The sequence below is a fragment of the Melanerpes formicivorus genome, unplaced genomic scaffold (genome assembly GCF_026170545.1).
Source record: "Melanerpes formicivorus ecotype bairdi unplaced genomic scaffold, bMelFor1.0.p_v2 SCAF_93, whole genome shotgun sequence".
NCBI classification, from domain to species: domain Eukaryota; kingdom Metazoa; phylum Chordata; class Aves; order Piciformes; family Picidae; genus Melanerpes; species Melanerpes formicivorus.
In genome coordinates, this window is record NW_027142445.1 from 1,979,309 (window position 1) to 2,117,800 (window position 138,492).

At 55.0% G+C, this 138,492-nt stretch overlaps 2 protein-coding genes across 2 annotated transcripts; both read right to left on the reverse strand.

Annotated features, from left to right (window-relative positions):
• Positions 1–34,778: 34,778 nt before the first annotated feature.
• Positions 34,779–95,769, reverse strand: LOC137455231 (hydrocephalus-inducing protein homolog). The gene is made up of 59 exons (XM_068165852.1): positions 95,650–95,769; positions 92,783–92,899; positions 91,200–91,334; positions 89,942–90,141; positions 88,674–88,798; positions 87,788–87,989; positions 86,297–86,456; positions 81,994–82,217; positions 81,800–81,867; positions 80,445–80,680; positions 79,732–79,832; positions 78,854–78,989; positions 78,033–78,197; positions 77,209–77,361; positions 75,632–75,870; positions 74,123–74,378; positions 73,364–73,507; positions 72,325–72,468; positions 71,112–71,336; positions 67,902–68,027; positions 66,520–66,729; positions 65,167–65,304; positions 64,722–64,899; positions 64,182–64,312; positions 63,338–63,471; positions 62,209–62,345; positions 61,263–61,390; positions 60,963–61,154; positions 60,446–60,595; positions 59,167–59,406; positions 58,537–58,591; positions 56,749–56,919; positions 56,002–56,180; positions 55,376–55,519; positions 54,036–54,219; positions 53,473–53,614; positions 52,785–52,890; positions 51,558–52,082; positions 50,929–51,111; positions 50,462–50,664; positions 50,131–50,313; positions 49,803–49,922; positions 48,473–48,632; positions 48,201–48,373; positions 47,580–47,778; positions 46,878–46,977; positions 46,277–46,376; positions 45,034–45,202; positions 44,235–44,473; positions 43,314–43,386; positions 42,846–43,050; positions 42,244–42,482; positions 41,232–41,383; positions 40,030–40,222; positions 39,120–39,225; positions 38,270–38,533; positions 37,511–37,653; positions 36,782–37,000; positions 34,779–35,268 (listed from the first exon to the last, which is right to left on the reverse strand). The coding sequence occupies exons 1-59, from the start codon at positions 95,767–95,769 to the stop codon at positions 35,110–35,112; spliced, it is 10,002 nt and encodes a 3,333-aa protein (XP_068021953.1). The 3' UTR covers positions 34,779–35,109.
• Positions 95,770–110,069: 14,300 nt separating this feature from the next.
• LOC137455232 (spermatogenesis-associated protein 16-like) lies at positions 110,070–136,511 on the reverse strand. Its single transcript, XM_068165853.1, has 10 exons — positions 136,446–136,511; positions 135,774–136,147; positions 134,369–134,458; positions 129,568–129,652; positions 127,225–127,372; positions 123,856–123,999; positions 123,257–123,369; positions 117,670–117,834; positions 112,908–112,988; positions 110,070–110,460 (listed from the first exon to the last, which is right to left on the reverse strand). Exons 1-10 carry the CDS (start codon positions 136,509–136,511, stop codon positions 110,338–110,340), a joined length of 1,389 nt encoding a protein of 462 aa, XP_068021954.1. The 3' UTR covers positions 110,070–110,337.
• Between the last annotated feature and the right edge of the window lie 1,981 nt (positions 136,512–138,492).

Here is a 138,492-nt window from a genome sequence, read left to right on the forward strand (position 1 = left end):
TTTTCACAACTCTGTGGAATTCTTCTATCCGGCCTAATTGCTCTCTTTCCCAGATCTCGCCTCCTCCTTATCTTGCTTGCCTCCCATCTCAGGGGCAGCTGGACTTCAGCATACCAAGCAATCAGCACTTTCTCACATCTCCTCTCCGCCAGTATATTATCAACAGAGAATTCTTCAAGGCCTGAATTGCACAGGTGTTCCTGGGACCCATGTCCCCTCTTGTCCGACAACATCCTTGGATTTGACTGGTAACAAATTAAACAGGATTTTTAGAAGCTCTTAACTTCTCTGGCAGCTGTGCCCTTCACACAGTGTGGGCTCTCACACTATGGGTAGATTTGCACGTTCCCAGATCCAGCTCTAAAGTGGTGTATTTAGAGCATCTGTTGTAGCATTAAGGAGAGGTTTCTGCCATGCTGTGTTGATGGAGAACATTTTGTGACATCTTGGGATTGAGTCCTTCTTCTGAACACATCCTCTGGCTTTGGATACCTTCCTGCTTGCTTCCTGCAAAAGGCATTCATTTGAGAGGCTTTCTTTTTAACTTTTGTAATGTCTTTACTTACCTGTGTCACTCCTGAGAAAGGATGAAGCTGTGATATGCTGGCACATTAGTCTAAAAACTAGGGTAGTGTGGTACTGAGGTGAAAATTAAGTGTATTGCTAATGCTTGGCTCAGTGCTGGGGAAGAAGAAGTCGGATGAAAAACAGCAGTTTCTGTTTCTGCAACTGTTTAAAGACTAATGACAAAAAAGACCAACAGAAACTTGGAGTAATTTAGTCTTTACTGCAGCTGGGCTCCTGCTCCTCCCCTTCCTGCTATTTTTAAACAAGTTACTTTTAATATTACCTAGACATTAATGTTTTAGATTGGGTACTAATCATGCTTCATAACTACTTTTCATAGCTGTTTCAAGGGGTCCAGGCCCAATTCCACTGAGGTCAATTAGAAGATTCCAAATAAATCCTTCCTTCCCCTCCTTGCATTAGTATGCAGCTTGTGAGAGGGCTGACATTGGCCTGTGCTTCTATCTTCAAATATTCCAAAGGCAGATTTTCCTATGGGAAGAACTATCACTATATAATTTGTGGGTGGTACTTAAGGGGATGATCCCCAGGCCAAAAGACTTCTCTAAGTTAGAGCCCAATTTTCAGCCATGCTGAACACAAATCTACCTGAAGTTAAATATAGGTGTTAGTGGTCAATACCTCTGGAAACCAGAACCATAATTTGTAACAAACCTCATTTTGTCTCAGGCTTGTATTGTCCAGAACTAGGTTTAGAGTAGTTTGGAAGTGCATTTCAGTGTGTTCTTTCTGCAAATACTGCAGCAAAGTGGTATATTATGGTGAAATGTGTTCTGTTTTATTTCTGTCTTAACTTCATGCTTGTGAGTATCTGACTCTTATAAAATTCCCTTTGAAATGGACTTCAAACTTTATGTAACTAAAGGCATCTTTCTTCACAGTAAGAGTATAGTGGGTCTTTGGTCTGGTATGCTATAAAGAAATGAAGGATGAGTTGTAAAATACTGTGGGAAATATTGATTGGTTTGTTTGTTCATACTGTGGATGGCTAACTGGATAAATACTACTGCAGCTTGGTGCAGAAACTTGAATTTCTTTTGTGTCACTGCACTTGCAGCATGGTCTAGGAGAAATGCTTTAAATAGTAAGGCCTGAAGCCTTCATGCTGTATGTGTGAAGTCCCTGAACCTCAAAGGTCTAGCTGTAATTGTAACTTTGAGAATACTCTTTTAATGCCTACAAATGTAATTTTTATGTGGCATGCTTTAACTGAAGAGTTTCACATCTGTCTGGGGTGTTTTAAGAAATCAGCAATGATTTCTGGTATTTGAAACCAAGCTTGAAATTATGCTGGAAACACAGTTCTTGCAGAGATTTTTCAGCTGAATTAATTACAGTACAGTCAAGCCGTGGCACGTGGGACAAGGAACATCTGGTGATAGCCTTGGCTGATCTTACAGTAGATTGCATTGGTGAGTGTAAATAGTTTTCTGGACATAATTATGTAGTCATTATGCCCTTTATCAGTTTATGTACTTGTGATGGGTTTGGCCATCATGACAAAAGAATCCCACACTTAAGTCAAGGACTCTGGAACCGTTCACTTCCAGTGAGAAATCACTTGCAGACTCATTATGTTTATTGTCTAAGGCTCCTTGTAATAGGAAATCTCTTTAGGTACCTTAGCAGTGTACATCATTCTCTTTGTATATTCCAGCTGAAACTGTTAGAAACCCAAGAAGAGATCTTGAAACAAGTCAACAGCAACAAAAAAGAAATCAAACTGTGCTATTTTTTTCCATTCTCTTCTAGTTATATTATCTGTGAATTCATATATGTACTGAGGAAATTCAATGGCTAGCTAGCTTCAAGACAATTCTAGCTTTTAGAAAGCAAATAGAAAATCATCACTCTGTGAAGCTGAACCAATCATACAGCAAAGGGAAAAGAAATCCGCATTTGCCAAGCATATAGCTATATTGTCTTTTTTATTGTCATCTGTCCTGTGCATAAGCAAAATGTCTCCCCTGCAACCTGGTAGCATTCTCTGTCCACTCTGAAGACTGAAGGATAGGAAAAGATGCAGGGCAAATGAAGACCAAGCTGCTGCAGATGTTGATGTCTTCCAAGTGGCAAAATACTTCTGCTGTTTTATATTTGTAAATGTACGGCTCACAGACTGAAAACTGAAAACAAAGAGAGTAATCATGCACGTAAACACATTAAATCCATTGAATTTTCTAATGGAATCAGAAGTCCTGACACTTGCTGGAGAAATATTTTCAGTTGATGCAGCCTTTTGAACAATAAAGGACACCCTCATGCCGCTCTTCTTTTCTGCATCTGCACCCTTGCGTCCACTTCTCTTGAAGCATGAAACCATCCTGACTTGGGCAGATTCCAGCTGCAGCATTGATGGGCACTTTATGAAGGAGGGATTCTGTGGATTGGGTTCATTTGGGATGTATCTCTGGTCTCTCTGCTTCCTTGTGTGTGGCAGGTTTACAACACAGTGAAATTATTCCATAGCAATGGGGCCCCAGCTTTGGCCTTCCCATGACAGCTTCCTCCCAGTGCTCTGCTGCCCAAGTCAGTGCAGAATTGATTTGCTACGTGTGTGGTTTTACAGCTTACCTGCTGCACTTCTTTCTTTCCTGGCACAAAACCCAGCTGCTGAGGGTCTGCAGAGGCACCAATTTGGATGGAATAGGTTCTAAAAGAATCTAACAAATATTACTACCTGTTTGTGATAGGTAGCACATAGAACATTCTTTGTGCTTTCTAGAGGCAATTGGAAGGGGAGAGATCTTGGCTTTGTATAGAAAGTCTCTACAAATATTTTCTCTTCTGCCAAAGAATTTTTTTCTTTCCTTAGATCTTCAAGTCTTAAACTTCTGTATGCCTAGATTTATGATGCCCTGCTACTGTATTTATTGTAAGAGTATTGTTTAGTTGCAGGTAGCTACAGAGTTTTAACAATGACTGCAATCACTGATGCACTGTTCAGATGTGACAAAACTCTATAAAATCCTTTTGCCCTTCATGTTATTCACAAATACAACAAACTTGTTCTGCATTAGATTTTAGAGATAGCCAGGGCATATACATTTTAAATTATGTAGCTAGTCCAGGAGAAAACTGTTTGTTCCTGCTTATCAGGTGTTTATTAAGCATTTCCTGAACTTCTAAAGGAATGATCCTCTTCTGCTTAATCAATATGGGCCTGATTCCTTTGTTTTCACTGGTGTAATTTTGACTTCCACAGAACTACAGCTGCACCACGTCTATGTAAACAATAAATGCAGCACTTCTGTGGATCACTGTATGGAGACGAGAGAGCCTTGACTTAAAAGTCTCGTGCCAGTTACATTATATCTTGGTGCAAACCTGAAAGTTAACATTTTAAGAAATGTGTATTATCAATAGTTTATGAAGAACGTTTTTTCCTGTTTAAGCTGTTGGTATTCAAGACTGGATGTGATTTGTGAGATTCAGCACAAAGATTCAACAAAAAATGCCCAAATATGGTGATAATTTTTCCCCTGGGGATTTTATGTGTTTATGTATATGCAGCCTGTTTGCTTCAGCTGTATTTGACAAGCTATTGCACAGTACGAGATCCTAATTTTTACAGCCAATCAAAGCTGTGCCTTCCATGTAATCAGCTGTTTGCTGTGTAGCAAAACAAACCAATGCCCTATGAAAAATTAAGTTGTATTTATTTTTTAATGTAGTACTCAGAATATTATGTATATGAATCACATAAACCAGCACCTAATTAGATTATCTGCCAATCAGTGCTGGTGAATAGCATCTCTCACCAGCAGTAAATATGAGCAGTTTGAAGCCTGGCAGAGAGCATTAACTGCAGCCTGGCATTTGTCTGCCTTGTGGTTACCCATGTGGAGCTTTCTTCTCTTCTAGAAGTCTGAAGGTGGAGCAGGCAGATTCATTGTGTGTAAGGGTTTGTGGGGATGTGTCTGTTGCTTTCACCTTTCCCACAGAAGTGACAAACTGTCAACTGTCTGAGACTGTCAGGGCTGGCTTGAACAGCAGGATCAGTACACCAGCTGCTAAATTTCCTTCCAAAAGAGAGATGGTGTGATGGAGCTTTGGAGAAACATGCCATGTGGTGCAAGGCCTCAGTGACACCATTCCTATTTTGGGAACCACAGTGTACTGATTTCAGAGTAGAATAGCATTAACCAGGTTGGAAGAGACCTTTGAGATCATCAAGTCCAACCTATCATCCAACACCATCTAATCAACTAAACCCTGGCACCAAGCACCCCACCCAGGCTCTTCCTAAACACCTCCTGTGACGGTGGCTCCACCACCTCCCTGGGCAGCCCATTCCAATGGCCAATAGATTTTCCCACATTATTTACTGCTCCCCTTCCATGGTACTCTCAGGAAAGTCATGGTGAGGTTGATGACTGAAGTGGCCTTTCAAGGGCTGGCAAAGTTAAGAATCTCAATTATGACATTTTATCTGAAGTACTAATGACAACAAAGCCATCAAAAATGGCACAGGAGAAATGAAATAAAACAATTGTTTGGAAATAAAGGTTCTTCAGACATCAAAGTTGGTAGGCTCACAGAAACTTTTCCTGTCATGCTGATTAAGTCCTGCTAAAAACCTAAAACAGGATCAGCTCTTTTTACTGTATAGAGAGGTGAGGCCACACATCAAATACTGTGCTCTGTTGTGGGTGCCCGACTACAAGGACATTGAATTGCTGGAGTGTGTCCAGAGAAGGGAAACCAAGGTGGTGAGGGGTCCAGATCACAAGTCTTGTGAGGAATGGCTGAGGGAACTGGAATTGTTTAGTCTGGACAAGAGGAGGCTGAGGGGGGACCTCGTTGCTCTCTACAACCACTCTTTCTCTCTAGTATCAGGTGATATGATGAGACGAAATGCCCTGAAACTGTGCCAGGGGACATTTAGATTGGATGTTAGGAAAACTTTCTGTATGGAAAAAGTGGTCAGGCACTGGAACAGGTTAGGTGGTGGAGTCCCTGTCCCTGGAGATGCTCAAGAAATGTGTGGACATGGCACTTCAGGATGTGATTTAGTGGCCATGGTGGTGTTACGTCGATGGCTGGACTTGATGATCTTTTCCAACCAAAACCATTCTATGATTGCTGTGTTCTGCATCATATTTCATGTCAACAATCACACCAGTGGGAAACTTGATGTCAATTATTATTGCTTACTACACTAATGTATTGCATAATTAGTACATGTAATTCTTGAATAGTAACAAGAAGCCCAAGAAAGTTTGTAACTAGCTTAGAAATGGCATGAAATCACAAAGGAGGACACAAAGACCAGCAAGGAAGAGGGGAAAGGTCTGAAGGTTTCAGTGTGAACTTGAAGTTACCATGAGCTTTAAAATGTTCTCAGAAGTTGTCTGCACTCAGAACAGACATCCTGGGAGTGCATCACGCAGGTCTCTGTTTCACTTATCCTTCCTCACCCTCTGTCCATATGCCTTTTCAGCTCTTGAAAAATGCCAATATAAATGTGCTGTGAATTATGTGTGCCACAGAAATGTTCCTTTTCTTTTTATCCTTCATCAGGACATTGTGATTTATAACGACCAGCTCCTCTGTATTGTGTCAGTTATACCAGAAGGGTGGCATTACTCTTTGGTTTGAAGCATAGGACAGGCACTGGCAATACAAAGTACATTTTGCTTGGCAAATGTGGCTGAAGAATGGCTGTGTCCTCCTCTGGGACATATCAGCAACGGTGAAGTGAGACCTTAGGAAGCTCTTCTTTCAGTTTTGCATCATTCCCGTCAGAAACAGGTTGTAGACTTCTTGTGCTAAAACTGTAGCCTGTACCAGGGAAAGGTTTGGAAGAGGCAGAAGGTAATTTATTCTGGCAGCTTTCTGGGAGCCATCCTGTGGATATGCAAAGGCACTCCTGGGAAAGCCTCTTCTGCTGGTCCTCATGCTCTGGAAGGAGGAAGTAGAGACCTACCTAAGTGCTTCTGTTCCCTTCCTTAAGAGACCTGTGTTACTAGCAGTGCAAGCCATTTATACTTCTCCAGAGTGAAGCAATGATGGGTTTGCACATGTAGTGCATTAAAAGTGAGGTTTCTTGCATTTGGATGCAAAGGGAAAGGTTGCTGCAAGCCAGTTGTACTGGTGGAGTTTCTGAGCAGCTGCTTGCTACCCCAGAAACACAGACTGAGAGGTGAGGAACTCTGCAATCTGGAAGCAGCTTTGCACAGCTACTGGCTGAAACCAAAGACAAGGAACAGAATTCTGCTTTCAAGATTCTAATCTTCTTTTTCAGCAGCTAAGTCTGTTGCTGTCATGTTTTGATGATAATGACATCAGAGGGCAATCAGTAACTTGGTCAGAAAAGGGACAGACATGTTGAGAAGAGCCAGTTCTGATGAATGCTGTGTGGAAGATAAGAGAGGTTTTAGGCCATTAGTGATGACTGATGCTATAGGAGAAGCATCTCAATGATGTATTAAAGGAATACATTAGGGTACAATAGGAAGCCCCTCTAGACCAGAGAAATTGATCACCCAATTTCTTTCAAAGGTCTCCTTTTTACCTAGCCAGGAGGACTTGATGGGAATCCCTGTCAAGTCTCCACTTGATATCCAGTGCTTAAATGTTGCTGGATGGTTTCATCTGCAGACATTCTCAGATTGGGAGTGGCAACGTTTTGGCTGTTAGTGAAAAGGAAAGCTTGTTACTAATATTAGGCTCCTTTCAGTTGGGAGAATAGGTTGTTTTGAGCTGGCTTACTTTAGAAGAGTATTTCAGAGGTATTTAGAGAAGCACAAGGCAAGGTCATGATCAATCTCAAGGCAATTATTTCATGATTTAAGCCAGCAGGAGAGCCTAATGTGCAACCCATTTTACTTTGTGTGCTTGAATAAAAATGAACCATTGAGAAGCACAGGCTGGAGTTTCTGATGGCTCCTGTAAATAAATCATCTCAGCTGTCAGTGGCACCCAGAGCCTTGCAAAGGAGAAGATCAGTTTTCTTTTGCACTAAAGGTTAAAATAAAGTCCTGGAGATGCTGAGTGGAAGCTTTCCTGAAGCATTTCTATGGACTGCCATGGCTCTGCCATCATCCGTTCTGCCTTGCGAGGTGGATTCAGAGCTAGGAGACAGGGAATATTTATTCTGTATGGATTTGATTTCCTAGTTGGTCAGAGAAAGGTGGACTTTGCCCAGCCAGCGTGCTTGAGGCAGCCAGTGGGGCATCTTTGCTTGCTTAATGCACAGGGCCTTGGTGCTTGGGAAACGTTGTGGAAGGGTATCTGTGCCCAGCTCCTGCAGTCAGCACAGAATTCAGAGGCTGTGCAATGGTTTTCAGATTCCTGTCATAAGGTGTAACAGTTATTTTGTGTCTGTCTTCCTGTTCACATCAGAAGCTCTCCTCTTCTTGATTCCTTCTCTGTTTTTAGCAGTTAGCTTAGTTCAATCCTAACATCACACTGCCAGGAACAGACATTCATTGCCCTTCCTCACAGGCTTGGATTTATCTGTTTGCTTGTAAGCTGCTGTGTTCCATTCAGTATCTTGGATATCCCAGATAGCAATGGATTAACGTAGAATGCCCAAGGATTGTAAAGGTTTTGCTTCTTGTGGTGCATTTGAACTAAAGGTGTTATTTAGCTGATAAGTTTCACTTGATCTGCCTGTTTCACCCTGTATTAGATTTTATTGCCTTAAGAGCACTGGCTTTCATGAAATCAGAAGAAGCTGGTGTCTTATTTGTGGTACATTGCATAACTTGAGGAGCTGAGTCTATTTAAGGGATTGATGCAGCACATAAAGCTGTATCTGGTGCACATAATAACATGTGATAGGACATGAGGTACAAGTTTGGTATATAAGCTCTGAGCCATTTACATTTCCCCTAAGAAAGAAGCACAGGAAAATCCTGCTTTTTAGCCCCTGCCTGATGTTTTACCATCATTCTGTCTTCAGCTCATTTGGCATGCCTTACACAATGATATCATTGGAGCAATCAAATAGTATCTTCTAAATTAATAGTATCTTAAGTATCTAAATTAGTAGTATCTTAAGGAGGCCTACAAGAAAGCTGTTGAGGGACTTTTTAGGGTGTCAGGTAGTGATAGGACTAGGAGGAATGGGAAAAAATAGAAATGGGTAGATTCAGATTGATTGTTAGGAAGAAGTTTTTCACCATGAGGGTGGTGAGACACTGGGACAGGTTGCCCAGGGAGGTGGTAGAAGCTTCATCCCTAGAGGTTTTTAAGATGGATGTGGCTCTGGGCAACCTGATCTAGTGTGAGGTGTCCCTGCCCATGGTGGGGGGTTTGGAACTGGATGATCCTTGAGGTCCCTTCCAACCCTAACAATTCTATGGTTCTATGAAATACTAAATCTGAAGGACACTAAGGGTTTGTATCTTCCATTATAGCTTCCTTAATAGTTTTGTATTTTCTTCTTTTGAACCAAACATCACCTTTAAAAACCCACGTTGTAGATGGCTTAGGGAATTGGGGAAGACATTGGGGCATAACCTGAGCAAAAGCAGATTTTCTGTCTGGTCATTCCATCACTACAGAGCTGAAAGAGAGAAGTTTGGACTAGGAATCAGTAGAAAAATGATCCAGATGTTTCACAGAAAAAAAGCAATATACAAAAGCTGATCCTGTCCCACTAGAGATATTTCTTTCAGTAGGAGCTAAGAGCCTCCATTTTATTAGTCAAAAACCTGTTTGAAAACCATATGTTGATAGCTGTAATGACTGCTCAGAATGCCTTTAACCTGATTTTATGTGGGGGTTATATGCCCTCAAGAATTCTATTACAAATACAACACCTCTGTATACCAAGTCATAGTACAGGAGTGCATTGCTGCCTGTCTTGCAGCTTGGAGAGGTAGATAACTTGAAAAGTTTCCAGTGCAGGCCAGATTATGTTTGAATCCTCCTTCAGCAGCAGTGCAACTCATGCATGACTTTAACCTACCATTCACTGCTGGTGTCCCATGGTTTCCTAAAGAACTAATAACAAGGTCATAGAATTGTTAGGGTTGGAAGGGACCTCAAGGATCATCTAGTTCCAACCTCCCTGCCATGGGCAGGGGCACCTCCCACTAGATCAGGTTGCTCTCAGCCACATCCAAACCTGGCCTTGACTTGACAGGTTTGGGTGACAAGAGGTTGTATAGAGAAGGCTTTGTTTAGAGTAAGCTTTTTTAATTGTTTTTATTTGTTCTGTCCATGTCAAATCAAATCTTCTGTGAAGAGCAAGAAGTTTGATCTAGGAGCTGTTTTGCTCTTTTATTTATGAAATGCTTGCTTCAGGGGTGTTTGAGAAGGCAGCTGTGAGACTGACAATCATGTATACATGTTGTTCAATGTTGATTTAAGATCTTTGCCTGATTGCAGAAGTGATATGGCTACTTTCCCCTTTCATTAACAGCTGTCTTGTTTTTTCATGTCACATCTAGCCTAGGTAATATCACATCTGTATAAGTCAGTATAATAATGACATTATGTATGTATATTATTATTTAACCATTGCTCTCCAGGGCATAGTTAGGTCAGTCCTATTTTATTGAGAGTTTCTGTAGGCTGTTACAATCTGTTCTGTGGAGAAAACCCTGCAAATCAGCATTTTCTTGGTATTTCCAGTAGCAATGCTGTTGTATGGGGACAGTAGTGACAGCATCTCTAAATAACAAGATCCTGTAGGTATTGCAGGAAATAACACAGGAAGAAAATGCAGCTAAAGCACTGAATAAGTGAATGCTCTCTATAGCAGTTATTATTGCAGAGTTTTTCAAGTCATCTAGCATGAGAGTCACCGATGAATTTATGCCTGCAAATGCAAACAATATGAACCTGCACTGGTGTCCTCTGGGAACCTGTCACATGCATATTGTGTGCTGCCTTGAATTATTTTGTATATGTATGAAGTAGGCAGCAAATTGTGCTTAAGGATAAATGATTGCTGGTTTGGATGTTGTTTGGGTTTGTTTTTTCCTGAGAACTGCCCCAAAAGAAGGATGAAATTGGAAGTTGTATGCAATCATGTTTCACCACTACACAATGATCTAAACCCTGAAACGCATAAATCTTCTTTTGGATGCTGTTTAGTCAGAATGACCTCCCTGAGTATTCCTGCTAGCAAAATGCCTTTATAAATCAAATACAATTTATACTGACATTGATGTGATGAACAGCATTTTGTAGATCTCTTCTCAAATACTTTTCACTCACCATTTTCTCAGAGGCCCCAAACACAAAGAGAAGGTGACACAAGGAATCCCGGTACTGTTTGCCCCCATTTCATACCACTGTCAGACTCTCTTAAGACATTTGTGTGCTGAACACCATGCTCAGGTTAGTTTAATTGCAGCAATCATTTGTGCTGACCTGTGCCAGGTAAAATCCTTTCCAGGCCATGATGTCATCTGTTAAGGCAGGTCATGTAACCTAGAATATGAATATCAGGTTATTTTTCCCTTAATTTTCTGTCTCCTGTGTTCACTTAATGATTTTGTTGCTTTAATGCGTTGCAAATGTAGAGATCTCTTTTTTCCCCAAAATAGATTGAAACTATCCAAACACAATTGTCTTTAGACACTGACTGTCACAAGCTGTTTCATTATCACTTGTGCAAGTGTAGCCAAACAGCAGCTAAGAAGTTAAATATTATGGGTAAATTGTGAGGAAAGGATGAAGATAAAATCTTGATGAAGTTCCCTGGGAGAGCAGTGTGAGGGTTTCTGGAGCTCAGATTTTCCTCTGGCATTTATAATATTTATTTAGTGGGTTGACCACTTCACATCAGACATGAGGCAATTTGGGAGGTGGTGAAGTCACCATCATTGGAGGTGTTTAGGAGGAGGAGACTGGATGGGGTGCTTGGTTGCATGGTTTAGTTGATTAGGTGGTGTTGGATGGTAGGTTGGACATGATGATCTTAAAGGTCTCTTCCAACCTGCTTTATTCTGTTCTATGTGCTTTGTTTTCAGCAAGTTCAGACAACACAGCTGAGAATCTGTCCCTCTCAAATGCTTAGAATTAAGTATTTAATTCCCTAAGGTGCTCTAACAGTAGTTAGAGAAGGAGCATTGCTAATGAACAAATCCATGTTTATGTGTATTGGAGTTACACTGTTCTTGGTGTTGTTGTTGTTTTATACATGAATGAAGTACTAGATATAGGCTTTAAATTATGAGTCCTAACTGTAGACTGTGGGGTCCACAAAGAATCTGTGCAGAAGACTTTCATGTTAGATTTTAACCACAGTTACACAAAAGTGAGAAAAGCAATTGATAAATTGTCAGGAATAGTATCACAGTATCAGTCAGGGTTGGAAGGGACCACAAGGATCAGCTAGTTCCAACCCCCCTGCCATGGGCAGGGACACCCCACACTAGATCAGCCTGGCCAGAGCCTCAGCCAGCCTGTTCTTAAACACCTCCAGGGATGGGGCCTCGACCACCTCCCTGGACAACCCATTCCAGGGCTTCACCACTCTCATGGGGAAGAACTTCCTCCTCACATCCAGCCTGAATCTCCCCACCTCCAGCTTCATTCCATTCCCCCTAGTCCTATCACTACCTGAGATCCTGAGCAGTCCCTCCCCAGCCTTCCTGCAGGCCCCCTTCAGATACTGGAAGGCCACAATGAGGTCACCTGGGAGCCTTCTCTTCTCCAGCCTGAACAGCCCCAACTCCTTCAGTCTGTCCTCACAGGAGAGGAGCTCCAGCCCTCTGATCATCCTTGTGGCCCTTCTCTGGACACCTTCCAGCACCTCCAGATCCCTCTTGGAATAGGAGCTCCAGAACTGGAGGCAGTACTCCAGGTGGGGTCTCACCAGAGCTGAGTAGAGGGGGAGAATCACCTCCCTTGACCTGCTGGCCACACTTCTCCTGATGCAGCCCAGGATCTGATTGGCTTTCTGGGCTACAAGTGCACACTGAGAGCTCCTGTTGAGCTTTTTGTCCACCAGCACCCCCAAGTCTCTCTCCTCAGGGCTGCTTTCTAGCCAGTCCCTGCCCAGCCTGGATTTGTGCCTGGGATTGCCTCGACCCAGCTGCAGGACCCTGCCCTTGGTCTTGTTGAACCTCCTGAGGTTGGCTTGTGCCCACCTCTCCACCTCTCCAGCCTGTCAAGGTCCCTCTGGATGGCCTCCCTTCCCTCCAGCGTGTCTGCTGCACCACACAGCTTGGTGTCATCAGCAAACTTGCTGAGGGTGCACTCAGTGCCACTCTCCATGGCACCCACACAGATGTTGAATAAGCCTGGTCCCAGGACTGATCCCTGAGGAACTCCACTTGTCCCTGGCCTCCACTGGGACATGGAGCCATTGCCAGCCACTCTTTGGGTGCATCCATCAAGCCAGCTCCTTATCCATCTAGTGGTCACCCATCACACCCATGTGTCACCAGCCTGGAGCCCAGGATGTGGTGTGGGACAGTGTCGAAGGCTGTGCTCAGCTCCAGGCAAACGACAGCAGCTGCTCTCCCCTCAGCTATTGATGTTGTCACCTGCTCATAGAAGGCCACCAGGTTGGTCAGGCAGGATTTGCCCTTGGTGAAGCCATGCTGACTGTTCCCAATCACCTCTTCACTATTCTTCTGAGCCAGTAGTGCCTCCAGGAGGATCTGCTCCATGATCTTTCCGGGCACAGAGGTGAGACTGACTGGCCTGGAGTTCCCTGGTTCCTCCTTCTTACCCCTTTTGAAGATGGGAGCAATGTTTCCCCTGTTCCAGTCTGTGGGGACTGCCCCAGACTGCCATGACTTTTGGAACAGAACAGAGAGGGGTTTAGCAACCTCCTCTGCCAGTTCTCTCAGCACCCGTGGGTGTATCCCGTCGGGTCCCATGGACTTGAACACTTTCAGGTTCTTCAGGTGATCACCAACCTGCTCTTCACTTACCATGGGCAGTTCTTCCCCCCCTTCCTACAACCCTGCCCCCACAACCCTGTGTGAAGACATTTGATGAGCTCTTTCGTTTCCCTGCACCTGGAGGCTCCCCCCTGCCTCCGGGGCTCCCCCTCCCTGCCACCAGCAAGGAGGCTGCAGGCCCAGAGCTCTGCCAACCACTATTCCCTTAGTTATTCCTGGGAGCATGTGCAGATTGTGCCTCAATCTTAACATTTTCCCTAGAGGCTTTTGGGGGAGTATCCCAAGATCCTCATCGTGGCCTGGCTTCTGCCCTCCCTGGCCATCGTTTCCATTTGTACCTCCCTCCCTGGGGGTCTTTCCCTTTTGACTCCCCCAGATTCCCTTAGCACTCCCCGGGGAGACCTTCCTGTGGTCCTTTGCTCTGGACCTTTTTAACTGACCCCCTTGGTCGGTCCTGCAGCCGCCCCGTGGAACCCGCTGCTCCCTTGCTCCTCTGTCTCCTGTCTCGGCTCTCCAATGCAGCCCTCAGTGCCGGCAGCCACAGCAGGGAATCGATCACCCAAATGCGGTGAGGCTGCCGGCAATTCCCTTCCCCAGCTGCCGCCCCTGAGCGCTGGGGCAGACCCCGGCCGAAGCCCCCAGCTGGAAGGAAAAAGTCTCTCTCTACTTAGAATTTCCTGTTCCCAAGGGAGACAGAGGAGTTGAGTGAGGCGTTATTGGAATGAAGGGAGAGCCCACAGGACAAGCAGCCCCTGCTCAGCACCCTGAGACCCTCCCTGCTCTGCTCACCTCCCCCTACCCTCTGGGTGGCCCTGCCAGCACCCCCAGCCCAGCACCCCCAGCCCAGCACCCCACAGCAAGTGGCAACCACCAGCGGGCAACCCCCCCCGCCAGGGCCCAAAGGAAAGGCAAGGATGAGACAGAGCCTGAGGTTGTGACACAGAAACAAATCTCTTGCTGGCAAAAGAGAAACAAAGGGATGGAGAGAAACACAGAAACAGATTGCTGCTCAGCCTGGAGAAAAGAAGGCTGCGGGGAGAGCTCCCAGCAGCCTCCCAGGGCCTGAAAGGGCCTGCAGGGAAGCCAGGAAGGGGCTTTGGACAAGGGCTGGGAGGGACAGGACGAGAGGCAACCAACTGAAGCTTGAGGAGGGCAGCTTGAGGCTGGAGAGGAGGAGGAAGTTCTTTACAGTCAGGCTGGGCAGGCGCTGGCACAGGTTGCCCAGGGAGCTGACGGAAGCCTCCTCCCGGAGGGGTTGAAGGCCAGGCTGGAGCAGGCCTTGGGCAGCCTGGGCTGGTGGGAGGTGTCCCTGCCCATGGCAGGGGCTTGGCACTGGAGGAGCTTTGAGCTCCCTTCCAACCCTAACTGTTCTATGAATCTATGAATCTGTGAATGGATAAAGCCTAAGAATCTGTGACCCTGGCCAGCAGGAGCAGGGAAGTCCTTGTGCCCTGTGCTGAGCACTGCTTAGGGGACACCTTGAGTCCTGCGTCCTGTTCTGGGCCCTTCAGGTTAGGAAGGTGTCCATAAAAGGGCAACAAGGCTGGGGAGGGGTCTGGTGCACAAGGCTGGGGAGGGGTCTGGTGCACAAGGCTGGGGAGGGGTCTGGAGCACAGCCCTGTGAGGAGAGGCTGTGGGAGCTGGGGCTGCTTAGCCTGCAGAAGAGGAGGCTCAGGGGAGACCTTCTTGCTTTTTTGCTTTGGTCTTTTCCAACCTGGTTAATTCTACTCTACTCTACTCTACTCTACTCTACTCTACTCTACTCTACTCTACTCTACTCTACTCTACTCTACTCTACTCTACTCTACTCTACTCTACTCAAACTATGAAATCTATGAACCTATGAAGTATAAAATCTATGAGCCTATGACCTATGCAATCTATGAACCTATGAACTATGGAATCTATGCACTATGAAATCTATGAACCTATGACCTATGAAATCTATGAGCCTATGACCTATGAAATCTATGAGCCTATGACCTATGAAATCTATGAGCCTATGACCTATGAAATCTATGAGCCTATGACCTATGAAATCTATGAGCCTATGAACTATGGAATCTATGAGCCTATGAACTATGGAATCTATGAGCCTATGAACTATGGAATCTATGAGCCTATGAACTATGAAATCTATGAACTATGAAACCTATGAACCTATGACCTATGAAACCTATGAACCTATGAACTATGCAATCTCTGAACCTATGAACTATGAAATCTATGACCTATGAAATCTATGAACCTATGAACTATGAAATCTATGAACCTATGGACTATGAAACCTATGAACCTATGAGAGACTTCACCAAACATATCTACAGGAGCTCTAAGCAAACACTCTGAAGGCAGATCTAAGCAAACATATTTACAGCAGTGCTCAGTCAATGTCTGCACCGAGCCAGCAGACAGAAGCCAACAGCAGCTCTGCCTAAAACAACCTCCTTCGGCAGTGGCTTCCAACTCTCCACTGACCCTGGAAGCAAAGGCAGGAGGAGAGCTGTTAGGCCAAGGAGCAGCCCCTGCCCAGCAGAGCTGGGGGCTCCTGAATGGCTCAGCTGCAGGCTGGGCTCTGTCCTGACAGGCACTGGAGGTGCCACAGCCCTGGCACACGCTGGGCAGAGCGGCACTCTGCTGCTGGCACTGAGCCGCTGGCCTTGGCTTACACTTGGGTTGCTGAGCCCCAAGGAATGGGTGGCTGCCCAAGGCGGGTGGGTGCCCAGGGCAGGGCAACGGTGGCAGTGGTGCCAGCAGGACAGTGGGGCAGGACAGGGGGACAGGACAGGTGCCCAGGGCAGGGCAATGGTGGCAGTGGTGCCAGCAGGACAGTGGGTCAGGACGGGGGGACAGGACAGGTGCCCAGGGCAGGGCAACGGTGGCAGTGGTGCCAGCAGGACAGGGGAGCAGGACGGGGTGACAGGACAGGTGCCCAGGGCAGGGCAACGGTGGCAGTGGTGCCAGCAGGACAGTGGGGCAGGACGGGGGGACAGGACAGGTGCCCAGGGCAGGGCAACGGTGGCAGTGGTGCCAGCAGGACAGGGGAGCAGGACGGGGTGACAGGACAGGTGCCCAGGGCAGGGCAACGGTGGCAGTGGTGCCAGCAGGACAGTGGGGCAGGACAGGGGGACAGGACAGGTGCCCAGGGCAGGGCAACGGTGGCAGTGGTGCCAGCAGGACAAGGGGACAGGCTGCTGTGTCCTGCAGTGGGGACTACCCACCCCTGCCACACTCCCAGCCTGGCAGGGGGTGACCCAGCCCAGCTGTGGGCACAGGGTGGGCAATACTTGCCTGTTTGGGGGGGGAGCTCTGGTCTACCTCCATTGGCACCTCTCCATCCTGCTCTACTTTGATTGCCTCCTGCCAGCAGCCATCCACCTCCATCTCCTCTTCCTCCGTCACCTCTTTCATCTCTACGTCCTTCTCCTCCACACTTCTTAGGCACAGCCTAAGCCGAAAGTCAAGCAGGGAAGGTCATTGGCCCTGGCCTGGCAGCCAAGCAGACCTGTGGCACGGGGCTCTGGGCACCCCTGCCCCCTTTTGGTGCCTGGCCGGAGCCGTCGGGCCCCGGGGCCCCTGGGCACGCCCCCAGCAGCAGCTGGCTGCGGCTTGGGCGGCTCCTTGCCCAGCAGCACCCACCGGCAGTGACCGGTGCGTTTCTGCAGCCACCTTCTCCTCTTCATCTCCTTCCTCCTCTCCTTGGATGCCTTCCAGCTCCTCTGGATCTGCCAGAGCAGAGAGGGCAGGGCTGAGTGCTCCTGCTGACCGCCCCTGGGGGGCCCTGGGCACAGAGCCTGGCCCCGCGCCTGCCTCGGCACCCAGAAGCTCCTTACCCTGTGCTGGTGGCTCCTGCACTCTTTCTTGCACTGCGGGGAGGCCCGGGATGCCGAGGGGCCAGCCTGGCAAGGGGCAGCAAAGGCAGCAGTTCAGGCTGCGGGCAGGAGGCAGCTGCTGCCAGCCAGCAGCCCTGTGCCAGCAGCCCGGCACACTCAGGGCTCCCGCCCCCACCGTGTCCCCAGCGGAGGGTCCCCAGCCCATGCCACCCCCACGGGGCACGCTCAGGCCTGCCCAGCCAGCTGCATCCCGGGGTGCCCACCTCTCGCAGTGCAAGTTTCCTCTTCCTCCCTTTCTGCATCGCGGGCTGGGATGTGGGCAGGCAGTGGGGAAGGGGCTGGGACAGGTGAGAAGGGCTGGGGGGGGCTTGGAGGCGCTGGGAGCAGAGGGCTGGGCCAGGAGCAGGGCTGAAGGGCTGCAGCGGGAACAGGGCAGAGGGGCTGTGTTGTGCCCGTTGCCAGGCGCCGGCAGGTGCAGCTGCCCGGGGGCCGTTACTGGCTGCCCGATGGGGATGGGCACGGGCACAGCACCTGAGGCACTTGCAGCTCGCTCGGGGAACTCTTCCCTGCCCCTGCAGAGGGATGCAGCAGACTTGTGGGCTTGCACGGATGTGCCGGGCTTGTGTCTGGCAGGGCTCTGGCAGCAGGGCAGGGACTGGGGCAGAGCTCACGCCAGAAGCTGCCAGCAGCTTCCTTCCTGCCCTCCAGACTGCAGCTGCCTGTGGCCAAGGCCGAGCCAGTCAGCACCTCGGAGAGGACAGCACCGCTGCAGCGCTGCGGGGCTGAGAGCACTGCAGCCCAGGGCCTGCTGTGCCAGGGACGCAGCCCTTGCTGCAGGCCAGCACCCTGAGGAGCTTTCCTCTGAGGAGGAAACAACATGCAGTGGCTTGGCACTGAGCACGACCTCCCTTGCCTGCCTCTCTGTTCCACGGGTGGCAAGGAGAGAGCGGAGCTGGCCCCAGGAAGCAGGCAGGGGCTGGGAGGCCAGGTTGTATTCCAGCCCTCCAGCTCCTGCTGCGATTCGGCTGGGAAATCGGGGGTGCTTTGGTCTAAGTTGAGTTGATTTGGTTTCCCCAGATCGAGACTGTCTTTTCCCCAGCAGCAGATGTGGGGAGGGAGCTCTCCCTGCCCTTTGTCTCCAGCCTCTTGGGGTCTTTTCTCCTCCTCGTGGCACTGCAAGAGGCTGCTGGGGAGAGCGAGCAAGCAGCTCCCAGCCTGAGCCCAGCAGGCAGCCCTGCAGCCCAGGTGGGAGAGTTTCAGGCCCCCCTCCAGCTAGGCAGGGCAGAGGGCAGGTGTAGGCCAGAGAGCAGGCTGGGCAGAGAGGATCTGTCAGCAGCACAGCCACTCCTCGCAAGCTCAGCACCACGGCGCTGCAGACGCAGCAAGCAGGAGCGAGCTGCAGAAGGGCTGGGGGGGTAGGAGCAGCTCGAGGAGCTGAGGGCCATCTGCTTCCCTCTTCCCCGGGGCCACAAGCAGCCAGGAGGCCGAGCCCAGCACTGCCGATGTGCTGCAGCGTGGACACGGCCCCCGGCGCACAATGGATCCCTGATGGCAAGGAGTCAGCACTGAGGCTGGGCAGCATCGCCAGGCTGGGCTCAGCAGCAGGGGGGAACGAGGCTGAGGAGCAGGATTGTGGCGGGACGGGGCCAGGGGCGGGGCGGCAGCTGCCCCGAGGGCTGGCGGCGAGGCTCGGGGAGCGCCGGCTTGGGTTCGTCCGGGCTCGGGGAGCGCCGGCTTGGGCTCGGGGAGCGCCGGGTTGGGCTCGGCTGGGCTCGGGGAGCGCCGGCTTGGGTTCGGCTGGGCTCGGGGAGCGCCGGCTTGGGTTCGTCTGGGCTCGGGGAGCGCCGGCTTGGGTTCGGCTGGGCTCGGGGAGCGCCGGCTTGGGCTCGGCTGGGCTCGGGGAGCGCCGGCTTGGGCTCGGCTGGGCTCGGGGAGCGCCGGCTTGGGCTCGGCTGGGCTCGGGGAGCGCCGGCTTGGGCTCGGCTGGGCTCGGGGAGCGCCGGCTTGGGCTCGGCTGGGCTCGGGGAGCGCCGGCTTGGGTTCGGCTGGGCTCGGGGAGCGCCGGCTTGGGCTCGTCTGGGCTCGGGGAGCGCCGGCTTGGGCTCGTCTGGGCTCGGGGAGTGCCGGATTGGGCTCGGCTGGGCTCGGGGAGCGGCGGCTTGAGCTCGGCTGGGCTCGGGGAGCGCCGGATTGGGCTGGGCTGGGCTCGAGCACCAGGAATCAACTCTGGTACCACTGTAGCTGGGCACAAGTCCCAGGCTGGGCTCAGCATCAGATGGGAACTGGGCTCAGGAGCTGGATTCTGCGCCTCCATTCAGGATCTGAAGGAGGCAGATGAAAGGCAGAGGGGACAGAGTGCTCCTCTGACAGCGGTCAGGGAAGAAGAGGCTTGGCCCTGGTGATCCCTCAGCTTTGTAAGGAAAAATTCTCTCTCTGCTTAGAAGTTCCTGTCCCCAGGGGAGACAGAGGAGCTTGGTAAGGCTTTCTTGGAATAAAGGGAGAGCCCCCAGGACAATTCCTGGTGGGATCTCTCCAATTGCTGGCAGACACAGCTCCCTTTTATCCTACTTTCCCGGCCGCACATTTCCCTCTCCCTTTCCCTACAGGCCAGGGACTCAGGATTGACAGTCTGTCCCCAGACGCCTGCCACACGTCCCCCTTCACATGCAGCCCCCCTGCTACACCCTTTGTGTGTGCATTTAAATTAGGTTCCTCAGGACTTTGGGCGGAGAAGTTCATGTTTAGAAGTCTGTGAAGCCTGGGCTCTGGCCTGAGAGTTCAAGAGTTGAGGCTGTGTTCAGTGTGTGCTCATCCTCTGACAGACTCCCACTGATTTACTTTGGATTGAAGAGAAAGGTCTTTGGCAGCTGCTGCTTCCTGCTTTATCCACCTAGAGAAGGGAAACTGTCTGGTTCCCCTCCCTTCTCCTTCTAGCCCCCTTCAGACACTTCTTCCTTTGTAAAGACACCAGCTACTTTTCATCCCATCAGCTTGCTCCTGGAGATGCCATCTGTGGGCTGCAATCCCTTCTTGGGCAGTTTGGGGTCCCCTGAGCTGTCTGCTGCTCCCCACAGGTGCCACCTCTGCCTTCCTGCAGCCCCAGGTGGCACCCAAGGTGGAGCCGTGCCCTTGGTCTGCAGGCCAGCCCTTGGCAGGAGCTCTGCCAGCAGGTTCTGAGTGCCAGCAGCAGCCCCTGGCTGTGCCAGCCTGCCCTGAGCTGCAGGAAGTGCCTCGGTGAGCAGAGCCTGAGCTGGGCACTGGCAAAGGCAGCACAGCTGATCCACCACCCCCCTGTGTGCCTCCTCCCATGCCTCCCCACAAGCCCCTGCAGTGCCAGCGTGGCCCTCAAGGCTGTTTTCTCCCGGCTCTCAGCGTGGCCCCAACCCGCTGCACGCCTGCTGCCCTCCGGCCAAGTCCCCAGGCATCCGGGGGCAAGCATCTGCACACAGCCCTGGCACCATGGGCACTGCAGCCCACACAGGCACTGCAGGGGAGCCTGCACAGAAAGAGAACACAGCTGCCTAGGAGCTGACAGGCAAGAAACTGCTCTGCAAGGGCAGCTCCACAGCCTCTTCCCTGGCAGCCCAAGGCTCCTCTTGAAATCGGCCCTGGGAAGCAGCCAGCCTGCCCCGGGAGCAGTGCAGGAGTACTGGGCTCGGGGAGCGCCGGCTTGGGCTCGTCCGGGCTCGGCTAGTGCCGGCTTGGGTTCGGCTGGGCTCGGGGAGCGCCGGCTTGGGCTCGTCTGGGCTCGGGGAGCTCCGGCTTGGGCTCGTCTGGGCTCGGGGAGCTCCGGCTTGGGCTCGTCTGGGCTCGGGGAGCTCCGGCTTGGGTTCGTCCAGGATCGGGAGCGCCGGCTTGGGTTCGTCTGGGCTCGGGGAGCGCCGGCTTGGGTTCGTCCAGGCGCGGGAGCGCTGACTTGGGCTCGGCTGGGCTCGGGGAGCTCCGGCTTGGGTTCGTCCAGGATCGGGAGCGCCGGCTTGGGTTCGGCTAGGTTCGGGGAGCGCTGACTTGGGTTCGTCCAGGCGCGGAAGCGCTGACTTGGGCTCGGCTGGGCTCGGGGAGCGCCGGCTTGGACTCCGTTTTGGGCTGCTGACTACTAGGAGGACATTGAGGAGCTGGAGCAGTGCCAGAGAGGGCAAGAAAGGTGGGGAAGGGTCTGGAGAAGAGGGCTGGGCAGGAGCAGCTGAGGGAGCCTGGGGGTGTTGAGTGTGGAGCTGAGGAGGCTGAGAGAGACCTCCTTGGAGCCGGGGGTGGTTGGGCTCTTCTCACAAGCACAACTGATAGGAGGAGAGGAAAAAGCTTCAGATTGTCCCACGGGAGGTTTAGGTTGGAGATGAGAAGAAACTTCTTCCCTGAAAGGAAGAGGAGAAGGCTCCCAGGAGGCCTTCTGGTGGCCTTCCAGGATCTGCAGGGAGCTCCAAGAAAGCTGGGGAGGAACTTTTGAGGGTGCCAGGGAGCCATAGGCCTGGGGGGTATTGAGCAAAACTGGAAGTGGGGAGATTGAGATTGGATGTGAGGAAGAAGTTGGTCGCCATGAGAGTGGTGAGAGACTGGCACAGGTTGCCCAGTAAGGCTGCCATGCTTTCAGGCAGGGGGGGTGAGGTGCTGGGCATGTCCCTGCATGGTTGCCCCAAGCCTGCTCCCTTCCCTGCAGCCAGGCAGGAGGCTTCCCAGCAAAGGGCTGAGTTCCCCTCCCCTGCTGTGATGCCCAGGGGAGGGATGGTCACAGAATCAACAAGGTTGGAAAAGACCTCAAAGATCATCCAGTCCAACCTGTCACCCATGACCTCCTGACAACTAAACCATGACACCAAGTGCCACATCCAATCCCCTCTTGAACACCTCCAGGGACGGTGACTCCACCACCTCCCTGGGCAGCACATCCCAGTGGCCAATTACTCTCTCTGGGAAGAACTTTCTCCTCACCTCCAGCTTAAACCTCCCCTGGCACAGCTTGAGACTGTGTTCTCTTGTTCTGGTGCTGGGTGCCTGGGAGAAGAGACCAACCTCCACCTTGCTACACCCTCCCTTCAGGGAGTTGGTCCTGTGGGAAGCCATCCTGGCAGGCCCTGCAGGCAGCAGGCACCAGCTCCCTGCCCTTTGGGCAGCAGGCAGGCAGTGGGAGGCCAGGCTCAGGCACTGCTGGTGGGGAAGGTGTGCCATCTGCAGCACCTCCCTGGGCAGGCAGGGGGGCTCAGCTGGATATCCCTCCCCCCAGCACAGCCTGCAGGAGGAGTGCCTCTCACAGCCCGCTGGAAGAGCTGCCCCAGCAGGAGTGCTCCCACCAGCACCTCCAGCAGTGTCCTGTTCTGTGTGCCAGCACCTGCAGCCCTCTGCTCTGGGGAGAACTCTGTCTCTTCTGTGATGGGATCCTGCACAACCACCTCTGACCGAGGCTTCCATCAGGGAACCTCAGATCTGGACAGCTCAGCACCAAGTGCCTGAACACCTCTGCTCCTGGGGCGCTCAGGGTGTCTAAAGGAGCCAATTCTGAGTTATGTTCAGTGCAATGAATCCCATTTGGAAGGAACAAAGAGCTTCAAGCAATGACTTCGAGGGTTGCATTCACTCTTACTGGCTTAAATGTGTCAGTGACTCTCTTTGGAGGAGATGCTGAGGGACCTTGAGCCTGGAGAAGAGCAGCCCCAGAAGGAACCAGAGCAATGCTCAACAAGAGCTAAAGGAGCTGTGGGGAGCAAGAGGCTGGTGCCCAGGGACAGGCCAAGGGGCAGTGGGCACAAAGTGGAACCCAGGAGGTTGCACCTGAGCAGGAGGAGAAACTTTTCCTCATCTGTCTGGTGAGGAAAGGCTGAGAGCCCTGGGGCTGTTGAGCCTGGAGAGGAGCAGCCCCAGAGGGCAGCTGAGCAATGCTCAGCAAGAGACAAAGGAGCTGTGGGGGGCAAGAGGCTGGGGCCAGGCTCTCTTTAGTAGTTTTCTGTATTAGACAAGGGACAATGGATACAAACTGGAACCCAGGAAGTTCCACCTCAACATCTGGAGAAGCTTCTTTGTGGTGAGGGTGCTGGAGGCCTGGAGCAGGCTGCCCAGAGAGGTTGTGGAGTCTCCTTGTGTGGAGAGCTTCCAACCCCCCCTGGGCATTGTGCTGCTGGGCAAGCTGCTGTGGGTGCCCTGCTGGAGCAGGGGGTTGGACTGGGTGAGCTCTAGAGGTCCTCTCCAGCCCTCACCATGCTGGGATTCTAGGATTCAAACATTAACTCCTTTCAGTGGAGTTCTGAGGTAAAAATTCAGTCCCTTGCAGTCTCAGCCGTGCACTACAGAGAGGCAGGGATGAACAAAGAGCCACATTACTAACAAAGGGGCTGACCAGAGGGGCTACAGCCAAGGCAGGCAGCAGGCTCAGCATGCTCTCATACATAGCCTGGCCAAACCACTGACAGCTCAAGCAGAATTGGTTCACTTCTGAAGCTGCAGCTTCAAGTTATCCCCAAACACTTCTCTTTCTTTCCCATTCTCCTTTGGTTTTCTTCACACAGCTGAGATCCTGACAGGGTCCCCCAGGACTGGGGGGATGGAGCAAAACTAGAAGTGGGGAGATTCTGCTTGGATGTGAGGAAGAAGTTGGTGCCCATGAGGGTGGTGAGAGCCTGGCACAGGTTGCCCAGGGAGGTGGTGGAAGCCTCCTGCCTGGAGGTGTTTGCAGCCAGGCTGGCTGTGGCTGTGAGCAACCTGCTGTGGTGTGAGGTGTCCTTGGCCATGGCAGGGGGCTTGGAACTGGCTGAGCCTTGAGGCCCCTCCCAACCCTGACAGTTCTGTGATTGTATGATTCACCTTCTGTTCCTTGTGTCTGAACCAGGTTCCATCCTAAGCTTATGAGGAGGCACAAAAAGAGCTTGTGAGTTCTGGAGGCAGCAGGTAATTCTCTCTCTTATACAACGATATTCTAGAGCAAAGATTGCCAAAACCCCTCTGGAAGCCACCACCTGAGTCTCACCCCTCCCTTGAACTCTTCTGGAGTAAGCAGCCAAAAGAAGTGGCCTTGGCAAGGCCTCAGCAGAGACTCTGCAGGCAGGAGGAGCAGATTGCTGGGAATGAGTCCTTCACCATCACCATGCCTGTGGGTTTTGTCTCGAGTGTTCCTTAGGTTGATGCTAGGCTGCACTGAGGTGAAAATGGGATTGGTGCAAGAGTTTCTCAGAGCTCACAACCCCTTCTCCTTAGAGCAGCTGTGCTTTGGGGCCAGCAAGATGAGGCAACAGTGACATCAGGTGGCCTACACCACACTAATCCCTGGGACAGCACACAGCAGGGCTCCGCCAGGTGAGCAGAGGCTGGAGCACCTCTGCTGGGAAAGCACACTGAGAGCTGGGGTTGTCCAGCCTGGAGAAGGCTCCAGGGAGACCCTAGAGCAGCCTCCCAGGGTTTGAAGGGGGCTGTAGGAGAGCTGGGGAGGGACTTGTGTCCAAGGCATGGAGTGACAGGAGAGGTGATGGCTTCAAACTGGCAGAAGCTGGATTTAGTCCTGCATGTTCTGTCTCTTTTCTTCTTCACTGAGTGGTGAAAAAAGTGGGGCTGGAGTAGCTTAAGTACTTCAGCAAACCTGCAGTGAGGCCAAGCTGAAGGGAGTGGTTGGTAAGACTGAAGCAATGGGCACTGGCAGCTCAGAAGGCCAATGGCAGCCTGGGCTGCATCCAAACTGTGTGGCCAGAGATGGAGAGAGGGATCCTGCCCCTCTGCTCTGGGGAGACCTCACCTGCTGTGCTGTGTCCAGCTCTGGGGCCCCAACACAAGGACACAGACCTGAGGGAGAGGGTCTAGAGGAGACCCTAAAGATGATGGGGGGGCTGGAGCAGCTCTGCCATAGGGACAGGCTGAGGGAGCTGGGGTTGCTTCACCTTATGTGTTGCAGAAAGACCAACCCCCACCTGGCTCCAACCTCCTTTCAGGGAGCTGTAGAGAGCCAGGTCTCCCCTCAGCCTCCTCCTATCATAGTATCATAGTGTCAGTCAGGGTTGGAAGGGACCACAAGGATCATCTAGTTCCAACCCCCCTGCCATGGGCAGGGACACCCCACACTAGATCAGGCTGCCCAGAGCCTCATCCAGCCTGGGCTTAAACACCTCCAGGGACAGGGCCCCAACCACCTCCCTGGACAACCCATCCCAGGGCCTCACCACTCTCATGGGGAAGAACTTCCTCCTCACCTCCAGCCTCAATCTCCCCACCTCCAGCTTCATTCCATTCCCCCTAGTCCTATCACTCCCTGAGATCCTGAGCAGTCCCTCCCCAGCCTTCCTGCAGGCCCCCTTCAGATCCTGGAAGGCCACAATGAGGTCACCTCGGAGCCTTCTCTTCTGCAGACTGAACAGCCCCAACTCCTTCACTCTGTCCTCACAGGAGAGGTGCTCCAGCCCTCTGCTCATCCTCCTGGCCCTGCTCTGGACACCTTCCAGCACCTCCACATCCCTCTTGGAATAGGAGCTCCAGAACTGGAGGCAGTACTCCAGGTGGGGTCTCACCAGAGCTGAGTAGAGGGGGAGAATCACCTCCCTTGACCTGCTGGCCACACTTCTCCTGATGCAGCCCAGGATCTGATTGGCTTTGTGGGCTGCAAGTGCACACTGAGAGCTCCTGTTGAGCTTCTCCTCCCCCAGCACCCCCAAGTCTCTCTCCTCAGGGCTGCTTTCCAGCCAGTCCCTGCCCAGCCTGGATTTGTGCCTGGGATTGCCTCGACCCAGCTGCAGGACCCTGCCCTTGGTCTTGTTGAACCTCCTGAGGTTGGCTTGTGCCCACCTCTCCAGCCTGTCCAGGTCCCTCTGGATGGATCCCTTCCCTCCACCTGTCTGCTGCACCACACAGCTTGGTGTCATCAGCAAACTTGCTGAGGGTGCGCTCAGTGCCACTGTCCATGGCACCCACAAAGGTGTTGAACAAGCCTGGTCCCAGGACTGATCCCTGAGGCACTCTGCTTGTCCCTGGCCTCCACTGGGACATGGAGCCATTGCCAGCCACTCTTTGGGTGCAGGCCTCAAGCCAGTTCCTTATCCATCTAGTGGTCACCCCTCACACCCATGTGTCACCAGCCTGGAGCCCAGGATGTGGTGTGGGACAGTGTCGAAGGCTTTGCTCAGCTCCAGGCAAACGACAGCAGCTGCTCTCCCCTCAGCTATTGATGTTGTCACCTGCTCACAGAAGGCCACCAGGTTGGTCAGGCAGGATTTGCCCTTGGTGAAGCCATGCTGACTGTTCCCAATCACCTCTTCACTATTCTTCTGAGCCAGTAGTGCCTCCAGGAGGATCTGCTCCATGATCTTTCCGGGCACATAGGTGAGACTGACTGGCCTGGAGTTCCCTGGTTCCTCCTTCTTACCCTGTTTGAAGATGGGAGCAATGTTTCCCCTTTTCCAGTCTGTGGGGACTGCCCCAGACTGCCATGACTTTTGAAATAGAATAGAGAGGGGTTCAGCAACCTCCTCTGCCAGTTCTCTCAGCACCCGTGGGTGTATCCCATCGGGTCCCATGGACTTGAACACTTTCAGGTTCTTCAGGTGATCACCAACCTGCTCTTCACTTACCATGGGCAGTTCTTCCTCCCTGTCCCTGGCATTGTCTTCCATAACATCAGGAGTGTGGCTAGAGGCCCTTGCAGTGAAGACTGAGGTAAAGAAGTTATTAAATGCCTCAGCCTTTTCCTCATCACTTGTGACCATGTCACCAGTTTCCTTTCTGAGGGGGCCCACACCTTCCCTAGGCTTCTTCTTCCCATTCATATACCTGTAGAAGTTCTTAGTGTTCCCTTTAATCTCCCTGGCTAGATTCAATTCAAACTCTGCTTTGGCTTTCCTAACCAGGACTCTTGCTGCTGGGGCAGCTTCCTTATCTCCCCCCTGTTCTAGCTGTCCTTCTCTCCACTGCCTGTAGAGTTTCCTTTTAAGTCATAGTGTGTCCAGTAGCTCCTTGCCCATCCAGGCAGGCCTCCTAGCATCCTGTCGTAGTTTGGGCTGGCTGCCCTCTGCTACAGGGGTGTTTCCTGTGTCCAGAAGTCCAGCCCAGTGGGTGGACACAGGAAATTAGGTTATTTCCTACCATGATCCCTTGCACCACTATAAGTTTTGTGGCGGGGTCTGGCACTTCCTCTTTTCTTCCTCCTCCGTCAGCTGGTAACATGGGGGAGAGATCTCCTGGCTTTGGGCCTGGCTAGGCCCAAGGCCACGGGGGGATGGGCAGTCTCAGATCTGGCCAGCTGAGACTAGCCTAGCAATGGGAGGGGGAAGAAGGAGCCCTGGGGGTCTCGGGTGTACCCTCAGGTAGGGATGGGTTTCTCTGGGTCTGTTTTTGGGTCTCTCTCTCTCGTCACTGTATTTTTAGTTTGTTTTTTTCCCGCACGCACTCACTGTTCTGTTTAAACTTTCCATCACCTTTGCAATCCGTTTGTCTGAGTCGTTATTTCTGCGCGTGGTGGGGAGGGGGTCTGCCCCAACCCATTACACATTCTTACCTGCTTTTCTCTTTGTTGGTACACAGAGCTCCTGGACACAGAGGAGGTGGTCCTTGAATACTGACCAGCTGTCCTGGGTCCCTCTTCCCTCCAGGGCTTTGTCCCAGGACACTTTGGCTAGCAGATCCCTGAAGCCATCAAAGTCTGCACACCTAAAGTCTAGGGTCGTGAGCTTGGAATACTTCCTCCTGATTGCCCTGAGGAGATTCAATTCAACTGCTTCATGGTCACTGCAGCCAAGGCTGTCTCTGAGCCTCACATTGCTTACCAGCCCTTCCCTGTTGGTGAGAACAAGGTCCAGCATAGCACCATTTCTTGTTGGTTCCTCTACCATTTGGAGGAGGAAGTTGTCTTCTATGCAGTCCAGGAACATCCTGGATTGCTGGTGCCTTGCTGTGCTGTCCCTCCAGCAGATGTCCGGGTGGTTGAAATCCCCCATGAGGACCAAGGCTTGAGACCTGGAAGCCGCTTCTCTTTGCCTGTGGAGGGCCTCATCTGCTTGGATCTGCTGGTCAGGTAAATCTATACTCCAAAGGAAAGCATTTTGCTATCTTAAGTTATATCTTTCAATAGCTCATGAAACTTGTGTCACATAGAAACCTTTCTTTAATGATTCAGGTACATAGTTTCTATACCTCAGCTGAGTATTTAGCTTGGATTGCTGATTGGTAGCCTCTTTCCTTCCAGCTTTTGATTGTATGTTTTGCTCTTTTTAGAAGCTAAGTGCTTAGGTAAGGATTATAGGTAGGGTTTTATATTCCTAAACCAGAGCAAATGGAGCAGAGTTCAATGTCATGGTATTGCCAACTGCTGGCCTTTGACATTTCCATGGCTTTTCTGTCCATGGAAATTGATCTTTCTTTGCATTACTTTAATAAATGCAGATAGCACATCCCTCTCAAGACTCAGCCAAACTAAACAGTAACTAATGGCATCCTTTAAACCAGTTTTGCATGTCTTAGATTTCAATACAAGTGTAACTTCTTGATCTGCAGCATGCCAAAACATATTGAGTGACATCCTAATAATCTGAAACTATTTTCCCCTTCATGCAAATGAGTCCAAACACTTTATAGCTATATATGTGTGTGTGTTTATGCACAAATAAATGTGTGTATAGGCCACTGAGGTCTTCAAAGCTAGGCCATACTGGATGCAGGCTGCATCAGTGTCAGAAACTATACTAGTGATACAGTAGCAGCAGGCCTTGGGCAGCATTGCTACCACATTTATGTTCAGGCACAGCTGTTACTATCACATCTCAGTAGAGAGAGAGAGAAGTCTTGTACTTTGTTCTCCCAACTCTACATCCCTTTCTAAACCTGCACAATCCTTTCTGGTGCTGAAGACAAATCTTGTTGCCCAACCCACAAGCCAGTACTGTTCTTTCCCCAGCAACAGTTTGGATGAATAGATGTTCCTCTGAGGTCCCTGGACGGAAGAAGTGAGGAGAAATGTTGAAGCATAAGGGAAGGCAGGAGAATGAGAGACAATAGGAAAGTTAGGGGAAGGGATCTCAGCCTTGGGGACAGGCCAGAACAAAAATGATGTTGTGTATGAACTGATTTCACAGATCACTGCTGTGAGAGAGAGGTAAGGGAAAACTTCATGTGCTCCAACCACAGCTTTGTGCCATTTCTGCCCAAGTGAAGATGGGTTACCATCAGGTGGAGGCTTGATGCCAAAGGTGGGATTGGAGCAAATTGGATGGAAATTATCAGCTCCCACCCAGCCCTGCCCCCTCCAAATCCCCCCCCCAAAAAAAAAAAAACAAACCCAAAAGGTGAAGGACTAAATGGGTAGATTTTTTTTTCACCTAGTTAGCAGGAAGCAATCTGTTGAAATGATTCTTGGAGCACTCCAAAGGGGTTTTGGCATGGTGCCTTGGGAACCTGGGTGAGGTACATGTACCCTTGAAGGAGTGAGAAGAAAACTGTACACACCAGGATTTCCATGGCTCACCTAGTGATAGTAAGTTATTAGCTGTCACCACTGGGTCACAGAGCACTGGAGAGGTTGTGGAGTCTCCTTCTCTGGAGACTTTCAAAACCCCTCTGGATGTGTTCCTGTGCAACCTGTGTTAGATTCTGTGTCCTGCTCTGGCAGGGGGGGTGTTGAACTTGATGACCTTCGGAGGTCCATTCCAGCCCCTAACATCCTGTGATCCTGTGGTTATGTCTTTGTTCAGAGTAAAAACCAGCCCAAAGGTGAAACTACTCCAGGGTGTTATGTGGATGAAGAATGGCAGAACAGCTCAGCTGGTACCACCCTCTTTGGTGATAGTTTTGAGGCTGTTGGTTGATCTGTGGCTGGTCACAAGTGATTGATATTTCTTTCTCGTTTTGAAACCCTTTTTTCCCCTCTAGTGTTCCCCTGAGAATAACATAACAACATGCAGAGGATTGCTCTGTCAGCAGAGTGTGTTCTGACTTTGCTTCCCATCTCCCTGAGAGCCATATGCACAGGATTGCTCTGTCAGCAGAGTGTGTTCTGACTTTGCTTCCCATCTCCCTGAGAGCCATATGCACAGGATTGCTCTGTCAGCAGAGTGTGTTCTGACTTTGCTTCCCATCTCCCTGAGAGCCATGTGCACAGGATTGCTCTGTCAGCAGAGTGTGTTCTGACTTTGCTTCCCATCTCCCTGAGAGCCATATGCACAGGATTGCTCTGTCAGCAGAGTGTGTTCTGACTTTGCTTCCCATCTCCCTGAGAGCCATATGCTTTCAGTAGCAGTGAGAGAGTTAAATGTCACAGTCCTGAAGGATGCTGGACTTGGAAAATTGACCATAGGCTATCATAATTATTGATATTTAGCAGGTGAAAAATCTGCCCAGGCCACTATTATTGCAGCAGACATAAATGTCACAGGATAAACTGCTGCTGTGCCCTGTCACTCCTGCCATGGACATGTAGATAGAGATCCTCAGTGGGACTGCGGGACGTGTAAATATCCTGCCCGGTGTGGCTGGGACTAGCCTTGGCCCCACTGGGATGTGCTGTCAGGTGAGGGGTGTAAAAGCTTAGCAAATTACTGGGAACCTTCAGACCTTGCCTGAGGCTCTGGGCCTGGAAACAGGAGTGGGTGTTCTCTGCTTGGTTAGTGTCAATGTTTTAAAGCGAGGTGGATATTAACACAACAAAATACAGATTTGAACACAGTGTGAAGGGAAGTGTCTCCTAAAGGGACAGGAGATGTTCATGAGCCCTCTGCAAGGGCTTTAACTTAGGATGCTTATCATCTTTTAGTGTGTGCTTGTGGCTCTTCTTAAATGCATAGACCTTTCAGAATTCAGAGGACTATTTTCCTTTCCTTTCTGATGTGGCCTTCTTTCTCCCCACATACCCTGAGCCATCAACTTTCATTCTCTGCTGTGCTCCTGGAAAACATGAAGGCCAGGACCTGAGAATAGTTTTTTTTCCTCAATTAAAGCCAGAAAGCAGGCAAGTGAAAATAATGTGAAGATTTCAAGAAGCTGCATGGGGGAAAAAAAGTAAGAGTCACATATCTTGTGTGCAGACAGTGACAGTCTAGTAAGTAAGATCATGGTTTCTTACTTAATTATACCTGTGTGAAAGAATCGAGTGTTGCACACAGGTATCATTTAATAAGCATGCAGGTGTGTCTGCAGCCTTTTGATCCCCCATTGGCAACACTTTACACCCCCACTCTCTACACAAGGGTGCATGGGCTTCCTGCGGCTGTAAGGAACCACCCCAGGGGCACCCCCAAACCTACTTTTCTGCCGTGGCTTTCTCCCCGGAGGCAGGGTCTGGTGGGGACCGGGGCGGTGCGGAACGGGGACCGGGGCGGTGCGGAACGGGGCCGGGGCGGTGCGGAGCGGGGACCGGGGCGGTGCGGAACGGGGCCGGGGCGGTGCGGAGCGGGGCCGGGGCTGGCCGCGCTGTTCGCCGCGCTGCCACTGGGGCTATCTTTGTACCATTCTGCATCCAGCAGCAGGGTTCTCGGCGGTTTGAGCGAGCCGTGCATCCAGGAGCCAAAACAGATGACCACCCTCCATCCCCCCCCTCCCCACACACACTCACACGCACACACACACGCACCCCTCGGGGCACCGTCGCGGCGCCGAGATCACCCGCCGGCCATCAAGCGAAAGGGATTCGTCTGGAGGGCAATTTCGGCTCGGGGGAGATCTATTGGATTAGTAGGATTATCTGCTTGCGGACGGAGAGAAGGAGCGTTTGATCATTCTGTCGCTTGCCTGATGGTCGGATTTAAATGGAGGTGGCTCGGCACGGATGAGGCTGAATTCCGGATGGGGATTTCCAGCTCCCCGCTCCCCTCGCCCCGATCCGAGGAAAGGGGAGAAAAGTATAGACAAATCGATCTAATTGGGAAGTGTCCGGGGCACGATTGGGAAACCTCCAGCTCGCAGCGGCTGGGAGCGAGCCGGAGAAGGCGAATCCAGGGAATCACAGTTTCAGCTGCGGCTGCAGAACAGCGGCCGTGAACTGGTAACTCCTTTGATGCTCTCGGCGTGCGGGGCGAGCCCGAGCCGGGATGCAGGGAGGCGGTCGGGATGGAAGGGGGCAGCCCGGGGTGCTGAGCCACCCCCCACCCCCCTGCACCCCCGAACAGGGCAGGGCGGCTGCGGGGCCGGGGCTCGGGGCTGAGCCCGGGGACGCTTTGCGGTTCCGGTTTGGGATCCGTGTGTGAATGTGCGTGCGTGTCCGCGGGCAGGGAGATGCCACTGAAGCTGCTGCAACCGGCCCGGGGTGCGGGGCTGCGCGGGGGCTGCGCGGCTGCGGCGGCGAGCCCGAGCTGTGCCTCGGGGGACCTGCGGGAGGCAGGAATCGCTGCGGGGAGGGCTGGGGGGTGGGTGGGGGGAGCAGGGTGTTGGGAGGAGTTTCGCGCACACACACACACACAGCCCCGCACACGCACACCCCACATCCCCACAAGCGCGGTCCGCCCGCTGGCTCCTGCCCCCGCCGCTGCCGCCCAAGCGAACTTTTCCTGCCCCGGTGCCCCCGGGCAGGCCGGGCCCAGCTCTCGCCTTCGGCCCGGGCACGGAGCTGCGCGGTCGATGACGCCTCCTCCGCGCAGTGCCGAGGCTCTCTGAGGCTGCCATGCCTTTCCCCTTTCCCTTCTTCAGACATCTTCTCGCCTGGCTGTAAAGTCCGGGTTTGTCTCTCCCCTCCCCGTTCCTCTCTTCCTGACGATCGCACTCGAGCCTCATCTTCACTTGCTGAAGGAAAAGCAATTTTCAACAGGTTTAATTACAATTAATCAGTCAAATTACTTAATATTAATTGACTTATAATGAAAGCCAGAAAGTTACCTTGGAATCAGGAGAAAGGATATTACCTGGGCTCGTTTTAAGGATTCATGTGGCTCTACAGCAATGACATTAACATAATTGTTTCAATACAAGAAGGAAGAGTTTGATCAAAGGGCTGCGTTCCTGCTGCTTCAGGGGACACAATCTGGGCAAGCTCTTTTCTCCTGTAAATGTGCTGACCTTTGTAAGGAATCCCATTTGAGTTTGACGCTGGTTTTGCTTTCTGGAAGGCCAGTTGATTTCGGCTCTAACAACTCTGATATTAAAAAGCCACCAGCATGCAATGGAAACATATCTTATGGCAGTTATCAATATCAAAGGGAATGTGATTAGGTGTTCTGTACATTTGAAATGAAGAGGATGATTTTTTTCCCTTCCCCAGCATGAATTGTTGTAGGAAATATTTCTTTCCAGCACAGGCATCCACAGTGGCAATATTTCCATTTCTCCATAGCCTTAGTGGGCTCAGGCAGTGCTGGTAAATTCACAGAGATAATTGAGGTCTGAAACCATCAGTGCCCAAACCAACTTTTTCATACTTCCTTCAGACCTAAAGGTCCTTTTAGGCTGGTTTATTTTTTCCAGCAGCAGTGGTTTTGATGCCTCTACAGAGCATTGCTGCTGGTGACAGAGCAGCACTGGGATCCTTGGGACCTTTTCTCCTACTTGTTTCCTTGTTTCCATTGGCTTAGTTGAAACAAAGGACACTTATGAAATGGCATGTCTGTTATTGCAGGCACCTGACAAGTGAGAGACTCGTGGATGGTATAAATGAACGTTTAAAACTAGATCCCATGATTCAGGGCCCTGAGTTTCAAAGCTCCTGATTTCCATTGGCTGCACTGAGACTTGTGTGGGCTCAGCAGCTGTAACACGCAGCCCACTGCTGCACCTTTGGAACTGCAGCTTGGGAGCCAAAAGCTGAGTAGCCATGTTTGAAAGTGCTGGTTGGGTGTTTGGTTTGCTGTGGGCTTGTTTGGGTTTAGTTCTTTATTTTCATTATTGTTTCTCTTTCTGTTTTTCCCTTCCTTCTTCATTCCTGGTGCACACTGCTGGGTTAAAGAGGAGCACTTCTTAGTTCCTTTTGATAAGTGACACTGCTTTGCTTAGACTGCAGCTACAGACTGCAGCAACCTTCCACAACCAGTGCTGCAGTAAATCATTAGAGGGTCTTTAGGTGCATATAAAGAGATCCCATTTATTCTGCATACTTCATGTGAATCATATGCAGACTGTGGGAAGAAAAAGGAGCCTGAGGATAATCATACTAAGTGTGCTGGGAAGCAGGATTTGGCTGAACACCTCTGTTTTGTGATGAACTGAAGTAGCAACGAAAGCCATCAGAGAGTGCTCAGGCTGTTTAAGGCAGCAAGTTGTGTCGAAGCGAGAACAAGAGCTGTCGTCCTGCTGCTGCTTTTGTTGTCTTACCCCCTGTTCTACGGTGTGATAAGAAGATAATGTCCTAGCTGTTGGTACTTAAACACCCTTAGCAAAGTGGGTTTGCTCTGGATTCTTTGGCTGGAGGTGGAGCAGTCTGCTGCAGGAGGGTTATTCACAGACTGGGACAGAGCTGTAGGCAGATAAATTGATTTGCAAGTGAAGGGAGGATTTGAACGTGGTAATGGCGGGAGTTTTAGTGTTGTATTAGTTTGCATATTTAATAGGCACTGGCACACACACAAGCATAAAGCACTCTGATTGTTCACATGGAGTCTGGGGAGAAGAGAAGGAAGCAGAGGCTTAGGTGTGGTCTCAGTTCGTAATGGATTGGCTTGCCTGTATTGAAAGCAAAGAGACGTTCCTTTCTACTAGAGATGTGGAGCTGTGTTACAGATCCTTGGCTAGCTCTGAATGATTTGTTTGATGTCATATTTATTATGGTGTTTTTTAATCACATAAAAAACCCACACCACAAACTACTGACAAATTAAATAGTGAACAAGAAGGACAACAAAAGAGACAGACATTCTCTGACAGAAAGTGATGAATGACAAATGCTGGCATTACATGCTCCAGAATGACTATGGAATTGTCACAAGTACGAGGGGAAATGATCTTGACTCCTTGGTGACTCAGCTCCATGTTTCCAACCTGCCTCTGAAGCAGGAGGAGCCTTATGTTCTGAATGGGTTGGAGGCAGAGGAAGGCTTCCCCAGCTCCTCTGGGGGCAGCTGGAGCTCAGCGCCGGTGACAACAGCGCTGAGGAGAAGCTGCACCTCGCGGCTGCTGCCCTCCAGCACAGTGTGAGCTGGCTCTGCCTCTGGCTCCAGCACCTGCCAAGAGAAGAGGGAAGAGTCACTGAGCAGAGCCCAGAGAGCCAGGCTGAGCAGGGAGCCTCCAGCAGCAGCCACACCCAGGGGCCACCAAGGCCATCCCCAGGCCTCAGCCCCCAGAGAGGGCAGCAGGAGAGCCTACTGCTGGAGGCTGGGGGTCAGCTGCTGGCCAAAGCCACCAGCGCTGCAAACACAGCCCTGGGGACTGCCCCTGGCTCCCAGGGCCTGACCTTGCTTTTCCTGGCCCCTAGAAAGCCAGCAGCCTCTCCTGCAGGAGTCAGTTTCCCTCCTGGAGCTCTGGGGCTGGAGCAGCCCAAGAAGGAGCAGCTCCAGCAGCTCCTTTTCCTTCCTGTCCTAGCAGCAAGGATTTCCCAGAGAGAAGTCTCCTGTGGGGCATCAGCCACGCTGCTGGGGGCTGGGAAAGGGCACTGGGGGCTGGGAACCAACTCCTTTGGGAAGTCTCTGAGTGCTGTCCCTCTGCTGGGCAAGAAGCTTTGGGGCCCAGGTCTGACAATGGCTCAGCAGCTGGGGCAGAGGCAGCAGCCAAGAGCAGTGTGTTGGACAAGCAGGAAAGGCAGAGCAGGAGCTGCTGCTGAGATCCCCCCAGCAGAGAGCCCACAGCCAACAGCAGAGGAGGGTTGGGTTGGGAAAGACCTGGATGCCTGTGGAGGCCAAGCATCAGCCCTCTTCTCCAGAGGCCTGGCCAACTCTGCTGCCCTGCTTGGTGCAGACAAGGCTCAGAGCTCAGCCCCAAGGGGCCAGGGAGCTGCTCAGCACACACAGCAGAGTGCTGCTGCTGCTGCTCTGCACCCCAAAGCAAGCAGCAGGGCCTTGAACTCCTTGGGAGTGCAAAGGCACTGAACCAGAGAGAGAGATCTGCCCTCCAGGGAATGGAGATCTGCTCAGTGCTGACCAACAGCTCAAGTGGAGGGCAGGGGGTAGGAGGCAAGGGGCTGGGGCCAGACTCTGCTCAGTGGTGCCCAGGGACAGACAAGGGGCAATGGGCACAAACTGGCACCCAGGAGGAGAAGAGGCTTTGGGGTGAGGGTGCTGGAGGCCTGGAGCAGGCTGCCCAGAGGGGTTGTGCAATCTCCTTCTCTGCACAGCTCCCCACCCCCCCGGCCCCTGTGCTGCTGGGCAAGCTGCTGGGGGTGCCCTGCTTGAGCAGGGGCTTGGACTGGCTGAGCTCCAGAGGGCCCTTCCAAGCTGCAGCAGGCTGGGCAAATGTGTTCAAAACTGTGAGCTCCCACCCAACACAGGCTGCAACACTTCAGCTCTTGGCTTAGGCTTTGCCTGTGGCCAAAGCCTCTCTTGTCAGAGACTTCCCCACCTTGGCTGAGCCCTCAGAGCCCCCAGCAGCCTCCTCCCCTCTCACACACTCTGCTGCTTGCCCTCAGGGATGGAGTCAGTGCCAGGAGGAAGAGCAGCTCTTGGCCAGCAGAGAGGGAGATCTGCTGCCAGCAGCAGCTCCTCTTGGGGCAGCTCAGGGAGCTTTGGCTGCTGTGCTTCTCACCTTCTTCTTGAGAGGCCAGCTGGCACCTGGGGCCCTGGTGGTATCCACCCACTTGAGGGTGCCCAGGCGGTCGTCCCAGTCAGGGACCTCCTCTGGGGGCAGCTGGAAGCAGATCCTGGACAGGAGACACCTCACAGGGTGCCTCTGGAAGGTGACCTCCACTGCTGACTGCAAGGTGACTGTAACATCTTTGGCACAGCCAGCATGCAGGTGCCCCACCTAGGGAGAAGCAGAGAGCCAAGACCAACCTGGGATCACTGCCAAGGCCAGGCAGGCTGTGGGTGCCCTGCTGGAGCAGGGGCTTGGACTGATGATGCCCAGAGGTCCCTTCCAACCCCAGCATGCTGGGACTGTGTGAAACTGCATCTGACTGAGTATTCATCTGGGCTTTGCTAGAGAGGAACAGCACCACAGGATGCCACCTCCCACAGCATGGAGCCTCTTCTGGCCCCAGCAAACCAGGGAGGGCATCTCCTGGGTGGCACTGAAAGGAGCTCTCACTGCTCCCTGGTGGCTCCCCAGTAGCTCCTGGGAAGCTGCCAGGCAGGGGCTGGGCAGCAGGGGGGCAGAGACAGCCAGGCAGGGGGTGGGCAGCAGGGGGGCAGAGACAGCCAGGCAGGGGGTGGGCAGCAGGGGGGCAGAGACAGCCAGGCATGGGGTGGGCAGCAGGGGGACAGAGACAGCCAGGCAGAGGGTGGGCAGCAGGGGGGCAGAGACAGCCAGGCTCACCTGGGGGCAGAAGTGGAAGGGGGCCTCAGGCAGCCACTGGAAGCGCAGGGCCTGCTCCCTGCTGCGGTTGGTGAGGCTGAAGGTCACGGAGCAGGGGGTGCCCAGGGCACAGGCCCCAAACTGGATGTGGTGCCCTGGGGCAGCTGTTGGCAGGGAGAGAGAAAGGTCTCAGTGTGCAGGCAGACCCAGCTGCCCCCTTACACCACAGCCACTCAGGGCTCTGCCTTCTCCAAGCCTTCCTTCCTCTGGCACCTGCAGCCCAGGACGTGGCTGGGCCTGGGCTGTGAGCTCAGGGGGCAGCTCCTGGGCAGACTTTCACCCTCTGCACCCCCAAGGCCTTCTCTGCAGGGCTGCTCTGGGCCCAGCATGGAGCCCTGAGGGACACCCCTCGTCCCCAGTCTCCATCTGGACACTGCTGATCACTGCCCTCTGGCTGTGAGCAATTCCTTAGCCAGCAGCAGTCCACCCCCAGAGGACACAGAGGATCAGCTGTGCTCTGCACAGCACCCCGGGGGCTGGCAGGCCTCCTTGCAGAGGTCCTCAGCCCAAAGCTGCTCTCTGGGAGCCCTCCCTGCTGGCCTGCAAGCTCCTGCCTGGGCAGGCCAGCTTCCCTGGGGCTGCCAAGCAAGGCTGCTCTGCAGGCTCCAGCAGGGGACAGCAGCTGGCTGCTAAATCTGGGCCAGCCCTGCGCCGGCACAGCCTGAGCCCAGCCCTGCAGATTCCTGTGCCCTGCTCCGGCCTGGCAGCCTCTCCTCTTACCCTCCAGGCTGTCCTCCTCCAGGCTGCTCTCAGGGAGGTTCTCCTCCTCCCTGTCTGCCACCAGCCCCTGGATGTTGTCCAGGCTGAAGTCCTCCTGGCAGCCTGCCCCCAGCAGCCTGATGGTGCTGGCCCCAGCAGGGTTGTCCAGCACTGCCAGCTGCAGCTTCCCTTCCAGGCGTTGGGGCAGGCTGGCTCTGAAGAGCACCTCCAGTTCTGCTGCCTGCCCACACTGCAGGAGCAGGGAAGCAGTGTGGAGCTTCCTCTCTGCACAGAGATGGACAGCAGGGACAGGTGAGGCACTGCAAACATTGCCATGCTGCACAAGAGGAAGCCCAGCTTCAAGCCCAGCTGCCTCTAGGCACAGCCTGCCTCACCAATGCTCCCAGACCTTCCTCCCAGGCTCACAAGGCTGGGACCCCAGCAGCAAGCTCCCTGCTGCTTGCCCTCAGCTCAGCTCAGCACTCAGCTCTGGCTCAAGCTGCAGCCAGCCAGCTCCTGCCTTCAGCAGAGCTGACTCAGAGAGTGCCTTGGGCTTTGGCTGGCTGGCTGTGGGCTCAGGGGCTGCCTCCTGCCAGGCTGGGGACTCCCCACCTGCAGCAGCAGAGAGCTCAGATGCTCCACTGAGGTGCTGACAGCCCCCCAGGACTCAAGCCCCCATGTCCAGAGGAAGAGAAACACTTCCCAGAGCTTGCCAGAAGGAAAGCAACCCTGCAGAGAGTCCCTCTGCAAGAGCCCAGAGAGCCCCAGGACACAACCCAGGGCCAGCAGCTGCTTGCTGCTTGGCCAAGCCAGCAGCAGGAGAGGAATTCTCCCTGGGGGGGTGAGCACATCTCATGCTCCAGGACTTCACCTTCTCCAGCAGAGTCCTCCATGCCCACAGCCTGGTAGAGGCACTTGGTGCTGGGCCTGGCTTTCAAGAAGAAAGCTCCCTCCTCATCCAGCAGGTCCAGCAGCACCTGGGAAAAGAGCAGGAGCACACTGGGGTGGGCACAGCATGGCCCAGGGCCTGAGCCCACGCTGCTGCTGTCCCACCACAGGGAGCCCAGGGTGCTGCCCCCCTTCCAACACAGCTCTGAGCACAAGGCTGGAGTGAAACCAGACCAAAGCCAAGGCTCCACAGCCCCTGGGAGCTGATGGAAACAGCAGCAGGCAGGACAGGAGGGCCCAAAGTGAGGAGCACAAGGGGACTAAACCACAAGTGAGGCTCAGCAGAGCCTGGTAAAGCAGGAGCAGAGCCAAGCCAGTGCCAGCAGGACAGGAGGATGACCTCCAGCCCAGCCAAAAGGGGAGAAGGGAGCCTGGGGAAGCCCTGCCCCTCCAAAGCCTCTCTCAGAGGAACTCCCTTCCTGGCAAGCAGAAGGCAGCCAGGGGCTTCCAGCAGACTGTCTGAGGCCCCTTCCCAGGCTGTTCCCTGAGGCAGGGAGCAAGGAAGCAGCACAAGCCCCAGGGCTGGCTCAGGAGCGGCAAGGCCAGCAGCAGCCGAGGCCAAGGAGAGGAGGACACAAGGGAAGGGCTGAGGGCACCTTCCTGGAGGCAGCTGCTGGCAACAGGCCTCTGCCCACTGCTTTGCCACAGCAGAAGCTCAGGAGGTCGTCCTCCTGCCACAGAGGGGCTCTGAGCACAAGCCAAGGCTTTCCTTTGGGCTCCAAGGGCACCTGCAGAGCCGTGGGGCACCTGCCCACCCCCCCGGCTGCGCTGGGCCCTCTCCTCCCCAGCAGCAGCCTTGTTCCCCGAGCAGAGTTCCCTCAGCAGCTGCTCACCTGGGCAGGGACAGGGCCAGAGTTCTGCAGGACCAGGGGCAGCTTCTCCCAGGCCCCCAGGGGCAGCTTCCTGAAGAGCAGCAGGGGGTTCCCTCTCCTGTCCCTCCGCGCCGGGCGCAGGACCCTCACCTCCGGCACCTTCCCCTCGCCGCTGATCTCGAAGCTCAGGCTCTGTGCTCTGCCTGCTGCAGGGCTGCAGGAGAGGGGCAGCAGAGCCATTGCTCACTTGGCAAGCAGGGAGGCCAGGGCCAGCTGCTGCCCTTGCCCTGCCTGGGGCTCCTGGCCCCCAGGACACAGCTCCCCCTGGCTCCTCTCCTCCCGCAGCAGGAGCAGAGCGGCAGGAAGTGGCCAAGCCAGAGGCACAACTCAGTGACCCCAGCAGGGAGCTGATCTCCAAGGAGCTGCTCCTCAGGGCAGCAAGCTGCTGGACCTGGCCCCAGCTCAGCCACTCAAGGGCTGGGCCAGGGCAGGGCAGGCCCAGGCCACACAGGGGGCCCAGGGCAGAGGAGCTGAGCTCTGTCAGAGGGGAGCCAATGGCTCCTTCAGCACCAGAGCTCTTCGTGCCCCCCAGGAGATCCAGCAGATCACCTCCTCAGCACAGCAGCAAGGAGGCAGCAAGGGCAGCTGCCTCGGGGCACAGAGCCACTGCAGCCAATCCTTTGTCCTTGGCAAGCTCCAGCTCAGCTGGAGCTGCACAGCTCCACTGCTGCCCGAGTCCCCCACCCCCTGCTGGCTCCCACCTCTCTGGGCAGCCTGGGTCAATGTCCCACTGCCCTCACAGTCCCTGCTGCAGGCTGCAGCAGGACATTGCCTTCCCTGCTCTGCTGGAGCTCAGAGCCACAGCTGCTGATTTCCCTGCAGCATCCCTGTGGGCAGCAGAGGCTGAGAGCCCTGGGGCTGCTGAGCCTGGAGAAGAGCAGCCCCAGAGGGGATCTTGAGGGGGAGGCTGCTGGAGCCCTGCAGCAGGCTGCCCAGAGAGCTTGGGGAGTCTCCTCTGCAGAGATTCCAACCCCCCCTGCACCCTGGGATCCTGGGCAAGCTGCTGTGGGGGCCCTGCTCAGGCAGGGGGGTTGGGCTGGCTGAGCCCCACAGGTCCCTTCCAAACCCCTCCCTGCTGGGGTGCTAAGCACTCTGCCCAAGGCCACTCCAAGAGCCAGAAGCCGTCAGGAAGCTCCCTCCCAAGCTCTCCTGAGGTGACTTACCTTCTCTGAGCATCAAGGCAGGCCTCAAAGGTGCACTGGTACCTCTGCACCTTCTGTGGGCTGAAGGTGACAGTGGCAAAGGCCTGGGAGCAGCTGGGCACACACAGCTGGGCAGGATCCACCTGGAACACCTGGCCAGGGCGGCTCTTCAGCTTGGGGGAGCCAAGAGAGGAGGCTTAGGAGGAAGCTCCTCCCCAGGTGCTGCTGCCTCAGCCATGCATGGATGAGGAGGAGCAGCCCCAGGCAGTCTGGCCCCCTGCCTGTTGCCTTGGACAGGCTCTTTCCATCTCAGGGGGGTAACCCCAAGCAGTGCTGAGCCAGGGGGCTGCCAGCAAGCCCAGGAGTGCAAAGCTTGCTTTGAGCACTGGGCAGAGCCCCAGCACAGATGGGAGGTGGGGACTGCATGGAGAGCCCTGCAAAGACCCTGCCCCTGGCCTCTAAAGAGCAGGGGCAAAGAGCAGGGAGCCTCAGGCAATCAGAGAATGGCTTGGCTTGGAAGAGGCCTTTAGGATCCTCAAGCCAAGCCAGGAGCCAGCACTGCCAGCTCCCCACCAAACCATGGCCCTCAGCACCCCAGCTCCACAGCTTTGAAACCCCCCTGCAGATGCCTTGGGCAGCCTGGGCCAGGCCTTGAGAAGCCTCCAGGGGAGGAAATTGCTCCTCGTGTCCAACCTAACCCTCCCCTGGCACAACCTGAGGCCATGGCCTCTTGTCCCAGCACCTGCTCCCTGGGAGAAGAGGCTGAGCCCCCCCCAAAAGGCTCTGCTGGGAGCCCTGGCTCAAAGTTGAGGGCAAGCTCCTCCTCTCTCTGTGCTTCCAGGAGAGGCTCACAAGGCCCCAGCTCTCCCCCCAAGCACCCAGGGGCCTTGAGCTAAAGCCTTGCCTGGGACACGCTGAATGCAGCCCAGCTGTCAGCTGAGCTGGCCTAGCCTGGGCAAGAGGAAGCCATGAGGCTGGGGAAGAGGGCAGCTGTCAGGCAGGCTGCAGAGTGCCCAAGGCCTCCTGTCCCTACCTTCCTGGGGCTGGCTTTGATGGAGAGCAGCACATCACAGGGGACTCTGTTCCTGTTGCAGATGCTGAAGCGCGCCGTGGCCCGCTGCCCCACCAGCACGTCAGGGAAGAGGAACTTCCTCTGGTCGGTGAGGAACACTCCCTGCTGCTCCTGCCCTCTCTGCAGGCCTGGGCAGAGGTTGCTGCTGCTGCAGATCTGGTGCCCCTCAAAGATGGCCTCGATGTCATCGACCACGAAGGCTGCGAGCGAAGCAGAGCAGAGGGAGGGCTGAGCAAGGAGAAGCTTCCTGCTGGGCTGCCCCTGGGGCCCCCTGGGGGCCTCTCCCGCCCTTGGAGAAGCCCTTTCTGCCCAGGCAGCTGCCAAAGCCAGCCCTGGCTAGGGGAGCTGCCTGTCAGGAGGGAGCTCAGGCACCCTGAGCACCAAAGGCTTTCTTCTGCTCCTTCCATGCAGCCCTCCCAGCCTCTCCCACTGCTGGAGCTGACCAGAACCGGCGAGGAGGCTGAGAGGGGAGCTCGGGCTCAGGCTGGCTGCTCTCTGCCAGGACTGAGGCTGGGTGCTGAGCAGCAGCAGCCTGGCCCCAGGCAGCTGTGGGCAGCACCTACCTGGAAGGCAGGACTCGGCCAGCAGGGTGTAGGGGATGCCAAGAGGGTTGTCCCTGGGGTCCCTGTGGCTGATGTCGATGAGCAGCTGCTCCTGGCACGGCCCTGGCGGCCCCGCGGCGCAATCCACTCTCACCAGCTGCTGCTCCCCAGCAAGGATGCAGCCAAAGGCAGGGGACACAGTGAACATGCCCAGGGTGAGGCCAGCCTGCAGAGAGAGAGCCAGCAGAGGCTGATGGCCAACAGCCTCCCCCTCAGCCTCCCAGCAAGGAGGACTCCAGGCCTCGGCCTGCAGCTGGGCCCAGGGCAGGCAGGGAGGACTCCGTGGCCCAGAGCACAGCCCAGGAGGGGAGAAAGAAGCCAAGCAGAGGTGCAGGCCCAGCATGCAGAGCGTGTCCCACGCCATGGGGACAAGCCCCCAGCCTGGGCACAGTGTGGAGGAGCCTGTGCTGGGCAGCAGCAGCCACTCACCTGCCTGCAGCTCAGCCTGGCTGCAGCAGAGGTTCCCTCCAAGCTCTGCCTCCGCTGGGCCTGGGAGGACTTCCTTTGGGGTGCACCAGAGGGGAGAGCAGAGAACATCCCTCAGGCTGAGCTCCTCCTGCCCCCCTGCAAAGCCAAAGCTTCCTCCCCCTGCAGGAAAGTCCTCCTGCTCTTCATGCCCCCTGCACCACCTGTGCCTGCAGCTGATGGACAGATGGGCTCCAGCCCCAGGGCCAGGAGGATCCCCAGGAGGATCCTGGGGCCTCTTTCTACACCCTGCTCACAAGCCAGCTGCACAGGCAGGCAATAAGCCAGGGCTCACAGGAGATGGACTTGCTTGGCTGGAAGGGACCTTGCAGATCATCCAGTCCAGCCCTGAGCCCAGCACTACCAGAGCACCACTGTTCCATGGCCCTCAGCAGCAGCTTTGAAAGCCCTCCAGGGACAGGGACAGGGACTCCACCACTGGCCTGGGCAGCCTGGGCCAGGCCTTGACAACCTTCCAGGGGAAGAAGTTCTTCCTCATGGCCACCCTAACCCTCCCCTGGCACAACCTGAGGCCTTTTCCTCTTCTCCTGTCGCTTGGGAGAAATCACCAAGCCCCACCTGGCTCCAAGCTCCCTGCAGGCAGTTGGAGAGAGCCAGAAGGGCTCCCCTGAGCCTCCTCTTCTCCAGGCTGAAGCCCTCCCCCAGCTCCCTCAGCTGCTCCTCACAGCCCACGTGCTCCAGGCCCCTCAGCAGCCCTCTTGCCCTGCTCTGGCCACACTCCAGCACCTCAATGGCCTGGGAGCCAGGAAGCCAAAGCCGAGGCCAGGAGGCACAGCGCAGCCTGGTTGTGTGTCCTGCCTGCCACAGCCCAGCCCTGCTGTGGGGCCCCCTCCAGCAGGAAGGCTGCTGCAGGCCTTCTCTCACCCTTGCTCTGTGGGCTCAGCTGCCCCCTGCTCTGCTCTGCAGATGAGGAACTGGAAGGGCAGGAGGCCTGTGTTGTGCAGCAGGAAGCTGCAGGCTCTCCTGGTGCCGCTGGCCATGGCCCCGCAGTCGAGCAGCGCCGCAGGGCTGATGCTGTACTGGCTGAGCACAGCTCTGGCTGAGAGCCTCACTGGGATGCTGGCCATGGGCTCCCCTCCTGCACGCAGGCTGGGCTCCAGCACCTGCAAGCAGAGAGCGGCCTCTGTCCTGGCAGCACAGCCCAGCCGCCCAGCAACTCCTGCCCTGCTTTGGAGGCCTCCTCCAGAGCTGCATTTCCAGCCTCTCTGCCCAGCCTGGAAGGCCTTGGAAGAGTCATTGCTCAACCTCCCTGCAGGCCCTCAGCAGCTGCTCAGCTGAGCAGCACCACAGCAGGTGCTCCAGAGCCCCAGACAGCCTGCCCTGCAACGCTCCCAGGGATGGGGCAGCTCCCCCCTCTCTGCCCAGCCTGGCCCAGGCTCTCTCCCCCCTCAGTGTCAAACATTTCCTCCTCCTCCTCCTCTCCAGCCTCAATCTCCCTCTTCTACTTCCAAAGCATCAGCCCTGGGCAAAAGTCTGGCCCCAGCTTTCTTCCTGGCCCCTCCAGGCCCTGGCAGGGAGGAAGGAGCACAGCTGCTTTCTGAAAGCCTTTGCTGTGCACAGAGGAGAGAAGAGTCCCCAGCTGAAGCTCTCCTTCCAGCAGAGCCATGTCCTCCTGCCCCCCTCAGCCCGGCTGTGCTCACCCTGCCCGCCCCAGGCAGCTCACCTGGCACAGCAGCACGGCTTTGTCCTCAATGCTGAGCTCCCTCTGAGGGTGGAAGAGCAGCTGGACAGCGACAGGGCGCTCAGAGAGAGGCAGCAGGCCCTGCTGGGGCTGCACAGTGAAGTGGGAGGCCAGGTCCTGGGTGCTGGGGCCTGCGGGACGCAGCCTGAACCTGGGCAGGGAAGGAAGGAGGAAGGGAGGAGAAGATCTCTGCAGTGAGCAGCCCAGGGGCCAGCAGCACAGCCAGCACTGGGCATGGCACCAGTGACAAGCAACAAAAGGCAAGAGGCCAGCCCCAGCTCCTGGCAGAGCCAGGCAGTGCTGAGTGCTGCCAGCTGCCCTCCACCCCCAGGCTTTTCATCCTGCTCTAAAGAGTCTCCTGAAGAGAAAGGACTTGGCCCTGGAAGGAGGGCAACAGAGCTCAGCAGGGACTGGCCTCGACTTCAGGGGCACAGAACCCTGGAACCCAGCATGGAGGGGTTGGAAGGGACCTCTGGGCATCATCAGTCCAAGCCCCTGCTCCAGCAGGGCACCCACAGCAGCTTGCCCAGCAGCACAGTGCCCAGGGAGGGTTGGAAGCTCTCCACACCAGCAGACTCCACAACCTCTCTGGGCAGCCTGCTCCAGGCCTCCAGCACCCTCACACCAAACAACTTTCTCCTCCTGCTCACATGGAACCTCCTGGGCTCCACTTTGTGCCCACTGCCCCCTGTCCTGTCCCAGGGCACCACTGAGCAGAGCCTGGCCCCAGCCTCTTGCCCCCCACAGCTCCTTTGTCTTTTGCTGAGCATTGCTCAGCTCCCCTCTGGGGCTGCTCTTCTCCAGGCTCTCAGCCCCAGGGCTCTCGGCCTTTGCTCCTCACAGAGCTGCTCCAGGCCCCTCAGCATCTCTCTAGTCTCTGCTGGCCTCTCCCCAGCAGTTCCCAGTCTCTCTTGAACTGGGGAGCCCAGACCTGGAGGCAGGACTCCAGATGTGCTCTCCCTAGGGCAGAGGAAAGGCAGAGGAGAATGTCCCCTGACCTGCTGGCCACACTCTTCTTCCTGCACCACAGAGCCCAGGGGCTGGGTCTCTCCTTCTGCTGCCTGCTGAGCTGTGAGCAACTGGGCTGTGGCTGGAGCCTGGAGCTCAGGACAGTGCCAGTGCTCACCCCCAGCAGGGCAACAGCCTCCAGCCATGCAGAGGAGCAGACTGCAGGCCTGGGCAGGTGGTGGCCCCAGGCACTCCCAGAGCAGGCAGCTGGACCAACCTGTATGCAAGCTTGCACTGCCCTTGGTTCCTCAGGGTCAGCACTTGCTTGGCACTCCCCAGGACGTTCAGGACTCCAAAGTCCAGGCAGCCCTCTGCACCTGCAGGACACCCCCAGAGCGAGGGAGGGGATGGGGAGGAGACAAACATTTGGAGATCTCAGCTGGGACCAAGCCCTGCTCAGCAACTTGCCAGCCTTGCAACTTTGCCCTGGCTCCTTTGCTGCCCTTTCTCTTCTTCTTGAGAGAGGAGCTGCAGGGCTTGGCAGCCAAGGAGCTCAGCCTCCACCTCCCTGCTTCCAAGCACAGCTCCAACCACTTGATGTGCTGTGCTGAGCCCTCAGCAGCTGCCAGCTGCTTCTGCACACCCCTGCTGCTCCAAAGCCCCCACATCAAACCAACAGGAAGGGGCACACTGCAAGGGCCAGAGATGAGAGAGGCAAAGCTCTGTGTGGCCTGACAGGGCTTTACTCCACACAGCTGGCAAGAGGCCTGTGTCATGGATCCGTGCCAGACTGCACTGCTGTCCCCTCCCATCCCCTCCCCCCTTGCCAAGGCCATGCAATCCATCTGAACTCCTCTGCTCTGGGGCCAGCCACTGACCTTCAGGCAGGGTGATGTTCAGAGCAACTTCGTAGGCCTCGGCCAGGACCTGGATGTTCTCCACCTGCACCACACCCTGGACATTTTCTGCATCTGAAACCTGAGGCACCAAGAAACAAAGCCTGCTGGAGTCCTTCTCCTCAGTGTTTCTGGCAGGCACCACCTGAGGAGCTCTTGTCTCCAGCAGCTGTGTGTAAAGCCCCTGGGAGGCACCCACAAGGTGTCCCAGAGCAGGTGGCAATGACACCCAACTCTCTCTCTCAGCACACAGCAGCCTCCCTGCAAGGCAGCCTCTCAACCACAGGCAGCAAAACCCAGGCAGAGATTTCTTTGCTCTGCCTTAAGAGCCTGAGCAGGAGACTCCACAAGCTCTCTGGGCAGCCAGCTGCAGGGCTCCAGCAGCCTCACAAGACAGATGCTGCAACCTCCTGGCTTCTGCTTTCTGCCCATTGCCCCTCGGCCTGTTGCTGGGCACTGCTGCCAAAGCCTGGCCCCAGCCTCTTGCCCCCCACCCTTCAGCCCTTGCTCAGCACTGAGAGATTGCCAAGCAGCATCCTCCAGCCAGGGGCTCTTGCTGCTAAGGGCCCAGGCAAGGTGGGGACAAAGGCATCTGCTGAGGGCTCCTCCTTGGGCCTTCAGGCACAGGCTGCAGGGCCCAGAGCACTCTGCCCAGCGCTGCCAGGCAGGGCCCTGCGCCCTCACCTCCAAGCGGATCTTCTTCTCCACGCTCAGAGGCTTGCTGGCCCTGAAGCACAGCTGCACGGCCAGCTCCGAGCGGGGCCCGACCGTGCCCTGGCTCTGCGACACCCAGAAGCTCTGGCCCAGGCTCTCCAGCCCGCTGAGCCTCCAGGCCACCGGCAGGGGGCAGTTGTTCCGCAGCAGCAGCATCCTGCTCTGCTCCCTGCAGAGACACCAAGGCTCCGTGCCAGCTGCTGGGGGGCACAGCGGCAGCCCTGCCGCCGGCAGCAGCCCTCCCCGCGGCGCTGAAACCAGCCTTCGGGCTCGGCTCTTTGCCACAAGCCCCAGAGGCCAGGCCCTGGGGCAGAGCCGGCCGGCAGAAGGGGATGCCACGGGAGGCAGAGCCAGAGCAGCTCCTCCGCTCCCTCTGCACCAGCAGGGGAGATGCAAATGCAGCGGGGCAGCAGCGCTGGGGGCTGCCCTGGCACCTCCAAGGCAGCAAGGAAGGCTGAGCAAGAGGCTGGCAAGTGCTGGCAGCCAGAGGGCTGCTGGCCAGGCTCCCATCTCAGCAGCCACACGGCAAGGGGAGGGGAAGGCAAGTTGCAGCAGAGCCACCCCCGGCACAGTGCCCCTGGCCTGACTGACCTGTGCAGAAGCACCCTGGCGAAATGCAGCTGCCTGGGGCTGACCTCCAGCTTCACCTGCACCCCCTGGCAGCACAGCTGGAAGACCACTGGCTCTGGGTTGTCCTTGATGCGGCAGATGAGGCTGTCCTCCACCAGGCCAACTGCAGTGGGGTAGGCCCAGACGCTCAGCTCCTGGCCCCAGCCCCGCAAAGAGAAACACAGAAGAGCCTCCAGTGAGCAGGAGGAACGGCTCCTGGCCTCTGCTGCTGCTGCCACCTGCCTGGCCCCTACCTGCTTCTCATAAGGCTGCAGCTTCATGCTGGCAGGCTCCAAGAGGAAGGTGCCCCTGCTGCCACCCCGCTCCCAGGAGAAGTGCACCTCTGCCTCCCAGGGGCTGACGTTGCGGATGGAGAGCTGCTCGCGGTTGCCAGCCTGCAGCACAGCCTTGGACCTGGCCACAGAAGGGGCAAAGGCTGCAGGGCAGCTCCAACAAGCAGCCTCAGAGAAAGCCTCACCTCCAGGGGCACTTTGCATGCTGCCTGCCTTCATTCCCAGCTTCCCTCAGTGCCCAGCCCACACTTGCTGCCTCCATCCCAGAGCTGTGCACAGGCCACCTCCAGAGGCCTTCTGCACACCAGGACCCCAAAGGTGCCTGCACAAAGAGCAGCACAGCAGGCACCTGGATTCCTCCCCTCCTCTGCTGGCTTGCCTTCCCTGCAGGCTTCCCAGAAAGGCTGGGACAGGAGGTTTGAAAGAGCTCAGCTCCTCTCTTCCACAGCAGCCAGCAGACTGCCTTGGCCCAGCTCCTGGCTGAGCCTGAGGCTGAGGGGGGGATTCCCAAGAGGAGTCCCAGCGTTAACAAATGCCTCTTGGCTCGGGGCTGGGACAGAGTGTGGAGAGAAAAGGGCAAAAAGGGCAATTCCTCAGCCTGGCCAAATCCTCTCCTGGCTTTTAAACACTTGGAAGTGCACTTCCCTGGGGGGTCCAAATGCCACCAGCTCTCCAGAGCCCCCCTGCAGACAAAACTTCATTCCTAACCCTGAAAGCAGGGAAAGAGGGAAGTGAAGAGCAGGAAGATGGCAGCAGCTCCAGGGACAAGACTCTGAGGCCAGACTTGATCCAGCAGTGAGGATCAGGGAAGTGGAAAGCCCATTTCTCCTGCTCTGCAGGTGTCTGTGTCCCCTGCTGACAGCTCCAACCATCCTGGCTTGCTGACACTGCAGAGTCATGGAGGCTTTACAAACCATCAGCAGAGAAAGCCTTCCCTTCAGGCTGCCCACAGAGCTCCCAGCACTTGAAAGAACACCACAAAGCTGCTGAAGCTGAGATGGGGGCTGACAAGTGACCCCCAGCTGCCTTCAGGCTGCAGGCAGCACGTGGCTCTGGCCACCAAGGCAGCCCCCAGGCAGGAAGAGCAGCTCCAGCCCTCCCCAGCTCCTCCAAGCCTCCTGTGCCTGCTAGGTGCCCAAGTGGCCAGAGCTGTGCTCCTCCAAAGCCACCAAAGCCCCAGCTCTCTGCCTGGGCCTGCCCTGAATCGTGCCCCTGGGTGCACAAGGTGCTGCAGATCCCTTCTCAACCCCCCCTGCATGCAAGCAGCACGGCTGGGCTGGGCAGCACCTACCGCTCCCTGGCCTTGCCACACAGCAGCGGCCCGAAGTGGAACACCCTGGTGCCCAGCACATACTCCTTGCAGAGGATGGCCTCAGCTGCCTTGCTCTGCCTGCAGCGAGGAAACACCTCCCTGGGCACAGGGAGTGAGGAGCTGTGAGATGCTCTGAGCACAACACCTGCTCCCAGAGCCCCCACTCTGAGCGCTGGCCGAGGCAGCAGCAGCGCTGCCCAGCTCCAAGCACAGCAAGAGCTGCTGGGGGGCTGAGGGGCTGAGGGGCAGAGTCTCAGCTCTGAGCTCAGGGGCAGCAGAGCGGGATGGCCCCAGGGGCCAGCCTTACCGTGGCTCCTGGCTGATGGTGGGGTACAGGCAGCTGCCCCTGCAGTGCAGCTGGTAGGGGCGCTTGGTGCCCAGCAGCTCAAAGTGCAGCCTCTGCTCAAAGCTGCCCAGCAGCGCCGAGCTGAAGTGGACCTGCAGCACCACCTGGCCCTGGGCAGGCACTACCCAGCGGTAGCTGCTGCTCCTGGCAGGGAAAGAGGAACCTTCAGGCACTGCTGAGGAACAAAGGAGAGCAGGAGGAGCTGGGCACTTGCTGGGGGGGAGCTGGGCTCAGCAGCCTCCTTGGCAAGCTGGCCCTGAAGCAGAGGGATCCCTCCTCCCCCACGGCTCACCTGGCACAGCTCTCTGGGGCTGGCACAGTGCCCGTGGGCCTTCGGCCCTCCTCAGAGGGATGGATGGAGGCTACCGTGGCTGACCTGCGCAGAGCTCTCCTGCCATCCCCAGAGCTCCGCTTCCTCCTCACAGCTTCCTGGCTGCTGGAGGCTCTTGCCCCCCTCCAGTGGCCTCTGCCTGGGGCTCCCTGCTCCTCTGAGAACTTCAGCCCAAAGGGAGAGAGCAAAGGGAAATGTGCCCTGAGAGCCAGCCCTGCAGGGGGGGCTCAGCAGAGCACAGGGGCAGCACCCCCTCAGGGGAGGCTCTCTCCCTCCCAGACTTGCCCTGTGCTCAGGGCAGAGAGCAGAGCTCTGTCTCTTCTGGACAGCCAGAAGGGATGGCTGCAGGCCTGGGGCCCTGGCACCTCTTCACTGCCCTTCCACTCTGAGCCTTTGCCACCCCCCTTGCCCCCATCCAGCCCTGGCACCTTCACTGTGCGCACAGAAGCAGCCTCCTCTTCTGGCCCTGGGGCACCTTGTGGCAGGAGGACAAAGTGCTGCTCGGCCTCTGCCACAGGCAGCTCTCTCTTGGCTGGGTAGTGAGCCACAGAGTAGAAAGCAGTGGGGGGCAGGGGGGGCCCTGAGGGACCCAGGCCCAGCTCATCCAGGACCTACGGCAGAAGAGCAAACCTCGGTCATGCTCCCGGCACCTCCATCCTCACCCCTCCTGAAAGACACTCAGCTGTTGGCCAGCTCTGATGGAGGGAGGTGGAGCACAGCCCCAGCCCCAGCCCAGGCTGCTGGGCAGGCTCCAGAGCAGGGCCAGGGCCCACAGGGGGCACCTGCAGAGGAATCTCTGCTCTGAGTGGCTCAGCTGAAGGAAGCAGTGCCCTGGAGCTGGCCTGGCACCACCTTGCTCTCCAGAGCGGGAGAGCAGCTGGCAGGCAGGAGGCCTGCACAGAGAGCACTCCCTGGCTGCCCCCAGCCAAGCCACAAGGCTGCTGTGGGGCAGCAGCAGCAGCCTGGGCAAGGCTCTGTGCCCTTGGCACCCGCTGGGACACAAGGCCCCAGGGCCCCCCCGGGGCAGGCTCCGGCGCTGAGCCTCGCGGGGCTCTACCTGCTCCGGCCTTGGCAGCCTCCTGCTCTCCAGGATGGTGCTCAGCACATCTGCACAGCTCAGCACCTCGATGTCTAGGCAGGGCACCCCGACTGCCTGGCCGCCGCCTGCCCCTGCTGCACCTTCCCCTTCCAGCTGGGCCAGCTTGCGCTCCCCCAGCCTCTTCTGGAGCTCCTTTCTAGACTTCTGCCTCCTGAGGCGGGGGGAAGGCTGCTGCTGGCCTGCTGGCTGCAGCACCCCTGGCTCTGCAGGGACACCCTGCACCCTGTCCCAGCAGGACAAGAGATGAGCCACATGCTGCCGTGACGCCTCGTAGCTCTGGAACCGCAGGGCCAAGCTCTGCTCGCTCTGCTCCCCTGAGCAGCTGTCTGCCAGGCCCAGCTTGCTCTGCTGCTCTTCTTCTTCCCTGCCAGGGGCAGCAGAGGCTGAGCACTCCTGGGCAGAGCCCTTCTCGGTCCTCCTCTTGGGGATGCTCTGCTGCCTGCCGGGGGCCTCCTTGCTGCTGCCGCTCGATGTCTTTGTGCTCTGGGCAGGAGGAGCAGGAGAAAGCCATCAGCATTTCCAAGCTGCAGGACACTGAAGATCTTGGCAAGATCAGCCCAAGCCTCACCCCAGACCTGTGCTAGGTGCTCTACAAATCCCAGGCCAGAAGGCAGCTGGCACCCACTGGAGCTCCACTGAAACCCAAGGCCTCGGCGCCAGACCCACGAGGAGGCAGCAACCGAGGAGCTGCTCCAAGCCCAGCAGGGAACTCCAGAGCCCTCCTTCCTCCTGGGCAGGCCCTGGGGCTCCTTTCTGGGCTGCTCAGCACCCCTGACTCTTTGGCAAGAGACACCTGGGCCCTGCTGCTGGCCCTGCTGCTCTCTCCTGCCAGACAGGCAGGAGCAGACCTCACTTCCCAGAGGGGACCTGGCTCAGGGCTGCAGGGCACAGGCAGGGCAGGGAGAAACGCTGGAGCAAAGCCATCCAGGCCTTCCCAGGGCATGCCTGCAGTTGTGTGGAGCCAGGACTCAGAGGCAGCCTGATCCCAGAAGAGCAGCTCAGCCACAGGGCCGTGGCAAAGCCCCCAGGGAAGCAGCAGCAGCAGCAGCAGGCAGCAGCTGCTGTCTCCCAGCACAGCCCCAAGCAGGAGCAGGCTGCCCAGCAGGGCCTGGGGCTGCTGGGCTCTCAGCAGTGCTGCAGCTCAGCAGCAAGGTGCCCAGGGCTCTTGCTCACACAGCCACCCACCTGCCTGACCAGGCTTCTCTTCCCTCTGCCTTTGCCCTGCTGCTCCAGCTCCTCTGCCTCCTTGCAGCGCTGCTGCTGCTCCTGCTGCTCTCTAGCCAGCTGCAGCCTGCAGCGAGGCAAAGGGAAAAGAGCTCTTGAGAGTCACCCCCACAGCCCTGGGCTTCCTCAGCCCTTCTCCCTGGGCACAGCCTGCTCCTTCCAGAGCACAGTCACAGCACCCAGAGGCTGCAGGAGCTCCCCTCCTGCAAAACAGGAGTCCTGCTGGAGCCCAGCTGTGACCCAGGCAAACCTCTGCTCTCTGGCCTCACACAGCTGTGCCTCACACAGCCCCACAGCACATCCCCCCTGCTTGGGGGAGGGAGGGCTGAAGGGGATGGCAACCGAGGCCACGAACTCAGAGAGCCTCCGAAGGGCGAGGGCAAGGCAAGCCCAGAGCCCAGCTGCCTGCAGCAGGCTCTGAGCCCGAGGCCTCGGCACCAGCAGGAGCAGGAGATGTTCTCAGCCCCCAGCAGGAAGCTCTCTCCTCTGCCGGCAGCCAGGCAGGGGGAAGGCACCACCCCTGTGCCGCTCGGCATCGCCACTTTGGGGCTCTCCTCCGGAACCCCCCCGAGCTCAGCCCAGCTCCCCAGAGCAGGGACACCTCTCCGGGAGCCTGTGCTGGGCAGCTCCCCACAGAAGGCTTCCAGACCTCTGCTTCCTCTGCCGCTGGAGCTGCCGGATCCTGCTCTCCAGCTGAGCTTGCTGCTGCTGCGGGAGGGCAGCAAACTCCTCCTCCCCCAGCTCCCAGAGCAGGGCTTCCTCCCTCCTGGCTGCAGCTTCCTGCTCCCGGCCTGCAGCAGGGGTCAGAGGAGAGAGCATCAGCAGAGCTGTGCTGGGGGAGCCGAGAGGAGCCCCAGCCCAGCCCCCTGCCGGCAGCTAGCAGGGAGCTCCCAGCCCTGCTCCCAGCTCCAGAGCCCCAAGCTAGCGCCAGGCTGGCAGCTCCTCTGCCTTGCTGGGCTCAGGCCCCAGCGTGGGGCACAGCTGGCTGCTGCTCAGACACTCAGCCCCAGCAGCCTGCACTTGGGCCCCAGCTGCAGTGCTGCAGCCTGAGAGAAGTCTCCCAGCCTCAGCCCTGCTGTGCTGGCAGCAGGAAGGAGGCTGAAGGCTTCCTACAAACACCTCTCCCCAGCTGTGCTGTGAGCCAGCTCCACCTGGGCAGGGCTGAGGGCTGAGGGGAGAAGCCTTGGGAGGCAGGGAGATGAGGAGCCTCACCTGCCCGCTCCTCTGCAGCTGCCTGCCTGGCTTGCCAAGAGCCATAGTCCTGCAGCAGGTTGACAAAGTAGATGTGGGGTCGGTTTCCCACAGCCTGGAGCAGGCAGAGGAGAGCAGAGAGCGTGCTGCCTGCACAGAGGCTCTGCAGGCCATCAAACACCACTCCCTGGCAGCAGTCCCTCAGCTGTGGAGAAAGGCCAAGACAAAATCAGCTGTGCCCTGCCTGCAGCTCTGGGCCACTGGGTGAAGCCCCTTGGCAGAGGGCAGCAAGCAGCTGTCCCCAGCTCTGAGCTGTCCCCAGGGCCCTGCCAGCTGCTGGCATCTGCAGCTTCCCCCAAGGAGAAGAGAGCAGAATAGAACAGACCAGGCTGGAAGAGACCTTCAAGGTCATCACGTCCAGCCCCTCACCCAACACCACCTAATCAACCAACCCATGGCACCCAGCACCCTATCAAGTCTCCTCCTGAACAGCTCCAGGGATGGGGACTCCACCACCTCCCTGGGCAGCCCATTCCAATGGGCAATCACTCTCTCTGTGTAGAGCTTCTTCCTCACCTCCAGCCTAAACCTCCCCTGGCACAGCCTGAAACTGTGTCCTCTTGTTCTGGGGCTGGGTGCCTGGGAGAAGAGACCAACCCCCACCTGGCTACAACCTCCCTTCAGGGAGTTGCAGAGAGCAAGAAGGTCTCCCCTGAGCCTCCTCTTCTCCAGGCTAAGCAACCCCAGCTCCCTCAGCCTCTCCTCACAGGGCTGTGCTCCAGACCCCTCCCCAGCTTTCTTGCCCTTCTCTGGACACCTTCCAGCAAGTCAACCTCCTTCCTAACCTGAGGAGCCCAGAACTGGACACAGGACTCAAGGTGTGGCCTAACCAGTGCAGGGTACAGGGGCAGAATGACCTCCCTGCTCCTGCTGGCCACACTCTGCCTGATGCAGGCCAGGATGCCCTTGGCCCTCTTGGCCTCCTGGGCACACTGCAGGTTCATGTTCAGCCTACCATCAACCAGCACCCCCAGGTCCCTCTCTGCCTGGCTGCTCTCAGCCACTCTGACCCCAGCCTGTAGCACTGCCTGGGGTTGCTGTGGCCACTGTGCAGCACCTGGCACTTGGATGTGTTCAATCTCCTGCCCTTGGACTCTGCCCATCTGCCCAGCCTGTCCAGGTCCCTCTGCAGAGCCTCTCTGCCCTCCAGCAGATCAACTCCTGCCCCCAGCTGGGTGTCATCCCCAAATGTACTGAGCCCAGGAGCCCTCCAACAGCAGGACTCCTCCTCCTCTCCCAGCCCTCCTGCGCTGCCTGGCCCTCTCCAGCAGGAAGCTCTCCTTCCCCCCCTGGCCACGCACCTGCAGCCTCTCGGAGAGGATGGCCACCAGCAGCTCCTGGGGCAGCACACAGCTCCCCAGGCCCAGCTCTGCCACGCCGCTGCCCCTGGGGCTGAGCCGCAGCTGTGCCGGAGGCGCCGAGACCAGAGGAGAGCCAGAGGAGCCCTGGGGGTTGAACAGCAGCACACTGAACATCCCCAGAGCAGAAAGCCCCCTGGGAACCCCCTGAGCCATCCCAGCTGCTGGCCTTGGAGCTCTCACCAGCAAGAAACTCCAAGGCAAGCGTGGGCCAGAGGCTGCAGGGGACAAGCCTGCAGAGCACAGCCCTTGAGCAGCAGCCCCCAGCGCTGGCAGCAGCCCACAGCACAGGAAGGACAAGCAGGAGCTCAGGCCCAGGCAGCGTGGGGCCAGGAAGGGTCCTGCTGGGCCAGCCTGACCTTCAGCTGCCCAGGGCAGTGCTGCAGTCCCCACCCCTGAGGCACTGCAAAGCCACAGAGATGGGGTGCTGCGGGACAGGGTGCAGTGCTGAGCTGGCAGTGCTGGCTCAGCAGCTGCATTTGATCCTCCTTCAGCCCTGCCCCAGGCAACACAGCTCCCAAAGGGAAGGGAAAGGGCCCTGGCATCAGCCAGCGCAGGCCAGGCCTCACCTGGGAGCCTGAGGACTCTGCTGCAAGCTGTCTCTCCACAGACATCTTCCTCTTGCCTGCCCCAGCTCTGGCCTGGCCTGGTGAGCTGAGGGAGTGCTGGCTGCCTCTGTCCCCAGAGCTGGGCTGGCTCAGGCTGCGGCTGAGCCTGGCCTTGGAGTAGCGTCGCCACCCCGGGGAGCCTGCAGAGGGCACAGAGGACTCAGGGGGCTGCTGTGGGGAGCAGCCAGGCACCTTCCAGAGCAGTGGGCACCCTGGCAGGGACAGTGCATTTGCAAGGCAGAGAGCTCTGGATGCACTGCCCAACCTCTGCTGCCCATCTCCATGGAGCTAAGAGCTCCACGGGAGACAACCCCAGCAGGGAGCCAGAGCCTTCTTCCTGCCAGCAGCTTGCAGGCCAGGCAGCTTCCCAGCTGAGCACTGCAAAAGCAGCCCAAGCAGAGCCCAGCTGATGGCCACAAGGGCCAGGCTGGAGCTAGCAGGCAAGAGAACAGCTCCCAGGAAGATGCTGGAAGATTGCTCCCCCAGCCCGAGCAAAGGAAGCTGTGCAGAGGAGGCAGAGTGCCCCTGCCCGAGCCCTCGGGCTGCAGCCTGAGTGCCCAGAGAGGCTCTCGGGAAGGGCTCTGCCCCGCTCCGTGCCGCAGCCCTGCTCCCCAAGCCCCCCGGGGCCGTGCCACTGCTCTGGAGCCGGCAGAGGCGCAGCCCCGGGGGCTCCCGCAGCGCCGCTCCGGGCCCAGCCTGGCTCCTTACGGCCATCCTGTGGCTGCTGCGGGCTCTGCTGGCTGCCGGCGCTGCACAGCTCCCGGGCTCGCCGCCCTGCCGCGCTGCTCCCGGCCGCCACGGCCTCGCTCACCACAGCGTCCAGGGACAGGCAGGCGGCGCCGTAGTGCTTGGCCAGGGCGGCCGCTGCCGACGTCTTGCCTGCAGAGAGAGGGAGGCTGCTTGGGGACCCCTGCGGCCGCAGGGCTTGCCGGGGACAGGCTCTGCCAGGCCCCCACGCAGCTGAGGGCTGCAGCCCACCTCAAGCCTGCGCCCAGGCTGCCGCTTCCAGCCCTGTGCCAGCACCGCTCGGACCCTGCCCTGCCCTGGGCTGCTTGCCCTTGCCTCGGGCAGCAGCTGGGCACAGCTCGGGGCTGGGGAGCGCTCCGCAAGGCAACGTGGAGCACGGCAGCCACCGTGGGGCCATGCGGCCACGGGGACAGGCTCACCCTCCTGGGGGGAACGAGAGCCCAGCTGCCTGGGCACAGGAGGAGCCACAGCCCTGGCAGCAGCTGCTGAGGGCCTGGGGCCAGCCCGGCAGAGCCGTGCCTCACCTCCCGGCACCTCAGCCGCTCAAGCCAGCGCCATGGGCCGCCAGGACACATCTCCCCTGCTTCCCCCCTCCTCACAGCCCAGGCTGCAGCTCAGCTACCTGCCAGGGGTGCCCCATGGACGATGACCACGATGCCCCTGCCCTGTGGGGCTGCAGCTCCTTCGGCAGACGCAGCGCTGCCCAGGGCCAGGACCCTATGGACTGGGCTGGCCTGCGGCTCTTCTGAGGCCTCCCTGCTGCCAGTGGTGCTTTGCTGATGCTCTGCTGTGCACACACAGGTACAAGAGTCAGCCTCCTGCCCTCCTCTCATCCTCCTCATCCTCACCAGCCCCTCGGCTCCCGGCAGAGGAGACTCTGTTCAAGCCAATGGCACACCCATGGGCTCGCCCTGCCCTTCCTCTCAAGCCTGTGCAGATCAGGCTCTGCCCTGGATGCTGCTCCAGGTGCCCACAAGTGGATGGGCTGGCAGAAGGAGGAGAGCAGAGCATGCAGCAACACCCAACAGGACTGAAGCCCGGTCTCCTGCCATGAGCTGTCCACATGGCCCTCATGGGAGCGTGGTGCCAAGCTTGCTGAGCAAGAAGGGCAAAGCCAGAAAGGAGCATCTGAGACAGTCCCAAGGCAGAGGCTCCATCTGGGGCTCCTCCAGGAGCTGGGTGCTTGAGGAATGGCACTGCAGCAGATGTGGCTGGGCTCTGAGTTCCCCAGAACAGCCCTCAGGAGGTCACCCAGAGCCTCCTCAGCTTGCAGTGCCAGAGAGGACAGCAGCGGTGCTGCCCTGCCTAGCACAGCTTCCCCATCAGCCTGATCCCAGCAGCTGCTGGGGCAAAGCTGAGGCTCATTTGGCAAAGCTGAGGCAAATTGCCCAGGCCTTTCCCTTGGCCCTGGTCCCCCCCTGCCAGGAGCCATCCTCATTGCTTCCCCAGGCAGGGCAGATAGGAGCTGGCTTTGGTTGCACTGCTGGCTGTGCCAAGCCACAGTTTCACCAGGGCCTTGCTCCACCCAGCTGGGGCATGAGGACTGCTGGAGCCCCAGAGAATGAGGCCCTGGAGAGCTGGGGGCTGGGCTCCCTGCTGAGCCCCCACTCAGGACAGCCGAGAGCAAAGCCTCACCCTCGTCCTGGGCTGTGGGCTGCTCAGGCTTGGCCTTGGCCTGCTGATCCTGCAGCCTTTTCTGGCCCCGAGACAGCTGCAGCAGCTCTGGAGGCAGCTGCTCCCCCGGGGCACGAGGAGGCAGCAGCAAGGTGCTGCGGCAGTCGAAGCCTTCCAGCGCCCTCAGGATCTGTGCATGGGGAGGAGAAACCACCCCTGGGAGGCACTGCTGGAGCTCCAGCCCGGCCCGGCTCCGGCCCCAGCCACGGCCACAGCCCCGGCCACAGCCACCCCCCCCAGCCCCTTTCCACAGCCACAGCCCCAGGCCCAGCCCCAGCCCCAGCCACAGCCCCAGCCATGGCCACAGCCACAGCCACCCAGCCTGGCCCCAGCCCGGCCCCAGCCACAGCCACCCCCCCAGACCGGCCCTGGCCCCAGCCCCAGCCCCAGCCCCAGCCCCAGCCCCAGCCACAGCCACAGCCTCAGCCACCCCCAGCCCCAGCCCCAACCACCCCCAGCCCGGCCCCAGCCCCAGCCCCAGCCACCCCCCCGGCCCCGGCCAGCTTCCCCCTCTTGCCTTCCTCACAACTGCAGGACCAGCCAAGCCCCTCCACAGCCTGCCAGCAGAAGAGGCTAACTCTGAACCACCACCCCCCCAGGCTGTGCCCTGCCTCCTGTCTCCATCTCCCTGGCACAAGGCTGGGAACACTGCAGTGCCCTGAAGCTGCACAAGGTGGATGTGGGGAGCAGAGCTCCTCTCTTTACCTGCTCCTCAGCAAGGTACTGCAGGTCATACTCCAAGGAGTAGAACTCGATGGGGAAGCTGCAAGGGTTCTTCACCACCACTGTGCCCTGTGCCCCAGGGCTGGATGGCAGCACTGGCCCCAGCTCCAGCACTTCAGGCTGGAACTCCAGCCGTGGCTCCAGCCCACTGCCTGAGACCAGCAGCTGGAGGTGCTGGCTGCTGTGGCAGATGTGGATCTTCAGGTTGCTCCTGTAGAGCTTCTGAAAAGAGAGAAGGGCAGAAAGCTCCTCCAGGAAGTGCCAGGGCCTCAAACTCCCCCTGTGCCCCGAGGCCAGGGCTGGCAGCAGCACCTCTGAGCTGAATGGAGAACAGAAAGCAGGACAAGGAGGGCTGCTTGGAAACTGGAAAAGGCAGAGTCAGGCTCAGGGAAGGGAGACACTTGGCATGCTGAGAGTGCTGAGCCCCTGGCCCAGGTTGCCCCACGGGGGAGATGCCCCCCAGCAGCACAGGGCTTTGCCTTGCATTTTGGAGAGGGAACCTGGAGCAAAGAGCTGCTCAGCCTGAGCCTGCTCAGCATAGCCCAGGGCCCTCTGATCCCCCAGGAGCCAGGTGGGAGAGCTGCTGCTAGCCCAGGCTGGGCTGGGCAGAGGGACTCCCCAAAGGACTGGCCCTGCCAGGAGAGCAGAGCAGGCTGCTGGCTCAGGAGTGCTGCTGCCAGCAGCTGAACCTCTCCCTGCTCTCTGTGCACCTCCAGCTCTCCTCAGCTGCCCTGGAGCAGAGCTCCTTGGAGCCTGCCCCATCAGAGGAGGTCTTTCAGCACTGCCTCTCCCAGCAGCTCCACAAAAGGCTGCTGGCTCTGTGGAGCAAGGGCAGGGGCAGTGCTGGAGCACGGAGCTGTAACCTTTGCCCTCTGCAGGCTGCTGGCAATCTGCCTCTTGTGGGCAGCAGGAGTGCCCAGAGGTGGGGGATGCCCCATCCCTGGCACCACTCCTGGGGCAGTGCAGTGCTCAGCAGAAAGGTCTGCAGGCTTGTGGTGCCCAGGCACAGCCCTGGCAGCGCTGTGGCGGGCAAGGAGCAGCTGAACAAGAGGGGCAGAGGAGCTCTCCCTGGCCAGACAGGAGGGGAGTCCTCTGCTCAGGGCTTGGCTCCCCAAGCCCCCTCTGCAGAGGCTGCAGCAGGGGAAGCTGAGCTTGCAGCAAGCTGCCCGTGGGGGCAGGGCTCAGCTCCTGCTCCCAGCCTGGGCTCTCCTGCCCACACTGCCCTGCCAGACCTCCTGGGGGGGACCCCAGCCCAGCTCACCTCTTCCACGGGGCAAAACCTGACTCGCAGGTTGCACCACTGCCCAGGGGCCAGGACTCCAGCTGAGGGAAGCACCTCAAAGACGCCGGCCTTGGCCTTGGGCTCCTGCAGCAGCTTCCCACGCCTGCTGGCTGCCAAAGGCTTGTCCACCTGAGCACAGAAACCAGGGGCTGAGGTCTCCTTGCTCTGGCAGGACACAGCTGGCTTCCTGCAGTGCTGGCACTCCTGGCCTCAGAGCACCCAGCCCAATCAGATGGGGCCAGCCCTGGCCTAGAACTGGTGGCCAAAGCCAGAGGCAGGAGAGGCAGCAGGGGAGGCTGCTCCTGACGAGAGGAGCAAGGGCTGAAGGTGGCAGAGAAGGGAAGCAGCAGCTGCTCAACAGGCCCAGGGCACCCTCCAAAGCCTCCTCAGCCCAGCTGGAGCCCAAGTGCTGAAGCAGCCAGAGGAGCAGAGGAGGCAAGAGAGAAGCAGGAAAGGCAGCCCAGAAGATGCAAGTGGCAGAGTGTCTGTGCTTTACCTTCTGAGCAGGCTCCTCCCTGCTGAGGAACCACTGACAGGGCACTGGCAGCTGGTTGTAGAGCCGAGTGGTCTCCTCCTGGCACTGCCCACACTGGAGAGGGGAGAAGTCCAGCCTGGCCCTGGAGAGGCAGAGGGAGGGCACAACCCCCCTGGCACGCAGGAGCAGACGAACCGTGGGGCCTCCTGTCACCTGGTGAGGCACAGAGCAGCCAGGTGAGCTCCAGCTGGCCTCTGCTGCTGGCCCCAGCCTGCCCCCGCAGGGGGTGAGGGCAGAGGGAGGGGAGGAGGCACAGGGCACCTGGATGGGCAGCAGCAGGGCCGCCTGGCCCAGCGGCAGGGTGGCACTCTGGGGCTCCAGGCACACGGTGAAGCTCCTGCTCTGGGAGCAGGGCAGCTGCTCCACGCTCTCCAGCTCCACGCTGAAGCCTTCAAGAGATGGACAGGAAGCAGCTGAGGCACAGGGGACAGCAGCTGGGGCACCAGCAGCCTAGGGCCACCTGAGTGTCCTGGCTGGCAGCCCTGGCAAGGACTCTGCCTCTCCAGAGCAGCTGCTGCTGCTCCTTCTCCCCCGGCACCGCTGCAGGCCCAAAGCTTGGCACAGCCAGAGCCCAGGCCCCAAGGGGGGAAAGGAAAAGGTTTCAGCTGAGGAGCTGCAGCAAGGCCAGGGAAGGACACTCAGACCTCTTCAAAGGAGAATTCCCAGCTAAGATTTGCCCATGCCCTGCTGCTGCCTAGAAACAACTGAGGGAGGCCTCTGGGCACCCTGCAGACACAGCAGGGCAGCGCTTGGTGCTGCTGCAGCCTTGCCTCAAGGGCCGCTCCAGAGGCCTGTCTGGATACAGCACAGCCCCTGCCAGGCTGTCTCCTCAGCCAGGGCTGAGCACAAGTGCCACGACCTCAGGAACTTCACACCAAGCAGCTCAGCAGCACCCAGGCTCCAGCTCCTTGCAGCACAAGGCCAGAGAGCACCCAGAGAAGCTCAGCTGCTGCTGCTGGCAGCCAAGAGCAGAAGGTGCTGAGAGGGGAGCAAGGTGAGCAGCCCATCCAGCCCCTGCAGGGCAGAGTTAGGGCAGCCACAGGCAGGCCAGGCCCCTGGGCACTGCTGGCCAGCAGAACTCAGGCTCCAAAGCAGCAGGTCCCCAGCAGGACAAAGCTCCCCAAGAGCTCTCCGTGGCAGTGGCTCAGGCTGAGCTGCCACAGGCAGCTCTTGCAAGGCCACAGGAAGGGTCTCCAGCACTGCCTACCTGTGCCACACAGGAGCTGCCCAGGCACTTGGAAGGACACAGGGAAGTGCCCCAGGCTGGTGACCTTCACGCTGCGCCTGTGGATGCCACCCAGCCCCACGCAGCCAAAGTCCAGGATGTACTCAGGCAGCTCAGCTCTGCAAGGAGGAGGGAGGGCACTCCTGAGCCCACAGCCTGGCCACGTTGCCATGGCATGGGAGGTGCAACTCCAGGGCAACGACTCAGCTCAAGCCCCTGGAGCCCAACACCTGAGCAGCTGGTGCCAAGACTCTGGCCGGTGCCAGGGAAGGCAGGGCCCAGCTTCTAGCAGCTCCCAGGGGCACCTTCAAGCACAGCTGGCTGCCAGTGGGCACTGCCCACAGCTCCTGGGCCACTGCACACAAGTCCACTGCACCTCCACTGCTCTCAGTGCAGCTGCTGAGCCTGGCCTACAGCCCACCCCTGAGACTGCTTCAGGACCTTGTCAGCAGAGTTCTCCCTCCCCCTTCCCCCCAGGAAATCTTCACCACTCTGCACCCAGCTCTGTCCCCAGAGCCCCAGGGGCCGCAGCCACCAACCCCTGTGAGAGCCACAGGAAGGTCCTGTCCAGAGCCATCCCACTGGGAAAACACAGCCAGGATCTGTTCTGCACAGCACCTTCTGCCTGAGCTGGAGCCTGCTGCTCCCACTGCTCAGCATCAAGGAGCAGAGGGAAGGACCAAGCGACCTAGGGGAGCCCTGCAGTCCCACCAGCAGCCAAGGCCCCTGAGGGAGACTTTGCCAACCTGCCCTTCGGGTCAGATGTGGTCTGGTGGCACCAGGAAGCCAGCTCTGAGCTGCCTCTTTCAGGGCTGCCCAGCAGGGATGGTGTCTGGGCTGCCTGGAGGGGCCTCATGGTCTGCACTGGGTCCCCTCAGCTCTAGGCACAGAGCCCAGCATCTGTGGGGAGCTGAGAGCAGCTCCGCAGCTCAGGGAAGCGAGGACACTCAGCTGCTCCCAGGCAGCAGGGCACAGCTCTCAGGAGCAAAGCCTTGCTGCTGGCCACAGCTGCTCCAGGCTCTGCAGAGCCCAGCAGCTCTCAGCAGCAGGGCTGCACTGCTGGCTGTCACCCCCAGAGCACCTGCAGACGGCCAGGGATGTCCTTACTCACTCGAGAAGCCTGCGGCGAGCAGGCAGCCTCAAGGCAGCTTCCTTTGGGGCGCTGCAGGCCACAGCTGCCTGCTGCTCCAGGATGTGCTCCTTGAGCAGGATGTCCTCCAGCTGCACCTGCAGCCCAGTGTCCAGCTGAGGCAAGGAAAGACAGGGACTGCTTAGCCAAGGGCCTTCCCAGGGCATGGGCTCAGCTCCCCAGGAGGCTCCCAGCCTGCTCTTGTTGGGAGGGCTGAGGGAGTCCTCCTGCCCCACTGCCTGGGACACCTCCAGCTCTCTTTGGCAGGACCTTGTCTCCAGAGCTCCCAGCTCCAGCCCCTTCAGCTGCCCAGGCACTGCAATCCAAGCTGATCTGGCCAGACACAGAGGGACAAGCCAGGGACCTGCCAGAGCTCCAGGCATTGGCCTGCCCCCAAGCAGTGCCAAAGCAGCCTGGAGCAAAGGCCTCTTGCCAAGGAGGCCAGGAGGAAGCTGCTGCTGCTGCCTCTTGGAGATGAGCAGCGAGATCACAGTCCCAGGGCTGGCTCAGGCTGCTGCTCTCAAGCTCTGCACACCTGGCAGAGCTTGGCTGGGGGGCAAGAAGCAGCCTAGAGATGGGGCCCCAGCAATTCATCCCCAGGAGCAGGGCCTGCAGGATTCCCCCCAGGCTGCCAGGAAGCTCCTCCAGCTCCAGCAGGGACAACTAGCAGAGCTGGAGAGCTGAGCTGATGATGTCCCAGCTAAGTGGGGCAGGGAGGGCCCACCTGTTAGCAGGGCACCCAGAAGCCTGCTGTGGGCTCCAAGGGGATCCATGGCACAAGGGGGAGAGGCTGGCAGGTGCCACACGGGGCAGCAGCTGTTCTCACCGTGGCGTCCGAGTCATCTGGGGGTGGTTCTGTGGCTGCAGCCTCCCCCAGGACATCTGCTCTCTCTCTCTCCTTGTCCTGGGCCAGCTCCCCTCTCAGCTCCCTGAGAATCTGCTCCCATCTCTTGTTTCCTGAGGGCAGAAACCCCCCCTCAGGTGGCAGCGTGGGCATCTCGGCTGGGCAGCCCCCTCCCCACAGCGCCTCTCCCAGCAACGCTCCTCCAGCAGCTCTGGGCAGTGGGAGCTGCTCCTCCTGCCTGCAGCCCGAGCTTCAGCCCTGCCCAGCTTCCTCCCCCAGAGCAGCAGCTCAGCCCCTGCCAGCTGATGCCCATCCAAGCCTGCCCAAAGCCCTGCCTGCGTCTCGCCCAGCAGCTCGGCAGGGCTGCAGCAGGGAGTCTGCCGGGACACAGCCCCCAGGGACTGCCAGAGACTCAGGAAGCAACCAGTGCTGCTCTGAGAGCCCTGCAGCCTCCAGGCTTGGCTGTGGGAGATGGGGGAAGAGGCAGGGGAGCATCCTGAGGAGCAGCCAGGCAGTGCTTGCCTTGGATGTTCCTGGGCAGGTGCAGGCAGATCCTGGGAAAGCTTCCCTCTCCTCTCAGGCAGATCTCCTCTGGTTGCAGGTGACCCACTTGGAGCTGGAAAGCCTTGCAGAAGAGCCCAGGCACTTCTGGCAGGTAAGAGACTTTCAGCACCTGCTGCTGGCCGGCTTCAAGGCAGCCCTGCAGGGAGAGGAGGGAGGGAATGCAGCAGAAAGGCTTGGCTGGAGTTGAGGCACAGCTGGCCTGGAGGGTCTGAAAGGCCTCTTCCAAGCCCAAGGATCCTGTGATTCCATCCCCCTCAGCAGAGGCAGCTCCCAGCCCTGGCTGCTGCTGGGGGATCTTCCTCTCCTCTTCTCTTTCTCCCCATTTGGTCCCTCCAAGCCCAGCCAGGGCAGTGCAGGCTGGCACAGGCACAGGCACAGTCCCTTGTGCTGCCCCCATCCTCACCGTGCTGGGCACCACCAGGGGCACGCCGGGCAGGGGGCTGCGGGCAGTGGCCGTGCCAGGGCTCAGCACCACGAAGGTGAAGGGCAGCTTCCCACTGTTCTGCAGGGTCACCTCTGCCTCCAGGAGCGAGTCCCACAGCTGCAGAGAGGACAGAGGAGCGGGCAGTTAGAGACAGGCCTGGCACTGGGCATCTCCTGCAGCTGGCACTGGCACAAGAGCCAAGGCAGGCAGCACAGCAGAGCAGCAGGAGAGGAGGGCACTTGGCTCTGCCAGCTTCACCTGGGGACCCCCAGCCACAAGGGAGCTCTGGGCCCTGCACAGGAGCTGAGCTTTGGGGCACCCTGCAGAGGGACAGCACCAAGCATGAGAGCAGAGAGCAGCCAAGTGCCTTGAGGAGGACTTAGCATAGAAGGGGCCAGGCTGGCAGGGAGCTCCAGAGCTCAGCCAGTCCATCCTGCCCCCAGGCAGCAGGGAGCTCCAGAGCTCAGCCAGTCCATCCTGCCCCCAGGCAGCAGGGAGCTCCAGAGCTCAGCCAGTCCATCCTGCCCCCAGGCAGCAGGGAGCTCCAGAGCTCAGCCAGTCCATCCTGCCCCCAGGCAGCAGGGACCTGCAGAGCTCAGCCAGTCCATCCTGCCCCCAGGCAGCAGGGAGCTCCAGAGCTCAGCCAGTCCATCCTGCCCCCAGGCAGCAGGGAGCTCCAGAGCTCAGCCAGTCCATCCTGCCCCCAGGCAGCAGGGAGCTCCAGAGCTCAGCCAGTCCATCCTGCCCCAGGCAGCAGGGAGCTCCAGAGCTCAGCCAGTCCATCCTGCCCCCAGGCAGCAGGGACCTGCAGAGCTCAGCCAGTCCATCCTGCCCCCAGGCAGCAGGGAGCTCCAGAGCTCAGCCAGTCCATCCTGCCCCCAGGCAGCAGGGAGCTCCAGAGCTCAGCCAGTCCATCCTCATCCTGCCCCCAGGCAGCAGGGACCTCCAGAGCTCAGCCAGTCCATCCTGCCCCCAGGCAGCAGGCACCTCCAGAGCTCAGCCAGTCCATCCTGCCCCCAGGCAGCTCCAGAGCTCAGCCAGTCCATCCTGCCCCCAGGCAGCTCCAGAGCTCAGCCAGTCCATCCTGCCCCCAGGCAGCAGGGAGCTCCAGAGCTCAGCCAGTCCATCCTGCCCCCAGGCAGCAGGGACCTCCCCGCTCAGACTTCCCAGCTCGGGTGGGGTGGGGATGGCCATTCCAGAGCAGCTTGGAAGCAGAATGCATCACTCCAAGGTGGTGCTTCCAAGGCCTGGAGCCAGCACAGCAGCTAGCCCTAGGGCTCAGTGGGCAGCCCCCAGCAGAGAGGGCTCCAGACAAGGAGAAGCCTGCGCTACCTGCAGCCCAAAGTCCAGCTCCGTGGTGTCCAGGTGGTAGCTGAGGAGCGAGGCCTCCCCACGCAGCCTGAGCTCGTAGCTGGGGCCTCCCTGCACCCTGCAGAGGGCCCTGGCACAGGCCACAACGTTGGGGTGGCCAAAGAAGCTGAAGGTGACCTGCTGGCTCTGGCCTGGCTGCAGCAGCCCATAGAGTGGCAGCACATCGAACACCTGGGGAGGAGAGGGGGAGAGGCTGAGCAGGGGAGGGGCTGAGTGGGGGGAGAGGCTGAGCAGGGGAGGGGCTGAGTGGGGGGAGAGGCTGAGCAGGGGAGGGGCTGAGCACTTGGATTGGGAAGAACTTAATCAATGCACCACACTAAAGTCATTTGGGAGGGATCCTGGCAGCAAGAAATTCTCTCTGCTGCACAACTTGGCTTTCCAACCTTCCTCACTGGCTGGAGGATCACACCAGGTGCTAAGCTGAGAGGCCTTGCAGCCAGGGGGGCCTCCAGCCCAGCTCCTCTGACTCCTGCTGCTCCTCACTCTCTGATCTGCACTCTGCTGTCTCTCCAGATGCTACAGCAGAAGCCACTGGCAAATGTCCTCTCCAGCACTTGCTTAGTGACAGGGTGAAGAAGATGTGCAGCTTGTGGCCTGCAGGCCAGGGGACATTCCCCTGCCCCTCTCCTCTGTCCTGGGGAGGCTACCTCTGGAGTCCTGGCTCCAGTGCTGGGCTCCCCACTTCCAGGGACAGGGAACTGCTGGAGAGGGTCCAGTGGAGGCTGCAGAGCTGCTGAGGGGCCTGGAGCAGCTCTGTGAGGAGCCCTGGGGCTGAGAGCCTGGAGAAGAGCAGCCCCAGAGGGGAGCTGAGCAATGCTCAGCAAGAGACAAAGGAGCTGTGGGGGGCAAGAGGCTGGGGCCAGGCTCTTGCCAGTGGTGCCTAGGGACAGGCCAAGGGGCAGTGGGCACAAAATGGAGCCCAGGAGGTTGCATGTGAGCAGGAGGAGAAAGTTGTTTGGTGTGAGGGTGCTGGAGGCCTGGAGCAGGCTGCCCAGAGAGGTTGTGGAGTCTCCTGGTGTGGAGAGCTTCCAACCCCCCCTGGGCACTGTGCTGCTGGGCAAGCTGCTGTGGGTGCCCTGCTGGAGCAGGGGCTTGGACTGATGATGCCCAGAGGTCCCTTCCAACCCCTCCATGCTGGGGTGCTGTGAATGCCCCCAGAGCTGCTGCTCAGGGAGTGTTTTGGCTCAGCCCTACACCATGTCCTGCATGGCCTCTCCATGCCCAGCTGCCTGGAGGGATGTGAGGCCACTCTGTGAGCAGTGCTGAGGGCCAGCAGTGGCAGTCCCAGCTGTGGAACTGCTTCTCCCACTGCAAGGCTGGAAGCCAGGCAGCTTCCCACTGACCTCCTCCAATCCCAGCCTGTGGGGCTCTGTCTCCTTCAGCTTCATCAGCTGCCTCATCCCAGCTGGGCTGGGAGCTCCCACAGCACCTTCCAGGGCCCCCTCCTGCTGGGTGGCATCGGACAGCAGCTGCAAAGCAAGCACCAAGGGCTGCAGTGAGCAAGTGGCTGCTCTGGGTGAGAGCACTCTGCTGCAGGCTCCAGCACCTCCTCAAGCCAGGGGCAGCTGAGATGGCAGCTGGGAGCAAATCAAGTCTGGCTATGGCCATGGCATCTGCTGAGTGTGGCTCCAAGGCCAGCCCCAGGTCAGGCCTGGGCTCCATCCTCACCTCCTACACACAAGCTTGCAGGAGCCTGGCAGAGAGCCCAAGGGGGCAGCTGGCAGCCTGGTGCCAGTCCAGCTCTGCTCCCTCCTGCCCAAAGAACATGTTGAGAAGCTCCTGCCTGGACAGCTTAGGTTCTCCAGGACCAAAGCAGGGACACAGCTGCCCCTGAGACTCCCCAGAACAGGCAAAGGAGGACTGAGGGAGGGCTTGGCCCAGCTCTCCAGTTTCAGGTGGTGCTTTGGTTTCATTCCATGCCCTGATGGCTGCTGGAGAGCTGAGGAGCTCCACCAGGTCATTATTCTCCAGACACCCTCCTGAAGAAGGCAGCTGAGATGTTTTCCTGCCCTGCAGCAGCTGGCAGCTTGTCTTTAACCTCAGAGGTGCCAGCTTGCAAAGGGAGCCTTGGCTCTGGCCTTCTGAGCCCTGTTTCTGAGAGAGGCTTCTGGGCTTGCTCCTCCAGCTCCAGAGGCTCTGCTGCTTCAGGAAGCTCAGAAGTGCTTTGTGCTGGGGCCTGGCCACCAGCAGGCTCTGCAGGAACGCTGCTGGGACAGCCTTGGGCCTAAGCAGAGCTACATCTCCCTGGCAGACAAAGCACTGGGCAGGGCTGAGTCTCCCCTTGGGTCAGGTCCCTTCCTGAGCCCTGACAGCTCTGGGGCTGTCTCTGCCATCCCAGCCCTTGGCTAAGGCCAGGATGTGCCAATGGCTGGGGCTGAGCAGGTGGCCCCTGGGGATCGGTGCTGGGCTTGGCACAGAAGGAAGCTCAAAGCCTTCCCAGCAGCATGCAGGTAAAAGCCTCATTTGACACTGGGAAACAACCCAGCCCAAACTCTCCAGAGGCCAGGAGGAGCTGAGGGAGGCCTCCCCCAGCCAGACTGTCCTGTTTGTCCCTCCCCAGCAGCCCTGTGTCCAGCTGCTGGCCCTGCTGCCCTTCCTGCTCTCAGGTGGCCGCGGGGCCATGAGAAGGGAGGTTGGCAGCAGCAGGGCTCTGGGGGCAAGCTGGGAGGTGTCCCAGGAAAGCTACCTCTGCTTCCAGGCAGTCCTGGGCATCTGCTGGCTCCTGGGCAGGGTCCCCCACTGCCCCCAGGGCTTGGGCTGGCTCCTCCACACCCCCATGGCCGGAGCTGCTCCCTGCAGAGGCCGAGCGCTGCCCGCAGGCTCTCTCCTCCTGCGCTGCTGGGGCCGGGAGGCTGCACCTGGAACAGAAGCTCCCTGTGAGCAGGGACTGCAGGGGCAGGCAGGGGAGACTGCCCCAGCAGCTCCTGGCTGGCCACTGCTGCTCTGAGCTCAGCACTGGCTCTGGCCCAGCAGCTCCAGCCCAGGATGGAGCAGGGCCAGGCTCTGGGCTGCCCAGCTTGGCACAGGGGCAGTGCAGGCACCTGGCTGCTGGCAGACAGGGCAGAGGCCAGGGCTGGGGGCCAGGAAGGGCACCAGGAAGGGCAACCAGACACACACTGTGCAAAAAGGGAGACTGAGAAGCAAAGGGGCAGAGCCCAGCAGAGACCTTCTGGTGGCCTTGCAGCACTCCCAGTGCCCTACAAGGAAGCTGGGGACAGCCTTGGGAGCAGGGCTTGGTGTGCCAGGCCCAGGGTGGGGGGAGGCTTGAACTCAGAGATTCAGAGCAGACACAAGGCAGACATTTGGGATGCTGAGGAGAGGGAGACACTGGCCCAGGGTGCCTGAGGAGGGGGGAGATGCCCCATCCCTGGCACCACTCCAGGTCAGGGGAAGGTGGAAGGAAAAGAAGCTACCAGCCAGGTTGCAGCCAGGAAGCGATGGAGCCCTCAGCCTCTGTCCTGTCCCTGCAGCAGCCCCAGGAGCTGAGGCTTTGTCTCTAAAGAGACAAGGTGAGAGCAGGGGCTGAGGGCCCTGGGGCTGTGCAGCCTGCAGAAGAGCAAGCCCAGAAGGGATCTTCTGAGTGCTGGGCAAGAGCTCAAGGGCAGGGGGCAAGAGGATGCCTGTGGTTTGGCAGCAGCAGAGCAGCTGTGCTTGGGGGGACAGAGGAGTGGCCTCTGCTTGCCTGAAGGTGGAGGCTCTTGGAGCAGGGGCTGGGTGCCAGGCAGGCTTCACCTCTGAGCAGCCAATCCAGCCCCCACACAGCCAAAGTTTCTCCTCCTGCTCAGATGGAAGCCCCAGGGGGCAGCAGGCTCCGTGCCCTGGCACTGGGCACCGGGCACTGGCCCCAGCCTCCTGTCCCCATCCTTCAGCTCCTGCTGAGCATTGCTCAGCTGCCCTCTGGGGCTGCTCTTCTCCAGGCTCAACAGCCCCAGGGCTCTCAGCCTGTGCTCCTCCCAGAGCTGCTCCAGGCCCCTCAGCAGCTTTGCAGCCTCCCTGGGACTCTCTCCAGGAGGTCCCTGGCTCTCCCGAGCTGGGGAGCCAGCACTGGACAGCGTCCTGGGGGCAGTTCCTGTGTCGGTTCTTAGGACTGGAATGAGAAGAGGTGGGGCTGGCAGGGCAGGCAGAGAGCTCCCAGTTTGTATCTGCTTGTCCCAGGGCCCAAGCAGGGCTTTGGAGCTCCAGAGACAAAGCAGGACTGGGGGGCATGGGCTCCAGGAGAAGTGCTGCCAGTGTCTCAGAGGCTGCCTTGCAGAACAGTGTCTGCTGCCCAGCATCACAGTGCTGCAGGACTCCTGTGCCCTGAGCAGCCAGCCTGAGCTCAGCTGGAGGGCTTGTTCCTGTTCCCACCAGGGCAAGGGGAAAGCAATTGGTCAGAGCCCAGGGAAAGCACCTTGGTCTCTGCAAAGCACAAGCAGGACAGCAGGAAGGAGAAGAGCTGCAAGGAGAGGGCAGAGGTGGCCATACCTCAGCTGGCTGCCCTGGCTGTCTGGCAGCAGCTGCCAGCAGTAGGAGACAGGCAGCTGGCTGCAGTTGCTCATCTCCAGGCTCTGCACAGCTCCAGTGCCATTGAGGATGCAGCCAAAGTCCACAGCCATGCTCTGGAAGTGCAGGTTGGGGCAGCAGACTTCTCCCCGCAGCAGGACCTGCTCCTGGTGAGGGTGCTCCAGGAACTGGATCCTCAGAGCCTGCTCCACTTGCCAGGAGTGCAAACCCTCTTCATGAGCAGGGTTAAAGCTGATGCAGAGCTGAAGCTCCTGCCCTGCCTCCAGCTTCATGGGCTGCAAGGAGAGGAAGAGCATCCAGCAGCCGTGGGATGCCGTCCCCAGGGCTCAGGGCATGAACCATGGCAGTGCCCAAGTGTGGCTCCAGCAGGCCCTGCCTGTGCCAGCCCCACCCCACTGCTGGCCCAGCCCCCCTCAGGCTGCAGCAGAGGCACCAAAGCCCCCCCAGAGCAGCACCCTGGCACCAAGGCTGTTTGCCCTGCTCCTCCCAGCACTGCAGCCTGGCCCTGGCAGGGCTGGCACCGGCAGGGCACAGGAGTGGTGCCCATGCCCACATCACCACCTGTCTGGCAGAGCCTGTGCCCAGCCCCTGCCACTGACACAGGGGGCAGGCAGGGGCTGGAGGAGCATCCTCAGCCCTCTCAGAGGCAGGGCTGCCCTTGAAGGGAGCAAGCTGCTCCTGAGGAGCAGACAGAGAGCTGAGGCTGGCTGCTGGGATGGCTTCCAGGAGGCAGCTTGACTTGCTGGCTTGCCCAGAAGGGGCTGGAGCCCTTCCCTGCATCTCTTAGAGCCAGGACTCTGAGAGGAAGCTGCAGCAAGGAGCCAAGCAAGCCACAGGGCAAGAGGAAAGGGCCTCAAGTCGCACCAGGGGAGCTTCACTTTGGCCATGAGGAACAAGTTCTTCCTCAAAGGCTGTCAAGGCCTGGCCCAGGCTGCCCAGGGCAGTGGTGGAGTCCCCATCCCAGGGCAGAGTCCTGGGGATCTGAGGGCCATGCTTTAGTGGTGAGCTGGCAGTGAGGAGTTCCCAGTTGGCCTTCTTGAGCTGAAAGGTCTCTTCCCACCCAAAGCATCCCATGGCTCTCTTCCCCATTCAGAGGCTATCTTCTTCCCTCCAGCAGCTCATTTCCAACCTGATTTAGCTCAGGCCAGCCCTCTGCTGACTCCACAGAAGCCAAGTCTCTCCTGGAGGCCCTCCCAAGAGCAGCACAGCAGCACAGCCCTCCCTCTTCCCACTCCAGCAGCAGCAAGGCCCAGGGCTGCTCACCTGAGCATCTGCAGGCAGGGGCTGCTGCTCCACGTCGCAGATGGAGAAGGGCTGCCCTAAGGCCAGGACCATGCTGAGTGGCAGGGGGCAGATGTTCTTCAGAGACAGAGGCTGGGCCAGGGGAGTTAGGACATCCCCTGCTTGCTGCAGCCACAGGAGAGAAGCATCAAGCAACCTCAAGTGCCCAGGCACCTCCTTCCCCTTCTGATGCCTTTCCAAGCCTTCAGCCCCCACAGCTCAGCACAGCTCCTCTGGACTCTTTGGGTTTGTTTCTGCCCTTCTGGAAGGGCTTTCTCTAAGCACAGCACAGCTGCTGCTGGCTGCAAACCACAGCACTGCCCAGGGGCCAGGGGCACAGCCTCATGGGCCAGGCAGGGAAGGGGACCCCGAGAGGAGGCAGCTGCTGCCAAAAGATCAAGCCCAGAGTGTGAGCCCAGAGCATCTGACTCCAGTGCTGTGTCCTCTCTTGGGGACAGCAGCACAAGAGGAGTTCCAGTCACCTAGCTTGCACCCCTTGCAACCTTTCCAGCTCCAGGAGCCTCCTCAAAGCAGGGCTGCTGGGCAGGAGGCAGGGGAGGGCCTGCAGCAGCCTAAGGTTGGCTTTGACCAGGCACAGCCAGCCAGCACCCTCCAGGCACCTGCTGCCCCTGCTACAGTGACAAGATGCTGAGGGGCATCTGCCTGAGGAGCAAAGGCTGAGAGGCCTGGGGCTGCTGAGCCTGGAGAAGAGCAGCCCCAGAGGGCAGCTGAGCAATGCTCAGCAGGAGCCAAAGGGACCAGGGGGTGGGGCCAGACTCTTCTCAGTGGTGCTACACCAAGGAGGGCAGAGTCGAGCTGCTGAGGCTGTTCCCAGCCCCAGGGGAGCCAGGAAGGACCTCAGTGCTAATGGCCAAAGCTTGGTCCTGCTGCAGTCATCAGCCAAAGCCCTGGGGACTGGGAGCAGCTCTTTCCCCTCCTGCTTGCAAGCCCAGCACAGGCAGCCCACAGCTTCCAGCCAGCAGCCAGGGCTTCAGTGCCAGGATGCCAGCCAGAGGCTCACCTTCTCCACGTGGAAAGAGATTGCTGTGGAGGACATCTGCAGGGCAGGAGCAACGAACTGGCAGCTGAGCTCCACCTGCAGGATCTGTCTCCTCCTGGCCTCGCCGCCCACCGCGGCCTGGCACAGCAGCTGCTCCCTCACCGCCTGCAGGGAGAAGCCACAGGGCACAGGGGGGCTGCCAGCAGGGGGCCAGGAGACAGCCTGCAGCTGCCAGCCACGGCCCTGCCACTGCCCTCAAGTCACACTCACTGCTCCCTCTTTGCCCCTGCCCTCCACAGCCTCTGCTGCAGCCCAGTTCTGCTGAGCTCCAGAGGCCATCCTGCTGCAGCCAACAGCCACACAAAGCTCTGGGCAGGTCTGTGCTGCCTGGGACAAGCCCTGCCCCAAAGGATTCTGCCCTGGCTGTGCACAGCGCTGCAGAAAGCTGGAGGAGCTGCTGGAATGGAACTGGAGCTAGCCTCAAGCTGTGCCAGGGGAGGGTCAGGCTGGCTGGTAGGAAGAAGTTCTTCCCAGAGAGAGAATTGGCCTCTGGAATGTGCTGCCCGGGGAGGTGGTGGAGTCACCGCCCCTGGAGGTCTCCAGGGAAAGCCTGGAGGAGGCACTCAGTGCCAGGCTCTGGTGGATTGGACAGGGCTGGGTGATAGGTTGGACTGGGTGATCCTGGGGGTCTCTGCCAGGCTGGTTGATGCTGTGACTGCAGGACAAGCCCCAGGGGAGGTGATCTGATGGGGAAGGCTCAGCCCTCGGGAGGGAGCTCACCTGGGGAGTGCTGGAGAAGGCTTCCAGCATCACCTCCATCGTCTGGCCTGGCCTCAGCTCCATAACCTTGGGCCGGAGCTGAAACACAGGGCAGGCAGCTGCGAGGCTCTGGGGGGGAGCTCTGGCCTCGGTGCTGCTGAGGGCAGGGAGCTGTCCGCGCTGGGCAGGCAGGGAGCAGCCTCCTAGGGTCCAGTAGAGGCGCTGGGAGCGGCGGCCTCGGTTGGTGACCTGGAAGCTGTAGCAGCAGGGAGCCAGGCTGCAAGAGGAGCAGAGATGGACAAGGTGAGCAGAGCTGCTGCTGCCCAGCGCTCCCCCAGCTGGTGCCGCTGCCGTCTGACCACACAGCTGGCAGTGCAACCCCCTCGGAAAGGCTGAGCCGGCTCAAAGCTTCAGCAGGAGCCAGCCCTTGCCTGGCCCTGAGCTTCTCCCCTCCCAGCAGCTGCTCTGTTTGCAGCCAGCCAGGAAGAGCTTCCTGCAGAGCTGTCCCGACGGGGCACAGCCGAGCCCAGCCCCGGCTGCCCCAGAGCCCTTCCTCCTTGCCGCAGGCCCGGAGCGGCAGCGGCAGGGAGAGGACAGAGGCTCCGCACGGAGCTGGCTCCGGCCTCGCCGGCGGCACCAAGGCAGCAGCAGAGCTGCTGGGCAGGGCCCTGGCCGCTCCCCGCTGTGCTGCTGCTGCTGCTGCTGCTGCTCAGGAGCTCCTCGGCTCCGTCTCAGCTCGCTGCTCTGCCGCTGCTCCGCTTTGTTTCCAGCGGCAGTTCCAGAGAGGGGGGGTGGGAAACCCTTCCCTTTCCCCCCTTGCTTCTGCCCGGCTGCCGGCCGGCTGGGGGAGTGCTGCTGGAGCCTCCCCTCCGCCGCTGCCCAGCGGCTCCACTTTCCCTCTCGCTGCGGACAAGGGGGAAGCTTAGCTCCTGCTTTCGCTTTGCCTCTGCCATTGCACCCAGAGCGCGGCTTGGGCTCAGGACATTGCCTGCCTGCAGCTCCCGGCACAGCCTCTTGCCCTGAGCAGAAGTTCCCCACCTGAACATTGCTGTGTGAGGAAGCTGCCTCTGGAGCTCAGGCAAAGCCTCCGGAGTTTGGGGTTCCCCCCTGCCCCCCCTTTGCTCTGCCTTTGCTGCAGGCAGCAGCTCAAGGCAGTCCATCTTGTGACCGAAGCAGAAACTGCAGCTCCTGGGCTCTGGCTCTGGAGGGGAGCTCAGGTTTAGAGTTGTCTTTTCCCTTCCTCTGCCCAAATCGTTCAGCTGCTGCTGAAGGTGCCTGGGATGGGGATCCTTCCCAGCCGGGCCCAGGAGCCTGGACAAGCTGTACCAAAGTTGTGCTGGCCTTCTCTGGGGGCCTTTTGGCTGAGCCAAGTCATCAACAGCATTCTTCACGGTCCTGCCCCTGAGGAAGGCTCCCAACCCTCCCCAGCACATCCTCTCAGCTGCTGTGGGCAGGGCAGCATCCCTTGGGCACTGCAGAGAGCTGCCCTGGCTGAGCCCCTGGCAGCAGCAGGAGCTGAGGGACACCTACCTGAAGCGAGTGCCCAGGCTGAGCTGCGGAGCCAAGGGCCTGTCCAGGACGATGGTGCTGCCGACGCCGAGGGCCCGCACGGGGATGCCGTAGCCACGGCTGTGCTCCACCAGCAGCTGCACCTCGGCCTGGAACTGCCCTGTGTCGTCCAGATGGGCTGTGACAGACACAGACACCTGGCCCTCGGCGGGGATCACTCCTCGGCTGGGCTCGACCCTCCAGCAGCAGCCTCTGCCAGCCTGCAAGACAAGGCAGAGCCCAGCTGAGGCTGGAAACCGGGGCCCTTGGGGCGAGGAGCTGAGGGGAACAGAGCAGAAAGGCTTCACCTGCCTGCAGCTGAGCCAGGGGGGCTGCAAACAGCACCTCTGCAGGAGCTTACACCCCCCTGTGCCCCCCTCCTCTCACAGACTCTCCTCAGTGCCCCCCATGGCACAGTATCACCAAGGCTGGAAGAGACCTCAGAGATCATCCAGTCCAACCTGTCACCACAGACCTCATGACTAGAGCATGGCACCAAGTGCCACCTCCAATCCCCTCCTGAACACCTCCAGGCATGGGGACTCCACCACCTCCCTGGGCAGCACATTCCCATGAGCAATGACTCTCTCAGTGAAGCTTTCTCCTCACCTCGAGTCTAAACTTCCCCAGCCCAAAGGACACCCGGCCTCAAGAGAAGGTTGGTTCCTCCTCCAGTCTCCTTGGAGGCCTTTTGCTCAGAGGCCTCTTGAAGTACTGAGGGGCTGCAAGAAGTTGACTTTTCTCCAGCCAGTCCCAGGGAGAAGATCAGAGAATCACAGAATGGTTTGGGGTGGAAGGCACCTGCAGGATCTTCTAGTTCCAAGCCCCTGCCCTGGGCAGGGACATCTCCAAGTCGAGCAGCTTGCTCAAAACCCCATCCTCAGTTCAAAGCTGAGACCCAGGCTTGTTCAGCCTGGAGAGAAGGAGGCTGAGGGGAGACCTTCTGGCTCCCTGCACCTCCCTGAGAGGAGGCTGGAGCCAGGGGGGGTTCAGCATCGCCTCCCAGGCAATAGGACAAGAGGAAATGGCCTCAAGTTGCATCAGAGGAGCTTTAGGTTGGGCATGAGGAACAATTTCTTCCTCTGGAGGGCTCTCAAGGCCTGGCCCAGGCTGCCCAAGGCAGGGGTGGAGTCCCCATCCCTGGAGGCATTTCAAGGCCTTGGAGCTGTGGTGCTGAGGGCCACGGTTCAGTGCTGAGCTGGCAGTGCTGGGTTCAGGCTTGGCCTGGAGGATCTGAAAGGTCTTTTCCAACCCAAGGCATTCTGTGATCCCAGAGCTCCAAAACCATGACTCCCACAGCCAGGGAGCTTCCACAAAGGAAAGGGAGAGCTTGGAAACAGGCTCCAGGCTCACTGCTGCTCCAAGATCTCCTCAAGCTCTGTTCTCCTGAGGGCTGCCCCAGCTGAACCTGCCCCCAGAGCCAGGCTCCTCTGGCCACCTGGGGATGGAACATCTTGCTTGCTCTCTCAGGCAGCCAGCTGGGAAAGCTGCAGATGCAAACCAAGCCCCAGGTGGCCACAGAGCAGCCATGTCCCTTGGAAGCCTCTCCAGATACTCACCACCTCTGCCTGGAAGGCTGCAGGGATGGGGCTCTGATTGCAGAGCTGCAGACTGCGGGAGACGTCCTGCAGAACTGGGATGCTGCCAAAGTTGATCTCTTGGGGCTGCACAGAGACAACTGGGCCCTGCCCAATGCTCACCAGGTGGATTTCCTGCTCCAGCAAGCAGGGAGGGGGGAGAGAGAGAAAAAAACCACACTCTAGGGAAGGCTGGCAAGGATCAGACAGCTCTGAGGCTGCTCCTGGACAGGAGAGAGCTCTGCCTGCTGGCAGTTGGCAGTGTTGGAAGCCTGACCCAGGAGGCCTGCAGCAAGGGTGGGCTCTGGAGGGAGCCCAGCTGAAAGCCACAAGCTGCTGTTGTCAGGGGGAAAGAAACCAGCCTGCCCAGCCTGCTGTGCCAGCAGCAGCTCTCCTGCCTGTGCCCCGTGCCTGCTTCCAGCCCTGCTGCTGCTCAGGCTTGCCCCAAGCCATCCCTTTGCTGCAGAGCCTTCTCAGCTCATTCCCAAGGCAGCCTTTGCCTCAGCAGCACTCTGGGCTGTCCCTGGGTGCTCCTCCCCAGGAGCCCCACGGGAGCAGCAGCTGCTGCTGCTCTCCTCACAGCAGAGGAGGAGAGCCAGGGAGGCTGCTGGCTCATGAGCCCATCTGCCCTGTCCCCAGTGCCCTGCTGTGGCACACTCTGCTCACCAGCCCAGAGGGCACCACCCTGCCTCTCCTCTCGCCGCCACCCGCTGCCAGGGATCCCTCTGGCACAAGTTCCCTCTGCCCTGCCAGCAGCCCTCTACCCTTCAGGCCCCAGCAAGCCCTGGGGCACAGAGCAGACTCACCAGGGGGTGTCCTGCACAGCCAAAGACAGCCACAGAGGCAGGAGTGTCCTGGCTCCCTAGCGCCTGGGCCACCAGGGTCAGGGGCATCTCCACGGAGCTGTGAGGCTGAATGATGCCACAGGGCACAGGGCTGGAGTACAGCACAGCAGCCTCCTCCTGCTGCTCCTGGAAGGGGGAGGAGCACAGCATGGCATGGCCTGCAAGGGACCTTTCAAGCTCCTCCACTCCAAGCCCCTGCACTGAGCAGGGACATCTGCACCTAGAGCAGGCAGCTCAGAGCCCCCCACAGCCCGGCCTGGCAGGGCCCCAGGCAGCTCAGAGCCCCCCACAGCCCGGCCTGGCAGGGCCCCAGGCGGCTCACAGCCCCCCACAGCCCGGCCTGGCAGGGCCCCAGGCAGCTCAGAGCCCCCCACAGCCCGGCCTGGCAGGGCCCCAGGCAGCTCAGAGCCCCCCACAGCCCGGCCTGGCAGGAAGGCACAAAACAAGCAGGGAGCCTTGGACAGTCTCAGCATCCTCAGGGGCTCCCAAAGCTGCTGTACTCACCAGCAGCCACGTTTGGGCTGGCAGAGCAGCTTTTTCCCACCCTCTGAGCTCTCCTGCATGACAGCAGCCCAGAGCCCAGAGCACAAAGTGCTTCCCAAAGGGCTGCCCAAGGTTGCTCTGCAGGAGGGTTCTCATTGCCCTGCTCCCTAAGGTCCCATTCGGGTTGGGTCCTGTTCTCAGCGCACTGGAAAGCACCAAGGTCTCTCTCTCCCAAAGGCCTTTTCTCCCCAGCACAGCCTGGCTGAGCCCTGGGGGCAGGAGGTGGGGGTGATGCCAACCTGAGGCAGCAGTGCATAGCAGCCTGGCAGGTCGCTGTCGTTCACCAGGGTCAGCAGCTGCTGGGCAGGGAGCTGCAGGTAGCAGCGGCCGAAGGTCACCACGGGCTTGGGCACTCGCAGAGCAGGAACCACACACCTGGGCAGAGAGAGGGCCAAAGGCAATGGAGACACTGGCAGAGGAGAGGCTTCCTGACTCCTGAGACGGCCTGGCAGGGAGCAGAACACAGCTGCCTGGGGCAGAGAGGCTGCAAAATGCCCCCAGCAGCCTGGCCTGGACCTGCGGTGCTGTGGCCAGCAGGAGCGGGGCAGGGATTGGCCCCCTGGGCTCAGCACTGCTGAGGCCACACCTCACATCCTGGCAGCAGCTTTGGGCTCCTCACCCCAAGAAGGGCACTGAGGGGCTGCAGTGGGGCCAGAGAAGGGCAACAGAGCTGGGGAAGGGGCTGGAGGACAGGGCTGGGGAGGAGCAGCTGAGGGAGCTGGGGGGGTTTGGCCTAGAGAGGAGGAGGCAGAGCAGAGCCCTCCTGGCTCTCCACAAGTCCCTGAAAGGAGGCTGGAGCCAGCTGGGGCTTGGGCTCTACTCCCAAGGAAGAAGGGAGAGGACAAGAGAAATGGCTCCAGGCTGTGCCAGGGGAGGGGCAGTGCCAATCATTCACAGGATTGCTGTGCCCTTTAGGCAAGGGCTCAGGGCCAGGCCTGTCCATTCTGGGCAGATGCTCCTCAAGGTGGCTGCTGTCAAAGCCTGCTCTTCCCATCTCTGGCTGCCCAGAAGCAGCTCCTGGAGCCAGCCTTCTCCTGTGCAGCTGGAGCCAGCAGACCCCATGGCAGGGGCTGGATGCACCAGGAGAGCCAAAGGGCTGCAAGGAAAGTGCTGGTACCTGGCTGTGAGGGGCAGTGACAGCAGCTCCTGGCCCACACCATCCACATCCACCACCAGTGCCAGCTTGTAGGTGCCCAGGGTGTTGGAGCACAGGGTGACCTGGGGGGAGAGCACAGCACCAAACACTTCCCACAGCTGCTCTCCTGCCATTGCCATGCCCTGGGAAGCAAAGGGAGGGCTTTGCCCTAGGTCTGCTGCTCCATGTGCAGAGCACAGGCTCTGGCAGCACCACAAGGCTGCTGGCAAGAGCTGCTTGGAGAAATGTCCTTGGCAGCTGCCAGGCCCTGTGTGAGAGGAATGCAGGCACCAGCAGAGCCATCTTGTGCTCAGCACTGCCTGGCAGCTAAGGGCCCAGGCTCTGCTCTTCACTGAGCAGCAGAAGTGCAGGGCAGAGCTGCTGACTCCAGCAGAAGCACTCCAGCTGTGCAGTGGGAAGCTGCTGCAGAAGCTTGGCCCAGCAGAAGCTGCTCAGCTGCCAGAGCTTTTGCAGTGCCACTGAGATGACTGCAGGGAATCCAAGTGTGGGGCAGGAGCTGCAGCTTCTGCCTGCAGAATCCAAAGGCTGCTCCTTCAGGAAGGTGCCAGAGGCCAGCCCTGCTGCAGGGCTCTGCCTGGCCTCACCCTCCCAGGCAGCAGCACTGAAGCCCTCTCCCAGAGCAGGGAAGCCTCAGCCCCAGCTGCCGAAGCCCCTCTGGCCCCACCGCTCCCTACCTGGATGTCCACGAAGCTCTTGGCACAGATGGTGCCTCTGCAAGGGCTGATGGTGAACTCACAGGGCCTGAGGAGCCCCGTGGCTGCCCTCCTCCAGGAGGGGAGAGAGTTGTCCAGCAGCTGGGCAGCGCTGGGCACGCTGGGCTCTGCTGTGCCATCCCCGGGCAGGCGGAGGGCGAAGGCCAGGGGCAGCGGGGAGGCGTTGGTGAGGCGACAGGACAGGCTGTGAGGGAAGCCTAGGGGAGAGGACACAGCTCTGCACCTCTGCACACAGCTCCTCTGCCTCCTGCTGCCCAGAGCCTGGCATGCTCAGACTGCACTGGGGCTTGGGCTCTCCTCACTCGGAGCTACAGCTGCTGGGGAAGCCAAGCAGCTCTGTGCTGGCACTGCTGGGGGACAACTCATTCCCCATCAGGCAGCCAGCTGCCCTCCTGGCCAGGAAGGCCAAGGCTCTCCTGGGCTGCATTCAGGAGAGTGTGGCCAGCAGGGCATGGGGGAAGCCTTCAGCTGCCAAGGCCTCAGCCATGCCAGCAGCTAATGAGGACACTTCTCCTCTTGGATCCCCTGGTTCTGCCTGCTGGCATTCCTCTGGCTTTGGCTCTTCACAAGGAAACCAAGAGGCAGAGCAGGGATGGAGGGAGGGGAGGATGCAGCTCAGCAAAGGCCAGCAGCCCTCTCACAAGTCCAGCAGCAGGAGGAAAACAGAGAGGGATCCTGGCCAGGCTGCTCCTGGCTCTTCAAGCAGCCCAGAACTGGCTTCCCATGCACACCTGAGACCCCCTCAGGACAAAGCCTTCTGTCAGACTGAACTGCAGCACCAGAATCTGCATCTCAGGCAGCAGAGCTGGGCTTCTGCTGGGCAAGGAGAAGGAGCCCAGGGCTCTGAGCACACCAGGGCCTGAGGCAGAGCTATTCCTTGGCCACATTGCCTGGCAGGGGAAACCCAGTGGCCCTCCCAGCACCAATGAACATCTGACACTACAGCGTGGGGGGGTGGGGGTGGAAATGGTGTCCAGGCCTGACAACAACATTGAGCCACAGCAGGCACAGGCTAGTCCACAGCTTCAACTCCCTTCTCCTGCAATCCCACCCCCTGGGCCCTCCTGGGACTGTCACAGCCATCCTGCTGCCAAGGACTGGCAGCCTGGGGCTGATGAGGGACACCACAAGACACCGGCTGCTGGTCCCTGGGGCCTCTTGGATCTCATGATGGCAAAACACTGCCTGAGCAACCTGCAGCCCTGCTTTAACATCCTGAAGGCTGCTCTGGAGGGCCACAGGTGCTGGAGGCTCTGAGGCTGCACTCTGGGGCTGCAGAGCCCTCAGGCTGTGCTCCAAGGCCAGGCCACACTCACCATAGGAGACGTCCCCGAAGCGCAGGCAAGGGACATCGAAGTGCAGAGAAGGTGCAGAGACACAGCCCCTGTGGGGACACAGCAGAGGAGGCCTTGGCTTGGCTGCAGAGCACTGCAGAGCCTGCAGCTTGCACTGCTGCTGGCATGCAGCAAAGCTGCTCTCACAGCACAGGGGGCTTCAAGCAGCCTCTCACCTGACACTCAGGGTCACAGGCTCAGGGGATCCTTCCACACAGAAGCTGAACTCTTCTCTGAAGTGCCCCAGGCTGCTGGGACAGAAGCAGACCTGGACAACCTGGGACCCACCTGGCAAAACCAGGCCCTGACAGGGGGAGAAGCTGAAGCAGGAGCCCAGAGCTGTACTTGGAGGGACCAAGCTGAAGGAAGCATCGATGGCTCCTTTGTTGTGCAGAGTCACCTGCAAGACATCCAATGGGAACACCTGAGGAGCCTTCCTCCCTCCCTCTCTCCCATCCTCCCTCCCTCCCTCCCCTCTCTCCCTCCTTCCCCTCCCTCCCTCCCTTCCCTCTCTCCCTCCCAGGAGGCTGATGTGTGTCCTGGTCAAACACCTCCCAGCTGGAAGAGGCAGAAGCTGCTGCCTGCTGCTGCTTGGCAGAAACCAAAGGACAGTTCTGCCTGTGGGGGTTTCATGCAAAGCAGCCAGAACTGCAGAGAATGAATCCTAGAAGGGGTTGGGCTGGAAGGAACCTTCAAGCTCATCCAGTTCCAGCCCCCTGCCATGGGCAGGGACACCTCCCACCAGCCCAGGCTGCTCAAGGCCTCATCCAGCCTGGCCTTGAACACCTCCAGGGAGGGGGCACCCATGACCTCCCTGGGCAACCTGTGCCAGTGCCTCCCCCCACACACTGCAAAGAATTTCTTCCTTCTCTCCAGGGCCAGGCTGCCCTCCTCCAGCTTCACCCCATTCCCTCTCACCCTGGCACTCCCAGCCCTTCTCCAAAGTCCCTCCCCAGCTACTGGCAGCTGCTCTGAGGTCTCCCTGGAGCCTTCTCTTCTCCAGGCTGAAGAGCCCCAACTCTCCCAGCCTGTGCCCACAGTGGGACTTCCCCCCAAGCCCTGCCAGCCCCTGCTGCTCACCACATAGCTGTTGGTGGAGCCAAGCAACACCTGCCCAAGGTCCAGCTGCTCCAGGCTGAAGCAGAGCCAGGGCCCTCGGCCTTCCCCTTGGATGTGCAGAGGCAGCCTGGCCTCCCGGCCTGGGGAGAGAGTTCCATTGGATGACTCCTTGAGGGGGGCAGGGACCTTCCAAGGGCAGCCAGCCCAAGCCCCCTGCCCTCAGCAGGAGCAGCTGCAAGCAGAGCAGGTGGCTCTGAGCCCCAAACAACCTGAGCTGCAGTGGTTCCAGGCAGGGGAAACCTGCCCCCTCCCCGGGCACTTTGGGCCAGGCTCTCAGCACCCTCAGGGTCAAACATTCTAGGGGCATGAGGAGGGCAGCCAAGGGGCTTGGAGGAATCAAGGAGCAACAGGAACTGACTCCCCACTGAAACCTCCTGGGGCTCCTCTTTCAGGCACCTTGCCTCTGGGACAGACTCCAGCCTGAGAGCACAGGGGAGCAGCTGCTTTGCAATGCTCCTCTTGCACAGCCCCAGGAGAGGAAGGGCCAGCAGGGCCTGGCAGGAGCAGGCTCCTCTCTCCCAACACAGAGCATTTGCCCAGCTCTGCCTCCCAGAGCCCCAGAGCAGCTCAAGGGCTGTGTGCAAGCAGCTCTCCTACTGCTCTGCAATGCCAAACCTCTCCTGGAGATCCAGCCCTGCTGCCAGGGAGGGACATCTCCCTCAGCAGAGCAGAAGGCCCAGAGGCAGCAGCTCAGCACTGGCAAGGTTTGCAAGCAAGCCTTCCCTTGCCCAGCTCTGACAAGTGCAGCTGGGGCAGGAAGCCATTTGGGGAACACAAGCCCTGGGCTGGCACTGGAGGTGGCACTGGCCAAGGCAAGCAGGCCCAATTGCTGGGCAAGTCAAAAGCTGATCCCTGGCATGGGTGTCTGTTGGCTTGGGGCAGGAAGGAGAGCAACAAAGCAGCAGAGCAGGGTTGGTGCTTTCAGCACCCTCCAGGAATGGGAGCTGGGCTGCTGGACCTCCACGGGCTCTGGAGCTGAGGCAAAGCATCAGGCTCCCTGGAGGAAGCCTGCAGCAAGCTCCCACCCTTGAGACACAGCCTGAGCAGCACCCTGCAGAGGTGGAGAGGAAGGACAAGGAAGCCTGGACCTGGCTGCAAGCACTCCCTGCCCTGGGCTAGCACAGCAAAGCCACCACCTCTGGAAGGGCAGAGCTGGGGGCAGGGATGGCTGCTGCCACCCACAGCCTGAGCACACTGCAGGGAGACAGCAGCAGCACAGAGCTCAGCCAGCAGGCTGCTGGGGCTCAGCTTGCCAGGGAGAGCCTTCTCCTGCTGAGCAGAGCCAGCCCTGAGCAATGCCACCCAGGGGAAGCACAGCCTCAGAGCTGCCAGGGGACAATGCCCAGGCAGGGAGAAGCAGCTGCTGGCCAGAGATGCTCCTCGGGAGGGCACCCCGCACTCAGGGGGAGGAGATCCAGGGGCTGGGAGCACTCTGGAACTCAGCTCCTACCACCTCAGGAGCCCCAGGATGCCTGCAGGCAAGGAGGACTCCTCTGGGAGGGAAAGGGGCTGGAGGGGCTTAGGGGCCACTGAAGCTGCTGAGGTCTGTAGCTCCTCAGCCTTCACAGCCTCCTCCCAGCAGGGCAAACCCACGGCAGGAAACCTGAGCCCTTCCCTGCCTCCCGTGGGATCTGGGATCCAGAGGCAGTGTCCTGAGCCCTGGCCTTGGCCAGGAGAGCAGCTGGGAGCCACAGGGACAGCAGGCACGGGTCCTGTTGGCCACTGACCCTTCCTAGCAGCTAGAGCAGGAGCCAGGGGGCTGGAAGGTTGCTGGGGCCTGGCCTGCAGCCTGGGGCAGAGAGCAGCAGGAAGAAGCTGTACCTGAGATGGCACAGTAGAGCCTTGCTTCATAGACTCTGGCTGCCTGGGGCCTGAAGGTCACCTGGATCTCAGCTGAGGAGTTTGGCCACACCTCTCCCTCCTGGAAGAGAAGATGGCAGCAAACCATTGATCTCCAAAGCTTCCAGCTCAGCTTTGCAGCCACAGCCCTGCAGCCTCCCTTCAGAGCAGCAAGGCAGAGCGAGGAGCAAACACCACATGTGCTGGGCTGGGGGAGGAGAGGCAGACACAGGCACAGCTCTGCATGGGAGCCTGCTCCAGAAGGGAGGGAAGCCTGGGAAAGCAAGAGCCTGAGAAGGCTGGACAAGGCAGAAGGGCAGAGAGCCATGGAGCAGCCCACTTCTAGCCAGCCCCACAGCCCAGTGTGGAACAGCCCCAGAGCCAGTGAGGAAAGATTTCCACTCCCAGGGCTTGAGGCCAGGCTACACTTGGTGTCCCTCCATCCTTACCTGGAGCACCAGGAGCCTGCACTGGGGGCAGCCAGACTCCTGCCCCTCACCTGCCTGCCCCTCACCAGCTCAAGAGCAGGTTCAGCTGGTTGTGGAGAGGCAGTGCAGCTGCCACCAAGCAGGAGCCCTGGCACACACTCCCAAAGCAGCTCTGACACACCACAGGATGCTCCCAGTGCTGCTCAGCTCCCACTCTCTCCAGCAGCCCTACTGCTCTGCCACAACCTCCTGCTCCCATCCTGCTGCTGCCAGCTGCTGTGCTGGGACAGTGCAGTGGTGCTGCTGCTGCTGGCTCTCAGCCTTCCCTGGGCTCCAGGAGGAACCAGCAAGAGCAGCTGAGCCCTTCCTTCCCAGCAAACTCATTTCAGCTCTTTGGGAAGAAAGAAAGGAAGGAAGAGGTTGGGATGGCTGCAGGGTTTCCTGCCAGAGGAGAAGGGATCTTGCCCTGCTCAGGCAGCAGCATTCTCCACCTCAGAGCACACAAAGGCTGCCAGCAGGGCTGGGCTTGGGGCAAGGCTCTTGGGCTTTGGCTGCCAGAGACAGAGCAGCAAACTGCTCTCTGGCCCCAGGGGCACCTCAGCTCCCAAAGCCCCTTGCAAGCTGCCAGCCTTGGGCCCAGGCTCAGAGGTGACCCTGGGAGGGAGGTTCCCAGCCGGTGCCATCCCAGGTTCCAGGAGGGGATTGCTCCTGCCACGACTCAGCTGAACTTTGCCTCCTCTCCTTCCCTTCTTCAGCTGGGTTGGGACCTGGCAGTGCTGTGACAGCCTCTGGGAAGCCCCAGAGCCCCCAGGGAGGGGCTGGCCTTGCAGCTGAGCCTGCAGAGCCCTCTGAAGGCTGGCAGGACGCTGAGGCAGTGCCCTTCTGTTGGAGCCCTGGCAGCAGAGCTCAGCTGCCAGCAGGCTCTCGCCCTCTGCCGGGAGCCTGCAGCTCCCAAAGGCTTTGGGCACCGCGCTGCGCCCCCGGGGCTCCAGCCCTGAGCTCTTCTCTCTGGGCACAGCCAGCCGGGGGCAGGCTCTGCCAAGGGACCTCCCCCAGGCAGGAGGAGGAATGGGGGCTCTGGGCTGGGGCTTACCAGCGGCTCGATGCTGAAGATCTGGGAGCGCAGCAGGGCCTCTGCTTGCGCCTTCGCCCTCTGCTGCTGGCAGATGTGGGAGAGCCGGGAACGGCGTCCTTGGAGAGCAGGCTGCTTCCTGGGCTCCTCGGGGGGATGTGGCTTGAACTGCCCCTGCAGCCTGCAGCCCAGAGCCAAAGCCCAGCAGCCCATCAGGCAAGGGCAGCGGCAGCAGCCCTGCAGAGGCTCTGCCAGAAGGCCTCGGGGAGGCACAGCAGCGGCACAGCAAGGGGCTGCCCCCGAGCCCCCGGCTCCCAGCCCCAGCCCAGCACCCCTGCCTCTTCCCTGCCCACTTGCACTCCATGCTTGCAAGCTCTGAAGAGCTCTGTGCAAGCCAGCAGCCCCCCCAGAGCCTTCCTGCCTCACAGCCACTGCCACAGCTGATGGAGGCTCCAGCAGCAGCAGCCTCCAGTGGCTTTTCCTCCCCTAGAGCTGCCCAGGGCTGCTCTGGCACAGCCTGAGCTTGCACAGCAGCCACACGCTGGGCAAGGCAAACCAGAGAGCAGGGGGAACCCGGGGCTGGCCCAGCCCCACTGAAGCTGCCTTGCTCAGAAGCCCCTGAAGAGCACTCCAGCTGAAGGCACTTTCCTCCCCAGCTGTGGCTTCAGACTAACTGCAGCTCCCTCCATGCCCCCGGGGCTGGAAGGACACCCAAGGCTCCCCCAGCTCCCCCAGGCTTTGCAGTGTGCTTCCCAGCTCAGCCCCTGGGCTCCAGGTGTTCCTCTGCTGCCTGATGTGGCAATTTCCCAGCTTCCCCACAGCCAGCCTTTGGAAGCCTGCCCCATCTCCCACCACCACAAAGACACAGGTGCTGGAAGCCAAGGGGGCTTCCAAGGGCTGCCTTGCTCCACCCTCCCTGCAGAGCCCTCCACCTCCCAACTCTGCTCAGCCTCTAAGGAAGGCTGGAAATAGCTCCTGGTGCTGGAAACTGGGACAGCAGGAGGCAGTTCATGGCCTGCAGCAGGATGGCCTCAACCTTCCGGGCCCCTGAAGCACTCTGCCCTGCACAGGGCTGGGAAAGGAGCCTGCCAGCTTGTGCCAGCTGCAGCAGGAGAAGCTGCAGTGAGTAGCAGCAGAGTTGTGCTGCCTGCAGCTGTGCTCAGTGCTGCTACTCAGTGCAGCCCAGCACTGAGCCTTGCCTCAGCCTCGTGGACCCTCTGGAGCCCAGAGATCTCTGCACCTCAGTGCTTTGTGCCCCCACAAAGGCAATTTGCTCTCTGGGGAAATCCAGGCCCTGCAGTTCCTCCCCAAGACACCATCCTCAGCTGGAGTGTGGATGCAGCTGGGAAGGGAAGTGCTGAGCTCCAGTACCCCAAAGCCCAGGGGTCCAGGCCTTGGTGCTGTGGGGGCTTTCCTGGCCTCCACCACTGCAAAGCACCCAGAGCCCTGGAGGCCAGCCTTGAGTGTCACCCTTGGAGAGGGATCTGCCTGCAGTGCAGCTTTCCAACCCACCTCTGCTGCTGCTGCTCCTCCTCCTCCTGACTAGCAGCAGCCTTCCACTGGAAGTGAGCTCTCACATCACTGCCATTGTGGATGAGCAGGGTGCTGCGGGTGCTCAGCGACAGGTAGGTCTTCTGCATGGCCAAGGAGCTCCTGTCCAGCCTGATGTTCACATCCACAGCTGTGCCACTGAGGCTGCTGTGAATGTCTTCTCCTGGAAGAAAGCAGAGGGGAGGCTCTGCTCATCTCACTTGCAAGCTACAGGAGCATTTGGATCCTTTCTACCAGCCCCAGACAGCTCCAGTGCTCGCTGCAGGGCTGCAGCACCACAGCAGCACCCAGGGAGCACATCAGGCTGCCCAGGAGCCAAGGGCAGCAACAGGCACAAAGCAAAGCTCTGCTGCAGGCAGAGGAAACACACCCCCAGGGCATCTGTGAGCAAGGCTCTGCTTCAGCATCAGCTCTGCTGAGCCAAGGCTGTGGGCAGCATTTGGAGGTCACACCTTGGCTCCCCACTTACTCCTCAAGGGCCTGGGGAGGCTGACACTTCTCCTGGGGCCTGAGCTGGGCTTCTCCTGCCCCAGGATAAATCTGACAGCTCTCCAAGGAGGCAGGGAGCACTTCCTGCCCAAGCCCAAGAGCCTTTTAGTCCTGAAGCTGTGAGGTGTGGGATGGAGATGGGGAGAGGACAGTGCAGCAAAAGGCTCTGAGGCCAGCTCAGGGAGAAGCAGAGCAGGGGACAGAGGAGTGCCAGAGGCCCTGGGCACCACAGAGTCTGGCTGAGCCCTGCCCTCCTCCTGTCACCCCTCAGGCCCAGCACTGGCTGGGAACCAAAGCTCAGCCTCTGCAGGGGGCAGCCAAGGACACAGAGTGCAGGCAGGCAGTGCCCAGCACTGACCTGAGTCACAGTGCAGGCTCAGGACCCCGCGGTGCTCCCCGCTCCGCAGCGGCAGGAACTCCACAGCCACCTGCACGGCGTCCCCGACCCCCAGAGCTCCCACACAGGGCTCAGCAGAGAATGGGCTGCAAGAGAGAGACAGCAGGGCTGCTGCAGGGAGCCTGCAAGAGACCTTTCAGCTCCAGTCCAACCATGCTCCCATTGCTAGGGCACCACCAAACCCTGGCCCTCAGCACCGCACCAACCCCCCCAGGGATGGGGACTCCACCACTGCCCTGGGCAGCCTGGGCCAGGCCTTGACAACCCCCAAGGGGCAGAAATGGTTCCTCATGGCCCAGCCCAAACCTGCCCTGGCACAGCTGAGGTCATTTCCTCGTGGCCTATCACTTGTTCCTTGGGAGCAGAGCCCAAGGCCTGCCTGGCTCCAGCAGTGCAGGGGTACACTGCCCTGCTCCTGTTGGCCACACCACGGCTGACCCAGGCCAGGATGCTGTTGGCCTGCTCAGCCACCTGGGCACAGGCTGGCTCAGCTTCAGCCTCTGTTGAGCAGCACCCCAGGTCTTTGCTGGGCATCTTTCCAGCCACTCTTCCCCCAGACTGGAGTGTGGCAGGGGGTTGCTGTGACCCAGCTACTGGACCTGCCACTTGGCCTTGATGAACCTCATGCCATTGGCTTGGCCTTTGAGCCAGCCTGGCCAGGTGCCTCTGTAGGTTAACAAGCAGCTCAGCACTGCTGCCCAGCTTGGGCCTGTCTGCAAACTGACTGAGGCAGCCTCAATGTCCTCACCCAGGGCATTGACAGAATGTTCAGGAGAACTGGCCCCAGCACTGAGCCTTGGGGAGCACACTGGGGACCAGACACCCAGTGGAGTTAGCTCCCTTCACTGCAGACAGCAGAAGGAAAAGCAACCCCCCGGGATCAGAAAGAGAGCTCCTGGCTCAGTGCTGAGGAGATTCAGCCCTCAGAAGGGCCTAGAGGAGAAAATGACATCAGGTCCCCCCCACACCACACTGCACCCAGCTCCCTGCAGTGAGGCTGCAGAGCCCAGCTGCTGGCAATGCCACCAGAGCAGGGCTGCTGGAGAGCACAGGGCTGGAAGAGCTGCTGGCACTCAGAGCTTCCCCCTGGCTTCCTGCCAGCCAGAAACCTGGCCTGCAGAGCTGCAAAGGGCAAGGCAGCTCCTGGCCCAGGAGATGCCAGCCTAGGAAGCAGCCAGGGCCGGGCCAAGCCTGGCCTGCAGAGCAGAGCAGGATGCTGAGCTCCTCACCTCTGAGTGCTGAGGCTGTAGTGAGCCTCCCGCTGGCCCAGGTTGCGCAGCAGCAGAGTCCTCTGGGTGCTGTGCCTGACCGGGCAGAGGGAGAAGTGCAGCTGCTGGGGGAAGTCCAGCACAGCCTGGGCACCTACAGCCCGGATGGGCACAGGGAACTCCTCCCTCTGGGTGACACACAGCAGCTGGTGGCAGTAGTCCTGCAGGGAAAGGAAGAGCCTCAGCAGGCTGCAGGCAGTGCCGGCCCCGGGGCAGAAGGGAAGCTGCTGGGCTCTGGCTGCCTGCCAGCTGTGGCATCTTCAAGAACTCTGCCAACCAAACCAAAGCAATTCCATGCTTCTAGAAGCACCCCATGCTCTGTGCTGAGCCTTGTGGGAGCACCCCCTGCCCCCATTTTGCAGGGGAACACGGGCATGGCTTGGAGCAGCTACAGAAACAAGGAGCTCTGTGTGCCCAGCACCCACAGCATGGCTGGGAGGGTGCTGGAGCACTGGGCCAAGCTGCCCAGAGAGCTGCCCAGAGCCACAGACCAGTGGGGCTTGGAAGGCTCCTCTGGAGACCATCCAGTCCACCCCCCTGCTAATGAGGCTGTGCCTCTGTTGTGGAGTCTCCTCCTCTGGAGAGCTTCCTAACCCTCCTGGACATTGCCATCCTGGGCAAGCTGCTGTGGGTGTCCCTGCTCCAGCAGGGGGGTTGGGCTGGGTGAGCTGCAGAGCTGCCTCCCAGCCCCCACCATTCCATGGCTCTGAGAAGCAGCAGGCACGACAAATGCTGGCTCCAGAGCTCAGCTTCTGTTGTCTGCCTGCTGTGGCCAGCAGGACAGCCAGGAGGTGAAAGCAGTTTGCCAAGGTGCTGCTCCACACTCTGCTCAGGCCCACTTTGCTTCCTCCAAGCCACAGGTCACTCTTGAACAGACTTTTGGATTCAGCCAGGCAGTAAAGCCATGAGGAGGCAGCAGTGGACACAGCCTAGAAAGCAGCACCTTGAGAGGCTGCCCCCAAGCCTCACCCTGAAGCCAAGGAAGGTCACCCGAGGAGCCCCAGCAAGGAGAAAGAGCCCTGCAGCACCCAAGTGCCTCCTGCCCAGGAGAGCAGCATCTCCAGCATGGGAAAGGCTTTCTCCCGGTCTGAGAGGCAGTGCAAGCCTCCTGAAAGCAGGACAGCTCCTCAAAGGCCAGCCCAGCTGCCCTGCTCTGCAGCCAGCCCTGCAGCTGCCCCTTCCACTGAAGGCAGCAACCTCTTGAGACCTGCAGCCTCACCTTGTGCTCCTCGGGGGTGAAAAGGATGCGGTAAGTAGAGGCCATGCCAGGTGCTACCTTCTGCCTCACACCCATGGGGCCAAGCAACTTGAAGTAAGGAGAGGTCTCCATGATGACCTTCACCCACTGAGGAACCTGCAGGGAAGACACAACTGGGATTTTGCCACCTGTGGCACTGTGAGGAGAAACCTGGCCATGGCCAGCTGCATCCTTCCTTCCCAAGGCACTTCCAGCACAGAGCACCAGGCTGGAGCCAAGTGCCTGCTGCCTGGGCAAAGGAGCTCTAGGACATGGGCTGCAGGCCCAAGCCCTGCTGTGAAGCAGAGCCAGAGGAAAGGAGAAAGTGAGGCCCATTTTAATGAGGAAAGGGGAAAGAGCAGCACAGTGTCTGGGGTCAGTGTGGAGCACACCAATGTCCCAGGGGCCTCTTGCCAACACTCCCAAGCCAGGCACCAGAGCAGGAGTGGCTCTGTTCTCCCCAGCAGTAACTGAGAGGGACCACACTTTGCAGCCTTCCTTGCCAAAGGGCCTTCTCTTTCCAGCCACAGCCCTGGCAAAGCCTCTTCTCTCAGGACACACTTGGCCTGCTCTTGCTCTTCCCCCACAGCTTTTGTTCTCCCTTTGTTTCCCCCAAGAGGCAGGTGTGGGGAGGAGCTCCTTCCCCTGCTCTCATGCAGGCTGCTTCTGCCTTCCCAGCTGCCCTCCTCTCCCCTTCACATCTTGCTCTCCATTGCAGAGCAGCAGCTTCCAGGAGGCTTTGCTGTTGCTGAGCCCTCTCTGCCTCCAGCACCCTGCCTGCTGCCTGGCAAGAGAACCCCCTGTGTGCACAGGCTTCTCTCCTGGAGCCCTTTTGCACCCAGCTCCTCTCCTCCCTCCTGCCTCTTCCCACCAGCTTGCTCTGGGCACCTGCCCCACTCCAGCAAATGTTTCCCCAGCTGAAATCCAGAGAGTCTCAAACGTTCCCCTTGCCACAGGAACAAAACTGCTGGCATTTGGCAGCATTTCCCTGCTCCACTTCTCTGGGGAATCTCCTCAGCACCACCAATTCTTTCCAAGCACAGGTGGAGACCTTCAGGAGGAGATGGCTCTGGATGTGCTGTGGTGCTCCAAAGGGAAAGCAGAGCTCCAGAAAAGCCCCAGCAGGGCTGAATGAAGCTCAGCAGGACCCCAAGTGGCAGCTCAAGGCCTCCCCTTGCTGCTGCTCCAGCAGTCTGTTCCACTGCTCTTTCCAAACACCTCTCCTGGAGCCCCTCCCTAGGCCTTGTCCCAGCATCAAGTGGAGAAGACAGCCCCTGAGCTCTGCCAGTGAATTGCAGAAGCAGCTAAGCAGGCTGTGAGAGGTGGAGATGCCCTCCCCAAAGCCAAGACTAACCAAGGAGCCCTCAGGCTGCGGTGCACACTTGAGCTCCAGCACGAGAAGAGAGAACAACTGGAGAGCCCCCCACATTCTCAGCAAGCCAGGGCTTTCAGTGGCAAGGCTGCTCTCTAGGCAAGCTCCTCTGGGTGAGCTCCCAGCAGCACATGGCAGTGTCAGAGACAGCATGCCCAGAGTGGGCAGGTTCCTCCCACCCCCCAGCACTTACCCTGCCCTTGTTGCGCAGCACCAGCGTCTCTTCGTAGACCTGGTGGGGGAGGCAGTTCTGGAAGAGCACCTCTGCTGGGAGAGGCTCAAAGCAGCTCTGCTGCAGGGCAGCTGGCAGCTGGGGGTGCACAGAGAGCAGGCAGAGGTTCAGCTGCTGGCAGCAGGACTCCTGAGCAAGAAGCCTCCACTGCTCTCCAGCCCAGCCCAGCCTCTTGGCGAGTCCCTCTGCCCAGCTCAGCCTGGGCAAGCAGAAGCTCTCCCACCTGGCTCCTGGGTGGCTCAAGAGGAGCTGGGCTGTGCTGAGCAGGCTCAGGCTAAGCAGCTCCTGGGCTGTCTCTCCAGGTTCCCTCTCCCAAACACGGGGCACAGCCCTGTGCTGCTGTGGTCACACAGCACCAGAGCACTCCCTGACAGTGCTGGCAGCACTCGTGGAGCAGCTGAGGGCCAGGAATGGACAGGAGGCTCCAGGGGAAACACTCTGGGGATGATCTTTGCTCTGAGGCAGGGAGGCCGAGGCCCACACAGCCCCAAAGAGCTTTGCCAATCTAAACCTGGGAGCTGCTAAGGAGAGAACAGCAGCAGAGGAGGGAAGGCAGGACAAGGAGAGCTGAGTGCTGGCAAGGGTCAGCTCCCTTCTCTGCAGCACTGGGCAGCTGGAGGAGGACTGGACTTGGCAGCTCCTTCTGCCAGGAGCTTTCAGTGGCTCTTTGGTCCTGCTCTGCTGCTGCTGCTTTTGTTCCACTCCACTGCAGCAGCAGCCTGGCAATGCACACAAGCAGCAAATGCTGGCAGAGCAGAGGCACTGCTAGGAGAAAGTTCCTCCCTGCTTTGCCTCCCCTCTCCCAGCTGTGCTGCTGCCACTCCACAGCCCCAGGCAGCTCTCCTGCTGCTCCACACAAGCCATGGCCAGGCTGAAGCCAGCAGCTGCAGCATGCTGCCAGTTCTCTGGGTGCCCAGCTGAGGGCTTCCCAACCTCCTGGGCTGGCCAGGGCAACCCTCAAGCAGTATGTCACAGGTGTGCTGCTGGCCATTGCTGCTCAGCAGCCTCCCTCCCTGCTCTGCCCTCGGGGCTGTGTGCTCTGGCCAGCAGCTCTGGCAGCAAAGCAGCTTGAGGCCCAGCTGCAGCAACCACTGAGCCAGACAAGGCACAGCCAGGGGCTGAGGCCCCTCTGCAGCTGGCAGGAGCCTGCAGGCTGCAAAGCCAGCCCCCTGGGAGGGCCCCAACCTGCTGCTCCACCCCAAAGCACCACTGCAGCTGAGTGTGCTCAGTCCTGAGCAACTCCTGCAGGCCTTCAGCCCTCCAAGGCCAAGGCTGCCAGCAGCGAAGGAGTCCCAGCCCCAGGCCCTTGGCAGCGACCACCCCAAGCAGCAGCTGCCTGTGGCAGCAGGAGGATGGCAAATGGCAAGCTCCTGCCCTTGTGTCCTGCCCCAGCCTGCCCCCTGCATGGGGCTTGAGTGCCAGGGGCTCAGCTCCAGGAACCCCCCCCAGCTGCAGCAGAGCTTCTGCAGCACAGCTCAGGACTTGAACAGCTCAGCAGGGAGCAATGGCTGAGCTTTCTGCTGGCAGGAGGAACTCAGCACTGCCAGCAGCTGCACAGCACAGCAGGACCTGGCCAGCCAGCTCTAGAGAGAAGCTGGAGGCAGGCCTGCCACCAGCAGGTTCCTCTCCAAATGCCTCAGCCAACAGCAAGGAAGAGGGCAGGAAAAGTTTACCTTTGGACAGGAGGCCTCACTGGAGTCTGCAGGCTGGGGAATCAGGGGCAGGGTCCTGGCCTCAGGCTTGCCCCTCCTGGGAACAGGGGGCAGCTTCCCCTCCTGGCTGCTGCCCCTCTGGGTGGAGACTGGGGGCAGCTTCCCCTCCAGGCTGCTGCCCCTCTGGGTGGAGACTGGGGGCAGCCACATCTTCTGAATGTTGCCCAGCCTCTGCTTGAGCTGGGGCAGCCTCCTCTCCTCAGCCTTGCCACCCCTCTGGATGATCTGGGGCAGGCTCCTCTCCTGAGTGCCACCCAGGCTCTGCCCCATGAGCTCAGGCATCTCCTGCAGGAAGGAGGAGGGAGGCAGCTGAAACACACAGCACCAGCACAAGCCACAGCAACCCCTCTGCTCCTCTTGTCCAAGTGTCACTGAGGAGTAATCTGTGGGCAGAGCTACCAGGCCAGTCCTGGGAGCCTCCTGAGGGACCTGCTGCAGTGTTTCACCCCAGAGCATTCCTGAGGCAGAGCAGAAGAGAGCAGCTCCAAGCAAGGGGCTCTGTCCCATGAGCTGCTGCCTGATTTGCTGGGGCATGCCTGGGGCTTGCTGCTCTCTGGGCACTTGTTCCCTCTGTAGTGCTGCTGGCTAGAGGCAGGGAGCTCTGAAGAGAGCAGGGCAAGAGTGCTCAGAGCTGCCCCAGCTCTGCCCTTGGCCCAGGCTCCCCAGCCTGCCCTGTGGAGATGGCACTGCTGGGGGAGGCAGAGGAGGGCAGAAAAGCAGCCCTGTGCCAGGGCTGAGGTGCAGAGGAATGCCTCCAAGTCTGAGTTCTCCTTCATTCTCTCTGCCCTGGCCTCACAGAGCCCTCCACAGAGACATCTCCTTGAGAGACCCTCAGCAGCAGGGCAGCTCCAGGCAGCAAAGGGGACATGGATGGAGAGGAAGGAAGAATTGCCCTGACTCCACTGTTTGCAGGGCTGGATCTGTGCTCCATGGAGGCTATCCCAGCAGGGTGGGGGTTGGAAGGCACCTCTGGGGCTCAGCCAGTCCAACCCTCTTGCAAACACAGGGTCAGCCAGAGCAGCTTGCCCAGGATCACACCTGGGTGGGTTTGGAATGTCTGGAAGCTCCCTGGGCAGCCTGCCCCAGGGCTCCTTCTTGACCACAGCAGCTACTTACAGTTGCAGGCTGCTTTGCCTCTCTGGCTGGCTTCAGGTGGCCAGGTGCTGCCACTGTGCCCTGGAGCCCCTCAGGCATTTTGGAGGGCCTCCTGGAGCGCTGGTTCTGCTCAGTGGCCATGGCTCAGCTCACCTGCAAGGAGCAGCAGCAGACCTTTGAAAAGCCAGAAGCCCACTGCCAGCAAAGCCAAAGGCTCCACAGTGTCTCCAGGCTGGGGCATCCTTCCCCAGGGGAGAGCACCTGGGCTGCCCTGCTGCTGTTTCTGCCTCGGGGAGCACAGAGCTCCATTCCCTGGGCAAGAAGCAGAGCTGCTCAGCAGAGCTGCTCAGGGCTGCTCTGCTTGGCTTCAGGGACAGAAATGAGCCAGCCAAGATGACTCCTTCCAGACACACAATTACCACAGTGCCCAGGAGCATTTCTCCATGGAGAATGAGGGCCCTGCTCTTCACTCCCTGACACCCAAACTCCAGGCTCCCTACAGGCACCCCAGAGGCTGCAACAGCAGAAAGAAAAGCAGGAAACCACTCAAGGAAGAAGCTCAGCAAGAAATGCTGCAGGGGTGAGAGCAGGGCCACTTAAGGCTTCATCCTAACAGCAGCAGAGGCTCTCCAGCCTCCTTAGCCTACAAGTAGCATGGCTTAACAGGTCCCCCTGAGTGAAGCAGGTCCAGGTGAACTTCTTCCACTCAGCAGCATGGCCACCACCTCTCTTCATCAACCAAAAGCTATCAACAGTGAGCTCCACTCTGCTGAGGGGCACCAGTGATCCACAGCCAAGCTGGCACAAGAGGCACTGCCAGCAGCCCTAAGCAACATCCTCTCCCCCTTGCTGAGCCAGCTGCAGATTCTGCAGCAGCACTTGCCAGTGTCCAGCACAGGCTGCTTGATGGTCACATCCTGAGCAGCTGCCTTCCTGGAGCCTCCCTGAGAGCTCTGAAACGCTCAGGAAACCTCAGTCCCAACCAAGCTGCTTTCATCTCAATCCTCCAAACCTTCTTGGGCAAATAATTCTCAGTGTGCCTGCCCCACTCCCACACTGGGGCCCAGTCTCTGGAAGAACAGAAACACTCAGCTCAGAGACACCCAGCTGCAGAAGGGGAACTGACCAAAAGCAGCAGGAGGAATGCAGCCTCCAGCCTGACCTTGGCAGGCTCAGCCTGATGCCGGCTCCCCAGCACACACACACACTGCTGGCTGCCAGGACAGGGAACATTACCAGCGGCTGCACTGCTGCAGCACTGCCTGGGACCCCGTGCTGGTGAAGCTTGGACTTCACTGAGTTGTTTCCCATCCCTCAGTTCAGAGGCAAGGTTGGACAAGCTGTCCTGAGTTACCTGCAGCCTCCTGAAGCCGTCCAGCCTCTGGATTTTCAAGAGAGAGATGCAGGAATTGCTGCTTCTCAGGAAATCCCCTAGGGTTTTAAAATGCAAGGAAAGGAGAGTTGGGCTGGGGTAGCTTTGCAGTCTTTTCTACCTAGGCATCTGCTGCATCTTTCATCCTCAGCCTGCACAGCGTTTGCTAGACAGAGGAGAAATCCTCTCAGCCCTCACTTGCAGATGGGGCAGCACAGGTGAAAACTGAAGGCAAAGACATCCCAAAGCCCAAGTGCAAGGGAAGGAGGATCAGACTGGCAGCAGGGAGACAGGCAGCCTCTCTCCCCTCCGCGTTTAGTCCCAGCCTGGGTGCAGACACAGCAGCATCCCATGGCAATAAAGAAGAGCCAGAGGGATTTTGTGTTTCAGGGAGCAGTTTGTCCAGCTGTGGGGGCAGGGAGAAGGGGCTCCAGCTCCTCCGGGGGTCCCCAGCATGGCAAGTGCTGCAGCTCCAGGGGGCTGTCCCCCAGCACAAGAACCTGCGCTTGGCTCCAGGGGCAACCTCCTCCCTCCCATCCTGCCCCGAGCAGCAGCTGGGTGCCGGCAATGGCCTCAGCACTGCTGTGCGGGACAGCGGCGCTCAGGCTTCCACCCTCCCTGCCCGGCCCTGCTCCCAGCCCTCCCTCCTGAGCTCAGCAGCCAAAGTCCCCCCGGGCTGGGGCTGGGGAGGGGACACAGCCATCGTCACCTCGGCCCGGGGCCGGCACCAGCGTCCAACGGGACCCAGCAGCACCCACCAGGACCCAGCAGCACCCAGCAGCGATCCCACTGCCACACAGTCGCGGCCGGGCTGTGCCTGGTTGCCACAGCGACAGAGCCTGAGGCCACCCAGCGGCCCCCTGGCAACCGCGGCACAAAGAGAGGAGTGCCCAGCGCTGGGAGCAGACGGCAGCCAGCGGGCACAGGGCTGCCCAGAGCCCACAGGGGAGCTGCCTGTGGAGCCCTGCTCCAGCTCCCCCAGGGCAGGCCCAGAAAGCCTCTCGGGCCCCAGGGCTGCCAAGCTGCTCCTGCGGGGAGCCCCCACACAGCTCCTGCTGCCCCAGGAGACACAAACCGGCTGCCTGCCCCTCTGGCCCTGCTGCCTTGGCTGAGCCCAGGCTGCCACTGGCCTCCTGTGCTGCAAGTGCCCCTTGCTGCCTCCCCTCCAGTCTCTCACCCACCGGCACCCCGAGGCTGCAGGCTGCTCCCAGCTTTCCCAGGGAGGCTGTGCATGCCTCTTCCCTGGGGGTGTCCAAGGCCAGCTGGGATGAGGCCTCCAGCAGCTGAGGCTAGTTGAGAGCTGTCCCTGCCCAGGCTGGGAAGCTTCATCTCTGAGGCCCCTTCCAACCTCAGCCCTTCTGTGCTCTTTCAGACACAACTCACCCTACGAAGCAGTCTTGCTTTCCACTCACCTCAGACAGGGAAGAGCACTGCAGGATGCACAGCCCAGAGTGGCTCCCAGAGCCCCTGCTCAGGCAGCATTGCCCCTGGCAGCTACAGATCTGCTTTGTTTCAGCAGCAACCTGACTCTGTCAAACTGCTCAAAGGAACTACAGAGCCTGCAGGTCCCCCACACTCCCAGGGGGGGTCAGGGGCGCTGAGAGATGTCTGTGTTCCTCTTGGCCCCACACTCCCTTGCTGCCCAGGAGGCCCATGGTGGGCTGCAGGACACTGTCAGCATGCTGTGCAGCACTGCTGCAGGTGCTGGCAGGGACACTGCCAGTGCCCTTCCTTCAGCTGGCCCAGGATGTCACCCAGCTGCTTCAGCACTCCTCCAGGCGTGGCTGGAGACCGGGGAGCACAGTGCTCAGTCAGCTCAGCATCTCCCACAGCCATGCCCAGGACCTGCTTGGCCAAGCAGAGGCCCCAGCCAGGCCCCAGCTGCACTTCCTTGACCCCCAAACCCACCTCCTCTCAGCCAGGTGTACCTGGTGGCAAAGATTCTGCTCAGCTCCTCCAGGACATGGTTGAGTTTCACCTGCAGGTCCTTGAGGCTCTCTCTGGCTTCTGGGTCCAGCTGGAGGAGGGACAGATTGGAGAAGCCATCAGGGTCCCTGGTGCAGCCCTGGGGGACAAGGCCCTGGGGATGCCTGCAGAGCATCTCCCAGCAGCAACAGCAGCTGAGGGAGAGCAGCCATTGACCACAGCCAGAGACTCCAAGAGCCCCTGCTCAGGCAAAGTTGCCACTCTGCAGCCATTGCACTCTGCAGCCATTGTGGCTCCAGAGCTGACCGGCACCGCCACCGGCACCGGCACCGGCACCGGCGTGCTTGAGCTGAGAGCTTCCTCTGTTGGTTTATAGTATTTAGGGGAAAGACAAATGATTGTATTTATAACTATAGCATTGAAATAAATACATGATAGTATCGAGGTGGAACAGATCTATGTATTGATTAGTTTGTTTTAACAGCTAACAACAGACCCCTGAGCCATGGCAACAACTCAGCCAAAGGCCATTAGAAAATCACTTGGTGCCCAGACAGAGCTGGTGCACAAACACACAGGAGTCCAGGCTGCTGGCTGCAGAGAGTGCTGAAGCCTGGCACTTGGAGTGGAGGGGGAAGGAGATAACACCTCTGTCAGGTGTGAGCAGGTGAACTTTCTCCTCAGCCTGGTGGCTGAGCTTAAGGATGAAGTGGCCGAGCTGCAGGATGAAGGATCCAGGCTCAGGACTGCAGGGGAATGTCAAAGGCAGTTAGAGATGTGGGAGCAGGCTCTGCAGCCCTCCCCTGTTGAGGGAGGCATCCCTGGAGACAGGGAGGGATGGGTACAGGTCCCTGTCAGGGGAAGCAAGGGGAATCCATCCCAGCCCTCTCCCCCCCAGTTGCCCTTGCACAATCAGTATGAGGCCCTGCAGGCCGAGAGCAACGGGGAGGAGAGGGCTGAAGAGGAACCACTGAAGGAGATGCCTAAGGCCAAGCAGTCCCCACCAAGTGTAAGGACCAGCACTGTCCAGACAAAGAGAAGGGTTATAGTTGTTGGGGACTCTCTCCTGAGGGGGACTGAGGGAGCCATATGTCATCCTGACCCATCCCATAGGGAAGTGTGCTGCCTGCCTGGGGCCCAGACAAGGGACATCAGCAGGAGACTCCCTAAGCTGATCCAGCCCTCTGACTATTACCCATTGCTGGGAATCCAAGCTGGAAGTGATGAGATTGATAAGAAGGGCAGCAGGACAATCAAAAAGGAACTCAAGGCCCTGGGACAATTGATTGATGGGGCAGGAGCTCAAGTGGTGCTCTGCTCAGTCCCCTCAGTGGCAGGGGAGTACACTGAGAGGAACAGGAGAGCCCACACCATCAACAATTGGCTCAGGGGATGGTGCCAGCAGTGGCATTTTGGGTTCTTTGATCATGGGGCAACTTCTACTGCACCCAACCTGCTGGGTCCTGATGGGGTGCAGGTATCTAGAAAGGGCAGGAGGGTACTAGCACTGGAGTTGGCAGGGCTCATAGGGAGGGCTTTAAACTGGGTCTGAAGGGGGTGGGTGAGGAAAGCAGTCTCTCTGGAGAGGAGAGAGTGGGACACAAATTAGGGTGGATTGGTGTTATAGATGACTCCAGGTAAAAGTTTTTGGTAACAGACTTATTGGCACTAAAAGATCATAAAAAGGCAATAAAGGCACTAAAAGCAAGCAAAGCAACCGGAATATGAGTGACCTGAGAACTATAATAATACAAGGAATTAGGGAAGCTGTTCCTAGAGGACAGAATTTTGATAAAGCTTTTAGTGACCACCAGAGGAAGGATGAATCTCCCACGGAGTGGATGGGAAAATTAAAGAAAGCTCTGCAGATGTACTCTGGAATAGACCCCAACCCTGCAGTTGGAGTGATACTCCTCAGGACACAGTTTGTGGTGAAATCATGGGGAGATATTAGAAAGAAACTGGAAAAGATCGAGGACTGGCAAGACAGGGGAGTAGAGAAGTTACCATGGGAAGCTCAGAAAGTATATGTAAGGAGGGATGAAGAGAAACAAAGAGCAGAGGCTAAACTGTTTGTAACTGCTGTAAGGGAAAGTCAGAAATCAGGCAGCTGCTCGGACCTTTGGGGCACTATCGATCATGGATAAAGGTGTCAGGGGCTGTATATTCTGGGGACAAGAATATCAAATGAGTCCCCAGAAGGAGGAGGTAATTTTTTTGGTAGATATGGGAGCAGAAAATCGATTATACAAAAGACTCCTAAGACTCCTAAGAGGGTTGAGAAGGAAAAACCCCAGCAACAGTAATTGAAGCTAAAGGGGAACCTTTTAAGGTGCCCCTGCTTGAAACTATAGAACTAGAATCTGGGAAAGGATTTGTTTAAATGATTTGTTAGTTGTTTCAGAGACTGAATGCACTCTCTTGGGAGAGATCTCTTCTTGTTTTGTCAGCAACAGATTGCAGCTGTCCGGACTGCAGAAGAAGGGTGGCCGCATGTGTCGCGAGTGAAAGGACAGCAACCTCTGAGCCTGGAGAGATTGGAGTGACTCTACAGAGAAAGCAAAACTGACATCAGCATGAATCCCACGCCACTTATACAGGTGATTGGGAGCATCTCCGAGACTGCAGTTAGTGCTGACAGATAAGTACTCGATGCAATGCTGTAACATCTCCGTCTGAAAGCTCCGGAGCTTACAAGACAGACTCACCTCCTGAAATATGTGCAATGGCGTGTGACATTGAATCTGTGTTGCAAGGGAACATCGAGGAATATCCCCATTCCATTCTGTGTATAAAGCAGCATAGAACTCATGGGGGATGGGTAACTTGTAAATGTTTTAAATGTTGTAAGAAATGGTCTTGTATCTCTTATCATTGAGGAGTATTTTGTCCTGGATGCTGTAACTGTAAAACTGTAAAAGTAGGCCCAAAAATAGGCAGTTTGGATTGATAAATATAGAGATCTTATTGTGTGGTAACGAAAAAGGATTTAAATCCCCATGGAAAATTCTTGAAAGGGATTGGCATGAGTGGGAAATAAAGGCTAGAGAAATGTTTAGTTAGGGATACCAAGCACAATTAGAATAGAATAGAATGGAATGGAGTAGGCCAGGTTGGAGGAGACCTTCAGGATCGTCGCGTCCGGGCTATCGACCAATCCAACCCACCTGATCAACTGGGCCATGGCACCAAGCACCCTATCGGGTCTCCTCCTGGGCACCTCCAGTGGTGGTGACTCCACCACCTCCCTGGGCAGCCCATTCCAGTGGGCAGTCACTCTCTCTGTGTAGAACTTCTTCCTGGCATCCAGCCTGAACCTCCCCTGGTGCAGCCTGGGACTGTGTCCTCTTGTTCTGGTGCTGGCTGCCTGGGAGAAGAGACCAACCTCTGCCTGTCTACAACCTCCCTTCAGGTAGTTGTAGAGAGCAAGGAGGTCTTCCCTGAGTCTCCTCTTCTCCAGGCTAAGCAACCCCAGCTCCCTCAGCCTCTCCTCATAGGGCTGTGTTCCAAACCCCTCATCAACTTCATTGCCCTTCTCTGGACATGCTCCAGCAAGTCAACCTCCTTCCTAAACTGAGGGGCCCAGAACTGGACACAGTACTCAAGGTGTGGCCCAACCAGTGCAGCATACAGGGGCAGAATGACCTTCCTGCTCCTGTGTCACGGTCCGGAGACATTAGATGTCTCGGTCCAGAGACACAGTTCTTTTAAATATTCCCGTGTTGTGAAATTAAAGGCACAAACGAGGCCAAAGTATCAACAGCTAGACTATTTATTACATAAATAAAGTGGACATAAGAAAGGAAGAGGGAGAAAAGAGAGAGAGAGAGAGAGACAAGAGATAGAAGAGGAAAGGAATTATATTACCACACCCCTCATCCCCCCCAAGATAAAGTCTGTGGAGGAAAGGTGCTGCAGGAGATGTTGGGTTTGTAGAGACACCGTGGTGAGGCTTTTGCTGGAGAACAGCTGTGGTCCTCTGGGGAGCTGTTGGGTTGATACAGGAACGGTGCTGAGGATTTGGCTGGAGCTGTGGTCCTCCGGGCAGCTTCTTTCCTCCGGAGCAGCATTGTCCCGGCTTCTCAGCGGCCTGGCCCGTCTCCTGTGTTTTCCTTCATCTCCGTTTTTCTCCCCGTTTTTCTCCTCTGTTTCTCTCCTCTGTTTCTCTCCAGTGTTTCTCTCTACAAACCAGTAGTTGCTCAAGTCTTTTATACAGTTTTTTAGTCCTTAGGTATGTAGTCAAATATTGTCCCTCAGGAATTCCAGTGGCAGGAAATCTGTGTGTTTGGGCAAGACCCTGGCTGGAGGAGGGGGGAATCTCCGTCTACCCTGTCTCCATCCAGACAAAGCTCAGGAAACAGGTGGTGATTATCTTGCCCTAAAGGTGTGATGGCTGGGTCCTTGGGTCCATTGTTGTAGTCCCGTGTTATCACGATGCAATCACAAGCTGATTTGCATCCAGGATTGGTGGACAGGATTCTTTCCACCTTCTTTCCAGTGGCTCTGCTATCACTTTATCTTTGTTGACTCACATAGAGAGAGACAAACTTATTAGACTCTCACATCCTGCTGGCCACACTCTTCCTGATGCAGGCCAGGATGCCATTGGCCCTCTTGGCCGCCTGGGCACACTACAGGCTCATGTTCAGCCTACCATCAACCAGCACCCCCAGGTCCCTCTCTGCCTGGCCACTCTTCATCCACTCTGACCCCAGCCTGTAGCACTGCATGGGGTTGCTGTGACCAATGTGCAGAACCCAGCACTTGGATGTGTTAAATCTCATGCCGTTGGATTCTGCCCATCTGTCCAGGTCCCTCTGCAGAGCCTCTCTGCCCTCCAGCAGATCAACTCCTGCCCTAGCTTGGTGTTGTTCACAAATTTACTGATGATGGACTCAATGCCCTCATCCAGATCATCAATAAAGATGTTAAAGAGCATGGGGCCCAGCACTGATGCCTGGGGCACACCACTAGTGACTGGCCACCAGCTGGATGTGACACCATTCACCACCACTCTCTGGGCTCTGCCTCCAGCCGGTTCCTAACCCAGCTCAGAGTGCTGCTGTCCAAGCCAGGGGCTGACAGCTTGGCCAGGAGTTTGCTGTGGGGGACAGTGTCAAAAGCCTTGCTGAGGTCCAGGTAGACTACATCCACAGGCTTCCCCACATCCACCAGGCAGTCACCTGATCATAGAAGGAGATCAGGTTTTTGAAATTGAAAGGGTTAGTAGAAGGAAAAAAGTAAGGAAGACATAAGAAAAATTATTGTAGAGGATTTTGAGGGAAGAGGAATTGAAATAACAAAAGCACAATGGGAAATGGTAAACAAGCCAACTGAGGAAGCAGAGAAGAGACTCCCAATGAAATCTTAAAGAGGGTTAAGGAATCTGGGGGCTCCTGAAGAATGCAACTGCTGCCAAGAAGACATGACACCTGGCTGCTGGTTGCACCCAGTAGGCTAAGGAGGCAGAGCTAACATATACTGGTGGAGCCTAATCTTGATCCTAACCCTGTTTTTGTATAAGGAGTCCAATCGAAATCAAAGACCATGTTCCCATGTGTGGATAAATTCTCTGCTAATATTAGTCATGATAGGTAGGTTGAAAGGCCATTATGGAGCTAAGATTATAACATCATCTGAAGTAAAGGTATGAGAACAGAGCACTGATCTGCAGTTGTTGAAAGGGAGCACAGTCAGCTCAGTCAGTGGAGCATGAGACTCTTAATCTCAGGGTCGTGGGTTCAAGCCTGCAGCAGACAGGCAGTAGTGTCCTTTTACTGTTGGGTATGTTCCCAGCTACCTGAGAATTCAGCACACAGGTTTCCTTTGATAGGGACAGTCTTTCCTGATGTAACAGAAATACAAAAAGCATTCCAAAAGCCCAGCAACTTGAGGATTGTACCAAGATTCCACAATCTCAGTTAAGGGGGAGATTACAGTTTGAAGAACCCTTGGCTGCAGATATGCCTGTACCTTGTACCCAGCGATGTTGGGAGACAACTGTAGGCAGGAATAAAGGGGAAATAGGAGTGACCCTGGATGTGGGAATGTAATTTTTATAGGACAGTAATCAAAGTGATCACAATTTATTAGTTAGGAAGAAGGAAATATGGGGAGCCATGATCAGACCAGAAAGAAAGAACACATACCTAAAGGGTGGCTGATACCTATTGGGTCAGGATGGTATTGGATATGTGGTAAAAATGCTTATAAGGTATTACCCTTAGGCGGCTAAGGAAGATGTGCTATAGGACTGGCCTGTCCTCATATCTTTATAGTAAATCAGCCACAGGAATTACTCAGGAGCTTTGCAAGAAGAACCAAGAGGGGAGCAAATCCACTACCAACCAGGCATAGCAAGTGTCATAGTTTTGCTAGGAGGTTTCTACCTTGGCTTGGGGTTAGTGAACTTGAAAAAGCGATGGTAAATTTTTCTGCTACAGCTGAAATGATGATGAATGCAAGCAGAGACGCAACAAAAGCTCAACAGCTTGAAGTCAATAGTCTCTCAAAAGTAGCTACTGAAAATAGGTTGGCTTTGGATTTCTTACATGTATGTGTAGTCATAAATGTAAGCTGTTGTAGTTATGTTAATCTGTAGTTCTGTTAAGTGATTGTAGATCACAATCAAATATTACATCAAGTTTCTTTGGATGATACTTCTTGTGGATTTAAAGAAACATGGGATAAGTTAACTTCTTGCTTATCGAATATGAGTTGCTTTAAACAATTGTTTGTAATGCCTGTTGGAATAATTGTAATACTGATCTGTGTAATTCATTGTAATTGTTGTTTTAAAATGGTAAGACCTTTAGGTAAAATTGTATATGCCAATAAGTTACAAGCAGATGGTTATGATCTGAAGGTGATCAAAATAGAGGAACTTAATTATGATCCAATTAAGAAGGTTCTGAAGTATCTGGAAATTTTCACACAAATCAATGGTGACAAAAAGAAAATAGTTTCATAGTATCATAGTATCAGTCAGGGTTGGAAGGGACCACAAGGATTATCTAGTTCCAACCCCCCTGCCATGGGCAGGGACACCCAACACTAGATCAGGCTGGACAGAGCCTCATCCAGCCTGCTCTTAAACACCCCCAGGGATGGGGCCTCGACCACCTCCCCTGGACAACCCATTCCAGGGTCTCACCACTCTCATGGGGAAGAACCTCCTCCTCACATCTAGTCTGAATCTCCCCACCTCCAGCTTCATTCCATTCCCCCTAGTCCTATCACTACCTGAGATCCTGAGAAGTCCTTCCCCAGCCTTCCTGTAGCCCCCTTCAGATACTGGAAGGCCACAATGAGGTCACCTCGGAGCCTTCTCTTCTGCAGACTGAACAGCCCCAACTCCTTCAGTCTGCCCTCATAGGAGAGGTGCTCCAGCCCTCTGATCATCCTCTGGGCCCTTCTCTGGACACCTTCCAGCACCTCCACATCCCTCTTGTAATAGGGGGTCCAGAACTGGACACAGTACTCCAGGTGGGGTCTCACCAGGGCTTAGTAGAGGGGGAGGATCACCTCCCTCGACCTGCTAGCCACACTTCTCCTGATGCAGCCCAGGATCTGATTGGCTTTGCGGGCTGCAAGTGCACACTGAGAGCTCCTGTTGAGCTTTTTGTCCACCAGCACCCCCAAGTCTCTCTCCTCAGGGCTACTTTCCAGCCAGTCCCTGCCCAGCCTGGATTTGTGCCTGGGATTGCCTCGACCCAGCTGCAGGACCCTGCACTTGCTCTTATTGAACCTCCTGAGGTTGGCTTGTGCCCACCTCTCCAGCCTGTCAAGGTCCCTCTGGATGGATCCCTTCCCTCCAGTGTGTCTGCTGCACCACACAGCTTGGTGTCATCAGCAAACTTGCTGAGGGTGCACTCAATGCCACTGTCCATGGCACCCACACAGATGTTGAACAAGCCTGGTCCCAGGACTGATCCCTGAGGGACTCTGCTTGTCCCTGGCCTCCACTGGGACATGGAGCCATTGCCAGCCACTCTTTGGGTGCAGCCATCAAGCCAGTTCCTTATCCATCTAGTGGTCACCCCTCACACCCATGTGTCACCAGTTTTGAGACCAGGATGTGGTGCGGGACAGTGTTGAAAGCTGTGCTCAGCTCCTGGTAAATGACATCAGTTGCTCTCCCCTCAGCTATTAATTTTGTCACCTGCTCATAGAAGGCCACCAGGTTGGTCAGGCAGGATTTGCCCTTGGCAAAGCCATGCTGACTGTTCCCAATCACCTCTTCACTATTCTTTTGAGCGAGTAGTGACTCCAGGAGGATCTGTTCCATGATCTTTCCGGGCACAGAGGTGAGACTGACTGGCCTGGAGTTCCCTGGTTCCTCCTTCTTAACCCTGTTTGAAGATGGGGGCAATGTTTCCCCTATTCCAGTCTGTGGGGACTGCCCCAGACTGCCATGACTTTTGAAATAGAATAGAGAGGGGTTCAGCAACCTCCTCTGCCAGTTCTCTCAGCACCCGTGGGTGTATCCCGTCGGGTCCCATGGACTTGAACACTTTCAGGTTCTTCAGGTGATCACCAACCTGATCTGCCCTTACAATGGGCAGTTCTTCCTCCCCGTCCCTGTGATGAATATACTGGTAATTTGTGTTAAAATTATAAGACTTAGAGTGCACTGGCATTAAGGGTCAGGATCTTGTGAGGCCTGTTTAGAGGGTAAAGGGAAAGAAACCTATCTTGCAGACTTGCAAGGATGCTGTCTGGTTAATTGGAGACATCACGGCTGAGAAGGAGCTGTCTTAAAGATAAACATTCAGAACTAGGAATTTGTTTTCTTCAGATAAGAAGCCTGCACAATTGGGCATGCGTGAAAGTGGATGCTCTGACCCTTACCACACTGAATGTAGGGAGAAGGGATTTGACCACCTATTCTAAGACTCATTATCATATGCCTGCCTTCTATTTAGCATAAGTTTGCTTATGTAGATGATGGAACTATATAAGATGAAGAAAACTATTGTAAGGTTGCTTTCTGGGTGAAGTTTTGTACCCTCACATGCCCAACCGGTTGCTTTGCTTGCTTTTATTGCTTTTATTGCCTTTCTACGATCTTCTAGTGCCAATAAATCTGTTACCAAAAACTTTTACCTGGAGTCATCTATAACAACAGATAAATCATTTCTGTGACCAAAAACCCCTAACAAAATAAATCTTTGCTGGAGAGAATCAATCCCCCATCAGTCATTTGGAAACCAGTCTTTAAAAGAGAAATGACCTAGCAGTGGTACTCCTGGGGAGTGGTCTCAGATACGTCCTTGTGTGTGGGTCTAAAACAGACACAGCCACCAAGAGCCAGACTGTTTTTAATGTGTCCTTAACAAGTAAGAGGATGAGGAGTGAAGTACAACTTCCAGTAATGTTCCCTAAATAAGGGAGCCCGTGGTGTATGTCATCCCCAAGAAAAAGGCTGGCTGAGGGGCCAGACATTCATTAGTCAGAAATTCCTTCCAAAGGCAGGTGGTGGGAGAATTTCTGTAAAGCTTGTGGTTTAGAAACTGCTACATGGAGGAAGCATCAGAAATCCCAATCCTCCTCCCATCTCTTCCATGTTTATCCAGCCAAATTATTCATGGATTAATGCTGACTCTCAGAGAGACCTGAATGCAGGACTGAGTCTGCTCCATGGGCCTGGGAATCTATGCATTCCAGAAGGGTATGTTTGTAAAACAGCAACAGCCCTTCCCATGGCAGAGGCTCCTTTCATGTTTGCTTTGTGTTCTGCAGCTGGTTTCATCTCCTGACACCTGCTTTAGTCTGTGGCTTTCTGGAGGCTAAAGGACACTGTAGCCAGGTGCTGGCCTAGATGTTTCCAACACCTTCCAGATGGATTTGGGCTCTGGCCTCTCTCTCTTTCAGTGCTGTATTGATCTGCAGCATAAGGCAGGTTTCCTGCCCTCCCTGTTATCTGCAAAGTGAAATGTCACACCTTGTCTCAGATCTGGGGCTCTCGCCAAGCTCCACAACAAGAACAGTTCATCTTCCTCGGTGTGCTTGGATCAGCTTGTTCATGTTACACAGCCAAGAGGTTTTCAATGGCAGTGCTGCTTTTTTGTTCCATTCATAGAATGGTTTGGATTGGAAGGGACCTTGAGGATTATCTAGTTCCATCCCCCCTGCCATGGGCATGGACACCTTCCACTAGAGCAGGTTGCTCAAGACCCTGTTCAACCTGGCCTTGAATGCTTCCAGGGAGGGGGCAGGTGATGTTCCTAAACATCACCTCTTCCCAGTGCACTTCATTCTTTTTTCAGCATTCTAGGTAAAAAATACTTTGGTTTGCATTCAATGTTGCAGAATTGTAAGCCAGCTTGCATCAAATTCAGTGTATTTGCTTAAGAGCTTGATGATTTACCAAGCTGTGTGTTGACTGTGACTCGATGATCCGTGGGGAGCAGTCTGTCTGATTGTGTGTCTGCTCATCAAAGATGGATGATTGCCACTATGTGTCATGAAACTTCATCTGACAAAACCAACTCCATAGCAAAATAATGCTGTCTCCAAAGGAGCTCAGAGCAGCCCAGATATTCTGGGAAAGATTTCTTTATACTTCTTCTGTTAACAATGAACAAAGGACCATCAAAGCTTTTGCCAGCTCGCTCTTAGTTGTCAAAAGTCTTTTGTGAGAGCCTAGGAAAATGGTCTCTAACTGCATAAAATCTGTAGGATTTAGACTCCTATCTATGATCAATAATGGGAATTAAGGGGCTAAATACCTTTGGGGTCTTGGATTTTTTGAATGAAATCTTAGGTCTGGGGGATGAATTTTTCCTTTCCCTTTTTTGTTTTAAAGTCACCCTTGAGTGAGGAAAGGGAATGAGCTAAATGCTGGTTTTATGGGGTGAAGTTATCTTCCTGCAAAGTAAACTGTAATGGGTTGGGGCAAACCCCCTCCCCACCACGGGCAGAAACAACGACTCAGACAAAGGGATTGCAAAAGTGATGGAAAGTTTAATTAGAAAAACAATTTAAAAACAAACACCAATGAAGGCTTTACAGAGAACCACAAGCACTGTGACAAAGGGAGAAATCCCAGAACATGCCCAAGAACATCCCATCCCCACCTGGGGGTACACCCAAACCCCCCTAGGGCTCTTTCCTCCCCCCCCCCCCCCAACCCACCCTTCCTGCCAGGGTGTTCCTAGTTAAAGAAACAAGACAAATAAACCTTACCAAAACATTTATTCCAACCAGTTCAAACTAATGACAAGCAAAGTAACTTCCTAACTATATCCTAAGGGGAGGAGGCGGGGGGGGGAACCTAAAGTGGGAAGGGGTTTCTTCTTAACCTATCTACCTACTACCTATGGTGGGAATCATCTTAATAACTCTATACCAATATCCTAACTATATCCTATGGGGGGGCAGGGGAACCTAAAGTGGGAAGGGTTTTTTCTTTAATATTTCCCGGTCTCTTGAGTTTGCTGTACACGTTGACTCTTCTTTCTTCTTTCTGTCCTGGCTTTGTTTTTGATGTAATTTTCTTCCACTTCATGTAAATAGCCTTCAATGACTCCAATCTGCAATTAGAAAGAAGTGGTGTCAGAAGCTCGTCCCTTCTCTCTAGTGAAGCTTCAAACATTTTGGCAATTAATTTCTTTCCAAACTAACTGTGACTAAAAATAAGCTGTCCTGGATGGACAATTGCATTTCCATCTGGTTGCTCTTGTTTCCTTCACTCTCAGTTTGCCTGCATCAGGGCCACTAATACTATTTTCCTTTTGCACCTGCACTTTTCTGACTTCATTACACCTTAGATGTTACACATGAGACTTCCACCCCTGTTCCAGCAAATTCCTGTTCCTTTCCCATCCTTTGCTTTCCTTTTTCACAATGGCTCCAGGCATTCATGAAGCACGTATCTGCATCGCAGCCCCAGAAAGAGAACAAATTAGGAACCAGTGGTTCTAGCACAAGTGACATGTGGTAATCCACACCACATCAGTTTTGAATCAGCAGATTTAATCCTCTTTAGTACTGTGTTAGAGCTCTTGAACCCAGTGTGACATTCTTAATTACAGCTGATTAAAAACCACCAAAACCCACAATGCAAACCAACAAGAAATCCAACAGAGAAACCCCAAAACTCCCTGAGTGTTTTCCTGTCTCCTCTATTTAAAAAGCCTTTGTTCCTAAGAACATGCTGACTGTGCTGAAATTAAATGTTGGGGAAAGAAAGTAAAGTACAACAGAAATATTTGATGATGGTTTTCATTTCTTTGTTCTGATACAATAATAATAAGACTACAATTCTATTATGAAACAAAAGGGAGTGCTGTTGGGAACAGGATGCCTCAGCTCAAATGGTTGTCTGAAAGGCAAAACTATGTTCAGAATGCCAACAAATTTTGAAGCCCCAAATTGTGCAACAGAAGAGTGTAGATTTCAATGCATTTCAGTAACTTTTAGTCCCAACTATTTAATTCTGCAGAGATTCTGTCCATTTTTAAATGCTATTAGTCTTGATATCTATCAAGACTACATTGAAAGTATCTAGAGAAATGAATCCATGCAAATGCACCAAAGGAAAATACTTTGTTCTACTGAATTTACAATGAAATATTAGCCACTGTTGAAACTGGGGGGAGCTTTTTGCATTTATCTGGTTATCAATGTTTGCTCTATCTGGCAGGAAATATTAGGTAATTTTATAAATATCTATCATTCATATCCTATGTAGTGTTTGTGTTGCAAAAGATTCTCATATGATCTGTAGGCAGGTGTGAGAGATTTAGAGACTATCCTGGGCAATGTAAAAGAGGTGTGAATATTTATCCTGCCCTTCCCTCATGAGCATCTGAAAGAGCTGAAATGCTCTTTTGTCTATAATTTTGTGCACTTAGGTTTTGGTTACTTTCTGTACATCCTGTACTTGGCAAACTTTATTAAGAGCCACTGATCTCACAGCTAGCTGAGGCAAGACACCTGCTCAGACTTTCTCTCAGAGGAGATGCCTTCTGGAAATTTAATTCAAATAACTTGGACACATGGACTCTGAAAGCACCTTGCCCCTCAACCTCTGTGACTTCTGTCAGACATACCCATCCTAGTTACACTGACTTAGTGCAGCTGGGATTTGGGTTTTCAGTATCTCTCTGTCAAACCGAAATCCCAAAGAGGGACAATTTCAAGTCCCACCAGTGCAAGAACTCAAGCCCTTTCTATTCTCCAGCCTCCCACTGCAGCCACAACTCAGAGTGAGTGTGTGTCATTCTGGATCTGATGGAGCCATAAGACACAGGGTAAGGCCAAGGCCTTGGACCATTAGTACCATTATCCCTTCCTGGGGATGCGTTGCTACCCCTTTCCTCTCCAGTAGCTGAATGTCGGTGGTGTGAATGCCCAGAGCTGTGATTCATTCTGGTTTGGAAGACTTTGTCCAAACCTAACACTGCTATTGCATCCCAGCCTGCCCCACTCTTCATTAGGTCGAGCCAGATTCACCAGCAGAGAGAACCAAAACAAGATGCCCTATGCTTCACAAATCCTTTAAGAAGTCAATTGCCCAGCTGCTGTGCAGAGACTCCAGAAAGGCATTTGCATGTCTTTTACCTCTCTCATCACCAAAGCCTCATCTGAGCTCTACTAAGAGACTTCACTTGTTGGATTGAATTTTATTCCCTAACAACTCCCCCTCTCCCTGCAATTAGCACACTACCCCATCTGATAAAGATGGAAGAGAAATATGATTATCAACCACAAATTCAGCCTTTGAGGCTGGGGATATTTGTTGTATTAGATAACCACAGGAGACTATTAATATGAACAAAGATCAACCCTAGATGCTAAAGCAAATACTAAGTATCTATCTGTGGCTAGTGCCTGAGCTCTAACAGAGTTGGAGGCACACAGTCAGCTTTCAAATGGCACCTGCTTTCTTTTCTACCTTTTGAACAGATGTGACTCAGGGGGACATTTACTCCCCAAGGAACAATATACTCTTCTACCCTTTGCTGCAAGTTGTTACCTTCTGAATTTCCTTCCACACACGTTGGGTATCAGTGTTGCCTCTGATGGTGTCCATGGCCTCTGCCATTAGCAACTCCAGCTGCGGTACCAAGATAAAAATGATCACTGTGGAATTCACACCCAAATAACTTCTCTAAATACACAGATTAAAACCTCATTAAAAATCATTTGTACGCTGATGATTTTATTACTCATCTTTTACACAATGAGCACTGCCACCTCATCTTTGCTTCAGCCATGACTCTGTGTTATTGTGGAGAGAAAATACTTAACAATGGGGGGAAGAAATCCTCTGGAAATTCTGTATTTCAGCCTATATGTTTTTAATGCAGTAAATGTTTATACTTTGGAAAGGAAGGCTTGGCTTGTAAAGAACAAAGGGTCCATATTTCATTCTTTAGCTGTCTGGGATATTCTGTGTTGTACAGGAATGCTTTTCAGTATTTTCTCCCAAGGCTAATGTATCATAATTTAAAGCAGCATGTAAAACCTCACAAGAGGACAACACTAAAGCTGAGATGCTTTGACCGTAGCTGGAAGTATCTAGCTCATTTTGCCTGCTTTTGCTATCCCTTTCCTTTGGCAAACCATCCCTTTTCCCCATAATGCAGCAAAACAGAGCATAAAAACAAGGCTGCCTATTTCTAGTGTAAACTGCAAAAAGAAGCTGTAGGAAAATCCTTGCTAATCAGTCCTCAGTGTTAGAAGGAAGGCTAAAATTCAGGTCATCTGTACCATTTCCTCACTCCAGTACCCTTCCAGGTCAGTCATAGCATTGCCTCACCCTGCACCCTTCCCAGACACTTGAAAATGTTTCAGTTGCTCTTAATTCACTATCAGAAAGCCAAGGGTCAGGTCCAGCATATCCTCCTGCAAGCAGCCATCAGTCTCAGTGTTTTAAGAACTAACTAGGAGAAACTTGTCTTTAATCCCTGTAGCTGTGCTCTAGAAGGTCTATCCCAAAACATTTAGCTGGTTAAAGGGAACCCAGATGATAGTTTTGGAATCTCTTCCCGAATTTGTTACTCATTACAAGTAATTGGACAGTATAAGCAAAAGCATTGATAGAGAAATTGTCTCTTCTTGCTGTCCCCAGATGGGCAGCAGTCTAAGATGAGTCCCTAAAGTGACAAATGCACTCATCTGTGCAAGATGCAAAACCACTGCCTTGAGCTTCACGGAGCAGATCTGTATTTCCTTGAGGTTACCTTTGCATTTAGGTTTTTGAAGCTCAAATTCTATGTGTCCCAGCACTAGATAAAGGATGCAGGAGTCTTCTTTGGAATCTCTAAATCAATCTGCTGTGGTTGGTGCCAGCCTTCTTTCTGTGCTTGTGCAACCAGTAAAGTGAATCTTATTGGCTGGATGTTAGGAAGAAATTCTTCATAGAAAGAGTGATTTGCCATTGGAATGGGCTGCCCAGGGAGGTGGTGGAGTCACCAGCACTAGAGGTGTTTAGGAAGAGACTGGATGGGGTGCTTGTTGCCATGGTTTAGTTGATTAGATAGCGTTGGATGATAGGTTGGACTCGATGGTCTCAAAGATCTATTCCAACCTGGTCTGCTCTATTCTATTCTATTCTATTCTATTCTATTCTATTCTATTCTATTCTATTCCTAATTGATAAAAACCTTTTTTTTTCAAAGTCATGAATCAGTATTCATAAAAAACCAAACCTGCAGATTTCTGCCTCTGACTTTAGTGCAAAAGGAGTCAAGACAGATTTGTCAGAAATTTTCCATCACAACACTTTTCTGACAGATAATCTCCATCTATGAATCCAGAACAGACACAGCCCAGAGATTAAGGGTATTAAGGGCAGAACAGGCAAAGCACAGATTCTGTGTCAAACCAGGCAGAGGAGGAACTGGTCAGGGGAAGGAGAGGATTTCTCCATTGCTTTCCTTGGAGTGATTCTGTCTGAAGATCTGCTGGCACAACACCCACCGCAGCAGGGAGCAGGACATGAATATGTCACCCCCAAAGGGGCTGCTCCCACAGCCCATTCAGGCTGGAGGTTTCACAGCTTTGGCCAAGAAGCTAAAGAAAAAAAAGACCTTTCCATTTGAAGTTTCACTGATATGGATACATGCCAGTGAAAAGTGCCCAACCTTTGCTCTGGTTTTAATTGGAATCACCCAAATTTTTTCGCCAGCTCTGTTGGCAGCCAAAACGTGAACGCTACAAGAGCGGGCAGCTGGCAAAGCACAGTAATTCTCTCAAAGCTGACCTTTGTTGGAAAATCCCCTCCAAGGAGAAACACTGCCTTGAAAAAAAATAGATCTTGTCCTCATTTGATTTGAAAGTGAGAAAGATTTCTGCTTTCTTAACAAGCTTTCCTCTGGATTTACCATGTACGAATATGTTGGTATCGAAAGCGTAAACCTGGGAAAGATTTTTCTGCAGGGTTTTCCCCCCACTTAAATCCAATTGTTCAAGCTAACTGAAATCTTTACTTCCCCAGGCTTTGTGAATAAATACTGATTTTTAAAGGCCTCAGTTTTCTGTGCCATAGATTAGGACTCTATCTAGTCAGAGAAAGACATTTACACCAGCAGAGTTTATAACTGAAATGCCTTTGGGATCCTTGCTGTATCAGCGAGAATTGCACCACTCTACATTCAGTGTGTTTTAAACTTTATACAACTTATGCTGTAGGTGATAATAAACATTTGGCTTCTTTAGCATTTTCTAGCTCACACAATTTAAGTGCCTTGCTTGGTCATAAAGTCTGATCTCTGTTTTACCAATGTAAAGTCAGAATCACCTCAGAGGAATTACTTTACATTTTTATTAGCACAAGTGAGATGAGAATTTGGCCACCTCCGTTTGCTTCATGGAAGGATTTAGCTATCTCTTAGAAATGCTGCTCATGGAGTAAGCATGGGTGTTGTGATTCTGACCTTATGGAGATGGTGGGGCTGCCTCTGTGGCATCCTTTGAGACACAGGGAATCCCATCAGCGTATCCCAGTGCTGCAAATGTTTCATCCTGCCTAGACCCCACTTAAATGAGGAGAGTAACAGGTAGGCTGAACAAGTGAGAATCTTTCACTTGCTCCCTGGATGGTTTGGGTGTGTAGATCCAACAAGCAGCAATGTTTTGTGCTTGCTGCAGTTGGAATGTGGTAGGGACAGAGTCCCTGCTGGCGTTAAGAGCAGCCTGTGCCGTGCAGGCTGGTGCCACTGGGAAAGGTAAAGCCCATTAATCACTCCCTGGTGAAGTCCCTCTGCAAGTTCTTGATTGCAGTCATGTGCCTTAACCCTCTGATTCCTGAAGTTCCTAAAATATTCCAGCTACCAAAGAACCTGAGCCTCCATTGCACACAGAGACTAAAGAGGTGTTTCAGAAGAGGATGACAGGACTAAGACAAAGAAATGCATGCTGAATTAATACCTTTTTGATGCTCTGGGTGGGGTAACTGGTGGAGATTGTTTGCATTTATTCTTTTAAAAGCCATTTTCTACCTTGGGCTCAGTAAACAATACCTATGTGTTTTGTTGAAAGATTTACAATCTGTCACTCAAACCTCCCAGCACAGACCCTTGTTCTGCCCAGTCCTACCCTTAAGAGACTGAAGACCTTTGTCTTGGGTGGCCTAGAGCCTCCAAAAAGTCTTTCCAGGGAGGTCAGGCTTATGATTACTACATGACAAGATACAGGCAGCGGTGTCATAGCCTTGTGCCTTATGTGTGATGTACTGAAACTATTGTACCCTGGAGAAAAACCTACCACTGAAATATGGACCAGTAACTCAAGACCCTTTAGCCAGCCTTGAAATGTAGACCTGCTGAAGTTTAATACTAGAAAATGTGCATCAAAAGGAGAATGTCTTTTAATAACACAGTTTCTCTGCAGTGTCGTTTCCCCTTATCTCGAGCCCTGACTTCAAAGTCTGGCAACCATCTCCTGCAGTTGCAGGCCGCTGCTTGCCTTCCCCAAAGCAAGCTGCTGTGAAGCTTTCGTTCTGCAGAGCTTAGGAGCTTTGCAGGACTTCAAACAAATGTCAAGGGAGCAGCTTGAGGCAAACCAAGAGTCTTCGGTGAGCTGAAGTTGTATCACACCAACTGGACTGCATTTAAATGCAGGGACTGCCGAGGGACATTTTTTTCTGTCTGGAACGCTTCGAATTTGCATGTACGTGAGCTTCCTCCCTCCCCCAGCTGAAAACCCAGCAGCCTGGTGGAAGAAGAGCCATACAGGACTTTCTGATTGCAGCTTATTGATATACTGGCAAGCTATTAATGACTTTAGTCTTGCAACAGCCCTGCTAGCATCATTGCCTTTGCTTTACAAAGGGAAAACAGAGGCATAGCAGGTAGATGGGTTTATTCAGAGACAGGGAGTATGTTGTAGACAGAGCCAGGAAAGAAAAGCTTTCCTCTCCTTCCCCTCCCCTCCTCAGCTTTGTCTAGATTTGGCCTGTTTGCTGCAGGTGGCTTCTGATGTTAGCTATCCTAAAGTAGCATGATCTGAATAATTGCAATCATTCTTACAGACTGACTTGGGGACGTTTGGGGGAAAAGAAGAGGTTTTAAAAATGTGCCTACAGATGAGTCATGCTGGTTCTATACAAATCATCCTTGCAGGTGATTAGCACCTCCTCTGACAAGGCACTGCAGGAGGATTTTAAAACTACTTCAGGTCTGCACATTGGGAAAATGACTTCCAGGCAAACTGCAGCACAGTGTTCTGCCCCATCCCTTCCCTGGCTCCCTGCCTCCGAAAGCCAAAACCAGGGTGAAGAAATCAATACTTACCAGTTGGGTATCCTCCTGACTGAGGTCCTGCAGGTAGGGGATGGTGGCTGCCTCAGCCATCACTTGCTCAAGCAGCTGGGCCTGTTCCTCGAGGTGCTGCATGCGGCCAAAGAGGCTGGCCTGCTGCAGCTTCTCTACTGCCCGTGAGCATGGGCAGCGCTTGTCCTGTTTGGTCACAAACGCAAGTCAGTTAGAAGAGAGTCATGGAAAACACAATCATCCCTTGAGTCCCTAATGCCTTGAGGCTTATCATCACACATATATTTGTGCTGGTAATACTACACACAATATGGCATTCAGCACCTTTAAGATAAATCTGCTGACAATTTCTAGAGGGGGAAAACAAAAATACTTTCTCGCCACAATCTCTCTAGCAGCACCAGAAAAATAAATACATAGTCATAATAGATGTGAAGGGGAGACAGGAGAGAACAAACAGGAATGCAATTGTTTCAGTTGGAAATGGCTTTTCCATAATCCCCTCTGTTCAATATTACCTGACTTTTATGGATTGCTTTGAAAGTTTCAGCCAAGAGGCTGAGGAGACAGTGCAGTGTGTCAGCTCATGGTTTGTTTGCAGACTAGGCAAATCCATAGTGTTCCAATACATAACCTCAGGGGACTAAAATCTGCAGAGGTGGTCTCTGATCCTCCAGGCAGCTAGGCACATGGCAAATTTGAAGCATGTGAACAGAGAGACTCAGCCAAGTGCCTGCAGACATGATTGTAGAAGCAACTTGCTTCTCTGTGCATCTTCTAACTGCCAGAGTGTACCTCCCCTTCCCCCTGCCTCTCCTTTCTTCTAGAATATTTCTCCTCTTCATCTACCTACCACTGCGGTGCCAACACTCACACTGACAGCATTTGGCTACCTTGCTTTGCTGGACCTTACATGATTCCTCTTTACTACTGTCCCAGTTTCTCTTGTCTTCAGCCAATTGATTATTTGATACATCATACTAAAATATATATGCAAAGCCATGCCTTCACTATGAGCATAGATAAGCATGAGAGCATTTGAATCCATTTACATACTATTGCTGTAGTGATCTAGACATAGAAATTGTGCTTATGTCTAGGAAGTTAACAGATCAGGAACCTGCTAGATTTGCCTCTCTGCAGATGTAAACTGTGTTCAGGCAGATAACTATTATTTTCACTGATACTTATTTATCTTTAATCAGTGATCTACTGAAGAACAGCCATAAAAGGAATAGGACCGCAGCCAAATCAGCAATTACTTTTGGGAAGCTGCTAATTTGGTTTTCCTATTGAACTCTTTACTATTATATTGAATTAATTGTTAACTAAGGTTGATCTAAAAGGGGGAAAGGGTGGGAGGGAAGCCATGGGATTGTTTTCCAGTTGTTACTTGAACAGAACAGCTGAGCAAAATGTCAGGCTTTGAAAAAGGCTGCTCTGCTCCATCTCTTTTGTTAAATCCTTACCTTTTATTTGCTTTAGGTGGTGGAGTCAGCATCACTGGAGGTGTTTAGGAAGAGACTTGATGTGGTGCTTAGTGCCATGGTTTAGTTGATTAGATGGTGTTGGATGGTAGGTTGGACTTGATGATCTCAAAGGTCTCTTCCAACCTGGTTAATTCTATTCCATTCCATTCCATTCCATTCCATTCCATTCCATTCTATTCTATTCTATTCTATTCTATTCTATTCTATTCTATTCTATTCTATTCCATTCTATTCCATTCCATTCCATTCCATTCCATTCCATTCCATTCCATTCCATTCCATTCCATTTTATGCAGGCACATTCCCATGGCCAATTACTCTTTCTGTCAAGAACTTTCTCCTCACCTCGAGCTTAAACTTCCCCTGGCACAGCTTGAGACTGTGTCCTCTTAATTCTGGTGCTGACTGCCTGGGAGAAGAGATCAACCCCCTGCTGGCTACAACCTCCCTTCAGGGAGTTGTAGAGAACAAGAAGGTCACCCCTGAGCCTCCTCTTCTCCAGGCTAAACAACCCCAGCTCCCTCAGCCTCTCCTCACAGGGCTTGTGTTCAAGGCCTCTTCCCAGCCTCGTTGCCCTTCTCTGGACACCTTCAAGTGTCTCAGTGTCCTTCTTAAAATGAGGAGGCCAGAACTGGACACAGGACTCAAGGTGTGGCCTAACCAGTCCTGAGTACAGGTGCAGATTGACTTCCCTGCTCCTGCTGGCCACACTATTTCTGATGCAGGCCAGGATGCCACTGGCACTTGACTGTGCAGAAATTTGTACTAGGCAAGGATCAAGTGTTACCAAAATGACTATCAACATAGCTCTTGTATCAAGTCTAAGGATTCAATAACAATGCTGTTCCTCTTTTATATATATCTAATAGAAGAAAACTAAACTCTAGAGAAACTACAAATACTCATGGTACAGTTAATGAATAGAATATCTACTAGAATGGTAAAATAGTGTGAAAGGAAAGACCATGCACTAGAGACTGATGGCAGAAATGAAGCTAGAATCTGGGAGTTCCAGACATGAAAATAACCAAAAGAGAAAGAGCTGAGCCAATGAACTGGTGTTTCCATCAGCTAAAGGAGAGAATCAGGCACTGCACAGGAAAAAGACCTCTGGTCAGCAGTTCTCTGGAGTATTGCTGATAGCTCCAGTCAGCTGTGTTTGGAGAGGTTAATTTCAACCCAAGCATCATGGAGCAGAGAAGCCAGCACGGTAGGAGATACCTCTTTGGAGAGAAGTGTTGTTTGATTTGTCTATTAATGAAAATGCCAAGAGCATATTATTCTTTTCAATAAACATAATGCAGGGCTCAAGTCCAAAGAGAGCAAGCAACTGAAAAGGGAAAAAGATAAAAGACAATGCTAACAGAAGGGCCAGTGTGTACAAATAGGTAGGAATAAGAGTAGGCTGGCAATTAAGCTTCTTACAACTCAGGCTGAAGGTCTACAGTGTGTTTCACCAAACTGAGAGCAGGCAGAAAGCCCAACTAGATCTTAGATGGACTTTACTCCATTTATGACTAGGATATTGGGTGACACAAAGGTGGATAATAACAAGTAACTTGACTTGAGGGGCCAGGAGAGGCCTGCCAAGCCTCCCTTCTCATGAATTACTGTTGAGCCACCTCTAAGAAGGGAGACTGGGACAACCTTCTTACAAACTAGTTTTATCACTTGAAGAGTCCTTTTCTGAGGACCTGACTTAGTATTAGTAGGAGACATCAGCAAGAAAAAAGGATTTCTGTGATCTCTGATACGTGAAATTGTATGTCTGACACAGTCTAGTTAGCATGGCACTAAAGCAAGGAACAAAATGGAGCCCCATCTCCACCTGATCATCAGTGTTTGAAAGCCAGAGAGCTGTGTCCCCAGGTAGAGCTGTGTGCATTAAAATAAGAAGCAATCAGTTACTGAAAGAGAAAGAGAGCTCTGATCAACATGAAATAGGCTCACAACATTTTAGATGCAGCAAAAGGTTTTTCTTCGCTATTCTTGAAATCAGCCCCAAACCTTTCAGTGCAAGCACTAAGAAATGAGTATATTGAGTTACCAGCTAAGAAAGCAGGGAAAAATCCTCTCTCATCACCCTGTGTCTGTTGGGGGCTTCTCCAACCATGAAGAAAGTAAAGGCCAAAAGAAAACAATTGTTTCTCTGCTTGACTGTCCAGAAAAATATGAGGGCATGCTACGTAGCTATGGGAAGCAAATTGGGCATCTGTGCCAACGTGCACTCTGTGGACAGAGCAATGCTGTTTAAGTTTATAGTAGGGTGGAAGTCAATAAATCAATAACCCACAGCAGACTTTTTTGGAAGGCATTAGAGGAGGCTGAACATTGTCGGAGGTGGCGTTTCAGTGACAATGGAAAATGCAGAAAGAGAAAGTAAAGAACTGCTGCTGGCAGGAGACAAAATTCTGCAGGGAGCTGAACCACATGGTGAGAATTACATGAACTACAGCAGAATTCAAGAGGCTACTAAGCTGCAGTCAACAAACCAAACCATAATAAAGGGGCCAAGCAATCATATGAAGATGAAACAAACTCGTGTAGGCAGAGGGAAGGTTAAGTAAAGAGCAAATTTAAATGGAGACTTCATTGTCAATGAGTTGGTAGCAAAGGAATCAACAAATTCAGGATGTGGAGGCATAGCTGCATCCTGGTTAGATATATAGTAACACATTAACCATAGAATCATAGAATGGTTTGGGCTGGAAGAGACCCTAAAGATCATCTAGTTCCAACCCTATGCCATGAGCACAGATACCTCCTACCAGACTAGGTTGCTCAAGGCCCCTTCAACCTGGCTTTGACCCAGGTTGGAGCCTCCACAACTACTCCAGACAACCTGTTCCAGTGCCTCGCCACTCTGCACAGCTTTGCACCAGTCCAGGCAGAGGATGTCAATTGCTCTTCCCTTATCTGTCAACACTGCTACTCCACCATAGAAGACCACCAAATTTGTCAGTTATCATTTGCCCATGGTGGAGCCACATTGGTTAACACAAATCACCTCCTCACTTTTCATATGACTAGCAGAGTATCCAGGAGGATTTGCTCCATGACCTGGCCAGGCACAGAGGTGAGGCTGACTGGCCTGTGGCTCCCTGCCTGTTCTTTTCTTTTAACCTTTTTGAAAATGGGGGTTCTGTTTTTCCCTTTTTCAGTCCCTGGGTACTTCACTGACTTTTCAAATATGATGGAAAGTGGCTTAGCAACTTCATCTGCCAGTTCCCTCAGGAACTGCATAGAGATCTTGTCAGGTCTTACACACCTTCAGATTCTTAGGGTGGTCTCAAACCTGATCTTCACTTACAGTGGGTGGTTTTGAATTTCCTCACTTCCTGCTTTTACCTTTTGTAACTGTGGTTAGAGCCTTTTTTGGTGCAAACTACAGCAAGAGTTGTTGAGTACCTCAGCATTCTCCTTACCCCAGGGGAACAGGTCCCCTGTTTCTTTCTGGAGTGGGCTCACATCTTCCCTAGTCTTCCTTTTATCATCGACATGCTTTTCTTGTTGCCATTGATGTTGATACCCAGATTTAAATCAAGTTGGGCTTTAGCTTTCTTGACCTGATCTCTGTCTACTTGTCTACTCTGGCTCTTCTGATTGCTTCTTAAGACAATAATGACTACATTTTGATACTGTCACTTTCTGGACAGGCTTCACTCCTATGGTCTGGTATTGCAAAGAGAATTTTTGTTTAAAAAAGTGAGTAATTGGGTGTTCTCTTGAGGCCTAGATACATACTGGGGAGTCTCACCTGAAGTGGAGGTCCTCCTAAGAAAGAGCTTTCACCAGAAAACTATTTGCAACATGAATTATCTTTAAACTAAAAAATAAAGGGCCATAGTAGGGATTTAATATCAGAGGCCATAAAGATGTGAGAACATTGCTTGCAAAGTGATCTCAAACACACTGGGTACACGGTTAAATAATTAGAGCTACTTTAAAAAGTATCTAAAATCCATTAGAACTCTACCTAATGAATTCACTGAGCACTTCTGGACAGAGAAGGAACACGTGCAGAATGAATTACCCACCCAAAAGCACACATCGCTCACACACGCACTGGCTTCTGCCACCACACACACTGCACCCCAGAAACTGAGGTTTATACTCACAATTAACTTGGTGCTTCTTATGAAATCCATTGATGACATGACCTTTTCCCCAATGATTTTCCAGTATCTCTCTGCCTCTTTGCCCTTCAGAGTATTGAAAAGTGCTTTCTGGTCTAGGAAATGAAATCACAGAATCACATCATTAACTAGGTTGGAAAAGACCTTTGAGATCATCAAGTCCAATCTGTTACCTAACACCATCTACTCAGCTAAGCCATGGCATCAAGTGTCTCATCCAGTCTTTTTTAAAACCACTTCCAGGGATGATGACTCCACCACCTCCCTGGGCAGCTCATAATGTCAGGCATTAGTGCCAGCTATTATTTCCTACACTTGAAAGAGCTTTTCCAAAAGTTTCTTCAGGATGGCAAGAATCACAAGCCCATAAACTGTGTTCATTCAGATATGTTTGCCATGATGGATCTAGCAAGATGATGGGTAAACTGGAGGGGGAGAGAGGATGATGGGGAGAGCTGTCTGGACAGTCAAGGCTGCTGGCCCAGAGACATGGGACACGAGGACCCCCCTAGCCCCCTCATTTAGCAAGGATCATGGAGGACACCTCTGAGCTATGCCAGCTCTTAAGCAAGTTGGAGTACCTGAGAGAACTGACAGTCTTCTACGTGTCCACTTTTCCACACGTCTGCCAATGCCTTTGCTTTTGAAACCCAGGGTCAGTAAGTGCAGCCCAGGAGGTTCAGGCCACTTAGCTGACTGTGGCAAGATGTGAAATGCCTCAGGATCTGGAAGAGGGAAATGACAATAATTTCCACTGTTCTATTTCTTTTCAGTTGTAAGAGAAGTTACTTAATTTGAAGGGAAAAAGGAACTCTAAGGAGGAGTGAGATGTAATCCAGAAAGCTTGCCACAACAAAGATGCCTAAACCAACCCATCCAGCTAGAACTGGGGTTTGAAATTCCAGACTTTGCAACCTTTTAGATCAATGCCTTAAATTTCACAGATCCATAAGAAAAAATGAGTTTCTTCTCTTTATGAATTTTTCAATGCTGATCATCCAAAGCATTAAAAACACTTCAGGAATACAACATTCTGGTCTTTTAACTGCTGGTTCATTGTCCCCTGAATTTGTGAAGTTTGACTTCCTACAGATTTGTGCTTTTACCATCACCACCACAGCCCCCTAGGCTTCCTGGGTGTCTTTTCTGACCCACTCAGCTGGCATCTGACAGCCTGTGCTGTGCCTTGTCCAGAGTCTGTGACTGCTGTTGCCAAAAACCCTGTGGATCAGCTGAGTCGGACCGCCCTGACCTCAGTGAGGACAGATGCTCAGAACAATTGTCTACTTCACCTTTGCTTAGGGAACCAGACCAGTCCTTTCCTCCCTCCCACACACAAAAAATAAATCTAGATTGAATGTCAGTGTCACTTCTCACAAAGGAGTGCTCTGTTTTCAGTGTGCTCTGCTTTTAAGATGCCAGGCTGTGTGATCCCAGTGACAAATGGAGAACCCTGCTCAGAGCTCTCTGGGCTTACCCCTATATAAATCAAAGAGAGTGGACCTGATATTTCCCTTGCAGCATATTCTGCCTCTGATGGATTCTCAATTTTGCAACAAACTGCATTGTACACTTGGATTTAAATGTGTATCTGCTCCTTTTCCTCGGCAATAAGGGAAGCTCTGAAATCAATTCAGTCCTTACACTCCAGCAGAGCTTGGGCTAGAATTGGGCAGATGATTGTTACAGGACAGGAAGGTTATTTCAAACCACCTGGTTGTGAGATGCCTGGTGTCTCACACCCACTGCTAAAATGGGGCTTATCTTACATTTTTAATTTCACCTAGGTGAGATGCAGACCTGCAGGTTGAAAGTTCAGCAGTGCCCCACCAACCATGTGCTAAACTCCTGACGTGGGATTGCTTGTTCAGGGGCAGTGTGATTTTAAGGTCATATCTGAATAGATCAGTAACCCCTACTGCTTTGGTTGACATCACCTAACACTGACAACAGTTATCTCAGCATCAAGTCTAAGACAAAGAGCCACATCTGCTCTGAGAGTTTCCAGGACAGAAAGGAGGTCATCTGGAAGCAGTCCCAACTGCATAAGGCTCTTCACAGCACTGTACTCTCAACCCCCTGATAGACAGAGTGTTTTTTCTTGGCTTTCTATCCCATTTCATTCCTAGAAAATTCAGTGATCCCTCAACCTGCTCTATTGAGTCTGTTTTATAATTGAGTAATGGAATACAGGACTGGGTTGTTTTATCTCTCACTCCTTCTCCCCCTTCTTCCTTTCCCTTATTGGGAGAGGTAAGAAAGTGACTGGCGATGCTTTCAGAGTCATTCAGCAATTTATGGAGACAAACTGGGTTTCAGTGCACACCATGCCCCTTTTGCTGCTTATGTGCTCCTGAAAGTCTCACCCTTGTTGTAAATTCAGAGTTGTATGTGAAATATGGATTTATCTTTCTGAAAATCAGGTTAGAGGAGCTTTATTTTATGCTCCTTTTAATGCCAATACTTTTGTCCCAGGAAATTCTCCACAGTCACCTAAGCAAGTAAATGGGAGAGTGGGATTTTACAACCTCTGTGTCAAACAAGCCCCCATTTTCCCTCTTCAAACAACCCCAAAGCTACTGCCAGAAACTAAATACATGAGTGATCTGCAACTTGAAAATCATGACAGTTTCCTACAGCAAAATGAACCAAACAAGTTCACTTGTGTTAAGTATTTGTTTATAATGCTTGCTTCCCTAATGCCTATTTGTGGTTTTCAAACAGTTTTTCTTCTCCTTCCCAAGGATGCAATGTGTATACTTTTGGAAGTCTTCTGTATCTGTAGAATGAGCTCAGTAGAGGGGCAACAACTAAGCCACCATCTCTGACCTGAGTATGTAACTCTTGGCAAGAAGTGGGTGGCACCTCAACCCTTTAGACCACCCTGCTGGCAGGGTGAGATGCACATCTAGTTTATGTGATGAAGACAGAGGCTTGCCAGACTTTGACCTGAGAAATGCATTTTTCCCTTTGTGTTTCTCAATCACCAACTCAAAGCCAGGTGTTACCAGGGTCAACTATGTTCCAAGTTAATGGTAGTAAGCAATGCCTTTTATCCCCCTGCCTCTCTTTTGCCAAAATATCATTTCCATTTCTCTTGAAACATGGCTGTAGTCACCAGAATTTCAGTGTCTGCTCCAGGAGATGCTGTTTGAGCTCATGCTACCGGATGACAACAGGCTCTGCAACACCCTTGTTTGCTCTGGATCCCAGGATCCTACTTGTCTTTAATGGGCTAAAGGGAACCTGGCTATCTATTTCCATCCTTGCAGCTGAGATGCTCTCAAAGCTGGTGGTCAGTCCCTTATGTTTGTAGAAAAGAGGATATTTTTGTGAAGTAAGGCTGTGATGCAGGGATGACCATTGGTAACTGACGGAAGTCTACAGAGGTTGGCATCAACTTGGATCTCACTGTCACCACAATACAATGCCAATCTACCTTTGAACAAAAGATTAGTTGCAACAATGAAATCCAACAATGGGAACATGAGGCTCCCTGGATAAAAAATCATCTTTATAGAGTGAAGTCTGTACTTCTCCTGAGGACTGAATTGATTACCTAAACCATGTACGCTTAGAGAGCAAATCCCAGCAGTTAACTACCCGTCCTCCAGAAGGTTAGAAATGCCTGGACTTCAAGCTCCAGACTCTCTCCAACTCTTTGGAAGTCAGCCACAGACACACAGGGCATACAGAATAGAATAGAATTAACCAGGCTGGAAAAGACCTTTGAGATCACTGAGTCCAACCTATCATCCAACACTATCTAATCAACTAAACCATGGCACCAAGCACCCCATCCAGTCTCTTCCTAAACACCTCCAGAGATGGTGACTCCACCACCGCCCTGGGCAGCCCATTCCAATGGCCAATCACCATTTCTATGAGGAACTTCTTCCTAACATCCAGCCTAAACCTCCCCAGTGCTTCTGAACAGGTGAACCTGTTACCTGTATACTGGTGCTGCAAGTACTCAGGGTTCCTTTTAGCAAAGGCGCGCTGGATCTTGTTTATGTCTTGCTCCTTTCCTTCTGTCTCCAATGGTGTGTACATGACTGAATAAGAGGTCTCGGCAGTGATGGCTTCTTCAATCATAGCCTAAGGGAAAGGCAAAGGGATCATACATTTCATGTCACTTACTGGCCAGGGTGTTTTTAAGAAAAGAATACTTACTTTCACAGATGATATTTTCCCTTCAATAATTGCACAGTCATGTAGAGATAACATATTTTGGTCTTGAATATTAATTAGAGGGGAATTTAAATTACTTCCAGAAAACACTGCCTCTCTATAGTCAGAAAATGCATTTAATGGAGAAAGCACATTTGTAAACAGTCTTCAGTGCAGCAAGCCTATGTCTTCAATGAGGAGCAAAGGATTAGATACATTATCTTTTAGATGAAAAGAACAAAGTGATTCCACGTTCTCTGAAGGTCAGAACTTTCGTAGGAGGGTTTTATTCGGTCCTTGGGAGCTTGTTAAACAATGCTAAGCATTCCTATTACCCCTTGGGTTGGCATGAATCAGACACTATGCCTATAGGGAATATTAGTCTTAAAATATTGCATTTAAACCGTATTTGCATTAAGAGTAAAATTCACTCCTGTGCAGAGGGCAACACGAAGCTTATGAACCTTCTCATCCCTTAAACATGACTCAAATGATGCATTGCGCTGCTTTTATGTGGAGAGGTGGATTTCACACTCAGTGGACCCCAATGAACCGGTGCTGGAACTGCCAGGATGAGCTACCAGCCTGGAAACAGTCTTGCTAGGTACTCTTATCAGTCAGAGTAAGTGAGGTGGAGCTCATTTTCTCCTGTGTTGGGGTCTGGGTAAGACTACGTTCAGCACTGCTTTAGCTGCATCTGTTGCTAACAAAGCCTTGTCTCCTTGACAAGGGCTGTCCTTTTGGGGGAACTCTAAGGCTTCATTGCTGTATGTTGGCAAATGTGTAGACGTGGTTAATAGTGGCAATGCCAACACAAAGTTACCAGAGATGGTCAGAAAAGCATGGGAGGAAAAGATACTAGTTTTTAACAGGATGTATCAACCTTCCAGATGGCCTTACACACTGAAGTGATTCACAGAAGGTATCATTATGGGACTAGCTTGGTGTTTTATTGACAAGTCCTCACTTTGGTTCTCCAGTCTAGCCTCCACTTATGCACAATTATCCAAGACACACTGTGCCTCTGTGGGTTGCTTGTTGAGCTGACATCTGCTCCCACCAACCTGGAATGGAGGGTTGAGTGTGCCAATTTGTTATGTATCTGTGTCCTTCTCTTTCATGGCTTTAGACAACAGGTCCTCTGACAGGGTCTCACAGCAGTTGATTTCCATCCTGATTATTGGTATGGGGTGTGCAGAAATAGCATTGAAACACTGTAATTGTTTTGAGCAGATACTGGGATAGACTGCCATGCATGTACCCTGAGAAATTTTATCACAAGGGACACAGACTGTTCCTAGTATCATTAATTCCTCATCTGGACAAGAAGCACCTGGTAGCAAGGTCCATGCTGGAAGGCAGAAGGGTCTTCCATTGGGCCTGTGGCCCAAATGTTGCACTCTCTCTGAAATGGACTTTGCTCTCATTGAAACTGGGGGGTTAAGGCTGGGACACCACTGGCAGCCATAAGTTCCTGCAGCAATAAGCATCTCCCAGCAAAGGATCAAGCATCTATTCACCTCCAAGTTTCTAAGAGCTCTCCTCAGCAGAAGGGGGTACCCTTAAACTTACATTTGTGCTGATGTGGCTGAACAGCCATCTCACGTAAGTATCACTCAAGAGACCTGTCTCAGTGAAGTCAATGGTCTAGTCCCCTCATAAGTAGTCTTTGTACAATGTGGTCTTGCCTACCATCCTTCACAGAACACTTTAGGTTCCTCTGAGACCATTTGTTACAGTCATTTTATTCCTCCCCTTCTGGCTGAAGAGCTTGGAAAGGTGCCAGAGGATTAGTACCATGAAAATTGCAAAAGGAAAGTGTCACTGAGGTAGGAAGACTTCACAAAAAAATAGCTTAGGGGACTCTACAGTATCCAGAATTAAATTTTATAGCAGTCCATAAAATTGAAGTATAAGCCAAGGGTTAACAACCTTGAATTTTGCCTTTAAAATTAGTCCAAGAAAATCTCCTTCATGATAAATACAGTAGTGCTGTCTGGTGTCCTGTTGATTGATGTGCCCAAGAGCTACCTTTGTTGGCACTCTTTTAAGCAGTACTCCTTCATTTTGGTCTTAATAATGAGATAGGCACCTCCTTCCTCATTGAGCCAGCAATTTTTTACCTGCCAATAGTATCTGATGTACTTGCTTGTGCGCTTCCTAGTGCCTCCCATCAGCCAGTACATGTAGTCGGCAATCATGGCGCTCCTGGTGACAAAAGCAGAATAAATGAGTGTGTGGGGAGAGAAGAATGGATACAGCAAAATGCAAAGCAGGTAATAGGAAAAGAGTGTAACAGGAGGTTTGTGTCAAAAGATTACACATAACTCTTCAGTCTTTGTCCAACTTTAAGACAAGCATTAGTAAACATGTTTTAGTTAGCAAAACTATCTGTGAACACACAGCCCTGTATTTTCTTTTAACAGCTTTATCACCTTTCACTCTCAGCAAATATTTAATGACTGGAACAGAATACTTTAGCTTCTCTTGTTTTTTTATGCTTTACAGTATTTGTGAGGGAAGTGTCTTATATACATTTCTGCTATCACAGCAGCAACATGTAAACACCTGTAGCGTGCAGTCTGAGAGCATCACTTGTCTGTGGCAAACTCAGACACAGTTCACCTTTGATTAAACTATATCTTATAAATAAAAAGTCCCCAAACGGAAAGTAATCAGCTGTCTTGCTACATAATGGAGTGTGCTTTAGCACTCCCACTGTCTGTGACACTCATTGCATTACTCTTTCTAGACTGAGGGATATTACAAAACTGTTGTGCAATGGACATTAATGCAGTTTTAACAGACTTTAGACAATCACTTTGCTTTTATGGCTGCCTCTCCACACTGCTCTCCGTTTCCTTTCCTCTAGAGGTTCCAAATCCAATTAAATGTGACTAGATGGAATTCCAAATTGTCACTTTAGTCAATTAAACATATAATAATCTTGTGTACCTAATTACTAGCACCAAAAGTTTATTTGTTGATGTAGTGCTATCACTGTGTACTTCTGCATGCTCCCCTGATCATTGCCTATATATTAATTGTGCTTTGACATTACTGTAAATTGAATTTGAAATTTCCCCCTAGTTAAAAGTGTCTCACAAACAGTAATCCCAATCCTGTTGTGATACCCTTTCAGAATGTACTTTCCAAGGCTGTATTATTCTCTTAATGAGATATAACCAAAAATACATGGATTTAACAATAAACATTTCAAAGCAGGCCCAGTATCAGGGGGTAACATATTGTTACAAACAGGAACTAAATCTTCCCTTAGATATGTGCAGTCTGTTCCTACTCTGACACAACCACTTCACTGATATTCAAAACTACTGGCCTCACATTTACAGAGCTATCCACCAGTTCTGAGTTATTAATTCAAAATACTTAAAACATGCCCAAGTTGCAGGTGTGCAGCCCATCAAAGAGCTCTATCAGACAGGAGAGATGAAGTACTTCTGATAACCTTCGGACACACCTTTAGCAGATGCCAGAGAACATACGACTTCCTTCTTTCAAAACATGAGGCTTAATATTCAAAGACTATTTTTCCTAGTTGCTAGTCAGGGCCAGTACAAACTTCCACAAGATAGCCAAACCCATCTGGGGTAACATAGTCAGCCTGGATCCAAAGATGTCTTGCTGTACCTGCTCCATCTGGCCACTTGGTGGTGCAGAATAGTAAGACAGATTTCCATACGTGGAAGCCAGGAGCACACCAGCGTCTCTCTCAGCCTATCTCCAGGCATGCTTAGGACTTGTAAGAAATGAGTCCAAGGTAGCTTTTGCTGCCTGACAGCTGCTGACACTAACAGCCTGGGTACAACGAAATCATTCGCTGCAGCCACACAAGCCTGTGATAAGAAAACCCAGGAGGTGTGGGAGGCCCCAGTGCCTGTGTTAGCTTCCCAGCTGAGCTGACTGGCAAGAGATGGGATGCTGGAATGAACTGCTCACAACAGTGGTGCCATGCAGCTTCCAGAGGTATGTGCTCTGTGCTTGATCTGGGCTCTAGCTGGTGCCTGTTGTGCTCTTTGGACCTCATGCTCCCAAGTCTGGGAGATAACCTTCTAGTGTCGATGTTTGGATTTAATTCTGGTAGGGGCTGTGGAAGAAAACATTCCTGAAGGCTTTCTTTTGCCTCTGCCATGGCCCTGTCTGAGCCAGCTCCTGTTTGACACTGGGGCAGTCTTGACTCTAAAGACTAATGTGTGTGGCACAGAACTAAGGGCCGGTCATTGTAGATATGGACTAACATCATGTGTTGATGTCAAATTAAGCAACAGGCCACGTGGACCCTCTTTGGGACTTTGGTTGATCCCAGCACTTGTCAGAGCTCGTTTCCTAGATCCCATTTGTGAAACACTCCTTTCAGAGTGGTACACTGGAGAGAGACAGAGAGAGAGAGAGAGAGGGTCAGAAGACCAGCAGAGGTTCTCAGCCCCTTTGCATGTGTGAGGGCCCGCCATGGATCCCGTTCCTTCCCTTGCCCCGGGCAGCGCGCCGGCCCCCGTCACTGCGTCTGCCGTCGGAGGCGGGGCCCTGCCCCGTGCCCGCGCGGGCCTGGCCGCCACGGAGGAGCCGCGCGGGGCCGGGCAGGGCTTGGGCAAAAAGCAAGCAGAAATAAATGATGGCTTAAAGTCATTTTAACAAAATGTAAACAAATGACAAGTTTGTATTTCTATAAACTGCAGCTGAACATCTGTGTGCCATGGTCTGTCTGCACTGAGCAGAGTACATTCTGCACCATCAGTGGGCTTTGACTAAGAGCAGTGACTCCAGTGAGCTGACAGAAGTAGCGCTAAGCTCAGTTTAACACACTCTGCAGAAGCAGCTCTGCACAGTTGCTATAACACTATGTTAAACTAGGCTCAACTCTGAACACTGCTAGAGTCACTGCTTTTGGAACCACTCTGGATTCAGTCTGTCAGAATGTTCCTCTGCTCTACAAAATACATAATCTCATTTAAAATCATCTAGTTTCCTGAAAGCTACTCAGTGTGGGGAAAAAAAGGCTGAGGCAGTTCCCTCTTGCCTGCTGCTGGAGTAAATGCACTGATTGCTTATCTGCAGTAACACCAACCACTGGTGTTTTGTTTTTTTTTGGGGGGGGATTCATATTTATGAACATCCCCTTGCTCCATACTGTCTTCTCAAGTATAGGCATTTATATGTATTGCTGCTTAGGAAATATCAATGTCTTGTAAAAAAACAAACCCTGTGTTATTGAGATTATTTAAAACAACAATCTTCAGCCTGGCTTCAAGAAGAAAGTCTTCCTTACCCATCCTCCCCACCCCAGCACCCAAACCAATGCATAGAATCAACAAGGTTGGAAAAGACCTCAAAGGTCATCAACTCCAACCTGTCACCCAAGACTTCATGACTACTAGACCATGGCACCAAGTCCCACATCCAGTCCCCTCCTTGAACACCTCCAGGGACAGTGACGCCGTTCCACTCATATCACTTCAGCTGTTGGGGAAAGTGGTGGGTTTTGGGGTTTGAAATCCTAGGCAGAATTCCCTCCCTGTCACACATTCTCCTACCACAGCTCTAAAGTGTCTGTCTGATCAGTGCACCTCAACTGTTGATGATTATTCAGCAGGTGACAATTTCTATTTCAATCAACACACCACCAGGGTAAATGAGAGACTGTTATCAGTGAGATGTAAAAGGAGATCTGGGAAATACCACACCACTTCCCTGTTCTTCAATGAAATGTTTCATTTTCTTAATTCAGACCAGTTTGGTTTTGGAAAGTGGGTGGGGTTATGGTCAAGTGGAATATTTCAGGTTTATCTGAAATCATATTTCTAAAGAAATACAGAAAAGCTGTTTCTGTGCCTCGAGGAACCGATTTCTTCTCCCTGACCTGATGTCTGTAAACTAGTGGGGATTCCTTTGACATCATCTCAATGTATGTCCTGCAGAAGAAGTGCTTGTCCTGAAGTGTTTGGCTGAAGTCCAGCACAGAAAATTGAAGTTCATCTTCCCAGATCCTCTCTACAACTCTGCTTGGATACAGTCGTCTTCCTCTCCCTGTGCAAACTGTTTTGCTGCTATTTTAATAGCTCCAGAGCTCTACCACTAGCATCCATCTTAAATGATGAGCAAAGTGACCCTCTCAGTCTCTTGCCTAATTCACACTGACTGTTCTACCATTGGTTAGCTAATGAGTTGTGAACTGTTTTGCGATGTACCTTGTGGTCTTCAGCTGAACAGTCCTTTGTGAGTGTCTAATGTTAGTGTAGTAGTGGTGGTGATAAGTCACCGTTGCATTTCCTCCTGCATTTCTTTCATTTGAGCATTTTAAGTAGTTACAAACTTCTGCTGCATGATGAACCTTAAAGATTTTGGCAGCATTAATGCAGGCATACAAGCAGAGCTTGCAGACTTTCTTCTGCCAGCAGTTCCCGCTCACACCAGCAATCTCATCAGGTGCACACAGGCTATATGTTGCAGCATACCACAGTGTACCCTGAGATTGTGGGGCTTGGTGGGGCTTGCTTTGGTTGTTTTAAACTGTTATTCCTCCCTCTCCCCCCAGCCTTGGAGCACGCCTGAGCTTCTGCCCAGGCTTATGGGGAAATCAGGGAGTGGCAGATGCTTGTGTGCATGTAGCTTTTAACCCCAGAGCACCCCTGGAATCTGATCAGGGCTCAGTCCTGTGCCCAAGAACAAGTAAATGCTCCTACAGGCATTAGCCTAAACTGCAGCTAGGGACATCATTGGAATGATTCCTGTTACAGCAACTGGGAGGATTGGAGCTCTGCTGCATGTGAGATCATATACACAAAACCAACGCAGAGCTCCCACTGATTTTGGACAAGCCTGGATATAAGATGCTGTCTTTACTACTGAGAGCTGGAATGAAAGGGATGTAGAGAAACCATTAGAAATCCACAAGCACCACCATACCTTGCAGCTTCGGAGTATCTCCCTAAGCGCCAAAATGCAGCAGCTTGGCGCATGTGGTTCCGGAAGTGAGTCGGGTTCTTGCTAATGCTCCTTTAAAAGAGAAGAGAGATGGAGAAGTTGAGATTTCTCTCTCTTGCATTGTTAAAAGCTGCTAATAATCAAGCTGTGGTTTGGCACATGCTGTGTACACTACTTCTATACAACTCAGCACTCTATGTCTCAAATGCAATATGAACTCTCTCTCTTTTGACAGCTGTGATATGTGAACAAGCATTAGTAACTTTTTTTATTGAGGTTATGTCATAAATGCAGTTTCATTAGGGATTTGTGTGTTGTTCTAGAAAATAGTTCCTGTGGTAATATTCTATGTTGTAGATAACCTAAGGAAGAATGCTGCAGTACAACTTCTTCTTAACCCCTAGCTCCACACACGTGAGTGAGAGTTGTCCGACTCATCTCCCTGGACAAACTGTGCATCTAGAATGTGTTCTAACATTAACTTGGGAGACTTTGAAATACTTTCTGTAGAAATGATAGGTTCTACTTGGGTGGACCTTGGCATGTTTCTTAGCCCCTTAACTTCAGCAGATGCAATTCCAGCTGTAACAAATGACAGGCTTCAAGTCAGTATCAGAAAAAGATGGAAGGCTAAAACTAGCATAAGCTAAGTAGTTAGACTGCCAGTCAGGGTAGGGTAGCCTTCTGATGAGAGCAGAGGGAGGGGAAGAGTGAGAGCTCCTTCTGCATCTAGTTAGTTCCACTTGTGAGATCTGCAGCCAGTGACAGGCATCTCTGGTCAGCACTTCTTCCATTGTCTGGAGAAAAGTTACACCTAGTGTCTTCTAGGATGCAGAGTTTAATGTTTATCATTTTATGCTATATAAACATTTATCATGGCATGTTTCATAGAGTATTTAAAGCTAGTTCCAACCTTAGCAGAGAGGTTAACACTACATTCTGTTACAGAGGAAACTTGCAAACTGGCTTGTGTTTCCTCATTGAAAGTTTTGAATATCACTTGAACTTTAAAACTCCTGCCCTTGTGATTTCAGTCCACTAATCACCACGAAACTGATTTCATAACCAAATCATTAGCTTATTGATAACCCTGAGTCTATGACATATTTATAGAGACATTCAGCTATAAATGCACATTTGTGGAACCCCCCAGTGTATTTCAGCAGCCCAGTAACTCCCTTTTCTGTATGCATCAGCACCCAGTGACTGTCTGTCTGTGGCCTTCAGAAGGAGCTTTCAAAATAAGTTTAAAGCTCAAAGTCTCTCTGAGATGCTGTAGACTTGTGAATTAAATTAACTCTCCCAGGCTCACAGAGGAGGCCTAAAGCTCTACATGGTTACATCTACATTTGCAAGCGATTAGCAGTGCTTCCGCTGTGGCGTGTGCCTCAGGCGCCGGGCCGGGCCCCGGGCACGTAGGAAGTGTTGCTCGGGCTGGGTGACCGTGGCGGAGACTGGTAGCCTCGGGGGGCTCCTCGGGGACAGCCGCCCCGTGGGGCACAGCGGCTCGGGCCGCCCTTGCCCGCTCTCCGCCGCGCACAGAGCTCCGGGCTGTACATGACGCTGGCGGCGGCGGCGGGCGCGGCCTAGGCGGGGGCTGTAGCGGGGAGCCCCCCGCGGCAGGCCGCTCTTCCCCACCCGTCCCTTGCTCTGGCTGAGGCGAGACCGTGCTGCTGCCGCACGCGCCTTAGCGTGGCTGCCAGAGGCGATGGCGCTCTCGTCGTGCTGCCCACAGGGTGCTGGGAGCGTGGGCTCGTAGCCCTGCGTGTGGCGAGAGGGAAGGGGCTGGTCGTGTGGGACAGACAGACTTTGACCCCCTGAGGCATGAGAAGTGTAGCTGTGGAGTGTGGTGGCGTGTCGCAAACTCAGGTTTTACGTTTTGGCAGTGACAAAAAGGCTGCGAAGTAAGACAGGACCCTTAAAAGCAAGGCTTGCCACCAGTTCCCAGTGTGGGTAGCAACAGGGGTGTAAACTCTGAAACAATATTTGTGTCAACGACTGTAGACAGACAAACCTTACTTCATACCAGAGGATGTAAGAGGTGGACAAGGATTGTTACCTTAGACGAAACTTTCATAACTGCCCTAGGTCCTATTAGCTCAAACTGTGGTTGCTTTCTTTGCATTCTGTCTGTTCATACAAAAATCTCAACTTTTCTCTTACTGACTCAGTAGCCTGAATACTTGGTAAAACTCTTCACGTGGTAGTGCAACTGAAAGAGAAATCCTGCAGACAAAGTTCAGCTGAGGTTTCAGTACATGGACTGCAGTGTAGAGTGAGTGTTGTAACAGTAAATATGTGAATGATGCTGTGAGGAGAGTAAACTTGTTTCATTTATGTGTTCTTGTGGTTTTGCTCTACCATAGTATTGTGTCTAGAAAACAACTATTGAGATTTTCATATTGGTGTTTTGTGTTCTTACTGTTTGTTAGAAACACTTAAAAGGGAATGAACTTGTGGCATTCAGAATCAGCAACCAGCTAAACTGTCTTCCGGTAAGAAAAATCCTTTCCTGTGGAGATGCCTTTATTTGCACATATTTGATGTCATTAGCTGCCTAAATTTAACATGGAAAACTTTTAATTTATCTTTTCTAATCTCTGCAGCAACTACCAAGCTTTCTTAATAGTCTGTGGTTTTATATTGCATTAGTCAAAACCCGATACAGTCACACTCAAACTTCATACAAACCCCTATTAGCTACTTTTCCTTGAGTTTTTTAGAGCAATACCCTCAGCAGAAAGTTAAGATCTTCTTCACAGATCAGTGAACCATAACTAGCAGTCTGCTTTTGCAAAAGTGAGAGCAGGAATTTGAAGCTCATTTTAAAATGTCACCCCAGCTGTGTGTTCACTACCTGATGTTTTTCTGGTTTTGTAGCTCTTAAACTTCAGTTTTGTAGGCAAGCTCTTGAGAATACTTTCTCTGTTTGTTTCAGCACTGCTGTGTTTTCTCTTTGTGCTTAATGTTTTTCTCGTTTCATTCATCAACATTTCATATACCTGTTCAGTGCATGGTAAAAGGAATGACCAAGCCCTGCTTCTTCTCACTTCAAGATATTTTCTGCCCCCCCCTCTGCCTTTTTTCCTTTTCTTTTGCAGAATTGTTAGTACCTGTGACATGGTACAGCAAACTCAACTGTGCATGCCCAAGGCACAGTTTCATAGGGCAATCGCTTCTGTGCTGAAGCATTAAATTACTCTGAAGCTACTCTTGCTGGTACTGGATCTGCACGTGGTCACTATTCATGCAGCGAGTGAATTAGTAAACAAGAAGCATGGTGGAAGTAATTCCTAACCACAGGAAAGCAGGAATCTGTGGCAGAACTGCCCTCTGTTGAAAATTGTGGAAAGGTGTCTGGGTAAGTGATGGTGAAAAACTAGTGATGGTTTAACCATTCTTGAATTGTACTCATTTCGGTACACATGCTGGTTTAAGTATTGGTCAGCCATGGTTCAAGAACTTCTTTTTCTTGTTCATCCTTGCAGCACTTTTATTCAGTGCACTTTTATCAAGACACGGGGCCAATGAAATATGTCAAGCATGTCCTCAGTGTCCTGTGGTCTGCAGTATCACCATTCCTTGATAAAGTGGAGTCCAAAAATGAATGTACACATAGTGCAGACTTACTGCTCCTCAGCACCTAAGAGGCCTGAAGCCAAGTCTGCAGTAGAAGTGGCCACAGCTCTTTTTCATTGTCTGACAGAAGCTGGGACATTTCTTGGCAAAAAACTCCCTTCAGAAAATGTCTGCAACATGCAAGAGCTGGTGGGACAGATACGAAGAGTTTGTTGGAATCAATGAAGTTTGAGAGGCTCAGGGAAAAGTGACAGAGGTAAACAGAGAGGGACCTGGGGGTACTGACCGACAGCTGCCTGAATATGAGCCAGCAGTGTGCCCAGGTGGCCAAGAGGGCCAATGGCATCCTGGCCTGCATTAGGAATAGTGTGGCCAGCAGGAGCAGGGAAGTCATTGTGCCCATGTACTCTGCTTTGGTTAGGCCACACCTTGAGTCCTGTGTCCAGTTCTGGGCCCCTCAGTTTAAGAAGGACATCGAGACACTTGAACGTGTCCAGAGAAGGGCAACAAGGCTGGGGAGAGGCCTT

Excerpts from the sequence above, each read along its gene's own strand:
- LOC137455232 (XM_068165853.1), bottom strand. The coding sequence starts at position 136,511 with ATGCAAAGAAAGCAACCACAGTTTGAGCTAATAGGACCTAGGGCAGTT. Across the intron at positions 129,653-134,368 it reads AGATACTCCGAAGCTGCAAG|GAGCGCCATGATTGCCGACT; the intron begins GTATGGTGGTGC and ends TTTTGTCACCAG. Across the intron at positions 112,989-117,669 it reads GTCAGGAGGATACCCAACTG|CTGGAGTTGCTAATGGCAGA; the intron begins GTAAGTATTGAT and ends TTGGTACCGCAG.
- LOC137455231 (XM_068165852.1), bottom strand. The coding sequence starts at position 95,769 with ATGGCCACTGAGCAGAACCAGCGCTCCAGGAGGCCCTCCAAAATGCCT. Across the intron at positions 65,305-66,519 it reads AGCTGGACTTTGGGCTGCAG|CTGTGGGACTCGCTCCTGGA; the intron begins GTAGCGCAGGCT and ends TCCTCTCTGCAG. Across the intron at positions 47,779-48,200 it reads GCCAGGGTGCTTCTGCACAG|GGAGCAGAGCAGGATGCTGC; the intron begins GTCAGTCAGGCC and ends GTGTCTCTGCAG.